This window comes from Styela clava, chromosome 1, assembly GCF_964204865.1.
Source record: "Styela clava chromosome 1, kaStyClav1.hap1.2, whole genome shotgun sequence".
Taxonomy (NCBI): Eukaryota; Metazoa; Chordata; class Ascidiacea; order Stolidobranchia; family Styelidae; genus Styela; species Styela clava.
In genome coordinates this window covers 25,665,428-25,787,566 of record NC_135250.1, presented here as the reverse complement: position 1 = coordinate 25,787,566, position 122,139 = coordinate 25,665,428, and the positions used below count along the sequence as shown (strand labels likewise).

The following is a 122,139-nucleotide window of genomic DNA, read 5'->3' as shown; positions in this document are numbered from 1 at the left end:
CGGAATTCGATGCCGTAACGGACAATTTCAAATTTGAAATAATATCAAGTTACTATATCAACAATGTAGTCGTTGAGTATTTTATATTACGGGTTCTCAAACTTTTAGCATTTTGGGGCCCGTGAAGGTGTTGACTATTATTTACAGAGCTCAACAATAAATTTGACACAGAGATTTAACAATTTCACAAACATATCAATGAATAAGTGTCAAAATCTGGTAGCAAGACGGTAATTAAAAAATGGCATTATTTATAACAGCGTTTAGATAAATTCATATTAGAATTCACGTTACCGTTGTAAAATTTCATTAATACTGTTACTGCTCCTTTGGACAGTTATTAACCAAGTCATAGTTTTAATAAGTAAACGAATAGCTCGCGGAGGCACGTGGCTTCTTGCACGGAACTCTGGGGCTCCGTATGTAGCACTTTGAGAACCCATGTTTTAGATCAGTTTTCTCAACCCCCTTTATTATTTTGCGGACCTTTTTTGATGTTGCCAAATCAGTCATAAACCCCATCATAGCACTAGCGCGAAAATAAAACACGTAATGCTCCTATAGATGCCTTCGGGTCCAATTCAGCATACTTTTACAAATACGTGAAAGTAATATTCGTGTATTTTACAAGAAGCTGTGTCGATACTTGTGTCGAAGAGCTAAGCGCATCTCTAATTTGAGATTAGGTCATACTTTGAAATTATTTCCTTCTATTTGTGGGTTGTTAAACGTTATGTACAGCGAGAAGATTTCTATATTAGAAGTCTCCCATCATATTCTCATAAATTTCAGCCGTGTTGTCTCATGCGATTCACCTTTTAGGAACTATCTAAATTCAGTTTTGTCTACTGAACCATACATCAATGAACAACTATATCGACATGATGTACCATATCGTCAGTGTCTACCACCGTCGACACGAATACGTCATATTTCTTGTACGAGCAAGTCTAGACTGAGCAAAATATCCGTACTGTGGCAATTTAAAAAAAAAATAGGAAACGTTGGGTAAAACAACTGGTTTTGAGAGTCCAGTGAAAATGTATAGAGATACAATAGTAATTAGTCTTCATTCAAAATTCATAGTAAACTTTGATTTATTGGATTTCTGTTTAAAACGGAATATTCAAAGTTGCTGACTTTCAGCGCTCTAAAGATGTATCAAATAGTTAATGAGGAGATAGGAAAAACAAATACAAAAAATGTACACACATTGGTACACACAAAATGTACACACATTGGTCTCTTTCGCGTCAAATAAATCACAGATTGTACTGATATTAAAAATATTATCGACTTGAATGTGCTATGTTACGGTAATGCATCGGGTGTCAAAGTTACTGTTTGCTTATGTATCGCACAGAAAAAGGTTTGAAGTATTTCCTGTAATGGAAAGTGAACAAGGTAAGGAAAGATACACTTATATTGCAATCCGTCCCAAGCTTGGTAATGCCTCAAATATCATCACAAATATTTCCATTACGCATAAAAGGTTAATTTTTGCTCAATATCTGCCGTATTGCTTTGTGATCAAGTATGCACTAGATTTCAATACCTTATTTGTAAGAGGGACTTTGCAGAAGCGGTATTTCGAAAATACACCTAGTGCAAAGATGAGAGCCAGTCTTATATTCAAGATCACGTTATGCGCACTTGCAATCAGTCTATCATGTGGACTCGGCAATCAGCAACAAGTGTGCCAGCGAATATGTGCATTGTTCCTGACGCCAGATAGTCCTGTGACGTCACATGGGAACCAAACTACACAAGGCAGACCCGGTAAACGCGGCGCCCAAGGGTTCAAAGGTGATAAGGGGGATATTGGACCAAAAGGAACCGTTGATTACGAGAGGGTTGATGACATTATTGAAGCAAAAATTTCAGCAGGTAACTACGATTAAAATAGTTTTACTGAGAATAAACTAAGTTTTCATTTGGGAAATTTTTTTGTTTACGATAAAACCGCTTATATGTTGCCTACGCCTTATCCCGTTCCCTTATTATAATTCGTGAAGACAGAGCTGAGAGTCAAAAATTTAAAACCCGGTTCTCTTTTGTATGGAACTCACTAAAATGTGCTCTTATTTCAGAAAAACATTACGATGTAGGTCCCTACGTACGCTACATTGATACCCTTCACATATAAATCTAATTTATGGGCCAACGCCAAATATAGCCCTAGTCGTCAGCTCAGAACGGAATCGCCCATATCACGATATTTCAAAACTTCATAACCTCTAGGAAGATTCTTCAATTCTTTTCGGCCGGAAAATTTCAATCATACAACATGTGATCACTACCGTGTCTTACACTAACAGCGAGAAATTAGCCTCGATGTTCCCGTTGGAACCTTATAATCACGCCGTGATCAAATATATTAATTTGGTCATTCATTAACGTCCCATATTTGGATAACAAACGTATACTATATAACATGACCTTTTTCGGATAATATATTTCTTTATGCTCGATCAAGACTAGTTTTTCTTCGAGATATGTTCGATCAAGTTTCGATCGAGTGTAGGGCTATGGTAGAGTGACTCACTCTACGTTGAAACCTCTACCGATGGAAACTAAAAACCCATATATGAATCTCTGCTGACTCTATATCCAAAAGAGTGTGATAATACTTTCTGTTATTTTTTAAGCTACCGAATCTATGAATACCAGAATTGACAAAATGTCGGAAATGATGGATCAAATGAACAGAACTATCAGCATGTTGGTGAAACGAAATTCAGGTTATTTTGAAACAAGCATGTAATGTATCACACACAAAGTGCTTTGGATGAACTCTGTATTAGCAGTCACTCGAAAGCTATTTAACTGCTATTTGGAAACATGCGTGACCCTAAGCAGGAGATAACATATTTAATCGTCGATGTCCATATCAGAAAATCTTAGCTAATAGTTAGTTTATCAAATCGTAAATATGATTGGGTCCGAAAATATGAGTTACACGCAATTGTATGTCATTTATAAATCCTCGGTATGTATTTATGTGCATAAATTTTATATATACAACAAAAGTATTCTGGAATTCTAAATAATTGTCATGAAAAACTCAGGTCCAAACTAAACAATTTGAATTTGAAGTCAAATCTTGTGATGGCAAGAAAATAAAGCAAGTTAGAACCTTGAAAAGTATAAAAAAAAACTTTCGACTTTGATTAACGGTATGCGCTCCCCATCAAAACTGATGTCAGTTCTGTTCAATATTCCGATTACATTTGCAACTTTGTATACACATTCAGAAGTCTGTGCTGCACTTTTTTACAACGGCAAATGCTTTCAAGCCATCTTATACGACGAAAAAGGCGTAACCTTTTTAGATGCTACCAATATGTGCGAGTCAAATGGTTGGGAACTCGCTAATATTTACTCTGAAAACCACTACAATCTTGTGATTGAATATCTTCGCCAAAAATCACGAGATATTTTCATTTGGCTTGGGATGTCGCACGATCCAAATGTAAGTATTATAATACCTGTAAATGGGCAGTAAATGTTGGGCAGACTTGACTCATTGACTCGGTACGAGTCAAGTTTTTCAATGACTCGAGCTATCTGAGAGAAATGATTCGGATTGAATTCGACTAACCATCAACATGACATGTACTGAGACTCGAACAGAAATTTTGACGAATCTTGGAAATGGAGAAAAAATGGATTTACCCTTCCAATTAGTTGCAATTACATTGAAAATATAAAAAAAATTCACAACCTCAATGGATCAATAATTTGTCTTCTAAACAAATTTAAAATCATGTACGGTTTAAGACTGGTCACAAATAGTTACATGCGGTCTGCTGAATTGTACTTGATTCTTAAAAATGTTCCAAAGCTATCACCGCCAAAATTGTGTGCCTATGTTTGCGCATTTCTATTTTGTTAACATTTACATTTTTTGCAGACAGGAAACACCTTTCTTTCGAATGGGAACCCTGCACCCTATACGATGTGGCACCGCGGTTATCCGATAAATCTTAATGGTCAAGATTTGATTGGTTTAGTTGTAAACATGAACCCTAAAACAGACCGACAAGGGTTGCACACTGCAGATCATGGATGGCACCGCTTAGGGGCCCTTTGTGAATATTAAGTGTTGCAAGAACGGGATTGTTTAATCATCAATAATAAGTTCATTTCTAATCTATCGAGTCATTGACAAACTTGCTATGAATTGGTCTCTAATACAAGACTCACTTTACGAAGCATTTGAATCGAGATTAGCCTCCATCTTGACTCTGACCAACAGTAATGTTGTAAGACGGTATACGTTCATTAGACTTTTTCTTTGACAAAAGTATTCCACAACAGCAATCATTTGCGGCTATATTCACTGCATCCTGCTTTTGTTATTATTTCTCAAGCTGTAACTATGTAATAAAAACTTATCATGCTTGTAATGTTAATCGTTTTACGTGTGGTAGACCATGGGTTTAGCGGTTCCTGACCTTTTTCTGAAACGACCCAATTTGAAAAAAAATTGTGAAATCATGAACGGCAAATAATGCTTTTTTCATATAAATAAAATTGCTAACTTAAAAAAGTTATTCTATCAAATTAAAGATTTCTGCTGCACACTAACACAAATGTATTTCTGTAGCGATTCGTCCGACCAAAGTCAGACTTCCTAAGACAAGCAGTTTACAAAAATAAAAAAATTATTTCAAATATTACTTAAGTGGAATGTTTTTGATAAAAGAAAATAAGATTTTCAGACCAGCCAACTTCGGGTCGCGACCCATACGATGGCAAACACTGGTGTATGCTAGTGTTTATATATCGCCATAATGAGTTAAAACTGAGACACATGCAACTAGAGCCGGGGATTCGTTAAAAATTTAAAATAAACTACTTCCAACTTCGGATTGTATGAAATTTCGACTCATGTAGGCTTCAAAAAACTTCGAAGGAATCTAAGCCGCCCTAAATAGTATATTAAAGACGGGTTATTAAACTACATGTGTTTTAAGTCTCCGTAATTTTTTTTTTATCATAATTGAACATTCCGCAAGTGAAATTTTAACGAATTCAGAAATCCTGACTCCGGAGCTCCATGAAAACATGCCAAACTCCGACCTCACAGTCCTGTGCGGAACAACCCAAACCTTCCTTCCATAGTGTCGATCAGTACGCTACTGGTAACCTTTACGTGCTCGTTTCAAAATGCGTAAGAGAAAACGTATGCTCGTTTTCATCTTAGTTTCGATTGTCATTAGCAAAAGTGGGATTCAGCGGGTTTGCGTAATTCGTATATACTTGTTTTAGATGTTAGACGACAACAGCAAATGAGTAAATTGCATCGCCTCTGACGGCTAACGTTGTATTTTGAAACGGCGCTCCGGAAGTATTCGTACCAATATGGCTTACAACCTGAACCCTAACCTGGTACACATACTAAGTTCAGGTTGTGCGCCATCTTGGTACACATACTTCGGAAGCACCTGTGAAAGTTTTATATAATATTTATGTAAAGCTATGTTAGTATGGCTTACGTTGCCGCATAATTGCATTTTCTGAGTGAGGGAACACCTGTCAGTGTGTTCGATACAAAAATGATCCGTTCTTACAATTTTAAATTCCACCATCGGTTTCAACAATACTTTGACAATATGAAAAGACAAGTGCATTATTTCGTTTGTATTACGTATTTCAATTACAATAGGAACAGGTTAACACAGTTAGACAGTATAGAGCGGACAGGCCAAGAGAGAACTAAACATCTTTCATATGTCAGTGACAGCGGTTATCAACAAGGGTTCCGAAACATTTTTGTGTTCCGTCAGTGCAGCCCAGAAGTTCCGCAGGTTCACATTCAAATCTAAGAGTCGTTATTATTATGTGTATATTGTTTGATTATAAACAAACACCTTTTGATAAAATTCTGTTCAACAACTTTTAAGTTTGCTTTATATATTTATATTAGACAATCCAGAATATAAAAGATAATTAAATTTCCCAAGTCTCAGGAATGTTTCATTAGACCACCGCGCCACCAAATAAGGTTAAAAATCACTAATCGCTAGACTCGTGCTATGATCGGCACAAACATAAATACGTCACAGGTACGTAGAATTACATAACAACCAATCCAAACTTGACACATCATAATTTGTTGCAGCAAAAAATTGTAATTAGAAAGTTTGAGGAAAAGACTAGTAAACGGAGTTCGGAAAATAAAGTTGACAATTGTAACTTTACGTTATAAAAATATTAAATTTCCGAATTAGTTGAAAGTAAATTCGCCATTTTAAAGAGCGGAAAAATTATTTGATTCAGATTTATTATCAAAAGCGGCATTTTCGTGTAGAGTATTATTTCGTTTTTCGGCAGTCACACCTTTTCTTTGTGCACCACGCCCATAACACACCCACAAAACAATTAGTAATATTAAAATCACGCCAAGAATAAGACAAACACTAAACATGGCATAAATTGCGGTATCGGCCTGAGTTGGCGATAGGGAAAGTCCAAGACCTTCCCCGATAGGTGGAATCGGGTCTGGACACTGGTCAGTGGGAGAAATCGATGAAATTGTAGAATAAATCGGTGTTGTTGTTGCAGGAACAGGAACTAAAAAAATTTGTAATGAAATTTGTAGAATTTGTAGAATTTATGTTTTTATGAAAATCCTAAATAATTGTTCTTTTTTCGAAAAACACTAAGAAATTTACTTACTAAAAAAATTCTTGAAACAATTCTATTGTTTATACTTATTTTATAAGATTTAATATTATACATCAACTAATTATTTAAAAGTTACTCACGCCTCCTAGATGAATTCAAGGTATAGTATTATGTTTACTACTTTTCTAGTATACTTGCTATTTTTTAATGTCCCCCTAAAAGTGAAACGATTCCTAGAAATTTTCCAATGGATTGTCCAGTTATATTTGTGTGTCTATTGCTCGTCTAGAGCTTGTCAGATGGAGTCTAGATTACACGAAACTAATTGAGAAAGTGTGGTGAGGGAACTTGGAACGTACAAATATTCGGCTAATTCTACCTTTTCAATCAAGGCCTATTTCTTATATATGCCAGGGAAGAAATCAACTTAAAATCATAAAAGTTGAAGTAACGATAGAAAAATATGTCGGTAACAAACCTTTAGGAAACTGAGGAACAACCTGGCTCCATAAATTGTTTTTTTCGATGTTATAATCAGTTGGATTGCTCAATGGCTGAATAAGATTTGAATTCATTTCCAAATAAGATTTTCTTTCATTTGTATATTCTGTCCAAGTGTTTGATGAAAATGCGTTGTTTGGGTTTCTGAATCACAGAAAATGAAAAGTTTAATTTCATTGTTTTTCAAATTTCTCTCCTAATAAGGGTCTTGAAAAGCATTCGTTGAAAAATACTCAGCCAGGATAATTTCATTTCAACAGGACATCTTGCATGAGGGGGTGGACATGGGCATACAAGTCTAAATGATTAACCTATGATGTCAAATATTTTCACCTCATAATTTAATCACTAAAATTGGTGCTCTCGTAGTATTTGTACTAAGACGGCGCACAGCCAGAACATAGTATGTGTACCAAGTTAGGGAAAGTAGGTTGTGCGCCAACTTGGTACTAATACTGCGGGAGCGCCCTAAAATTTTTATTGAGTAAAAATTTCGCTGAAATTGAAAAATGGAAGCCACTGAAAATGAAATTCAACCTTACCCTCCCCATGCAAAACTAGTCCAATATCCCATCATTGCCAAACTGAATTCTCTGTCACTGTCCGAAAACTTCGAAGGTTGTGTGAAGGGTAAACCAAACGTGTATATGACGTCATCACCATGACGTCCTCCAAGCCATGCAGGTAACAAAGAAGTGTCCAATAATGCAAGAGGTCGAGTAAGAACGTATTGATAGAGAGATCCGATCCTGAAATGGAAAATAGTATTTGTAAAAGTATCGGTAAACAAATCATAAAGCAGAGATTCACAAGCAGGGTCCTGTGACCGATCCATGAGCCCATGGAATAGGTACCGTATTTGCTCGTTTTGTAGCCCGGGCCCATATTTTTTTAACCAAACTCACTAACCAGGCCCTTATTCAAACCGGCCCTTATTCAAGCACGGGCGCTTGTTATTTTTTAAGTAAATGCTATCAATGCTATCTGTTATGTAATTGGACGCCTAAGGCGTGAGTGTTATCTACCTGGGTTAAAATTCAACAGCGATGTGACAAAAGCGCTTCTTATTTTCTATTGTTCTCTACCACTGAAAAATCAGCATTTACATCGGGCGGGTATTCAAGCACCGGCTCTTATATATTTTTATGTTCTGTTCACACGGGCGGCTGTTCAAACGGGCCCTTATTCGAGATCGGGCGGTAAAACGAGCATTTACAGTATGCTACGAAAAAAAATAAAGTTCATCTAATTTATATAAAAACTGCGCCGCCAGTTGATAGAGCTAAGTGACAATAAAAAAATGACACCAAGTTTGCGAAAAACGGTCAAGAAATAACGGAGATATCGGTATTTTAGTACCGCCCGAGAGGCCAATTTTTTTCATAAGGTTAGCAATACGCTGACTGGAAGATGGTAAGACCGATAAATAACAAGTTTTATCTCCGCTATTTTTGAAGATAAACGAACAAAATTTGGACTGAAAAGATATTGTGAACATAAAATCCTAATGAAACAAAAATCACAAATATTTTTAAAAAAATAAGCTGTATTCTAATTAAATTATGTAAGAAAGGTCTCTGAACTTCACATAACCTCTGGTCGGCAACGGCCCTATCCAGTACGCTAGTTCACGCATACACGACAATCGACTGATTTAGCGCTTTTCATATCCGACCTTATTTAATGAACAATTTATTTACCATTCAATATCCCTTAAAGAATCCGGATCTGTAACGGCAGCGCGATTAATTAAGTGAACGGGTTATCGAAACTGCCAGTTCATTAAAGCGCTGCTCGTTTCGTATAAATTCTCACGTGAGGCAGTGTAGCTGACAATCCTTAGGCTTCAGTTCACAGTTTATGGTGTATCAAGATGAAAGACGACTTGTTAGAAAGAGTACTATTTTGTACATTCTCTAAGGTCGGTGCGGCTCCTTGTATACAATGTGGAAATTCTAAATATGTTAACTCGTAAGAAATTAACCGCGTCTAGTGAAACACAAAACGAGAGAAATTGTTGCGAGGGAAAATGTTGGCGTTCAATCGATAATCTATGCGCCATGACAGACTCGGGCTAAGATCATATTACCATTGCCTTGAATTATTTTGTACAGTTTCGTGAAACGTCTGGAAATTATCTTTTTTTAATAAAAATTTTATCGAATATTATAAAAAAAAAACACATATTATTCACTAATCTCTCGATATGTGTCGAATCTATGGAATATCGGGACTATTTCAGAATTTTATTCTGGCAACTGTCATCGAGGTCGTCGGAAGATCGTCGCAAAGCAGTGCTGCAGTTGTGCATATTAGTTTGACAGTGGTTCGTTGCAGGTAATAATTAACGATGTTCTGATTAAACAAACTTCATAAAAATTGGCAAGTATGAAGTTAAGAAAGAAATACACGTGTCCATATAAATTTTATTAGTGTCCATAGACAATATCATTAACCTGCAGTACGTATAAGTGAGCGTAATTTTTAGAAGCTCCGAATGTTGGGAAATTTATGCGCTAATGAAATAATTCAAATACCAGGACATAGTCGTGTATATTATCTACGTAGTGTCAAAATTTCATGAAATTCCGAGCTACTGTAGGCAATCCGTAGTCGTTTTTTATCAGCGGTATTCCGACACGGAGTAACGGTACCTAGCAGACGTGATGCGTATATTTTTGGCGCGAAAAAGCGCGTTTTGTAACATTTCTACATAGAGCAGTTGAAGTGGGTCCACAATGCTACGCAAAAACTGATTTTACTTTTACAAGAAAATTCCCCGTTCTTCCTAGTTCCATTACTTTATAAGGTTATTGCTCGCGAGGTTTTGGCTTTGTTGAGCGTGAATTGTTTGAACATAAATTGTTTGAGTTTTTGACAACATGATTTTCCCCTAATCCCATTTAACCAATTCACCATAAATTCATCTTCAACGAATATTTCCATACCGGTGAACAAGTGGTCGTTCAACATATGATTAAGCCAACCTATCGACTTTTATTTCCCCCATGATAAATATGAAAACTCTAATCTGTCCATGCGAAATTTGAGCGCACTATTGTCTTCTGACATATCTATCGAAACATAATAAATTCATCTTACCCTGACTCTAATTTTGCTTCCAAACTTCTTGATGAATCAACAGCAAACATGAAATCAGTAAAATATTTGACGGAAGATTCAAATTCAACATTTTCTGTTTCATCCCAGTTTGTATATTCATGTGTAAGTGTGTTGTATAACTCAGGAGACCATTGGTCAATTTCTCCACCAATCAGAAATCGATATGTGTCTTTTATAGCGGTTTGAAGGAAAGTGCCTTCTGATTGTGATCTGCCTACTGAATCCGGATATGCAGCCTGAATAACAACATTATTAACTCAAGTTGAAAATCTTCGTTATTTAATTATACAGTTTGGTTAAGAAATGAGCGCAAAAAATGAAAATTTGTCAAAGTTGGGTCATAATTAAATCTATCATTTGAATAGTTTTATGGTGTAATCTAGTTTTTATAACAGATTGTTGCAAGAAAAAGCGTTTTCTAAATGTAATCTGCCTACTGAATAATAATATCCATCATGAATCGATATATTTTGGCCCGTGGCCCCTGCAGGATCGAGTGCGGAGATACGTCAAGCAACAATGCGCCAGAGAAAAAAAAATTGATCGCGAAATAGCTATGAAATCTATGGCTTAATTCTATTCAACCCTAGATATTGTAATAATAATTCGATACTTCATAATCGAACGCATTCGAACCGGCGTGGGCCAGAATGGCCTTTGGCAGAAACGTCTGTATGTCGAATATTTCACTTTGAGCGTAATATTTTTGAATATTTTTGTAGAAAACAATATGCTATAAAAACGATAAAATTTTCAAAATTGTTTTTAAACAGAGCCGGGTTTGGAGAGAATATGTGTAAATAGTCATGAAATCAAGAAAAATTGTTCTGAATAATATAAGCATGATTCACCTTCAAATATCTGAAGAATTCGTGACTAGTTGTTCCAGTCATAAAATCGGTCTCCGATTCTGAAAATAATTGCGTCATATTGACGTCATCTGGAATGATATCACCATCAGTTGTAAATCTCCAAGTGCCCCATGCATTGCTGACGTCATCAGAGTTTGACGTCACTGGTTTCAGGGGGATTGATTGGACGATATTATTTGCGTCCAGATTACGTAAGCAATCTAATGTTTCAGCCTCGTTTTCAAAGTTTCCGCAATTGCTTGATTCTGCCACTGATTTAGCGATGTTTCTACATTGATCTGGATTACAGAAAACCCAGGGTGAGAATATTGATCCACTTTGACTGATCGATCTTTTTACGTGGGATCTTGTAGATGGTAATATTGCCTGTCAAAGAAAAGAATAGAATTAAATTGATATTTATCAGAGGGAGAGGAAAGTGGATAAGATGGCCTAATTATATGGCAAACTACAGCCTCAAATCCAGTTATCAGTCCATTCAGAGTACGAGAATAATTAACCTGTTATTCATGTCAAATTCATGGGCTTGATATTGGAAAAAACCGTAACTGACCAGAGGTTTTGTGACTCACCCTACGATGACAGGGCGTCCAATAATCCTTTTACATATAATTATCCTCCACAAGATTCTAACCGTGAAGTGTAATGGCAAGTGAGAGGATTTTGAAACAATTCCCAAATAGTGGCTGAGATGATGGCCGAGTGGTTCAAGCGTTTGTCTTGGCCGTGTTAGCATCGCAGTTTATACACAGCTTGGATTCAAAATTCACCACCTCCGGGGTGTAATAAATCGGGTAGACAATGCAGAACCGGAAAAATTTCGATCCTTCAAAAATAATAACCCCTTACATATTGTTGGATATCAGTGGTATCAGCTTGTACGGGCCCTTTTCGGACTAATCTGAGTGAATAGCTTCGTATCAAAAAAAAAATGAATTATTATTTTCAACAAGGAAACTTACCAATAACTCTGCTGCTGCACTTCCGGATCCTTGTCCAATCAACGTCAATTTCTCCGAATCCGCGGCAAAATTACCAGCATTTTCAGTTGCCCATAGCAATGCTTGTCGAAGATCAGAAAGTCCGTAATTTCCTTTCATTACGTCATTTTCAGTTGTTAAAAATCCAAGTGCTCCGAGTCTAAAATTCGGTCGAATTATCACGACTCCTCCGAAACTTGCAATGTATGATGGATCTAGGGTGTTGTATCCGGAGTTCCATCCGGGACTCTCTCCACCACTCCAAAAACTGCCAGCATACTTTCCGGGATCTTCTCCGTTAGCATCGCCATGAATCCACATCATTACAGGTGTCGATGTCGTATTTGCTGGAATAAAAAATTAAACATTTTCAACATTTTGTATTTACACAGCATGTTGAATAGATTCTAATGAGTAGTCCAAATAACTGGCTAACTAATACCTGACTGGTAACCGGACTACAGGCCGTGTTTCGCCATATGACTAAGCCGTCTTAACATCTTTGTTCTTTTGCAAGATAAACATATATATCTTATTCTATCCTAAGCTGTAATATTTTTTATGAAAATTTAAATTGTTCCAATTAGTGGCCCTGAGAAAATAACCTAAGATAATACTTGTGAAGTACTGAGCCATGCCTGACATTCATAAAAAAAAATTGCGGCATCTTCTTGGGTATGACTGCTCAGCCTTTCCTCTCTCTGTCTCAGGATAAGTATGAATAATAATGATAAATATTTTCCTGTGAATACTCACTACCAATCAATCCAGTTGGCATAAAAACATCCAAATAAAGACAATCTTCATCACCGATCATATTTCCGTCAGATGTTGTTTGAAGACAAGGAGGTTTTGGAATGTTTGCTTCAAGTATGTTTGTCCATGCTGTAGAATTAGATCAAGTTAGAATCATTTTTAAGAACTGATGATTTTGAAAATTTTAGAAGTCGGCCATGCAAAAAATGACACTAAAATTTGGTATGTTGGACGAGCGAACCCATTTGTGACTTGTGGCCGAAGTATTGTAAATATTTGCAGAATCGAATTTTATTTAGAATGTAAATCACTTTATGTAAAGATGCATCAGATTAGATTTAGTTTAGGAACTAATGATTCGGAAAGATTTGTGGAGTCGCCCATGAAATAGTGTGGTCAAAACTTGTTATGATGGACGGATATATACGTTCTTAAGTCGTTTTGTGGATATTCGTAATGAATTACTCTTTACGGATTTAAATTATTTGTTTAACTATGAATGTATTTGAGAGATTCATTTTGGATATTGTGATAACAAAATAATTTCAAAAATTTTACGTCTACGTCTTTCATTAAAGCAACAAAATTGTATCAAGATCCTATAAAATGATCTGAAGATTGTTATGAAATTTTAGATCTATGTTTGTTAATATGATGGGTTTTTTATGCTGAACTCCCATACAACTACTTTCATTGACTTTAATAAGAAGGATTAAAGGTTATAAATCCGATCCAACTTACGATCAGCTTTTTCTGCTTTAGCAAATCTTCTGTTTCCAACCGGGGGTTTTGCGAATGGAATTCCAAGGAAAACATGAACGTCATACATTTCATTCTTATTTCTCATTCCACGAATTCTTCCTCCACTCGTCATTACTAAAGGATTGTCCGGGTCAGTTACAGGAGCGGCAGGAGTTGTTGTCTAGAGATACAGAAGAAACTGTGTTATTACTATTTCAAATATGTATTTTACAGATGGATCAGCTGGCTGGGGTGATCAATGGTTTCGGTAACAGGCAAATGTAGTCAAATGTATCTTCCAAACAACTTCCAGCTACTAAGAAATTTGAATGTCGTTCGGACTACCAACTCATGATTAAGAAAATTGTTTGAACTTTCGTGTGAATTTGAGAACTTTACTAACGCATCAAATATGATGTTGATGTTAATGTGCCCTCCTTCAGGGCCAAAATAGACATAAAACTTTCACGTAAAATCTTGATTTTGCTATGAATTTCACTTCATATGTTTTTCAATCTATTTCAACACATAGCGCATACACAGATTCGAAAGGAAAAAAATCTTACTTCCACAATTTCAATTTCACAAAAGTCAGCTTCAGCAATTAGATGTTCATTCCAGAAAGCATTTTCAGTCGGAAGTAAATTTTGCATCATCATCGTTTTGTTACTAAGATCAAGTTGAATGTAATTCTTCGCTGAAGATGCAGGTCGTGACCCCTTGTAGTTTCCCCAATTTACTTCCGGTTCAGGGTCAATAGAATATCCTGTATTAGGATTCCTGAAGTCGAAAATAGTTTAGAATAATAGCAAAGTATCAAAGTTAGGCAATAAAAAACATACAGAGCTCGTGTTTATTTACATCCATTAATCTTGAGTTTCATATTGTATTTCTTTACACATAAATATATTTTTTACAAAGTGGTTTCTGGGAACAAGCCATCAAACATATATAAATATATATATATATCATAGCTTGGTCTTCTTATGATATGTTCCAAACCCTCACTTTAAGTGAGACTCTGTATGAATGTCTACCATGTTTTTAAAAGGCCATATTTCACTTCGAATGAGGTACAGAACTACTTACGTTGATCAGAATTTATAGCCTAAATGTTTATACAACGTTTTTTACGCTCCACTTTAAACAGGGTTCTGCATAAGCATCAGCTGATATGTGGTAGGCTGCTATTCTTGGGTGGCGGACATGGAGTTTTAACCCAAATTTTGAACCTGCAATTCTGACATAGTTGAGTCCAGTGCATTAACCACATCGCCCGATTGGGACCTAAAACTTTGGCACAGCCTGACTAATGCAATAATGCACTAATATAGAAGATTAAAATACAAATTAGTTGTACTATATTCATAATACAATAAAGCATACATTTGGTAAGTAGTTTTAAAAGACCTCAAACCTACCCTGTCTTCGCAAAATTGCTCCAATACTGAATTATTCTTCTGCTCAAATCTTTGACTTCTTCTGGTTGTGTGACATCATCAATGACATCACCGAATACAAAAGAATACTCCGCAGAATGAGCAGCGCCAGCCCATGACGGAAATCCATAAAAATCTGGCCTAAAAAATAACAGCAGGGGTAAATTCCAAATGTTGACTAAGTAATAAATAATAAATAAAATTCATTAAAGATATTTAATTGTGTAAATTAGAAATTTAAATAGCCTACCAGACCTTTTCTAATGAAATCTTAATTTATCAGTTTTTTAATTGACTGAAAGACAAGGATATGACATCTTTTTTATCCTTGGGTAGATGGAAGCCGATAAACGGCCTCTCGTCCAGTTACTAGTTCATGTCTGGTATGGTCTTATTTAGCCAGTTATTTGATTCAGATGCGAGGAATTCATGGTGAAAGAGGTCGTAACCCACCAGCGTTACGTGACTAAAAAAAACTAGGAAGAGTCAAAGAATACTAACCTGTCATGGGGATACGTGAAATAATAGAAATAAACTTCGGCTCCGAGTTGAATATGATCATCTGCAATTTGTAACGCAGGACCGATGTATCGTTCTTGACCAAATAAATTCGTTAAATGAATTTGCATTTTCTGAAAAAGGGAAAAAATTACGATTCAGGATGAAAAATTAAGGATGAAAAATGACCAAGAAAGAAGAGAGAGGAAGGAAAGTAACCTGTTCATCCTGAAAGAAATTCAAATCATCGTAATCAGCATATTGTTGATCTATTAAACTTGTTCTCCAACCATAAGTTGCTTCCAACCATTTATTGATGACTTCATGGAATTTCTCTTCATTATTAATTGTTTGTACATCTCCCCATCTTACACTCCCATCTCCGTTGTTTGCACCTGAGGAATTATTAATTAATTAAAGTGAATAACAAAAAAACATGGTGATATTTAACATTATATCTAGCTTCGAATGTTACCATTAAGTATAAAATAATGCACAAACATCGGAACATATGGTTATGTATTACGCTGTGCTTAAAATGATGTCTCAAAAATGTCATAGCAATAGCCTCACACTTGATTGACTTGTTCTACACCTGGGTAGAATCTAATATATATTCTACTGAGTTTACAATGTTGCTGTTAGCATGAACTTTTGTAATCATACTAATTCTTGTGCCTAATTGTTACTGATACCTACTACATTAGAACAACTTTTGTAATCATACTAATTCTTGTGCCTAATTGTTACTGATACCTACTACATTAGAACAACTTTTGTAATCATACTAATTCTTGTGCCTAATTGTTACTGATACCTACTACATTAGAACAACTTTTGTAATCATACTAATTCTTGTGCCTAATTGTTACTGATACTTACTACATTAGAACATATTCACATGTATATAACTCAGAAATGCCTAATTTAGCTGTCGTCCGCGGTGTCTCAAAAAGGTACCACTTGTACCACCCGTACCACTTGCACCCCATTTGCTTTGCATTCGTTCCACACTAGTAGAATATTTCCTTCGAACTGCATTTGTTCCACTTGTATCTCACACTCACCCCGCTTCTTTGGGTTGATATACATATATAACGTTGGGCAAATGGTTATGATAAGCGTATGAAGCTATCCGTGATGTGCAAGTACATTTGCCACGAGTGAGATAAGTGCGATACGACAACTTTGAGACATTTGCCACCTAATATCATTTGTAATTTGACTCCGCCACAAGCCATAGAAGTCAGTGTAGCTCTAATGAAAGTTGAATGAAATATCAAACTACTCGAGTAGAGTCAAACGGCTTTCCATTAAGGCACGCCTGAAAATATGTCGCACTTTGGATATCTCCACGGATTCTAAGGTTTTCAACCTTTTCAAAAATATTTATATGCCAAAGAGTCGCTGGTATCCTCCTCGTTGCAAATTGGTTCACTAAACCACTAGTTTGATACGGTTTCCCCCGTCAGTCTACATTTAATATTGTTGAAGAATTGTCAAAATAAAAAATATTTACCAATAATATAATTCCAATTTTTGACTTGGTCTTCGGTGGCAAGCTCTCGTGGATGATTTGGAATAAATTCTCCATCAATTGTTGGAAGATAACTTAGTCCTGTGGAAGATTGAAAAGCCAGCAACGATGCTGCGTCAAGATTACGTAAACAATTGACTATGACATCATTTCCGGAACTGACGTCACAAGTTGCCGCCTGCGCTAAGCTGAAAGAGAAGGATCATAAATATTATCACGTATTGTAATGTTGACAAACCTTTCAATCGTGCATTCAGATTAAACTTGGAACTGTGAACTGTATACTTGTTTGAAGTGATCAGAGAAAACTCCATAAAAATACAAATCTGAACGATACAAATGTACGATTTCTAAAAAAATAGGGTTTTGATCCCGAACATCCTCCCCCTTTTGCGCTTTTCGGTATTGCAACTTATACGTGTCGTGTTACCATGCCAACCATCTCATCCAGGGTTTAATATATTGGGTAGGCAATGCCGATCCGGAAAGATTCCGGATACCAGAAATATTAGCTCCTTACATACCAGTGAGTCTCGTCCTCGTTCGGAACGAAGTTCGTGAAGGGGCAAAGTTTCAAAAATATTTGGAATCCAAACCTGACAGTTTTATCGAGTTGTTTCATGTCGTCATACGGAAGAATCGCAGAACTTTCAATAACCGCTTTATTTATTCCTAGATTCACGTTAGTTGGACTCAGTGATTGAAGCAAAACACTCTGACCTCCTGCTGAGTTCCCAAATAATGTGATTTTATCTGGACAGAAAAAGATGCAAAAATAGTGTGAATTACTTATTACCCTACCATAAAAGGTCTAAAAGGAAAAAAAAAAATAGAAGAAAAATCAATTTTCATATTATTGAGAAAACTGGTGGTTATTTGGTTTAATTTCCCCAAATTTTCCATTTGTTTTCCAATTTTACTTTATTTAACAAGCTAATACTCTAATATAAGTTAGTACGTCATATCTACAGGTATTACAAAATCGCGCATTACCTGAGCAGCTCATTCAGACCCAAATTTTACTGCCCTGCCTGTCTATCCAAGCAAAAATGTGTCTGAGCGTCTTCTCAAATTCCAATGGTTACACCATCTCGCTGATTGGTCAATGTTACGGAAATCGATGCTCGAGGCAACATTCATTAGTATAAGTAGAAAAAAGACTTTAAAATTCATCTGGCAATATGTAACCACATTTACCTGGATCACCACCAAAATTTCCGATGTTATCTTTCACCCAATTCAAAGCCATTTGTTGATCAAACAATCCATAATTTCCTCGAGAATATTCATCATCAGTCGTTAAGAATCCAAAACTTCCAAGTCTGTAGTTGAAATTAATCACAATGACGTCACCAAGTGCAGCGAGGGTGTCACCTGCAAAAGATACAGAAGCGCTCAAGAAGTATGTGTACCAATATGAAGGTAACCAATTTTGTTCGCCTACTCTACATCAAGTTGTGTAAAGGGACTGAAACCTATGGACAGGGGGATAATTCACTTGGCCAACACAGGCAGTCCCCGAACTCGTGATAGAACTACAATAAGAAAAATCGGAATAAAATTATGGCATAACCCCAACATGGTACACATACTACGGGAGTATCGAATCGAATGTCACAATACCAAAGTAATATTTGATATGGAGACCCGTGATCATGTCCTTTGCAGTAAATTGATTAGGAACGGATTTGATTGAGCCAAAAGTTCTTTAGCAATTCCGTGACAACTTCCAAACAACAAATTAATAGTGTCAGTAGTGAATTTAAGCATCTGCACCTTTTTCACACAGACAGATTTTTATTAGAATTTAAAATAGTTAGTTTCAAATAGCTCGACAACAGTTTCCTTTCTCCATACGCCGAGGTGGAAACAAAAAAATAGCCTCGTTAAGCAAAAACGTTTTGAATAAACGAGTGATATATTCCGAACGAAAGCAGACACTACTTTTGCGTAGAATTAATTTAACGATCATACATTTGATGAACAGCGTTATTATCTAAATAGATTTTTAGAATAGATTTATTCTGGTACGCGATATAGCATGGCCATCTATGGAGTCATAAAAGACACTTTCATTGTTGAATACTGATATTTTAGAGGGTTCAGTACAGTACAACAACATGAAAAACGTCAATTTAGCATGATTCATAGTTCCAACATCAAATCTAAAAATACTCAACGATCAATACTCTTGAATCTCCATTTACCTTTCAATTTTTCCATCCCGTTACCAATTTGATATCCACCACCATGAATCCAGATCATAACTGGCAACCCTGCTGTCGTATCAGCAGTAACATTGACTTGAGGAACATATACGCATAAATACAAACAATCCTCGCTCATTGTTTCATCCAAGACTGAATTTTGTGGACAAATTTTTTGATAACTTGTTGCATTCAGATTGCCAGACCATTCGTCAGGTTTTTGTGGTTTTGAAAATCGTAAGTTACCTGAAATAAAAATAAATTGGATTGAAAATATTGTCATGGAATAGAAAAAAAACACCTGAGCAACTTTGGTTTTTCCAAAAACGTGCTCAACTAAGTTATTACAACTAAGCACCGACTACTAAAACGTGAGACTGGAATAATGCTGCTGAAATCACAATGAAACATAAAGCACTTGATTTGGTTTACTCGAAGGAAAAACAATAGACTCTTCTCACAAAACATGGGCTTAGCAAGCAATGCAAATACTATATTAATACATGATCTGTCTCTCTGTCTCTTCTATCTAAAAAATTATTGTTCATTTCTTCTTTACCCATAGGTGGTTTAGCATATGGAATCCCAAGATATCTTTCAATTATCTTTCCATTAGACTCATATTCATATCCTTGTACGCATCCACTTTCTGTAGCTCGTATAAGAGGATCTGATGGACATGATACTGCTTTAGGCTGAATCTGAAAGCATTAATGACAAAGTCTCATAAATATTTAATATGGAAGGGTAGGACTGCAAAGAGATAAACGACAACGTACTATTAATTTATGTAATAGCCATGTTTCACATATTTAAAATTGGGATTAAAAAAATAACTGTCATAAAACTGTAAAATTTAAATTTTCATGTTTGCATATATAATCAAAATGAACTTATCCATTCCTAATGTTTTTACATGATCAAGATCGTTGTGGTCAATTAATGACAATATTTTATATTTTGGACCTGTTAAGGCCAGGATGAAAACTTAAGGTCGGTAATTTGCGGTCGATATAATATATTGATAAAATATTGAATATTAAAATACCATCACTTAAGTAAAATATTACAAATAAACGCTTGCTTATTTCTGAAATAATCATCGTAATTTATAATAGAAGAGTGTATTACTGTTCTAATAAAACTTACCTTAATATCAGTTTTTTCAATATTTGTCGTCGAATCGGAAATCTTAGATTTTGAATTATCAGCTGGGCATGAACCAAGAGGAAGAGTCCAAATATCTTTTAATAAATCTGTCCAGAATTCTACGATCTCTCCTCTGGATAAAAAAAAGAATATAAGAATGCAAACAATAAAACAAGGCTAAAATAATTGTAACCCGGGCAAAGTTACCGGCGATCACTGTAATGTCAAGTTCTGCTGGAACTCTATAGAACAGTTGTTCTCACACTTTGAATCCGCGTCCCTTCTTTAGAATTTGTCAAGTCTCGCGCCCACCTCAAAAATAACTAGCTAGCAAAAAGCTACAAATAACAGATAATGGGGCGAAAGTTGTTTTTTATTAAAAACACCCTGAAAATACGTGGATGGAACGTGAATATCCAAAATAAAGAAATGTTAATATTCAAAATAAGGCGGGCAAGATCAAATCTAACAAATATTTTTTTATTTAATTAGCTTCACTCCCTGTCAAAAAAAATTGTCTTCGCCCCCTTTGTTGGGCGCGACCCACCGTTTGAAAACGTTGTACGACGCCAGTCAGTAAACGCCTATTATCGCCAGACTTGAAGCAGTTTAAATATCAGATATTAGATGAAAATTTCAATTTTTCTTCAGTGAGAAGAATTATTAATTTTCCGACAACCGTCTTGTAAAATAATCATCTCTAATTTTTCTGCAATTTGAATATGATTTTACTGTAAAATGACTAGTATTTTAGCGTTATTGTGTATAGCTTTAATAGTATGTTGTACATATATTATACATTTTCAGTTTCACAATATTTTACCTGTAATTACTTAAAATATGAGGATATTTATCTGGTTCCGATGCAGTGCTGGAGTTGAGTTCAAGAGCATATTTTCTAACAGAAGTAAATTCAGGCCACTCTGCAAATATGTCGCCTTGGTTTGGATAATTCGGATTTCTGAGATAAAATAACAATATTAAAAATAATAAGGTTACAGCGTTTTTAAAGTTATATCGCCCTCATATCTATGTTTATTTTATGTCAATCCCTCAAGTACTTATCACCACTTATTTTTAATCAACCCATATTTCAAGTATCAGGTGGTTTCTACCAGAATTATTCATATAATATTTCCCTGATGAAGTCTGTATATACGTTCGGAAAAATGACCAAACTATATCTTTTTCTTCTATCAGTTGTGCATGCATTATCATGTATATTCGAATTATATACATTTTAGGATAGGTTCTCCCTAGGTCTCCACAAGCTGTGCGTCCACTTATTAAAATACTGAATAATTTTTAATTATAAAGCAGCAAATACACATAAGTCTCTAAATAAAGTAATTTTAGTTTACTAAAAAACACTAATTTGTAATGTAACAATTATTTATTTCTATTTATTTTCATTGTTTTGTGGGGCTTCCGTAACTGTTAGTTGAACTTTTCACGGGCTCCATAACACCAGTTTGAGAACCCCTGAGACTTGGACAATGGGGTATGTATCAATATAATCTATATATATATATATACGGTATTTGAATTTCAAATCAGCGGTTGACACTTCTTACCCACTCCAAGCAAAATTAGTCCAATAAGTCATGATAGCTTTGCTTAGTGTTAACTCTTCGTCTGTAAAGTTTCTGCGCTGTGAAATGTGATAAAACAGAGTTATAGACAGAATTGAAGAAACTCAATATGAGAGAGATAGGGAGAGAGAGATTAGACGCGAAAAAGAGAGAGTTGAAAAACAAGAGAAAATAAGAGAAATGAGACAATTAGGGCGGTAACGAGGCAGAATGAGAGACTCGAAAAAAAAGAGAAAGAAATGGGAAAATGAGAAACGAGAACGCAAGAACGAAATAAAAAGCCAAAAACGAAAGAATGGCGAGAAGGAGAAAACAGGAACATATAAGGCAAATAAAATTCGTGTTTCGGCATTTCGAGTCTGCATTCAAAGCGAGGAATACCTATTAAGAATAGCTGATATTCAATTTGATTTAACTTAATTATGAAATATATAAACAAAATTTTTAATCAGGCACTTTGCGTACGGCAACTATCTTTTCATTTTTGCATAGCTTACCCAATCGGGACGGATCCCAGGACTGACTAGAGGGGAGCAGCCAAAATGTACCGTTTTTCAAAACCGTTTTTTAAAACTACAATATCGCAAGTTAGGAGATATGAATCTGATCAAAAAGCATTCCTGTGCAAGGTTTACGCAAAGTCACGTAAAAAACACGAACCTTCAAAAGCAAAAAGGTCGAATAATAAAGCAACTATTACGTCATTGCACAGCTCAAAATAGAAAAAATTGAAGAAAAAGAGTAAGTATAAAGTACATACAGAATTCAGAAAATGAAGTTATAGATATCCACATTACCCGATAATCATGACCGAATACATATTCTAATTCAGCCATATGATCAGCCTCCATCCATTCTGGCCAGATTTGTATATTTGATTTTTGACTGAATCTGTACATGTATGTTCTGCCAGTACTGTAGAAAAATTATGCATTTTCATTGGTAAACTTAATTATGCACAAAATCGTTTGGGGCCATATCGTATTTATTACTAGTAATTGATTAGTGGCAGTCGTCGGTCTTTGTCGCAAGACATTTATCCCACAACATTACAAATTGATTGGCAAAAATATGGACCTATCTAATCCCTTCTTTCACGCCACAAGTGATTAACCTATGTTACAACTCGATAACTCATGCCTTCCACCTTTATCTACAAGACTATACTTACCCATTGGCTAACAATCTTTCATTTGCTGTCCAATAAGTTGGGGTGGCGAACATTGAGTCAGTGTACATGTCAACGATGGCAAGTTTCGGCCATAATGTGTCTGTGGCGGGTTCTGTTATAAGGATAATTAATTTTGGTGAACATAATAGACATATTTTGACAACAATCAGATAATTATGGAGTAGCTACTGAAAAGATCAATTGCATTGAAATAGTCGTGCAGTCGCAGATATTCAATTATTTTCTAACTACCCCCCAAAATATGAGATGATTAAAGCAGTATTTTTCAACGTTTGAAATGGTCCCGGAGTTCCATTAGGCCTACAATAGGTTCTTAAAAAAGGTCATTAATAACAATTAATAGAAGGATTTTTGAAATAGGCTCGGGGTTTCAATGGGGCTTACAGTAGGTGCCAAGTATCAATTACAAATTGAAAAGAGAGGAGATTTATGCTTAAGGTTGAACCAAGGTTTGGAAGTGATATTGGACAATCCGATAAATAGGCACCACGAGGAGAATTAATGAGGCCATTGACATATTTATTGCATCGTTGACAATAATAAATCAATTTTATGATATCCGAAATATTTATTGAAGGTTTTGTGAGCCTAAGATTTAAAAATGGACATTACCGTTAGTGCAAATCAAAATTTCAAACTTACTTTCCCAATCAATATACTTGAATGAAATAGCTTCTGACACATGATCTGGTACATGAGGTGCAATTTTTGTGGATGCCAGTCTAACGTCAGCATGAGACATCGGTAAACCTGATATAAGTATAACATACTTGAACTGAATTAAGGCCAATACAAGCACGAGTTGCATTTTGCAAAAATTCAGCTTGAGTCGTACCGTTATAAAAAATAAAAAATTAAGTTTCATTGGGAGAATCTCGACGTATGATTGCGAGAGATGATCGTACTTGTGAGTTAAAATTTCACCTAGGTTTTTGTTGGTTTACACAAAATTTATCGGTGAGCTATGAAATCAAGGTTATGTGCACTCACTCAGAATCAGAATACGTGATTTCTGATGAACGTTACGGGCGGCTACTGAAGTGCCAAAAGCAACACTGACAATATAAATAAATGTAGAGGTAAATTATTGGCTGGTAAATGCCAATCGACCCGATACTTGAAGTAGCACAGGTAATACGTTCAGGAAAGCAGCTATGAATTAGGTTATTCCACATAACTGGCGAATCCTCCCATATCAAGTTATTTATTCCTAGCTATTGATTATAAATTTTGCTTACTTTCAACATTTATAGTCGGAGAATCAAACGAGGCGAACAAATGTCCATCCATGCTGTTATGTCCAAGTAAGAAATCTTTATCTTTTGACCACTGGAGCGTATTGATCGGATCTTCTGGTATAAAATAACCGTCCACAACTCCAGCCCAAGCTGAGTAGATGAAACCCTGGATAGCAAGAATATAAAAAAGTATAAATACTGAGACTTGAGAGACAAGTTGCGAACAACCACTGACATTCTGTTAAAAATACCGAAAGCAAAGAAATATAAAAGTTTGATCCAATCGAGGATCCGAATTCTCAACTAAATAAGTAGGTGTACTCATAAATAAGCTGGAAGAATTCACTGATCACAATAATTACTAGTGCGATCGAATAAAAATAGGGCCGGGTCTTTTACTGAAAAAGAATATTTGCTTGATTCATAAATCTTCCATATTTGACTATGTTTTCTTCACCAACTATACAGTGTACGTAAAAAGCGTCTGCGATTGTTGATTTAGTCTCACGGCAAAGTTGAAACCAAATTTTCGAACTTATTCATCATTATTAATATGAATTAATTTATTAAGGTTTTATTGCATGGGCGATAAATGATAAACAATTTATGATTGTATTTGGTTTCATATGGAAGAAAGAACAATTGCCCATGGGAGGGAAAAGCAACAACAAGCGATACTTACGCAGAGTAAAAACTGTTTCTAATTACATTAATTACATATATTATATGTATTAAATTAAATTGCTTTCTAGAAAGCAAAGGTAATAGCCTGCGATACTTGAGCTAAAACGTTTTTTCCACAATTTTTGAATTTCAGATTCCAGATTTGAATCAACTCACCCCATGTTCCAGAGGATCATCCATATCGCTCGCCACCACCAAGTCATTCAACGGTTTATTTTGCAGGCATTTCACAAGCAATTTGTAATTATCTGTTGGACATCCGACTCTTTCCGAAAGTTTCCGAGCCCAATATAAAGGATTTCGAACAAAAGACCATTGTGCCGGCACAACTCCACTTTCAGCGATTCCGCGCCTGAATAGATTAGCACTCACTGGTGACATCATGTGGTAGGATACAGATGCAGCTCCCGCAGATTCACCTGTGGAATTAAATGATTGAACACGAATTGAACATATTGATCGTTTTGTCATTTTGTATTCATATTCTGAATTCTTGTTGCTACTGGACCAATTGCTTTGAAATTTTCAATGGTTGAAGATTGCATTTTCTGCTAGAAGTATATTCGCTATTGATTTTGTTTATTTTAAACATTTCGGTAGGCTCTGAGAGGTTCGTTTTTGTGCGCGCGATGACGTCATCAAAATTAAAAATCGCGCACTTTATTTAGGTTCCGCGATCTGGTTGTCAGGCGAATTCATGAAGGCCTTTGCGCTATTAATGAGATATCTTTATTGGGGCTGTGTATTTTAGTCAGGAGCCGCTCGACAATTCCGACCTGCTTTCGACGTATTAATATTTTGACTAGCTCGCTTGCTAACAACATAAGATAAGAAAGTTTAGAAGTCGGCGAAACACGAATTAGTGTCAGGACTTTCAGATTAGGTCGGATATGAAAACAGATGATTCAACTATAGTTTATTTAGTGCTTTGATGTCGCTAGCCTGATGAATATATAATTTACCGAATATAGTAACTTGTTGAGGATCTCCGCCAAAGTTAGCAATATTATCTTGGATCCATTGTAAAGCAGCAACTTGATCTAACAATCCTGCGTTTCCAGGAGCATTTCCATCTTGTGTACTGAGGAAACCTAAACAAAGTAAATGCAAATGAGATATTTCCAAGTTTCAAAGAGATGTCTAAAAATGAAGTGTTTCATTTGGCTAGCGGTTGTTATCTTCTTAGCACACTTGTAGGCCAATTTCTGCCATTCATTCCAATTGCCACACTTGCTTTTCTTTTTATCGCATTTGTAGGACAAGCGGGGCAAATGTGGGGCAGTTGGGACAAGTTTGGGATACGTTAGGCATGTGTGAGACAAGGTGTGGTCAAATGGGACAAGTGTGTGGCAAGTAGGTCAAGTGTGGGACGAGTGTGAGACAATAGAGGACATGTATGTGACAAGTGGTATAAGTGTGAGGCAAGCACACTACATGTTTCAGACAATCGTCCATGAAGCTCCACGGTGCCTCAAGTGTTCGAAGAAATTTGAACTTGTAATCAATAAAATGTGAAATCTAATTAATTCTAATTTCTAATAAGCTATAACATATCAGCAAAGATTAAAGAGAGCAATGCTTCTGTGCTCATTCGTAAGTAGATTTAGACTATTTACCAAGAGCTCCGAGTCTGTAGTTCAATGAAACACCAATAACTTGTCCTTGATTTGATATTTTTTCTAAATTATACATAAACAATGGGCCAGTAGATCTCCCGAGTTTAAAAGCTCCTCCGTATATCCAAACCATAACTGGCAACAGTCGATCTCTTGTTGCTGAAATAATATCAATTTCATTATTAAGTTAATTTAGGAATAAATAGTCGTATAGATTGACGAAAATAACAGGATTATTTTTGTGTCACCTCAATTTATTTTGGAGAGTTTTATTTGAGCAACCATAGCTTATAAAACATGATAAACAAAGTGCAAAATATTTTTTATCTCGTGTCGTTTCAGACTCAATTAAATTAATTGTTTTGTGTATCCAGAAACAATTTATCGTTGGAGTTTATGAGTATTGAGTATTTATTTGTTAAAAATATACGTGAGTGGTAGTGTAGTGCATCATCTTGAATATGTGGTATTTTCTTTATTTAGTTATGTTTAATAAAAAATATCTTGACCGTTTAAAAAATAAAGGCGTTATACCAATTTGGTATAATATACCCATGTTGTCACAATCTAATCGTGGATGCAAATCGTGGATTCAAACCGCATGTAATAAACCCCATGGTGTAATAAATCGGACAAGAATGAGCCAGGTATATTCCACTATTCTTACCAGTGGCTACTTGCACAGAGTTTTTCTCGTTATATAAAAAGCACTAGGCCCTATATTGTTTCACATTGTCAAAAGTTAGGTTATCGCCTTTCTTTTTTGACAAAAACGTACCATTTATTCCACCAGGCACCCAAACATTGAGAAACAAGCAATCTTCTTTTCCCCAAGTTCCATTCCTTGCTGCTGTAACCATAGCACAACCGTTCAACCACTCTATCTCAGAGTTTTTTCCATCTGCTTTCAAAATTCCTTGCCATCCAGGGTGCGGTTCTGGACGCATAAATCTGGAAGGGAAGATCAAATATTGTATCTTAAAGACATCTTTCATCATATCACAAATCAATATATGCTACATACACGTACACCAACTATCCACACAAATGCGTAGTGAATTGGGTAAGCAACACCAAAGCGGAATTATTTTGGTCGTTACAAAAATGGTAGTATCTAAGATATCGTTAGATATCAGTGGGTGATTAGGAGCAAATTGCGCGATTGGGCGTCGTCCAAAAAATACGTGTTTGATTATGGTAATTATATTGACTGTCATTAAAATGTCCTAAAAGATAATCTTCAAAAAAATTGACGGGCAATACAATACTGGTAATATGATTACTTCTTGCAGCTGATGCAGTGATGAGAATTATATCATGGATTCACAAGAAATGACAGTCCAGATTATTATAATTATCATATCGTTTTTATAATAACAAACAATTGCCTACTAACACTATAAGAAATTAAACTTGGTCATTTGGTCGTAATTATTACCGTTCATCATACCATGCTTTTGAAAAGACATTGGTCCTAGTAATCGATGGGAATTGATGTCTAAGAGATGGGGGTTCCTACTAACAAGACATTTATGATATTCGGAACATAATATTCGGACGAAAAGCTATCTGCAAAACTCAAATTTTTCAATGTTTTCTTACCTTAATTTTCCAACAGGAGGTTTAGCATAAGGAATCCTCATAAATCTATCCGTGATATAATCCTCTGTTCTAATACGAAGTCCTTGGACCTGTCCTTTGTTTGTTTCAACTACTGGCTGAACTTGTTCTGAAACAGTTTCATTTGATGGTGGAGGATCGGGATGTGAGACGGAATCCTGGCGAAGAAGAATTATTAATATTTTTAACGTGTCACGACGACCCAGTTTAGTCTGAAGTCTGGATTCAAATTTTGGCACGTTTTTACTGATATGACGGGCTTGTCCATGAGATAGACCGTTCCATCCCGTGGTCATTAACGCATGTTCCATTTCATCTAGATATTGGAAGGTAAAAAGTATAAAAACCAAGGGTAGCCCTGACGTTTTCATTGGGCCTGCCATGTGACTGACTATCCCATGTTCAAGCCTGTATAACGGAGTTTAGGGAAGGGCGTATTTTCCACCGCGTTGTAGTTGGAGTCGAAACTTTAGATTCTCCGTAGTTGAAATTTTAAATTTTTGAACGGTAATGAATGCAGGTAAAATTTTCGACAAAACTCGATAATATTTGAGTTGAATACGCATTTGAAACAGTTATATGAAGAAGACTTCCATATGCCAAAGATTTAATTATCAAAATTTGGTTTTCTCGGAGTTCGGAGCTTAAGTCAATGTTAGAATTTCGTTGAACCAGGAATCGCAATACTGAGACATTTAAAAAAATCAGTTTTGAGCCAGGTGAGTGTTTTTTACTGATTCCACAGTCCAGAATGCGCTAGGCAGTATTTGATATTGCACAACACATTATTCTTACATTTAGTCCTTTTCCTTGTCCGTACAATGGAAGTTCTTGAGCCCACAAAACAACTTTATCAGATTCCAGATGATCTTGCACTCGAGTTAAATTAACATCGGGATCTTTCGTACCGATTGTTAAATACTCCTGACGACTCGTACTATATTTCGGCCACTGTGTTGGTACGGGCTCTCCAAGGTTGGGATCCCTAGACATTGAAATTGTGAAAAACAGGTTAACAAAAAATAAAAAGAATTTCGGGAAAGGGCAGATAATTAGTGCTGATATGTTATGAGATTAGTTATAATCAATGTAAAATTTCACATTATCTTAATAATTAGGTTGATCACTTTAACTGAAAGCTTCATTTGCATTTGTACTGTATATCACACACACACATACACGCGTACACATGTGTACACATACATGCAAATGAATTCATTTTCTTCATTTTTTTCATTTTATGTAAAAATTAACATCATTTTTGCTAAGGTCTGTCGACATTATTTTTAAAATTGGAATCATTACTTCAACTGGAAGCTTCTTTTACATTCATAATGTGTATACCACACACATAAACACACACGGATAACTCATGGGCGCGCACATATATCTTCTTAAATACACATAAATTATATGTGATATGGATCTGTCTTGTGTCCTGGCGTTTTTTCCTTTAGGTAAGCAATTTTAATCGAATGACCCAGTCTCTCACAACTTACCTTTATTTAGCTATATTCGCCATCCAATTTTTAAGCTGATAATTTTGGAAACGGTTCAAATTCAAATTTGGGGTTCTAATGTGTGCGCGTGACTATTTCAGAACGTACCAAGCAATTTTGAAGTTTATTTATCTCGGCTATATAAGTGGTCAATTTTTATTCGCTAATTTTGACCTTAAAATGAACTTGAGGTTAACAGCATCACATGTCTTTCAGTAAAATATCCTTTAACTTTTTATTTAAAACGTTCCGTTTATTACAAAGTGCGCTCGCCCTGGAGAAACGTTAGGCAACTGGTCGTCGATAAACCATAATTCACAATTTGCCAGAAAAACGAATTTTGGCGAGTATCCAACAAAAATGTTTTTTTTTACACGTTAAGCTTTAAATTGCTTTAAATTATTTCGAACTATACCCGCTCGTATATACTCGATAAGCTTTAAATTGCGTTCAATTATGTCGTAGTATACCCGCATCGCCAATTTTAGAGACGATACACATGAATTTTCAATCGCTTGACGTGATGCAAAGTGCACTCGTTGTTCGCACTGAGTCAGGCTTTTCACGCACAGACAATGGTATGTGGGATAAACCCAACATAGACATAAACAAGCTCGTGTACACTATGGGCTTTCATTAGCTCGAACGGCAACTAAGAGTCCGAAAGCGGCACGAACCAAAGAATGACTTCCTCCAAATCAAAACACCATACTACTAAACTAAAGGACGAGCAGTATACGTCAGCAGTGTCAAATGTCGTGGCTGATGAAACCGTTGATCGATTTAAGACAGAAATCACCACAGTATGTAAGAGGCTACTTTATTTTGAAAAGACAGGAATCTTTCTGATTCGACATCGAATTTACTACCCCATGGGCGGGCGTGGTATTCTAGCACGAGATACCATCATAATTAGGAGTAACACTTTAGTACCAGCCACCCGCGCTCACGAAAGTGTCATCTTTAAAAAAAAAATGTAAAATTGTGGTGTATGCATACAGCAATAGCACGCTCACCCATCCACCAAAATTACGTGCATTTGTGGATCTGGTCGTGCAAATATCTTGGTGTTAATTTTTTTTTACTTTTTGTTTTTTATTTATTTATTTTATTTATTTTTTTGTTTAAATTTATTTAACAAACTTGGTTATCATTTTCACAATGAGTGATGTTCTTGTTTTACTACGTCCATATTGGTGTACACACACTACTGGAGCACCAAATAGTCTATTAAAATACTTAAATTTCAAAGTGTTTATTCTCGTTATCTATATCAGCAATCGAAAACGAAATTCTCATCTTACCCTGTTTTAGCAAAATTTGTCCAATACGTCATAATTGCAGAACTTGTATCTCGATCCTGCTGAGTTGCATTTATAACAAACGGTAAACCAAACACATAAGGTAGTTCTTCAGCATGTCGCGCCCCACTTGCAAGCACTGGATCACCTCGAGGGTAGGCTGAGGGAATAAAAAAATATAAAGGTTTAAATAAGAAAGGAAATATATATGTGGCTTAAATAGTTAATTTACCAGAGGGTTATTCGTAGCGATACTAGGTAACAATTTGTAAATTGAATATAAAAATGATTTTTGTGACTATTGCATTTAATAAAAATAATATTGCATTTAATAAAAATAACTATTTGATTTGAATATTTTTCAAAAATTACGTATAGTTGAGGAAAAGTTATTTTACAATTTTTATACTGTTCGTTGTAGCGACATTGTCATAATTTTATTGCCATATTTTACAGTCTTTCGGCGTATGATTTTACGATCTTAAACCCTGTTTTGTGGTGGTATTTTAAAATATTTACAGTTTTATAATCGTGAATTTACCCAATTTCTGTAATGAATTTTCTATTTTAAGTGATTCAAGAGTCTTGCTGCACATGAACATGAAAGTATTTGCTTAATGTATTGTCTGACCAATGCCAAGACACGCCTTCTACACGCCCATAATTTTTTATCAAACTTGAAATCCATTTAGCTGGATATTTATAATAGTAATATTTTTTATGAAATTCTGATCAAATAAACGTAAACTTTTTACAGTGCAGCGAAGAGTGAATAGAAACAAAAATATTTTAATCAAAGAAAGTTGCAAGACATCAACAGTGTCAAGTTGTTCTGTGAACTAGCGATTAATAAGAAAATGCATTTTTATTTTCGCATTCAAAATAAAAATTACACAGCAAATCAAATTGAAAATATCATTTTTGTAACAGTGTCATTAAGTATTTGTCCATATGAATAAACATGGCCTACCTGCCCCCGTTTCAATCAAAGCATCGCTCGGTAATTGCGTGAAATAATACTGATAAACGTTCGACTCAAATTTATCAGCCGCAACATTTGACATATTTAAACCCGGAACAAGGAAGTCAATATCTCGAGTGACATTCAAATATATTAGCTGCCACTCGTGACCTGTTGTTGGATAATTTGTCTGATCTAGATAGTTGTACATAACAACTTCTGTTATCTGAAAAAAAAAATTTCATACGGCGCACTTATTTCGCTTCAAACAAGGTCTTAAAAAACGAGATATATAACGATAATAGTTTAATGAGTAATGAGATATTGATTATAGAAAACTCGGAATTTTTTCGGTTCGCATTACCTATTCAATTTTATTAAACCCTTCATGATCTGGTGAACCCGATACCTCCACATTTTGGTGCAACGCTTGACAAAACTACATAATTTAAATGAAAGATGTAAATTTGAAGTTAGTGGTAATTTTTTGACAAATTTATATTCTTCATATTATATAATATTTATTGTCAAACGTTAATCATTTTTGTGTTCAAAAAATTTTTTTGATCTTAAATTATCTTTCTATATTTTAGCAACAAACCTTGTCTGGATCTTCAAAAAATGGTTTGAAAAATGTCGTCATTAAGTTTACGAAATCTTCTTCAGTTTCAACAGTACGAACCAAGTCAAAATGAACCGTCGTATCAAATTCATTCACACCCAGTAAGAAGTCGTACCTGGAAATTCATGAGATAAAAACTGTACAGAATGTGATAAGAAAGCAAGATAGGACGGTGGTGGGGTTAAGTCAAATTGGTGGGAGCTAAGTGTCGTCAGCGAGACTTTCGCTGTTTAATACTATTTCTATTTCAACCGAAGTCTCAACCCAAATCTTATTTGTGACGGTTATAACGAAGGTTATAGCTTTAGCATGGAGACTTATACGCCAGGACGCGCGCGAAACAGTTGTTCGCACAAAAGATTTTAACCAATATGACGACTGTCATTTACTAATGTTAATGTTATAGGATAGTATCTCGCTGCATATCAGGTATTGCTTGCTTAGACCTCGTTCGGAGCGACATTGTGTGTACCACATAAGGTATAAAGATAAAATAGACATATTATGCTATGAAACGAATTGTGTGGAGAAGAATATTGAAAAAAAAAAATACAAACCTTCCTTTCATGTCGTTTATCAAATCTTGTGACGTCACCATTACGTCAGGGATGTCTGTGAGAAATACGTCATCATCTACGGGAACCCAGGGTGGGCCTATTTCTAAACTAGCACTTGCAGGGTATGATCCTTGATATTGCATAATATCCTCAAAACTTAGCTCTCGTAAACATTGAACTCCGAGGGAGATAGAAAAAGTCGGGCAGCCTGCCTCGCGCATAAGTTTTTCAGCTTGATAACGAGGGTCGGAATAGAACCCCCACCATGAAAACGGGAACCCACTTTGAGCGATTACCCTCTGAAACAATTTGTTTTTTCCGTGATTCAGGGGCGATATTGCTTGCATAAGTACGGATACAGATCCCGCTGATTCCCCAAATATGGTAACTCGGTTTTTGTCTCCTCCGAAGTTTTGAATGTTTTCTTGCACCCACTGGAAAGCGGAGACTTGATCAAGCATTCCGTAGTTGCCAGTTACTTGATTGTCACCTGGAAAGAGCAACTGTTTATGGAGGGGTAATCATATGGGGGTAAGTTTACTCCTTGAGGGTGAATTTGTGGCAAGAAGTTCGCCGTTTTCTCGTTCCACGATTAGGCTATCCTTTCATTTCATCGATGTTTCCCAACTGGAGAGGGAAAACCTTTCCAGGGCAGAAGTTTCTCGTTTCTGGGGAGCAATTTAGCTTGGCATGTACTGTATATAGGATAACTAATATTTTTTAGTTTTTTGTTATCACTATAATACCTATCTCTATGCACACATTTTGGCGCTACAGAGGTATGTGTACCACTACCAGGTATTTAATTTTGTTCGCCTATTTTACATCAAGTTGTATAAAGGGACTGAAACCTATGGGCAGGGGTATGTATTCACTTGGCCAACACAGACAGTCCTCGAACTCGTAATAAAACTAAAATAAGAAAAATCAAAACAAAACTACGTCTTAACCCTAACCTGGTACACACGCTACGGGAGTACCTACATTTTAACTAATTGTGCATAGCCATGTCTAAGGGTCCATTAAAGAGGTTTTTCGTTTATATCCCTTTTCCCGTGCATTTATCGTAACAGCCAATTTTTATGCCTAAAAGTTTTATTATTATTTGGTTAGTATATATTACATCTTACCCGTACTCATAAATCCCAAAGATCCCAATCGATAGTTGAATATGACAACAATAACATTGTTCATCAGAGCAAGAATTGTTCCGTCATAAGAGTCTGCGTTACCGAATCTGTAAAATGAAGAATAAATATACTCGTATTAAAAAAAGATTGGTGATTTTGTGACTACAGAAAAGTTAAATTTATCTTTATTGCCGAAACTCGGTGAACATCACAAATTAATGTCAAACGAGCATTAGCGGATTTTTCGGGGCTCCTGAAGTATGCGAACCAAGATGGCGGACATCGGAATGTAATATGTGTACTAGGTTGGGGTTAGGCCATAATTTTAGGTATAAATACTACGGGAGGCTTTTGACTAGTCTTCGAACTGATAATAGGACTAAAATAAGGAAAATTGGAAAGAAATTATCGCCTAACCCTAACCTGTTACCCATGTTACGTTCCGATGTCCGCCATCTTCGTTCGCATACTTCGGGAGCACCGATTTTTCCATTCGATTTTTGTAATAATGTACAGTACTGCGAAATTCGAATGTGAATTACTGATTGGAAATGTTTCAATTGTGACATATATTAGTGATTCCATTATACATTAACTATATCCATAGTTCTCAAACTTTTTAAGTCGCAATCTTTAACCAAAAAAATGTAAATTAGCGAGTTCGTGGTGTGGTGCAATGTTAACATAATGTCCAGCTATTGGAAATATTCTTTGTTATTTTAAATGTAATCCCTCGGTCCAGCCGTTAGCCAACAATCCGCAAACAAACAGTGCAATTTCGTTATCATCGTCCTTATCAGCGCGTGGACATTTCACAGCGTTTATACTGTTGAAAAAAACACATTTTCAAGAATTTTATCGTGACAATAAGTTGTATTGTTTCCAATGCGTCTTGTAACATTCGACAAGACATACTCTACAATTTAACAATAATTCAATAGTCTGCCCCCTTGAATTAATGACAAAATTTATTGCGAATTTTTGCACGTTTTTAGTGGTTGAGTTTTGCGCGTTACTTACATCATGCAAAAATACTGAATACACAAAATTTTAAACGAAACGTTCCGCGACTTAAAACTTCTCATATCATAGAGTGCAATGGTAAAATGTAAAATTAAAGGCATAAATATATATAAATGTAACAATTGTTACAGGAACACAAAAATTCAATTATTCAAACTCAAACCCAAAAATTGTAAAATAACTTTTCCTCAACTACACGTAATTTTTGATGCCACTCACGGAAGGTTATTGTATTCAGGATCACTTCTATCATCAATAGTTTATTTAATCAAATATTTGAAGAGGTCGCAGGGTGTAGCCTTTCTTACAGCCATCCTATTTCCTAACCAAGCCACAATGCTAGATAAATTTACACGGCCACACACTGGCCGTATTATGTACCGAACCTTAGGGGTAACGAATGTATTTACGCACGAGTGAATGTAAATACAATTTCGTAACATGATTTAACGCAAACGACAATGCTTAGTTTACACGCACAATATAGTGTTTGTTTTTATGATGTGCCCTTATTTTTAAGCTAAGTTCTATTTTCGTATTTTTCTTATCGATGGGAAAATAAAACATCAATTAAAAAAAATATGTACGAGTAACATTGGCGCTCTATATAACATTGTGCTATATTCTTAAGGGTTCAAGTCTCAAATGCTGTAAAGTTTGGTAAACTGGAACTGTTCGCAGCTAATTAATAGTTGATTGAATGATAAACATAGGTAAATGAACTAAGAGATCCAGCCGTTTTTATTTTTTGTTTTAGACTAATAGAATCCATCATCATATACATCTGTGACAGAAATTTTGATAGCACTTTTATATTTTGCAAAATAAGAGACTCACTGAAATCCACCCCCATGCACAAAAACCATCACAGGGTAGTATTCCGACGAAGGCGCCCTTGGTACATAAATATTCATATATAAGCAATCTTCTTGCCCAGCTATGGTTGAATCTCCAAATCCTGGTTGGGGGCAGTACGGCCCCATTTTTGTCGCATTTCTCGCTTCGCCACTGTCACTCCAACCTGGATGAGGCTGTGGGGGCTTCCATCTCAACGGCCCCACTGGGGGGGCTGCGTATGGAATGCCTAGATAGGTTTCTGTGAGTAATGTAGCCTGACCTCTAACCTTACCGGAAGCTGTATCGCGAACAACGTCGAATTGTGCACAAGTCAGTGCAGTCCAACTCATAATAATGAAACATAGAACTGAAGGTTTGCTCATTATTAAAATATTATTTAGGTATTAAATATATTTTGACTATAAAACAATGAGTAATAAAGAAACAATATATATACATGGGAGAACACCTTCTATTTATAATTGCAAATTGTATACAAAACTTTGTATTATTTTTCTTATAGGTTTTCGGGCTGTGTCTAATAAATAGGAATATAAATATAATCTTACTGCTTTTCACTTTTGCACAAATAATTCGAAAAGCTAAAACTACATTGTTTTAGAAGGAAACACTTTCAAAAAAGTTCGAAGGGTGTACGGCATCGATAGAGTGGGTGTAATCACAAAAAATAGCGTTGATACATTACCTTTCGCGTAGTTTATAAAAATTTGCAATTTCTAACAAATAAAGTATAGCACATGTGTATGTTTAATGAATAATTGTCCTGCTTAATTTCTACGGTGTTCAATAGCGTTTCCTAAAATGTGGTTGCATGCTTATCGCGAGAAATTTTAGTAATAATAACCTCATCTGATTCTAGTACACCTCAATCATGAAATAGCTATTTAGAAAGACTGAAATCGTTGGTGTTAAGTCTAGCCAGTTATACAAATTCCGAACAATGTGAAGGATGATTGTGCTTGATGTTTCTATATATCTTATGGCACAAAAATAGTTTGTCTCGTCGAAGCAAACAGCTTGGCTACACATAACACACTTTCTCTATCGACATTGTAGAATTTTTTGTAGAATCATTCTCTCTCTTTTTGAATACCGTATTTGCTCGTTTTGTAGCCCGGGTCCAAATTTATTTACCCAACTCACTAACCGGGGCCTAGTTTATATTATTAACAAAAAACAACAAATCAAAATTTGTATTTATTCAGCATGTACCGTTATTTTTTTCATCAAAGCTATCACCCTCTTCAACGTCAATATTGAAACGACGCACTTGGGCGTCGCGACGCCCAGTTTGAGAACTGCGTTGTTACGTAATCAATGCTATCTGTTATGTAATTGGACGCCTGAGGCGGTAGGGTTATCTATCAGCGCTTAAAATTCAACATCGTTGTGACCAAAGCGCTTCCTATTTCCTATTGTTCTTTACCACTGAAAAATCAGCTTTCACATCGGGCGGGTATTCAAGCGCGCCCTTAATCAAGATCGGGCGGTAAAACGAGCATATATGGTAAATATAGTGAAATCGGATATGGATGTAAATATTTTTTATTAAACTATGTCCTTTCTGTCACACTTGCTAACAACTCGTTTTATTGCCAACAAAATAATGTTCCACTCATTTTGCCGATTTAAAACTCGCCACCTGAGACAAGGACTTTTACTCACATACATGCGCACAAAATTTCCAACCGAATTTAAATAATTAAATGACCCTCATAAAGGTTTTAATTTGCGAAATTTGATACGTCCAAAACACATATTGTGTTTTTTTTTGTATAATGTACGTTCAATATTCACTTTTGTCAATAACAATTTCAGATACGTTTCTGAACATAAATAACAACTTACAAATCAGCGCAGATTTGAAGTAACTATACGCAAGCAAGTGAGACAATGCGCGTTTCGTCACTAAACCAATCGTAATAGCCCCGAATTTTTTATTCTCGTGCAAGAGCGACCGAACAAACACGACTTACCGCTTGTGACCTCTGGTGGACACGATTCATGGGCTAGGACAGTGGTTCTTAAACTTCTTGGTATTGCGACGCCCTCCAAAAAATATGGCCGAGCTGCGACTCCTCGTGAAAAATGTCTGAATACCTTTCAATAAGAGACCTCTTTTACAGTGAGTTTTATTTAAATTATGCCTGAAGAGAACTGATGGGGTGTCAATATTAAATAACTGTTTAGATTAACGCGCAGACGAAGTGCTGAACAACGCTTGATGTTCCCATCCTTGTTCATGAAAGATTTAGAAATGAACGGCATGCATGACTCGATCTGATCCAGCCTGTGCGATGTCATAATTGGAACAGTATTGAATGATCCGTGATGTTTGTCAAGTCACATATAGATAAGATCAATCGTTACAATAATTAATATATTGTCATTTCCAGTTCTCAAGTATGATTTAAACGAGAATAACGAAAATTTTGACCTTTCCTACGCACCGCAAGTACAAATCCGCAAAAGAAGAAAAGTTTTGCGACGCCTTATCAATATTGAAACGACGCACTTGGGCGTCGCGACACCCAGTTTGAGAACCACGAGGCTAGGATATCCCGGGATAAGAAAGTCAATCACTTAATTATATGGCAAATCACGGGATTTTGTCTGGCTACTACAGTAGTTCATGTCGGATATAGAAACCGCTACTCGCTTCAGATGTGGGAGCTTGGTGTTGGAGAATTCCGTAACCGAAAAAGCAATTACTCTACGGCCATCAGGAGTGGGGTTGGGATTTCGGGGCAAGTTTTTGAAATCCCGGTATCGGGATATCCCGGAATTGAGCCGTATAATCCCGGGATTTTTCAGGATTTGGTTAAAAAATTGAAACAAATTGCATGACAATGAAATCACGTATTTATTTCACGTAATATTGACGCAGAATTATTAGAGCAGTGGTTCGCAACCCTTCTTTATATCGCGGAACACTATATAGTTTATAGGATATTGGATAATTTTGCTGCTTTTGGTTAATAGATTTCGTGTTTAAACTTAAAGTCATTCTAATCTTAAAATGAGAAAAAAGCTCTTAATCCTAAGATACGTAACAATTAGACGTCCCATATACCTATAGGTTACATGACGATATCGCGTCATGCCCTGAAGATACCAACACCAGCATAAAAGCGATCATTCGTTCGTAGAGAGAAAGGATAATGATGGACAAGTAATTAACGAACTCGTGCGGGCTTGCAGTGCAACTTGGTATTTTTTTTGTCTGGTTTATCAGTCATGACTTGACACTGTCTTTTGTATTTGTAAATTATACAATTGCAATATATGTATTCGGAACCAGAAGTATGTCTTCATCAGATAAAAAAAACAGAATCAGACAGCAAACAACAGCGAATACAGAAATAATAGCGAATACACATTTTATCCCCTAAAAGCTCTTGAAATATTCGCGGACACATACCACAAAACACGAACATTTTTCACCCATAAAGAGTGCGATGGTCGAACGCGAACGAATGGTTAATAGTTACCATTGCAATTGTGTTCTTACATTAATGTAAGTAAGAGCGTCTTCGGATCACCTGACATTATTGTAGAAGGGATCCGCAACTACTTTTTAGCGCGACCCAAAAATAAATTTTCTAATTTCTCGCGACCCAAGCATTTGGTAAACATGTAATTAGGTATCGATTTTAAGACTATTATTGACACTAGCAATTTTATTGTACAAAATTATATGAAACTTATCACATAAAACCGTGAATAATAGCGTTCGTTATGACTAATGCGAAATATTAGCATTGTGTTTTGAACACAAGATATCAATTCGAGGTTTAATTTGGGAGACAGCAACTCTAAGATTTTCTTCTACTTTCAGCCTTGATCTGTATTTGTTTCTTATGTATGAAAACGCAGAAAAGGTCTTTTCACATAATTAGGTATTTTCAAATGGCAACAGAACATTCATTGCGGCAGCTGACAACTCCGGATATTCATTTGCAACTGGAATCCAAAATTCAGCCAAACTTGTTTTGCCATCAAATGCGATCTTCAACCCGCAATCACTTGACAAGTCATCGAATGCTTCAATTAAATCCAATGATAGATGTTGTATCTTTGATACTGAGAAAGGTGATGATATCCAGTCGTGTTGCTGTGGTGTTGTGTTTTCGGGAAATATTTATTAAACCACTGCGAAAGTCATGAAGATGACTGATTATGGACTGTTTCACAATGTTTTGACTGAACTCGTTTTCTTCGAAAAAAACGTTCAGCTCAGAAAACATATCCATTCTTCCATTTTAGACTCGGGCAGTCCAGTGTTGAATTTTATTTTTGAAAGCTCCGATCTTGTTATTTGCTTAAGATACTTTGTCATTGTTTTCTTTTCGTTTAACAATTTTTTTTTCTAATCGTCGGAAAAAATGTATTGGTTTGTCAATGAATTTTGGATGCTTTGCTGTAGGATGGCGTTTCAATTTTACTGCTTTCCGGCTCTCATTGGCAAGAATATTGGAACAAACAACACATTGAGGACGTGACTCATCATTTATAATTTATATGAATACACGTGAAATCAAGCTTTATAAATTATTCTCTGTACTTCCGCTTATAAGGATGGTTTGAGTGATGTATTTTTATCCGATGAGGGTGAGGAGATAAGTCTTTTATCGGACGTTGATCTCCACTGCTTGAAGACGCAAAGATGTTTGAAGGTGCATGCGCTGTTCTGTTCTCACTTAATTTCTCCTTTGTATTTTCCGCTCGCGTTTTTTTGGAATACTCTTCCGTAACTAGTTTGTCAACATTATTTGTGACTAAAACTACCTTTAAAATTCTTAACCCCGCTAAATATTGAATTTATTCAAGAACGGCTTACAATAACAAATGTAACAGCACCCTATCTATTTAATTTAGAATGGACAAATCTCTTCATCTGTCTTTATCAAGCAATTCCACACGGCTACTGCTAACCTCGCATTGCTACCAAACAACACAATTGTCTACGTAGTAGGATAGTACCAATTAACAATGTAAACAAGGACGTAACGAGAATATCGGTTGGAAACCGAAGACTTATCGATCGATAGTTAGGGAATCCCCCAAAACAGAAAATGCAGTTTCGATTCATCCGCTCTTGTACCTTTAAAATTCTCTCGCTTTACAAAAATCTAGATCACTATATTAATAATTGATTGATAACTCGCTAATTATACGACATAATTCGCCCAAAATCAATAGGCTTCTAGTCCGAGATAAGATGAATGCACATGCAAAATCTGGAGCAGATTCAATCCCACTTTCGTGAGATATCGCGTGCATCTAACAGACACACACACAGACAGACAGACAGACAGACAGACAGACAGACAGACAGACAGACATACATACATACATACAAATACCTATCAATATACTTACCGATCTTAAGATCAATAAGTAATGAATGTTTCCCCGACTTTCGATCCACGCAAAATTCTTCCGCTTTATACTCCACCATTGCAAAATTATTGGTACTTATTTCAAGAATGGTTTTGCGAGGTGGCGCTTATAAACCGATTTTTTATGTTTCAAACTATCATTTAAATTCAATACATTCAACAACCTTTCATTTAAATGTGCGTAGAGAAGTTTATCACAGCTATTTCTAGATTAATTTTTGATTACTGCAATTAAAATAAAACTCCCACAGAACAAAATGATTAATGAGTTATTTGATTAGGACTTACATTTACCAAAACACAACTAAAAGCTGACAAATAGCCCGCGAAACCGCCAAAACGAAGTAGGCTAATATTCACAACCACGAAAGACTGTCTGAATGACAAAATACCTAGGAGCTTCTGAAACGTTTGTGTTACGTAAAATTTTGCACTTTATGCTGATTGGCCAATGTTACGGCAGTAAATAAGGAAGTTTATACTCGGAGAAACACACATAATTAAATCAGAGATTTATAAAGTTGTTATACACAAATACGCTACACTGACGGGATGCTCATATTTATGGCAAATTTAACGTGTTTTGCGACCCAGAGCGGAGAGCGGAGATCCCGTAGTTGCGGACGGCGTATTCTAAGATTGGGATTGTCAATTGAGTATGTACGTTATTTTGAATATATATACAAGTTATAATTTTTTTTTCTTTATATGATACCGTCTCACCAGACCAGAATGGCAGTTTGGTTACCCCTCTATCCACTCGAAATCCGTTTAAAATAACTATAATTGGTATATCTTTAAAATAGTTTTCAACTGCTTTAAATATACTTTATTTTTGGAAAAATTTATTTTGTGTTAGATTTCTATATAATTTGAGTTTTCAAGTATCAAAAATTGTCGTCGTCACGTATCGTATTTTTCTTCAACCGGAGTTATTCTTGAGTTTCAAATTCTGTCATTACTGACTCCGCCCACCACTTTTTTGTGCGAAGTTGCCGCGCACTATTGTTTATTTATACGGTATTGCTGTTTGACGCGGAGGTTTGTTCGTAGTTCAGTAGTTCTGTAATTTCTAACCAAATAGAAGAATATTACCTAAAAAAATGGGCGGTGGAGATGAAAGTGGGTCTGGTAGTGATAGTGAAATCGAAGAAGAAGATCAAGTAGTTCGAGGAGGGGGAAGAAAAAGAGGGAGAGGAGGTGGAAGAGCAATGGTAAACTGAATGTTTTCATGTTATTTTGACACCGTACAATTTCAGATTACTGGATTAGCTTAACTGATAATTCGCAGCCATGACAGAGGACAGTAGGGCACTGTTGAAGCCCTTAATTTTCAATGGCATTTGTCATAGGGCAGTAGGGTGGTGTAGCCAGTCTGCGGACGATTTCATTCAAACCGCTCTAAAACAAAAACCATTATTTCTAACCCGCTAATTTATAATCTAATTTTTTCACGGTAAGTGCATCGGCATTTATTCTACACGCTAAACCTCGAATTCCCTTTTTACGACCAGGGGTTGAAGCTATACAAACCACCAAAGTACGACACTCTAAAGACGTATTTACAGATTTAAGAACGAACGACCAGTGTGCGACTACGGATTTCAAGCCTTGAACATAGTTTCTGCTGCGTCGAGACTAGGGCATACGCAGCCATGCATGAAAAAAATGGGCTTCTAATTGCATTTCTGACGCCATATATTTTAAGAACACTGTTATTACGGAACAAAACTTGAAACAAAGCACCGCGTCACAGCAATCAAACAGACTAAAACACGGTGGTCGCAAATTGGTCGACAAAGATCTCATCGACGTATTGGGCGCACCCTCCTATTCCCCATTCCTCATTCCTATTTTTTTCTGGGTACTTTTCTCATCTCAGTTGCTAGATAAAAAATTTTTTTTGTGAATAAAAATCAATGTTCTTTTTACAGCAAGCTCAAAAAAGGTCAAAACAGGACAGCGATGTCCCTGCTACGTTATTTGAAGTTGTACGACAAGGAAAGATGGCGATGACTGCTGTAGTTGACGATTGGATCGAAGCTTATAAGGTTGTATAACGGAATATTTACAAGAATCTCGATGACTGACGCATTGTGCTAAGCATTAGAAATATGATTGCGATTGCACAGTATCTGTGTTACTGAATGGTAATCGGACGACAGGCTTTGGTTTGCCATGTGATTGGACATGACTTGTGATTGTGATTCTTAGCGAAGTATTTATTTCACCTTTTTGTGACTGAGTATCAACGAAACTTGTTGAGTCAAATTAATATCATCTTGTGATGGCAGTGTTAATCTTCATTTGCTTTTGCTCGTAATGCACACGCAAATGTGGCAACATCAAATATAATAATCATTGCAGAGATATTCCATATTCACAGAGGGAGAATGCCCATTTAAAAAAACTGATGGGTATACCCATCATTGTCCCTCATTTCCGATATTTTCTGATCCAAAGCTATTAACCGCTTGAACCCGGCAAGCCGGTTTACCGGCTTGTTTGAGTACGCTCTGTGCCCCGGCAAGCCGGTTTACCGGCTTGTTTTTCGTGTCGGAAGGAATCAACTTTATGATCTCGTATCTCAAGAACCACAATGAGTATTTAAATAAATTTTATATTGCATGAAAGCTTGTTATTGGGAGTTGGGACTAATTATATTGTAAATATCGGTGCTCTAATATACGATGTTTCAGTAAAATTGGCAATTTGAAAGTGCGTATGAAATTATTGTATGATAAAAAAATTTTAATATAAAAAATTTCGACTTCTCGCCTAAATAGCCACATATTCAATCGGCAATATATGTGGAGAATTTGAATAGCTTTTTATATACGTATCCAAAACGATTTTACGATGAGCCATTCAAATTTTATGGCCAAATATATTAGATTATCTGTAGATTTAACAGCGACGCTGCGTCAAAATGATGTTCTCGTTGAAGAGAGGCTACGTCTCGTCACGCATAACTTTACGTATATTACGCAAATGCAAATAAACGTGACGATATCCGCATTAACGTTACGTCGAGATGTTATTATTCAAATGTCCGCAGGAAGTAATTAATTAACCCGATGCTACGCATTCAAAATTCGCACTACGCTTTGACTTTGACTGCCCGCTCAAGCCCCATTAGGTTGTGGTTACGTATACGCAATATGAACAAGATTTGGATTTTATTAGCAAATAACGGAACAATAAAGACCATGAAAAATGTATGTACATAAAAGACTGCTTGCTAAAATTTTTAAATTGAATATTGCACTTTGTTGTGCCCGGAACAATGAAGAACATGAAAATATTATGCAGATAAAAGACACATTCTAAATCCAATATTGCACTTTGTTGTGCCAGTTATACCAATGGTTGTTCGTTACCTATACATAAGTACTCATTACAGTATTTGTACATATATACTGTCTCGCATCGTTTCAGCAACGCTTTGTCTTTAGCAGCTGGCTTGGTTTTTTGGCAATAATGTAAATTTTGCTGCATATGACGCATCTATTATTAGAACTGGCGTTTTGCGGTAGGGTATCTAGTTCTGGCGACGCATATGATCTCGTTGGAATAAGAGTTGCTCTTTCTGCATTATTAGTTCTCTCAGATATTGATCCATCCACTTGCTTCGCCTAACATTCGTACAATCAGATATTTCGATCTGCAGAGCAGGCAAGTACTTATTTTGGTTGATATTTGAACAAATACTGATGGGCGAATAAAACATTTTCCACCTGAAATTTTATATGACGATATTAACTTCCCTTCACTTCGCTATTACTGCACGCATTACTCGACGTCGGTACTTCAATCCATACAGGGTTAATATCATATTGAAACTCGGCGACCGATGTCCCGCTGAGAACGTCCTCGTGAAAGTTATCTTGCGCATTTTGCCACGCAATACGTTTCGAACGTACTTATCAACATCTTCATGACGGTAGTCACGTGATCGGCTTTTGCGTAGCTGCGTAATCAGTGCGTCATGGCCGCTTATCGAAGTTGTTCACCCCACACAATGATACACAATTGAATATTTAAATATAAAATTGGTTATATGGCAGCCCCAATAGTAATTCGAATATCAACAAAAAGCTCACAAAAAACTCTTTATGAACATCAAATATTGGCAGTATATTTTGTACCAAAGTAACAAAATTTCAAGCCAAAACTCACATACATGCAGAAAAATCACTGTTAGATTAGGGTCAATTTTATTAATTTTGACAAAATGTATTTCGAAATGGAAATACATTCTGAATGCACGATAAAATTTCCTTTCGATTGAAATGTCACACAACGTGCTACCTATAATTGGTTAAAAATTATAAGCGTGCCAAATAGCCAGTATTTAGACTTATTTTATTTTTCTACCAATACGGCGCCGCGAACATACAGGGTGAGCGAGTAACTTTGCTCAGAGCCGTCAGAGTTCAAAGAGTTAATAAGCCAAGCTCAGTAAAAATGAAAATAAGCTGGGACGCCTAATGAGCCAAACCCAGAAAGTCAGGTTGAAAAATTTGGACTAAACAATCGACTTACTAACAAAAAAATCCCATATATTTTATCAATATATAATCAATCTACCTTTTCAGGCTGATCGAAATGAAGCTCTTCTAGATTTAATTCAATTCTTCATCAATGCGTCTGGTTGCAAAGGAACTGTAACTCCAGAAATGTTACGTGAGGCCTCAGAGGGATTTCAAGACGTTATTAAAAGAATGACTGAAGAATTTGATGAGGTTTGATTAGTCATATTACGAGATAAAACGTTGAAGCGTTTATCATATGCTGGAATTTAAAAAGATAAATGTGTTCAACTCATTCAACATTTGGAATTTTTAATACCTAAAGATGATGATTGAAGCAACTGGAAGGCTATAACTAGAACGTAGGGTGGTTAATGTAACTGCTGGTCGTTTACGGCTTCCTCCACCACCAAGTCCACGCTTCCGAAAACAAATAACCAACTAATCCCATACCCGACCTGTACTGGTAACCGGACATGAGGCCGTGATTCTCTGTATGGTTAAGTCGTCTCATCGACTTTCCTCTCCCCCGAGATGAATAACTATATCTTATCCTACAACTCAATTTCTATTTTTTCTCTCAAAGTCCTATGAATCCAATATTTCTTGATTTTAAAGTTCATATTACATTCTGACATAAGTTTTGTTCCCAAATCGTTTGCCAAATTGTTGTTTTTGTTCATATTGGGATTTAAAAATCGCTTAAATCTGTAACAGATCAATCGTTTTAAATCTTCAGGGAAAGATTTTTTTTTAATTTATCTTATGAGATCTTTTATCCAATATTTTGCTAGTTACTTTAATAATTCACGGGTACACGTTTATAATAATATGACATTGTTCGGTACAATTGTATTAACCTTCAGCTGAAAATTGGTTATTATAGTTGGTTTACTTGTGTTTTCATAATTTTTTCTCTTAATTCACAGGATAGTGGGGATTATCCATTGATTGCATCTGGACCAAATTTTAAGAAGTTTCGTTCAAATTTCTCGGATTTTGTTCAGGTAAAAAATAAATATTTCATTCCCTCCAGTATATTTTCTCGTAACTGAAGTGGAAATTTCAAATTATGAGTATTTATTAATAAATATATTCTTAATTTGGACATGTTTTTAAAAAAGATATGAAAAAAAAATTGTTTATGCACTAAGTTTAACTATAAACGATGATTCTCAAAATGCATATTTTTGAATGAAACAATTCAAAATCAATTCAAAAATTAAAAATATGAATATAATTTATTTTCGATTCAAATATTTGATTTGTTTTGAACATTTCTCGACACCCAACTCTCGCATTGTCTCGAATATAGAATCGGTATTCTAAGCAAAGTATTTTTTTCGTTATCAGGCTCTCGTACGTCAATGTCAGTATCAGATAATATACGATCAATTTATGATGGATAATGTATTGACATTACTGACTGAATTGAGTAACTCACAAGTACGGGCTTTCAGACATACTTCCACTCTTGCTGGTAAGAATTGACTGATTTTCTCAATAACTGTAGGTTTAATTGCAACAAGAAGGCTATGCTCAAATATATGGACACGTAGCGCCACCCAGTGGCAATAATTTTGATGACGTCATAGCGAAAAAAAAAGTAATAGCCTTCTGGAGAAAAATTTTATCTTTAACCACTGAAAATATCAAAGCAATTGGTCTAGTATTCGAAGAGAAAAGCGATAACAATAACAACAAAATTTTGAAACGATTGTTATGGCCACTAAACGTGTCCAAAAAGTAGGGTGTTGTTGAAGATTTGACTGCAGTGGAGACAATTGTGTGCATTAGGGTTGCTAGGTTCTTTGCTGCTGTAGAGAGGTCTTGTTACACAATTTCCTGCACTTGTCCATGCATTTGAAACAAATAACTGGTTAACTATTCCCAAACATAGACTGGTCATTGGACAAGAGGCCATGGTTCGCCATATGATTGAGCCGTATCACCCTGCCACTTTAACTCTTTTTTGAAAATAAAATTTTAAATGTGGGATGCTGAACATCTTTCTCTCTGCCCCCTTTTGCAGCGAAGAGCATATAGAGGTCAATTTGCTTGAATTTTGAAATGCAGGAAAGTTGAAATAATCAATGATTTACTTTGATCTCTAGTTTTACTTCACTTATAAAGTGAGTTATGCTTAAATTTAAAATGGCAAATATAACTCATTTTGACTTTGTTCTGTCCGCCCCGACTTGCTTGCTTAATAATGAACTCTTGGTAGCTGTGTGGTACACTATGTAAATTTATGGATCTGCATATGAGAGAGAGTTGGTTTGTTGCTCTCCTTCGGGATCAGTAGTTTCTCTATAAGAACAAGATGTTTTAAAAAATTTGCTTAAATTTTATTGATCTGTTACCTATCGATTTTAATCCGTAAGTATGTTGATAGGTATTTGTATGTCTGTCTGTCTGTTAGATGCACGCGATATCTCACGAAAGCGAGATTGAATCTGCTCCAGATTTTGCATGTGCATTCATCATATCTCGGACCAGAAGCCAATTGATTTTGGGCGAATTATGTCGTATAATTAAAGAGGTATTAATTAATTAGTGATGGGACACAAGGTGTCACTATGGAGTAAGAGCGCTGTTTTGGGGATCCCCTAACTTTCGATCGATAAGTCTTCAGTCTCTGACCGATATTCTCGTTTTTTTAGCCATGAAACTCATGACAGCACTTGTGAATGTTGCACTCCAGTTGAGTGTGAGTTTGGACAATACTCAGAGGCAGTACGAGGGAGAGAGAGCAAAATCTGCAAATAAAAGAGCGTCAGAGAAGTTGGACATGCTCCTCGAAAAAAGAAAAGACGTATGAATGGTTTTATGTTTGAAATTATTATTTAAATATCAATGTAGGAGAATGATATGGCAAACTGTCAATTATTGTATAGTCACTAATTCTCGATGTGGCTCGCATTTTTGATTTAAATTAATCAAAGACATAATTACCATGAATAAATTCCTGCATGTCTATTGATATAAATCAATGTTTTATTGAGCACATAAGCAGTTCAAATGAACCCCAAATAACATAATATAAAGCCAGACAAAAGCAACATGTTGCCTCTGCTGTACCAATGTACTAATGACCTCTGGAGACCAGCAGTATGGCAGTATTCGTACTCAGAAAGTAACACTTCAGTGGTTTTATTCATAGGTCTATTATGATTATATTGATGTCAACATTTCCAATAATTCTGAATTTTTCATGAAATTTTTTTTATTGAAAATCACCATTATATTATTCTGTAGCTTGAAGATCAACAAACTGAGATTGAAAGCATGCTTAATGGAATCTTCAAGGTTTGTACATTTGAGTATGTTGAATGTTATTACATTTTTTTATACAATGCTTTTTTACTTCAAACGAGTCTCCGTACAAGCATCCATTTTGTATCTAACTATATTTAAAGAACTACGGTACTATTTTAACTGCTAGACCGAGGCTTCTCATGTATCTTTACCAAAGATCCGTAAACAAAATTTCGAAGTTACTGATGTCTGGTCTTTGCAGAAATTATATTTCAACATCCTTAAATGTGCACTTTTTTTGCGCTACGGTTCTTTTCTTATATTCTCAGGTGCAAATATCAATGAATTATAAAACAAAAATATAGGTCAGAGACCGAAGGCTTATCGATCGAAAGTTAGGGGATCTCCCAAAACAGCGCTCTTACTCCATAGTGACACTTTGTGTCCCATCACTATTTAATTGATAACTTGCTAATTATACGATATAATTCGCCCAAAATAAATACGCTTCTGGTCCGAGATATGATGAATGCACATGCAAAATCTGGACCAGATTCAATCTCGCTTTCGTGAGATATTGCGTGCATCTAACAGACAAACAGACAAATACCTATCAACATACTTACCGATTAAAATTGATAAATAATAACCTTTGAAACTATGAAAGTCATTTAATAAAAGGAAACCTTCACATATCCAATGTTGGGTCAATGATCTAAAATAAAGAATGAATACTCGGAACTCGGAAAGGCCGGCCGGATTCAGACCACAGTTGAGTTGAGAAGCTCTGTGCTAGGTCACTGAATAATCGCGCCTTTTTTGCACATTTGTCAAAATGTTGTTGCCATTCGGACACACTGCTATTAAAACGACACAGTAGCACCATTGCCGACCGGCATAGTGTTTGAAGTTATATCAGCTTAGTTTTATTCCAGCCCTCCATATTTCTGTTCTTATTTGTTTTCAGGGAATTTTTGTTCATCGTTATCGTGATTTCATTGCTGATATCCGAGCATTATGCATGGAAGAAATAGGGGTTTGGATGAAAATGTTTCCCAAAGTGTTTTTGACTGACAGTTACTTGAAATATGTTGGATGGACTCTTCACGATAAGGTAATTATTATTTGTGGTGATTTGTGTCTAAAAATGCATTAAACAGCCTTGACATTTGACCTTGCTGTTTGTCCTTTAATAGCATCGTGTTTTGATTTGAAAGTAATTTTTTGGTAAAACTCTTGAGGTAATAAAATTGTGATAACCTAACACAGTAATAGACAAGCTCGCACATTTAGGCTTTTATTATTATTATTAAATCAGCTTTTTATTATATGTAATAGACTAATTAATGGGTGAAATTTCGATGCTCCCGTAGTATGTGCAACAAGATGGCGGACACCTGAACATAGTATGTGTACCAAGTAAGGGTTAGGCCAAAATTTTATTCCAATTTTCCTTATTTTAGTTCTATTACGCGTTCAGGGAATAGCCAAGTGATTCCCATGGTGTTTGTACCTGAAATTATGGCCTAACCCTAACCTGATACACATACTACGCTCCGGTGTCCGCCATCTTGTTGCACATACTTCAGGAGTATCAAAATTTCTGGGTAAAGAATGGAATTTATCATGCTGGAGTGGTATTTTGTAATCAGCCGAAGGTGCATTCTAAAATTCATCCAAGCTGAAATCATATTTTCAAACTAAGAAGTAAGAATCAGAATTATAGTTAATAACACTTCTCTGAGTCAAAATCTTGAATTCTACCAAGTCAAAATTCTAAGGATAATAGAAATTCATCTTTCAAAATAAACTCAATTCAAAGCATCGAGTTAAGTAAGCACTCTCAACTCAGAATTAAAAAAGCATTCATATGCCGAAGTTTTCGGTATCAAAATTTAAGTTTTTTGAAGTGTGAGTCTAAATTTTCTGTAGTCAGAGTTGAAGAATCTGAAGAAGATCAAGTCGGGAGTCAATTTTTTTACTTTGCATCTCCGATTAGCATCATTTATTTTTCTCAGCAAAAAGAAGTTCGTATGAAGTGCCTCATGACGTTACAAGGTTTATACAGAGACGATGAAATGACGAAGGATTTGAAATTATTTACAAGTCGATTCAAAGATAGAATTGTGTCGATGACATTGGATAAGGAATACGATGTTGCAGTTCTGGCTATCAAGCTCTTGATCTTAATTCTTGAGTAAGTATGGCTGTTTTGGGGAGATTAGAGGGCTAAGCTGATCAGAAGACTTAATTATATGAATGCACATTTGGTTGCCAATTCGACTCTGTGTGCCCTGATTCAAGTCCCAATGCCACCGAACTGCATGAATTCAAAAAATAGTAGTTTATCACATTTTATCAGAGGCTACATATACGGCGCCTTGTTCAAGGTTTATTAAACGAAATGAACTGTATTTCGCTATCAACATTCATATACTGGCTTGCATGTTATCCCTGCCATCTAGTGTGCAACTGACAAAGAAATTTGGAAGGTTATTGATTAGAATCCCAGGCATGCACGGGAGAAGGTGCCGGCCCCCCTTGCACTTGGGTCTATATTGTGTGCTCTAATTCAAATTGCATTTTGTTCTATGTCAGGCGAATAAATGTGAGGTTTTGTTTGTGTAGATATAAGGTTTTGTGAACCTCAAGTAATTATTGTTTCAACTTTTCAGTCATTGTGGATATGACACTCCAGTTTTGTCTTCAAATGATTCGGAAAGTGTTTATCAGCTCGTGTATTCTGTGCATCGACCTGTTGCCATAGCTGCCGCGGAGTTTCTCAACAAGCAATTGTTTGCAAACAAGGTAATGTATGGAAAATTTCATGCCAAATACCAAAAGTTTTAGTACAGTACAAGCCTTCTATAATCATTGTTAGGAACGCTTAGTACACTCGATGTTTTTTGAGTTCATTTGAAGACGCTCCAGAAGTATGAGTACCAATATGGAGGTAGCTAATTTTGTTCGCCTACTTTGCATCAAGTTGTGTAAAAGGAGTGAAGCATATGGGCAGTGGGTATATTCACTTGGCTAACACAGGCAGTCTCAAACTCGTAATAGAACTAAAATAAGGAGAATCGGAATAAAATTAAGGCTTAACCCTAACCTGGTACATACACTACGGGAGTACCCATTTGAAAAATTTGATTTCGAATGTCACGGTTCAAAGTGGAAAAAGTATTTTTTCTGTTTTAACAGGAGGTGACTCCAGGATACACAAAACGAGGGCGAAGAAGAAGTCCAAATGCTCCTCTCATTACTGATCTCGTCTTGTTCTTCATTGAGAGTGAGGTAAGAGTTCCTCCTATGCTTTGAAAAAATTGAATAATCACTCAATAAGTTTTTTATCAACAGAACAATATTCAAATATAGGTACAAAAATGAAAAACTAGGCCAGCGCAATGCTAGCAAAATTGTAACCAAATGTTAAAAGCAGTTTAACTGAATGTCACGTGTCTGAGAATTAGAGAATATTTTAATCATTCCCAAAATCATACATTCAGAACATGTTGATTATATGTCTGTCTGGGTTCTGGTGCCGAGCAGAGAACTATACATATTAGTAGCTACTTGCCCAGAGTCTGTTTCAGAGCAAAATCATTTTGCTAGTTGTTATTAACAATGTGCAATGCAATTGGTGCTTCTCTGAACATTGCAAGTTGCACCTTTGGCACTCTGTTTTAATTCCAATGTAATTTCTTGTTAACAAAATTTCTGGCTGCTCTATTTGTCAAGAATCTGATTCATAGCAAAAATATTTCTATAAATATCAACGGGTTCCTGTTCAGTCTTGTTTTCAGCGAAGCTATTTTACTATACAGACACATGTCTACTTGCCCAAGGCCTGATTCAGAGCAAAATTCAATACAATTAAAGTAGCCAGTTCCCATGGCCTTGTCCAAACTTGGCATCTTTATGTCATTGACTTGTCACGTCAAAGTCAAAGTAAATTTTCCTTTTCATTCAGCTTCATGAACATGCGACCTATCTTGTTGATTCTCTGTGGGACGTAGCTTCGAATATGCTCAAAGATTGGGATTGCATGAGTGACTTACTCTTAGAGGAACCTGCCAACGATAGAGATCAAATGGACTCAAGACAAGAAAGTGCTCTGGTTGATATCATGGTGTGCAGTGTGAAGCAAGCAGCCGAAGGAACACCTCCGACTGGTAGACAAGGGTTTTCAAAGGTAAGAATGAAGAGCCATGAATGTCTTGGTTTGATCCAACAATGGGGAGGGTCGAACCACATTTTCGAAGGACTCAAGTAACTCTCAGGCTCTACTAAAAACCACCAGAGACTGCAGAATTTTGGGGCGAGTCAAAATAGAAAAAAATCAAGATGGGTGTCTTTTGAATAGGAATGATTTCTCGCACTTAGATTGATATGAGTGTCCTTTGTTTTTGAGTTTGTGCTTTTGAATGTAACTTTGCTTAAAATGAGCGTCCTTCCATCTGAGTGACTGTTTTTGCGTAACTTTGTGCCTTTTTCTTAGTGAGTGCCCGTAACTTCTGAGTCAGTGCGGGCATTCAATTTTACTCTGTATGAATGCCATTGTCTTTCAGTGTACTACTGAATGAGCTACTTATGTGTAACTTCACTCGGGAAGAGTGTCTTTTACTTCTGAGTACTCACATATAAGCTCTTTTAAGATGATTATCCTTCACTTCAGAGTGACTACCTGCTGAATCTTGACTCAAGATGATGAGCTGTTTGTATGAATTAAAAAAAAAAACTCAAATTCTATCATTAACAATATGAATTCTCTAATCTTCAATAACAACCCTTTACAGAAACTTGCTACCAGAGACAAACGAACTGCTTTAGAAGACAAAGTCCGTTTGACTGAACTTTTTATTGTCGCTTTACCCTCTTTACTCAACAAATATCAAGTTGACAAGGAAAAGGTCACCATGCTTCTACAAATCCCAAGATTCTTTGATTTGGAACTCTACACAACCAGCAGGTAAAAGTTACACAAAGATTAATTTAAAGACGATATGGGCCATATTTTGTTAGTGCAGACTTTCGCAACTGGTGAGAAATTCCTTTTTGGAGGAGTAAGAGAATTTTCCTGTTTCTGGAGATAAAATTTCACTTTGTATGAGTTAATTTGGTATTATTGTGATACATATTTACTCATTTTAAATATTCGATTTGAATAAAAGGCGGAATGCTACTTGCGTATATCGCTAGCTAATGATCCACTAAAGCAGTGTTTCTCAAACTTTCTTGCGCCTCCACCTCAAAAATAACTAGCTAACGATATCCTACAAATAACAGATAGTAAGAGAACCACTGTGCTAGACCATCCCTCCTAATAATGGCTACTCTTTCGCTTAGTAGAAAACTAATTTCAATAATATCAATTTTAGACTTGAAAAGCATTTAGAAATGTTGCTTCGACAAATGTCGATTATCATCGATAAACACACAGACGCAGATTTGTTGGAGCAAGCTTCGATGACTTATCATAAGCTATGTGACAATGACTACACAATGTGCAACAAAGCACAAGTTGAACGACAGACTGTCATCGACACTTGGGCTGAGAATTTTACTCTGGCTTTAGATATCTTCAAAGATGCGGTAAATTGTTATGCTGTGTTGAGTTTATTGGAAATAATGAAATAATGATTCACATAGCGAAGGACAGTCGTGATTATGGCAGTCATGCCTGACTGAATATAAAAACAGTGTTCTCACTTCTAAAAATAAAACTAAAAATAACAATTTTGAATGAAATATCGAATCTCATACTTGGGGAAATTTCACTGTTTTGTTTGAATTCATTGAAACATCGTTTTTATTCTCTCAAGCGTGACTGACCGTTTGTCCTTTGTCATGACCGTTTGATTTAATGTTAAATATTGACAAAAACACTTTTTAATACAGATCAGTTTTGTAAATTATTTATGTAATTTCCAAAATATCAAAATTTTCAGCATCGGTTGTAACTAACCAAACCAAAAAACAAGAAAATGACCCGTGCCTCGAAATCGAATCAAATTTTTTCCTGTTTTTCAGACCTCCGACTCAACAAATGGAGCAGATGAAGAAGAAATATACAATGTAGTGCAAGCATTGAAAAGATTGACACAAATCTACATGCATAATAACATATTGTCTTGCGAACTGCATCCCAGTGTGTCTTCTATACTGCAGATGTATCAAGAAAAACCTGATTCTGTCCCAGAGGATGTGAGTCTTGTTTTCAAAGTTTTTTTAAATAACTTAATAACTGGCCCTGGTTGACAGAGAAAATCAAAACCAAGCACTAGTTACTTGAACTGTTTATGAAAATGGGTACTTCCGAAGTATATGAACCAAGATGGTGGACACCGGAATGTATTATGTGTACCTGGTTAGGTTTAGGCCATAATTTCAGGTACAAATACTACGGGAGACACTTGGCTAGTTCCTGAACTCTTAACCCTTTTTTTCCGCTGTATACAATCGACTTTTTGTACTGTTTTATAATATGTAATGACCAGTTAACCTAACGTACAAGGAACACGCCCAATATCTCTTTAAAAAGCTTATTTTTGCGTCTTCCTACCAGGACTGGGGAGCTGGTTCGAAATCATGATGGCTCCGGCTCCAGCTCCGGAGTCGCAGTGTATTCAATCTTTAGCTCCAACTCCGGCTCCGGAGCTTCATTTTTTTATGCCGGAGCTGGCTCCAGCTCCGGCTCCATAGCCATTATCAGTAGTGCAGCCCAATAACGCATTTTGCTAATTGTTTTCTAAGTGTGGCATGTTATTTAAGCTGTAAACACCCTTCAAGTCGGTGTCATGATAATTCCTTTTTGTTCCTGCATGTAACTTTTGAATCCACTGAGAGTTATTATATGCTGTATTTCCGGGCGAATCGGTCTACCCAGCATATAAGGGTTTTACATATAACCCCACAATAAGACAGGAAGGAAAATCGGCTTCTGGAATGGTCGCAGCGTTTGCGCATTCGGTAAAATAGCTCATACTGACTTTTTCTACCACATAATATTTAACCCAAAATAACTGTCTTTTTGATTTAATTGTGTTCAACATAACTGGCATTCATGCCGGCCAAATAAAATCTGTCGTGGGCCATTCTAAAGCAAAACTTATGGTGTTTTCTGTTTCATTTTCACTATTTTATAATGTCGCTTTTTAGTTGGGAAAATTTGGTTTGCGTATAGACTTCTTTATTTATCTTAGAATTTCATCACCGATGATTATGTAATAACTCGTTTTCTCAGAAATATGGTGCGCGACACAAAACATATGTCTTGAGAAATTGTGATTAAGGGAAAAATAAACACTGAAATAAAAGATGTTATGGCCTAATGTTTATGGCGACTAAAACAATTGACGCTTTTCACGAAATGCAACGCACATGTGATAGTAACGGCAATAGCCCTTCAACTCATGATAATTCAAACTGGCCTGACGGGGAGGCAGTATTTTATGGTCCAAATTGAATGAGCAGACCCAAAATAATGGAAATTACCATCGTCACCCAATTAGATGCCGTCCCCCTCTCCCAAATCAGGCCAAAAGTTGGTTCTAGAATCGAGGCGTTTTCATAATTATCAGCGATGAGATGTTAAAGATAAATAGAGAAGTCAATTCGCAAGCCGAATTTCCACATTGGAGAGTTATTATAAGATACTAAAATGAAACGGAAAACACTATAAACTTTGTTCTAGGAGACTCCCAACAGCTAAAAAAAATGCCTTGTTAATTCCCTTTTTTTTTTTTGCCTACGACATATTATTTACGGGTTGACTTTGAAACTTATACAGTCACTAAAATAAATCTAAACGCAATCAATCTTACTCGCGATATACTTTTTATATATTCAAAAAATAACAACGGAAATTGATGAGCCTTTTCTCCAGAACATGCTATGTTATGGATCAAAACAAGATATAATGGGGCACTTTGCCATACATTTTTATGCCAGGTGACTGCTGCGGAGCATTTTGGAGTTGTTAAACCTTTCTTTTGTCGTAAAACGACTCAATGTCGAGATACGTTGAACAGAATTGAAGACATTTGAAATGGATTGGATATTCAACGCCACGAAAAAATCATAATATGTTACATGGAAATTCCAAAATCACTTCTTGAAAATCCCTGGCTATTAGGGTTTTTGAGCTTGACCGCAATCATGAAAAATTGCAGCTTGGTGGAAATGAGAATCAAAATTTTGATAAAAGTGAACCGCTTCAAATTTTGATACTAAACTTTCAAACATACAGAATAACTGAAAACTTTTTAAAAAATATTAGGAACTAAAATTTTTAAAATGACTTATAAGCTGAAAAGAAAAGATTTTATCATTTGTAACGCTATCAGAAAAAAGTTATAAATTTGAAAAACAAAAAATGAGATATTTAGGAGCTGGAGCCTGGAGCCACCAGATTTTTGGTAGCTCCAGCTCCGGCTCCAGCTCCATCTGTTATGAAAAGCTTGGCTCCAACTCCGACTCCGGCTCCATCAAAATGTAACGGCTCCATGGCTCCAGGCTCCGACTCCAGCTCCGACTCCCCAGCCCTGCTTCCTACTAAAACGCGCCCAAATGACGTAGGCGAAAACAGTTCGACCCTACGCCGGTAAGAAGAGAGAAATTTCAAAAAATTTTGAGAGAACATTTCACACTCTTATCGCTTCGTTGAACACGTGTTACAAAGAAACGAAATTCCAAGCGCTCTTCTGAAAGAGCGTTACGTCACCTTTGCAGAAAAACCAGACTCAGCTTCGCAAGCGAAGCGAAACGCGAAATAATCAATGATATGTGAGAGCATGTCCACGATAGTTGTCTGGAATCTTTGTTTGTTTATTATGTGCGCGAAATTGTTTCCCGCTCGTTCAAATGACTTATTTTTGAAGTAATGACAAATACTTTCGTGTATCTCTAAGCTTTGAAATACCTACACAAATAAAATTCACTTAGTAGTAAAATAAAAAATTTACAAAAAAAAAATGTTGACAGATCAAGCACGTTTCATAGTTGGATGCTCAAAATGATTTAGTTAGTGCGGAATACTTCACAAAACATGAACATAAAAGTAAAATAGTCCGAAAATAACTATTATGACCAAGGATGGTAATACGAATATATTCGTCATACGGAACAAAAGAGTTAATAGAACTAAAATTAGGAAAATTAGAATAAATTTATTTCCTAACCCTAACCTGGTACACATTCTACGTGCTGGTGTCCGCCATCTTGGTTCAAATACTTCCGGAGTACTTTAGAATGCACTATGAAATTCATTCAATATTCAGATGTTGGAGCAAGCTATCAAGTTTCTACATTGCGATTTGATGTATAATCTTGCGGTCGTAAAACATCAGGAAGATGGTGGCCAGTCTGCTACTCAAGATCAGAAGCTAGCCATTGCAAAACTTCGACAAAAAGTCACCGAGTTTTTACAGTCGTGTCAAGAACTATTGTCACAGTCTCCACATCCAAAGGTTAGTATAATGAAGGTTATGGAAAAATGGTGAATTTTGAGGCAATAGCACTCACTCAGAAGTTAACTGAATTCCTCTCAAAGTTAAGTATGACCACTGAAATGCCAAGAGCCACTCATCAAAATTATATTTTTGTAATAGTTTAGTTCCAACCGTCAAATTAAAAATGAACAAAAGGCTCCACATAAAATCCAAACTGAAGCAGACACAGCTAGGAACCAAGAAACAGCCCTTTATCAGAAAATTTAAAAAATTGGAAAATGTCTCATAGTCACATTGGTTTTGAGGCAGCAATATGCATAGCCTACTATAAAGTCTCCACTGTAAATAAACCAGTTAGCAACTACCTACTATTTTGAATTTTACGTCAAAATATTTATTAAGGTGAAGGAAGCAAGTTACATGGCATTATGTGATCTGATTGTCTTGTTCTCTCCTCAACTCGCACACAGTTGTCCTAACCTTCGACCCCTGGTTCAACGACCATCTGACACCGTACAACATTTGCTCATCGACTTCGTTAACACTTATGTATTCATTGTACATGAGGATGATGATGATGGTAATTCATTCATGATTTTTTATACGATTTTCACACCATTCTCTCTGAAGAATGCCACGTATAAGTAGTCACTGATCTCTAACAATAGTAACGAGCAATTATTCATTGGAAGGCCCTATATTTCCAGTTCGGGATTGCTCAATTACACAACTTGTTATATCGTTGTCAAGAGTCTTTAGGGTCTAAAAAGCGGTTCAAGTGATACAGCCAAATCCTTTTTTTTTACATTTTTGTGACATATTGTAGGCTTGGGTATATTTCTAAGTTTAAGTAAAGAGGAATATTGTTTCTCGAAAATTGCAGCGGTTTTCAAAGACTTACATTCAAAGATTTTCAACACATGTTTAATAATAAAAAGCACAACGTTTAGTTAAAAAAAGATTAGAAACTATATCTACATTGCTGTCTAAGAATTGAATAAATCACAGTCATTAATGTAATCACTAATGGTGATTAGTGAATTCCTTTGGTTCAGGACCCAGTTTGAGAAATTGTATGGAGTAAACAGAACTTATTTTGATATATTTTTTTCTTTTTGTTAATTTACTTTTTACTTATTTAGACGAAGAAGACACAGCCAAGATAGATGCTCTACATCACAGAAGATTATTACTTGCTGCTATCTGTAAACTATTTGTCTTCAACATGATTGAATTAAGACTGGCTGCATCAGTATTCCAGCAGTATATCAGGTATAACTGCAAGGGCGAAGAATGTTTGTATAATTCAGATTAGTGTGCATGCTGTCAGAACGTAAAAAATTAAACTCGGAATCTCGTCTCTGGGTTAGCAAAAATTTTAACTCAGCTTCCAACTCCAAGTTGAAGGAAATCTTGACTTACTCTTTAAACTTCAAGTAAACCGAATATTCTTTTATTTCCTGTTAAAAAGCTGAGTCAAACAATCACTTTTTGGGTGTCACGCAGAAATTTCGAAACATCGAAAGTTGAAAGTTTGAAAATATGGTTTCGACTCCAAATTCAATGAAAACATGCTAGGCGCTTGCTTCACAGTCTCACCTTGTTTAATAACATCTTGAAGGAAGTGAAAATTATTTCAAATCTTTCCTTTTTTGAGCGAAATTTTACTTGGACCTTGGGTGTTAATGACTTTAACACTTTACTAACTTTTTAGTAAATTTGTTTTGTTTAGGTTTTATCCCGATTATGGTGATATTATAAAAGAAACGATCAGCAGGGCAAGACATGCAAATAAAATGGCTTGTGCTCACACACTCGCCCTCAGCATCATGTCGGTACGTAGTTTTTTATTTACACAAAGCAAAACTTGTTTAAAATTGTTATTAATTGTTTTGGAGCGCAAGAAAAAAAATTTCGAGTTGCTATCGATTTTTTGACAATTTTTTGAATACATTTCAAGCTCATGCTTGGGTCAGTAACTGTAAATCTGAAACTAGCTTTTGTAAATTCGTTAAAGCTATACTCGATCATAACTGTACTGTGAAACTTAAATCCTTGACCTTTCTTCTTCTTGATTATTTACTGTTTTATGGAAAGACCGAATCTTTTTGGTTCTCCATTTTGTGCCCAATTTAGCTATATCGTCGGTTTGAGTTGGTGAACATGGGATAGTAACTTGATAGACGTTTAACCTGGGGAGTCAACATTGGTAAATTTCATTCACTAGGCTAGTGTTTCCCTTTGTTTATTGATGTATTCTTTCTTTGGTACTCACGTAGTGTGTGTACCAGTTTAGGGTTATGCTATGATTTTATTCCGATTTTCCTTATTTTAGTTCTATTACGAGTTCGGGGACTGTCTCTGTTTGCCAAGTGAATATAACCCCTGCCTCTTTTTACACAACTTTTACCCAACTTGATCTAAAATAGGCGAATAAAATTAGTTACCTCCATATTTGTACTCGCACTTCTGGAATGCCCTTTTTTTGCCTATTTCGGATAGTTGTTCAATTTTTTAATGATCCGTATCTAGTGTTACTCTCATTTCCTAATCGTTTGCATAGTTTAAATAGTTTATAACGAATCGTTGAATATGTATTGCAATAACATTATATTGTAAACAATATCAGTGAATCTACATTGAATGCAAAGTACTATTTCTGTTTCCTCTCCAAATGCAGCAAAATTCATGTCTGGGAGAGGATCCCTTTCCGTGTTGAAACGCTACACTAGTCCCTTTAATAATTTAATCCTCATTATTTTTACAGTTGTACCGAGAGACTATTCGTATGCAGGGGGGCTCGCTTGATCAGAGCTCTCAAGAGTACGGACATTTGAAAGAATTAGCTCGAAGATTATCACTTACTTTTGGTTTGGACCAAGTTAAAACCAGAGATGCGGTTGCAGCCCTTCACAAGTATGATTCATTTCTATATTTTTTAAATTACTCCATTGAACATGGCCCTCAATATTCTATATTACTAAATATTATTTCGGAATGTATCAAAGAAATTAATATGTATAAATATATATTGGATGAGAATATATATAATGTCCAGTACATTTCTGGAGCATTGTGAAGTGAGATGTTTGTAGTCATGAAGTGTTTCTGTCATAAAATTTGAAACGTTGGTAAAACTTTTGCCATTTGCTTCTCATAGTTATGCATATTTCTTGCTTTGATTTCATTGAAAAAAAATTTTAAATTTTCTTTCAGGGAAGGGATATTATTTGCATTGAAAAAGAGCGATGATCATTACAATGAGAATTATCCTCCTGAAAACTTGAGTTTCCTTCTCATACTCGTCGAATTTTCCTCCAAACTGATGAGACAAGATCGTAAGACTGTGTAAGTCAGAATTTTTGAATTTCATTCATATTTTTCATCGCTCACAAGTTGACTTATTACTAGAAGAAAATGTAGATAATGACTAACATTCTATGAACTACATATAGATTTAATATTATCATATTTTGGGTGACACGATGACGTAGTGGTTATTATTGGGTTCGAAATCCCATGTCCCCCACCCCAATGCAGGTAACAGGCGCATTAAAAAGACTCAATGTGTCGAATTTTGCACATTGGCTATATTTTTCCCTGTAGCATAGTCTAATCTAGTCGTCAAGTATTGTGAGTATAATCTTGTAGTAAGCGTGGTAAAACTCGTATTATTAGGAAAGATGTTCTGCTCTTTTGTTGCCAAAAATTTGTTGAACTTGATGTGTGGTCTTATTTTTTTATTTCTCTTTTTTAGCGTGAATTACTTGGACAAACATATCAAACCACATATGTTGAAGCAACAGACAGCAGGTTAGTCTCTTCGTTATGAAGTTCCACTGTTGGGTGGAGGTCCACAAACTTTGAATCAAGTCAAATTTCAGGTTGTGTGACGTCATCTCACTCGACTGTGCTCTCAGCTTGGGTGTTTGAGCTTTGAATTTCCATTTCGGTACTGCAGCATTTTTTACTTGAATTTTTTGAACCCCCGAAGTATGTGAACCAAGATGGCAGATACCGGAACGTAGTATGTGTACCAAGTTAGGCCATAATTTTATTTCAATTTTCCTTGTTTTAGTTCTATTTTGAGTTCGGGGACTAGCCAAATAGTATTTATACCTGAAATTATGGCCTAACCCTAACCTGTTACACATACTTCGTTTCGGTGTCCGTCATCTTGATTCACATACTTCGGGAGAACCAAATTTTTTGGTAGACTACTGAATTGTTCGAGTGTCGAGCCGTTGGACTACTGAGGTATCACTGTAAATTGATTATATCCAAGTTCCAGAACATTTTCAAAATCCTTTCAGAATAGAGATTTATTCAGTTTCTGTCTTCTATTCCAATTGTTTCTATTTCATTTTGTTTAATATCGAAAGCATTGGCTTAGCTCTGTTTGTTTGTTGCACATCCCAGGTTGAAGTACTTCCCACGTCACTCGGGGTGCAAAAAATTAAGTAGCCAAGCAGAACCAGGGAAAATTAATATTATTCTTTCTCCCGAAATCTTGTTAAATATCAGTGACTGCTTGTACTGTGCCTTGTTTTGAGCAAAATGCATGAAAATAATAAGTTTTGTAATTTTTTAGGATGGATTCCACTCGTAACTTATAGAAACTCGTTAATACAAGGATCAGATGACGCTGAAATTATGAAACAACCAATGAAGGTGAAATGTGACTTCTAAATTCTTCATTCTCACAGCTCTATAGAAATTTAAACACATTATTTATAAAAATTAGTAATTTCAGTTCTGCATTCTACATTTTCACAAAATTGTTCATGCAAAAGCGAATCAAAATACATATTTAGCTGCTTGTCTTGGGGCTTTGTTCAACAAAAAGGTTTCTTCAGGTGGTTCCAATCTTTTTTGATAAATTCCTTCTTTTGCCTGTTTTGGAACTTTTTATTCCTTCCCTCCCAATGCATAAAAACCATGTTTTCGTCATTCGTTCAATGTTTTATGGATCATCAACAAGCGTTACTAGCAAGTCGCAATGTAGCTTTTGTGCAGTTTGAATCGTTTATAACAAACCCATAAATTTGGTTAAAATAATGCCAAATAATAAACAATATTAGTGAATTTGGTGACATTTCCATATTCTCTCCTCAAAAACAACTAAATTCCTCAATTGGGAAACATTCATTTATCTGTAATATTTTCATCCAGGGTCGCAGAGGCAGAAAGAAGAAAAATGTGGACGGTGACGTGGATGCACCTCGAACACCTATGACACCTGCTACACCTATGAGCCCTGGTGCACCTATGACACCAATGAACCCTGTGCCACAGGTAAAAAGCCATTTGTACTAGATCACATACCTCAGTAATTTTTAGATGACGCTATTGTCTTTTCTTCTGAACAAGATCGATAGATAACACTAGATATTCATTTAATTCTGAATATCATTGAAGTACACATTGTAGTGAAAAAAAACAATGATTATTATTATTATCGGAAGAATTTTAAATATTCACACTATCTTTGAGTAAGTTTCCATATGGGGCATTTCATTCTGAACAAGGTGTTTTAAAAGCGTGAAATGAGAACTTTTTATTGACATTACTCTTTGGTTTAGCTTTTCCTACCAAAAATAATGCACTCTGGGTGGGCGTAGGGGTTTAAGCAATTGGGGCTATCACACTTTTATTTTTTAATCAATTTTAATTTCAAGTCAAGATTTCCATTTTGTTTATAAAATTATATGACCAACTAGGGCACTACCCCTTTTTCTTAATTCGGTTTAGTGAAGGTCATCAGCATTAAGGTTTGTTAAATTGTCTATCATCATATAATACAATCTTATATTACAATATCAAAATAGATATATCGTATTTCCCGGCGAATAAGTCGCTTTTCTAGACCCAAATTTTTTGCCTGATTTTGGGGGGATCGTCTTATTAGGCAAGTATGGTAATTTTTATTTTTTTGGTGTTACCTTATTATGTATTAGATAATGTTCTTTTATGGTGGACGCAATCGAAAAACGAAAAAAGGAAATAGTACAAATAATACAATATCAACCTGATTATCAATCAATTTATTGAACAATGTAAGGCATAAGGGTGGGGTGAGATTTTATTCTGTGATGCTTTTATAGTAAAGTCTCTCCCACGGCAGGTCAAATCACCTGCCTCTTGAGAACCAAATTATTAATTTGAAATTTTTCATGTTTCCCAGCACACATCAACAGTACAACGTGATGGTGTTCCTTCAAAACAAATGCGAATGGATGACGCTAACGTTTCCTCTATATCATACCAGCAACAGTAAGTAACGAATATGATCGGTATTGTGAAAATTTATGTTATTTTCGTGGGAGTGTGTAGACTTGCTTTGAGAAAAATAAGAAAAACTGCAAATTGTAACTAGCAGATAAAATTTGTGTTTACACTTATCTCCAGTGGAAAGATCATTCAAAGAAACAGCCAGGATTTTCAAAAAAGGGTGGGGTTTTAAAATCGGGATCTGAATGTTCCACGCAATGTCTTCTATAGGGTGACCCAAAACAACGGAACCCGGTTCATTCGGAACATATTGTATATGTTCCGTTTTTTTGGTCACCCTGTGAAAACATTTGCGATGATTACGACACTCATTAAAAGAGCCAACTTTTCTATCGGATAGTCATTTTTTTGTTTTGTAAAGTATTGAATACATGACCAATTTGAACATTTAAAATGTCTTGCCATATAAAATTAATTTTTACAACGTAACTGATACATTTTTCCACCCTAACTCTACTCAGTGGCAATCAAAGAGATCTCAAATCATGGCTTGATAGTGGAAAGGAAGGTCGTAGATTGAAACAGCGTCGAGATAAAAATAAAGTTTCAGTGAGTGAGGAAGATACCACACCCAAGAGAGGAGGGAAAACATCAATGTTAGCTTCCATATTCGATTCTGAAAGTCAGGAAAGCTCTGATATTGGAGACGTGAGTGAGATCAGAAAGAAATTGAGAAAGGTACAGGTTGAGGATGAGTCTGAGAGGAGTGTGAGAGACGAAGATATTATTGAGGAGTTTGAACTTGAGAAGGTTTCAGTGAGTGGTTCGAATACTGGTGAGTGTCTCGTTATTTTTTATCATTATTTCCCAAATGTGCTTTCAAATATTCTTTGGCGCTCGCGTAGTATGAGCAGTAAGATGGCAGACACCGTAACGTAGTATGTGTACCAGGTTAGGGTTAGGACATAATTTTATTCAAATTTTTCTTATTTTAGTTCCATTACGAGTTCAGGGACTAGCCGAGTGACTCCTGTAGTATTTGTACCTGAAATTATGGCCTAACCCTAACCTGGTACACATACTATGTTCCGGTGTCCACCTTCTTGGTTCACATATGACATTAATACCCATTGTTTTGATATTTTCATGTTGTTCTGTCTGGCGTTTGTCAGTTTTTAGTGGCAATAAATATAGGTATAAATTTAATAACTCATTAACAAATGTTATTTGTCTTTGGAAGATTCCCAGTCCAGTTGCGGTAGCCGAAAATGGGAGAGACTAAGCTAGAATTAGCTGCTGTTTCTTTTTCAGACAGCTGTTCGAATACTTTGAAACAAAATTGTACTTTTGAAGAGTTTGCAAGCTCTCAAAAAACACTAAAAAATGAGCATCCGAAAATTTGCAATGGTAAACTAATGTAAACTAGGTAAATGTTCTGGTGTAAGGTTAGGAAAAACATCCATTTGTGAACTTGACAAGCATGCACCAAAATGGCGCACAACCTGATAACCCTATCCTGGTACACTTACTGTGTTCAGGTTGTGTGCCATCTTGGTGCACATACTTCGGAGCACCGCCCAATGTGCCTTCTACGGAGGCCATCCAAATTGTGATCTGGACTATTTAACCATCCCTAAGTGTTATCGAACCATTTTTTGCTAATTTAAAAATTGTGCAGATAAAGGAAAAATGATTAGTACACGTCCAATCAGAAAGCGGAAAAAGACGGGAATTGAAATTATTGGCGATGAAATTGATGAATTTGGAAATAAAAATGCGACATTAATGACAATCACTTCAGACAATTCAGCGGAGAGGAAAAGTACGAAAAGAATCAAAGAACGAAATATTGATAAAATTCCTAATGAAGCCATGGATTCAGATGTTTCTGGTAGAATCATAAAGAAAAAGAATAAAAATGTAAAATCAAGAAAATCTGTGGTCACTGATGCAAAATCCATGGATGAAAATGACGAATCTGACTTCAAAGATGCTGTGGAGAGTTTTTCGCCTGAAAAAAGTGCCAAAAAAGCATCCCGCGTTGTGAAAAAAGGAAAAAATATTGATATGGAAAGTCCTGCTCAGAGACGGTCTTCTAGAAAAAATAGAAAAGTGTTTTCATATAATGAAGAATCGCCAGAAATTGAAAGTTCGCCGAAGAAATTATTACGTGAATCGAAACAGGAAATACAGGAAGGTGGAAAAAGAACTATAGACGCGAGAAGTAATCGACTCTCTGAATTTGAGCAAGAAAAATCATCCCCAGCTCATGTTTCCTATTTCAAAAATATTCAAAATAATCCGAATGTTACAATTGATGACGTGAATGTAGAAGAGGAATTGTTCGACTTTTGGGATGGAATTGAAAGGAAGGAGAATGACAGAAAAGATGAAGATACATCATTGAGTTCGGAGGAGAGTTCGTTTGAGATGGAAAATGCTGACATCAGCAAAAAATTTACTGACGATACAACAAAAAATGAACCCAAAGAAACAACGAAAATAGCTAAAATTCGACCAGATCTGAAAAATTTTGCCAAACAGAGCGTTGCGACTACTCCATCAATATCACAAGGTAGGTTATCTGTGAAAGAAAAAGCAGAATTTGAAAAGTCTGAAAAATTTGATCAACTGTCCGGAACGCAAAGCAAAATGGAAGAAGATGGCTTCTTATCGGCTGACGATACAACTTTCATCTCAGAAGACGAAGTATTCAAAGATGCTCGTTCGCAAAAAAGTCCGTTAAAATCTCCCGCCAAGGTTGTAACAACGCAGGATGTTTTCACATCGACGAATCCTTTCGCAAAATTCACCAAGAATTTACGAGGAACCAAACTCATCGGAAAAAATCAAAGTGAAGATGAAGAGGATTTTATGAGTGAGGAATCTCTGAGTGACGAGGATACTCCTCTATCTCCGTTGACGCAAAGATCTGGCGCAACTGTTCGCACCCATATTTCTGATGTCGATGTAGTCGATCTACTTTTGGATGAAAACGACTCGAAAAATCAGGATGAAATGTTTGGAGCTTTTGCGAATGTTGTTCGTGACGTCCATAGTCAAAGTAGTCAAAATATAGATTCGCTTAGCGGAGGTACAACGCAAAGGTCAAAGTTTACTGATAATGCTGATTTCGATCTCGATAGTTTATTCAATAGTGGGGACGAGGAGAGTGAGATGGATAACCCGTTTGCTGCCGCGTTAAAGAAAGCGAAATCAAGTTCGCGACATTTGACCTCTCCTATGTCTCCGATGTCCAGTGACTGTGACGAGGATAATTTTGCAACGATGTTTGGATTCGGAAAAACCAAGAAAAAGACAAAAGTATTGAGGCAGGGAACTTTAATATGTCTACTTTAAAGCAGTGGTTTTCAACTTTTTTTGTTTCACAAAGCCCCTTTGAAACATTCCAGAAGCTCGGGAGAACCCCTGACCTGTGCAATAGGTAATTGTCTGAATTGTATGAACTGGCGATTCCCAATCTTTTATATCTTGTTACCCTTTTCTGGAGGCTTTTAGCCCTCATGGCCCTCGAGTGTTTATCATTCCAGTGAAATTTTTTACTTTGATTGATTGGTAGATTCCCAAATACGATTTTGTTTAAACAATTCATGCTCAACAAAGTGAAAAAAACACCTTGTGAAATGAGAACCTTACCAAACAATGAAACTGAGAGTAACGAGGAGTCTTCTAGTAAAAGTAAAATCAGTTTTGCGTCTGGTATGGGGTCCCCCTCCAACTTCTCTGTGGCCCCCTTTATGAGCCATAAGCTCTCGGTTGGGAGCCACTGGTATAAACTATAAAATTATATAGAAGCAAAGGGGCTCCCGAAGTATGCGAACCAAGATGGCGGACATCGGAATGTAATATGTGTACTAGGTTAGGGTTAGGCCATAATTTTAGGTATAAATACTACGGGAGGCTCTTGGCTAGTCTTCTAACTGATAATAGGACTAAAATAAGGAAAATTGGAAAAAATTAATCGCCTAACCCTAACCTGTCACCCATGTTACGTTCCGATGTCCGCCATCTTGGTTCGCATACTTCGGGAGGGCCGAAGCAAACCTAATACTGCCAGAACAAATTAGTCCTTGAAGTGTAGCAAGTTAAATGATAGTGGCTAACCTAATATGTATTTGATTATATTTAACAATGCACATATATTAATATAATATCTTGAATTTGGATGTAAACTTCTGGAACCCCTCTTGGTACTCTAAGGTGCTACAGTACCAGGTTGAAAACCACTGCCTCATGGTATATGATAGATAATTTAGGCAGAAAAATCAGATTATATATATATATTTATCAAGTTTATTATCCTTGACTTCAAAAGTAGAATATTTCAGGAAATTAGACGCAAATTTAATCAGGTACGACGTTAGTTATTATCCATGTCAGAATAACAAAATTTATATAAAGAAAGTATATAAGGAAAGTATTTTCGAGATGCTTTAGAAAGGCAAATTTTGCTATATTTGACAGATTTCATGATCGTTTTTTTTTAAATATGGAATATAGCTTTTCAGAGTTCATTACTACTTTACATCAAGTTGTGTAAAGGGACTGAAACCTATGGGCTAACACAGACAGTCCCCGAACTCGTAATAGAACTGAAATAGGGAAAATAAAAATAAAAACATAGCCTAACCCTAACTTGGTACATACACTGCGAGGGTACCCAAAAGTACTGAAATTTAGAATTGATTGGTCCATATGTCCATTAGTTGTGGAGAAAATCGATTTTCTCTAAACAACCATTTTAGCAAAACCATCCATCTGATGTAGACTTCGTTATATAACAAAAACTTTCATTTTTAAATTTTATTAACCTTCAATGTTCCCAATAAGAAAATTAGGGTTGACCTCAAAAAATAGAACCAAGGTTAATCGTAGCATATCTTTTATTTGAAGTGTCCTGAATTACTGAAACTTTTGGGTACAATCATGTACAAACAGAATTTAAAGCGCAAACAAAATTAAATTTCCTATAAGTAACAAACTTATGAGTTCTGATTTTTTTGGTTACACTGTATATGTATAAAAAGTGTAATTCCGAGTCTTTTTTTGAAAATAAATTGAATTTTAAAATTTTTGTAGGCAACCTAACTTGATGGGATCAACAATGATGACATCACCAGGTCATTCTATGACATCACCAGTACATCAAGGTACGTAATAATATTTCTACCCTTGATGTCTAAACCGGAGTGTAGAATATTATTGAGAATGAACTCAATATTTCAGAGTACTGTATTCACTCCATGAACCTTAAAACAGATACATAGGGGCAGGGTAGTACAGGGCACACAAAATACAAAATACTACATCAAAGGTTGTAGACCTCGGGGGGGCCACAAAATTATTTTTTTCATTATTCGCGGGCCAGGAATAGGTAAACAGTGCAATACAGAACAAAAACTTTGAGTAAGAGTTTTCAAACATCGTTAAGCTTTTTGAAGCAAAAATCTCAACTTTGGAAAAGGGCGCGGGCTACAGATAATGAAGCCACGGGCTACAGGGCCTGGGTTTGAACCACCCTACACTAGGGGCATACCAGAGTAAGATAATAATGACATGAAAGGTTATGATCTCAAGCACTGAATTAAATCTATATAAAATAAGCAAATATCACTACAGGTTTGAACAAGCCTGATTGGGATTTTTTTTGCTGCCAAGATGTAGGCCTATATGAGTAAACCTTGTACATTCTGTTATCATATAATATTATTATCATTCAATATTATCATTTATGTGTATTATGGCCTAATGCTGGCATGACAAACTAAGGCTTGCGGACCAAATCTGGCCCAATCGGTGATTCAATCTGGCTGTCCAGATGCTGCTATAAATTTCTGCCCTTAACTAATTACATAGCCTGCAAGTGCAGGTGGGCAGAATTTCTAGCCGCTGGTCCAAAAACCCTATCTTTTTTTTTTTTTTTTTTTTTTTTGCGGATCAGAAATTTTTTTCAAAAACCTTATCCACCCCTCGCCTAATGGTTGAAGCTTGACTTAGCAAGTTAACGGTCTAGTCTAGGGTACGAATTTTATGCCTACCCAGTTTGAGAGTACACCACCAACGAAAACTATGTGTTTTTTTTTAAAAGGAACCCCTGATTATCATCAGCAAATGAGACAAGGCGGGGGAGGTTATCAGCAAATACAACAACAACAACAACAGTTTGTAGTTCCAGGTAGGTTCAGATAATCATGAAAATTGTGTAACCCGCATATTTGTCAAAAACAATATGAATGTGAATTCTTATTATTTGAATTTATTGACGCAGAATAGGTATATCTACTCGTTTCTGCTATATCAGTAGTCTGAATAAACCTTCTTATTTTTAGTGTAAGGGGGGTTGTATGATGTATATATTCTGTCTGTAAATGATGAAAATACTAATTTTGAAATGAAAAATTGTCTATAGCCAATACCACCTTCAGTTCGATTCATTTTGAATAATATTTGGACATTGGCATAATCCGGAATCAGAACAAAAGTGTCAGAGAACTGTAGTTGTATTAAGTATAGGCATCTCAAACAAATAACTGACCAACTGTTGCCACATCAACCATGGGCTGGTAACCGGGCCAGAGAACGTGGATTGTCATATGATTAAGTTGTCTCATTGGCTTTCCTCTTACACAAATAAAATATAAATATCCTATCTTATCCTGTTTGAATCTAATGAGATTCGGAAATTGTAAAAATTTAGAATTTTGTTTTTTTTGAGTTGAATTCAAAATTTCAGTCTTTTTATTCAAAATATTTTGTGTTGCCAGGTCAACAAATGATGTACCAACAGCAAGGTTATCAAATGATGCAGTCCCCAGGACATATGCAGCAACAATCTGGCATGCCTGGACAATCGGTTAGTAATTTTCATTGCAATAGCTAGATAAATTTTGAATGAATGCAGTAGTTTTATAGGTGAAGTAAGGACGCTCCTGGAATATGTGAACCAATATGGAGGTAACTAATTTGTTTGCCTACTTTACATCAATTGCTATACTTCTTAAATTATGAAGCAAAATTTTAAAACTAAAAAAAGAACAGACGAATCAATAACAATTTTGTTGTAATGCCAGTTCTCAATATATTCAACGAGTTTTGCTTAACTTTAATTGATATTTATGAAGATTACTATATATAGCAGGGATGGCGAACCACTGACCCGCGTGTGACCCATCGCGTTTTATTCGTGACCCGCCAAGGCACGAATGAAATTTAAAAAAATGCTAACATATCAGTTATAAAAATTGATAAAACCGGCCATAAATTCATATTCAAATTGGTACTTTTTCGGGCCGGTATGGTAATTTTCAAAACCCCTAATCTTAGACGCATGTCTGCACCGCTGTGAACCGTTATTCAGCTATTGGCACTGACATCGTTTATGACATAACAATGCAACCGATATGTTCATTTGTCTCTACGTCTAGTCTCTTTCGGAAGTTCATCGGCAGACTATTTGAGGGATTTTTATGCGAGAACTAGATGCTACTTTGTATTTTATTAGTTTCTCGCCTACAATGTCGTTAATTAAGAGAACAAAATCTTTCAGACTTAAAATAAAAACCTAGAAACCTAAAATAACAAGGGGGCAGTGTAAAAGTGCCTTAATGTGTTTGAAAGCTGATCGAAAAATAGAACACTATCAGAGTGGAATTCCTTCCAAACTCTTTGAAACCATAAAATAATTTGCCGCATCATCCTAAACGTTTTTGGTGATTTATATGCATGTTTTCGTACTCTAATTTCACAAAATCGAGTGCCATAAAAAGTCCCTGATAGAAGTGCTGCATAAGTAAAGCCCAAAACTACGCCAAAACCAGCAGAAACTTTTCGATTTGTTTCATATAGATACAAACATTGATCGAATATATGTGACCCACTCTCTTCTGTTCCGCGATAAAAATATAATTTTGACCCATTCATAGAAAAACGTTCGCCATCCCTGATATATAGTATACATTTGGCATTTAAAAAAAATTTCAAGACTTTACCCTCATACAACTTCACTTCGAAAATTTTAATAAATTTCTTACTACCTCTTCCAGAGATTCATATATTTTTACTGTCCTTTAATTTCAGTTTTACGGAAGTTGAACTCCAACGATCGTTCCATGAAAACCGATTTATTGACGATCGAAGGACCGGCTCACTAACACTGCCGAATATTAGTCGTTTTTCTGTTCATGTTTTTTTGTATTATTGATTTAGTTGTTGTTTTCATAATTTTGTCCATGGAAGAGTCTTGAACTAGAGCTTCGTTTATAATCAAAATACCAATATGGACTCAATTTTCTATCATGTTGCAAGATGATTAAAAAAATAGGTTAAATTTAACATAATATCACGAATTAATTCTGGTTGTCTGGGGCTCTCTTTCCTCTACAAAACCAGTGGTGGGATTCAAAATTTTTGTTAGCCGGTTCTATCACAAAAGGTCATATTTTTTTAGTAAATAAACCATTAATGCTAACCGATTCGCTGATCTCATAAAATTCCGTGAGACGGTTCTATAGAACCGGTGCGAACCGGCTGAATCCCACCACTGTACAAAACCTAATTTCTAAAATCATGTTAACAATTAACTATTTGCCCCAATGCAAATAATGCAATGCATTGAATAGTAAATGCCGTAGTATTGTATTAACCTTGTATTCCAATGATAGTGTGTGCCACTATAATTAAGCTCATACACAACTAAAGGAATTTGTTTTTGTATGGGTTAGACAAACTTCAACTTGCAATATCTCATTTTTATGTTTATATAAGTAGACTGAAGATTATTAGAAAACCATTTTCTTAGGGCAATGGCCTATGCTGTGTACAGCAAAGCTCATGAAATTAGGAAATAGCGACTTCCAGCTGTGTTGCATTAATAACGGACGAGTAAATTTTGCAGCAATCACTATTATATATTTAGTTAAAACTCTTTTTGTCGCTTTATGTTCATTGTTAATTCAGTTTGTTAAAATCATCGTTTTAGTTCCTTGTTTGTAATTTCTGTCTGCAAAAATAAGGCCGGTCTAATGGAGGAATAAAGATTGGCTAACTTAGTCAACCATAATAATGACGCAAGTTTATTTTGCTTGAATTATCATTTTATTGGTTCAAATTTCGTACAAAATATAAAACTTTCACATGCTGTGTGTTTCGTTGTTGGTGGTCAAGCTGAAACGGAAATAAAGTGTGAGTTGTTTTTATATTTCTATATTGCACTGATTAGAGCTAATTAATTCCCCCCCCCCCCCATCATTTATCGTGCAAATCGTTCTAGACTATTGGAGTTTTGGTTACAATTATACAAAAAGTTCCAAGCGTTAGACTGTTTTCTAGAGGTGTTAGAAGTTTCAGCACGCCGGATATGGGAAACATCCGTAATTTTCAATTTTGAAAACAAAGTGCATTGGTGATACGGCCCCGCGGATATGGGGTGAATGAAAGCCCACATTTGATGACATACCGGTATACTATAGAGAGAGTTAGTCGAAATTAATAACTGCTATGCTAACTTGAAATGATCGTCATCAAATTTCTCGCCTGAAGCGGGTCATGAAACTAATTCGTGCAACGACCTTGATAATTTCCATGGTTTATAACGGCTCTTATCACTTGATACACATTTGTTCCCTGTATCAGTATTTCGCACACTTTTGGTCCAATGGGGCACCACATTTTCGAGATACAGATTCTTACCTTCTCCAAAGCACTCCAGTTTTCCAAGTGTGTGCCAAGCTTGCTCTCCAGCGTCATCCTGATCTCCTAGTCTTATTTCTTTTACCGGTAGCTTTGACTTATCTGTTAGGTAGCCTCCGTCTTCCGTGAGTATATTGTTATCATTTGAATCACAGTTGCATTTGTAACTTTGCACGATGCAGGAGTCTGAATTGAATAGATAAAATATCATATTTATCCCTGGAAAACCGCTAAGATGTTTATGGCAAACCACTCTCTTCCGGTTACCGGTACAAGTCCCATGTCAGGTATGGAATTAGTGAGTTAGCGAGTTATTCGTTTCAGATGCATGCACTTGGCGATGAAGGTAGTCGTGACCGACCAGCAGTTTTGCGAACCACCCTATGGCGGTCAGGAGTTTAGCAATCCCATCGCAGATAATTAACCCTCGCATAGTTCGAACCTGTGAACTCACGCAGTGTAGCAAGAGAAGGGTAATGCTGACGCTTAGCACGATGTGCCACCCACCCATGTCCTTACAACATTTAAGAACTGACTGTAACTTTGATTAGTCTGGCTAATATGTATTTCCAACGCCGAAAGTTGTAGAGGCATGACGTGCCCGCATTGTGATAAAACTGGTGGGTTACAGCTTCCCCCGCCTTTTGATTTAGAATCAATTGGATATTGGTTTAGTATTTATTTAGGGTCGTTTTTAACCAAGCTGTTTTCTACTTTTTTATAATAAATGACATTTAAATCATACTTGTTTCACCGCAAGCACAGTATTTATCTCGTCCAGATGTCGCTCCTCCCCAATAGGTCATTTTCTGTCCATCTCGAGAAACCCACCATGCATAACCTTGATTTATAAAGTATGTTCCTGTGCATCTGACCTGTAGACGTGTAGAAGGTACGTAATATGACATAGAAAACATGGTGAGGTTATTCGACGGAAAAAAACATTAACTGCTCTGTTTCAGCTTCACTTTTATCGAAGATATATGTGTGCGAGGGTAGCACCATCTAGCTGGAGTATTGATTCCCAACCTTTTTTATGTCGCGGCACATTTATCACTAAACATGAACATTTACTACTCTAGATGCCATTTTGCTTTAAAAATAATAAAAAACAAAGAAGATCAGATTTGGGAGTTTTATTATTGTAAATGCAACATAGGCTACCCTACCCATACCCAACTGGTATAGTATAATAATGGACAATGTCAGTGACTGTTATCTTATGCCTGGTACCCCGCTTTTTTATTGTTCGTCGTTCCACGCTACACTCTTACTATTATCACGGGTATTCTGTGCTGGTTCGCAGGTTCAAGTTCGGGGGAGGATAATTATATGTCAGAGGATTGCTGGACTCATGTGGGATCGCAGGTTCGAATCCCATGCGGGAATGATCATGTGCATGAGAATTGCTGGACTCCTCGCCGCCGTAGGGTGGTTCACGTAACCGCTGGTCGGTTACGGCTTTCTCCACTATCAAGTCCATGCTTCCGAAAACAAATAATTGGCTAACTGATCCCATACCCGACCTGGACTGGTAACCGAACGAGAGGCCGTGGTTCGCCACATGATTAGGCCATCTCATCGGCTTTCCTCTCCCACGGGATAAATATGTAAATCCTATTCCTATATTCCTCATCGCCTTCGGTAGATGATTAACGTAAACTCTGGTCGGTTATGGCTTTCTCCACAGCCGAGTTCATACATATGGAAAGAATAAATATTTACCTGTTCCTATAGGCCTACTCGAAATGAAATGGTAACTGAACGAGAGTCCGTAGTTTCCAGATGATTAATATCGACTTTCCAATCCCCCCGAATAAATATGAAAATAGTACCATATCAACTAATTTTTAAACAAGTTCAAGTTGGTCACTACTGCTCACTTTTATATATTGACGACATTCTCTTGAACTTGCGATAATTTCAACAATATGTTCATTCCCTAGGTTGTACGCTGGTGTTGCCGAGTAGCATCCTGCATCCAGACATCTTTTAGGATTTTTTATTTCGTTCTCAATATCATGAGATACTTCGGTAACCACTATAAAATATAATATATATATATATTAGCGTTATTGGTACCATATATCCTGTCGAAGGATTGCATGTCATTTGTAGTCTTATAGTGTATATATTGCAATCTCGTCCGTTAAGTAGATTTATTTCCCCCAAAAGGGCCGTGGCCAAATAGGCTGAACAGAATTAGCTGACCCAGTTACGAAAAGGATGAGTGGCTGTGAGAAGAACGGGAACACAATAGCTTTCTTTGGTTACATAGATAGTAATGATCACCTTTATCTGAAGATAAATTGCAAAACAGTTTGAATGGTTGTCTTGTAGGCGATGATTTCAAAGTATATGTCGTTGCTTCATGAAGACCGTATTTTTTGCGGAGACCGTAACATGTAGAGACACCTGAAAGCAGTAGGTTTAACTAGATTAGAGGTGAATAAGAGGAGGACCGTGGAGGTAACAAAAATATTCATCCAGGTGGCAAGACTCGATGAGACTTCGGAATGAGGTTAAATAAATTGTGACTTATGCGATAGTTATTGATTCCGAGAACCAATGTAGCGAATATTCCGTATTTCTACTTTTTTTTTTATTCATTTTTTTATTTCCTTCTCACTGCTTGCATAAGTATATCTTATATAATAAATTACAGTATTTTAATTTGATTACTTGATTCTGAAAATGTCCAAAAAATACACCCGTAGGATCACCATATCTTCCGTTTAGATTTAAAATTTTTTATTTTATTTAATTGCTAAGACATGGTTATTACGGTAAATATAAATTTTGAGTCATTGCACCTACCTTCACGCTCAATGATGTCACAATACTCAAAAGTTGGCTGTGTAGAAACGCTTGATCTCATCCGGTAGTAGCCCGGTTGCTTTACCTTGAGTGTGGTTTTGAGTTGGTCGCAAGAAGACACTAAAATGGTGATTCAGGCAATAGATGGTAGGTTGTATTGTACAGGTACTGTATTTTTTGTTCAGATGACGAAAATATTCTCGACTTGGACAAAATTATTAACCGGAACCAGTAAGGTAAACAGACTTCCGTCCGCGGAATTTTCGGACCGCAGGATTACATAATTCGGTTTGAGTTGTGAATTTGATTAAAATATAGGATGTTTAAAAATAGGAGTATACAAACACATGTGTACCTACACGACATTTGCGATTTGCGCATGGTTATCATTACATCGTAGCAACGGCAGGTTACCGGTATATGTCGATGTTGCAGTAAGTATATATATCCCAAGGTCGTATAAATTTACAGACGTGGGCCGAAAAATTTCGAACTTCCAGGGCAACTCGAATCGGGGTTATTTAGAAATAGTTCAGGATCACTGAGAAATATTTTTGTGGCCAAGTGCATATTCGAACGTTTCAAATACCCCTTATCAATGCCGACGTTTTTCGGAGTGTTGGATTTGACAAAATTTGTCTCGGCACTTTTGGCACTTTACGCTTTTGATTGCTTAAAATATTTATTCTTCCCGAAGAAACAGTAGTATTTAGAATTATTAAACATAAAAATTATTACCCTCGTGAATCATGAAGTCACAATACATAAATTCCGCTTCAGATGTTTCATTACGTTTTGACAAATAATATCCAGATTCCAAATTCTCGGAATCAAAAGGGAGATCTCGGCAAGTTCTAATTCCTGAAAACAAATTCTCCAATTACTTCTCGTTGCCCGCAACAACCACTTTGAACACTCTTTAAACTTTATTTCCAGGAGGCGAGGTCGGGGTTTAGCATGTTTTGGCTAGAATCGGAGCCGGAGTCGTATTTTCAAGCTTCCAGAGTCAGAGTAAAATTTTGAACTTGTCAGGGTCGGAATTACATACTTTTCAATGGTGATAAAGGAATTCGAACTATTCTACAAAAACTCAAAACGCGTAAGTTTAGCAAGCGGTATCAACAGTCAACTATTTAAATAAGGCTTTGAGTCGCCAAATTTTTGTTACCCATAGCTCTGCGCTATTTCCCAAACTTGTAAACAAGTATTGCGCCATGTTGTATTGCCCATAACCTGATATTTTAGACATCTATCCAATGGAATGACTGTTTAGATCTCCCAAGATGAAAGGTTGTTGCCCCCACTTAACAGACAAATTGAGAAGCACGTATTGAGAAATTGACAAGAGTAACAAATTGGGAAGCACGTATTACAGACTAACACTATGTCACGAACCAATTCAATTCATGTTTTACACGATGTACACCTTCCGCATGGGTATTATAAGTTGGTTGTAACATTTGCAAACATATGAAAAGGTTGCGAGCACAAGGTAGTGTAATAACAAGACTGGCAACTGCGAAACATTTGTTTTCAAACTTCCCCACATGTAGCTCAAATGTAAACTTAACTCAAACATGATTTTGTGGTCAAAGGAAGCTTTGAAGACTATCTTGTTTTTATACATCGCGTTTGGAACCACTTTACTCCAAACAAGGATATTTACAAGGGGGAGTACATTGCCGGTTAAATAAGCACCTTTATAAAATAGGATGCCATAATAATGGACTTTGTGATTGCTGTAATGTTCCAAAGACTGTAGAACATTTTCTAATAAACTGCCGTGCATATAGAAACTAAAGAAACATACTTAAGATGGAATGCAAAGATTAGGGCATTAATTTTCAACTCGGAACTATCTTAAGCAACCCAAGCATTTTTCCTTCTCTTTTTGATTTTGTGGAGTCCACCAAGAGAGTGCATAATAAAAGTTTAATTTAAATTGTCTGGCGCAAAACGCTTGAATTGTTGAAAGCGCCATATAATTTCATACTACACACACATACATACAAGCGTGAGGATATACTGTGGCGGATATGATATTTTTATTAAGAGCTTTTCTACTTTCGATGCGACATAGCCAATTAAGTTTAATGCATCAGGCTTTCAAGCCAATAATTTTAAGTTATTGCGATTACGTTTTAATGAAACTCAAATTACAGTTTTAAATGTTACCGGTAACATTTTCACCAAATAGTTCTATCATAATTATTTTTATTAAGTGAGTGATTTGACACCGGGAATGCGAACACGCAAAAGACATTAGAAGAATATTTAAAAAAAAGCAGAAATCTGTCCTATTCGGCAACTTGATTACACTATAATTAAAATGGCGGGAATGACGTTTGACCAAGATATGTTTTACCTATGACGCCAGCATTTTAGGTTCAACGCATAATTTCATTAATTCATAATTTAAGGGTCAAAGGTCATCTTAACGTTGCCTGAAAGTTTTATGCACAGTTAGCGTCGTTTGTGCTTAGGTGTCCAATGCGACCTGTGTAAAGCTTTGTGTGCTTTGATTAACCAATACAAGTTTGTGCAATCCGACAATCTGGATTGAGATTCAAACCGCCAGTGCTATCAAAAGTAAGAACGCGGAGGAACATAACACCCAGTTACCGTGACCGTACATTTGAACCCACGTACATTTGAACCCATGTGTATATCCGCGGGTTCAATCTATATGCGGGTGCTGAAACCCATGGGTTAGGGTATGGGTTCAAATATCCGCAAAACAAAAAAATTTCCATAGGTGCAATAGTATGCAGGTGCAATTGTCATGGGTTCAAATGTACGTGGGTTCAAATGTAATGGAACCCCCAGTTTCATATACTTGGACAAATCGAAATCAGAATAACATACCTTCGCGATACTGAAAGTCGCAGAAGACATAAACTGGCCACTCGACGTCTTTCGATCGCATCCAATAATGCCCAGAACGAGTCACATGATGTTTTGTCCGCAGTTCTTCACAACTCACTGCTCCTGAATAAATGACCTCAAGTTAAACTGTCAATCTTGTTGAAATATTCTTTTAGGTAATATGGTTAAAAGTGAAGTTATTGTAAATTAATTTTAACAGAAGTGAAGACTTCATTTTTTGCTTGAAAGTTTAATATAAAATTTTGATTTTCTGTCAAGTTGAAAAAAAGTTTTTTTTCGCGAATAACAAACCAAGCATTTGAAAATCGTTTCACAAAACATCAACATCTATTGAAAATTGTAAATAGACTGTTAGTTGACGAGAAGCCGTGTGTGCTTCGTTAAAATGATTCAGCCGTCATATCGGACTTACCTTCCTCTGGGATAAAGATAAAAATTCAATTTAAGCAGTGACATATGACGCAAATCTTACCAAACATTTGTAGAATATCCATTTGCATCATCGTTTTATCAACTTCATTCCCCGGTTCACCTTTTGGCCCCTGCACATTAAAAATATTTTAAACAAATACTTCCAACATACTTGACTCGCCGACGTGGCGCATCGTGCTAAGCAGTAGAAAAGTGCTCACTACCGCACTTCTGCGGGGTTTGCAGTTTCGAATCCCGTTGAAAATACATACGTGTGAGACGATTGCTGGACTCCTAGTCGCCGTAGGGTGGGCGGTTCAGCTATACGGCTTCATCCACCACTAAGTCCATGTATATATCGTAAAAAATAACTAACCCACTAATCCCAAACCTGTTATGGACTGGTAACCGGACGAGTGGCCGTGGTTCGCCATATGGTTAAGTCGTCTTATCGGTTTTCATCTCCCCCGGGATAAATATGTAAATACTACTATCCCAACTAGAGCGGATTCTATTCTATGTAGCTATTCCTATATTTAGGTAGGCTATTGTAAACAGCAGAAAAAAAAAAAATCATATAAAATGGAGAAAATTGATCCTATTTATTACTGACCGATGCTCCAGGCGGTCCAGCTGGTCCTTCTGGACCTTGTATTCCACGTTTGCCAGGCGAACCGGACTGTGGTCTGATATTTCTTCTATTTTCAGATTCCTCGCCGCCGCAATTGAAATTAATTGGTCGGCATGTATCGGGGTTTACGGTCGAAGACCCGTTTGACAATCGCCCGTAGCAATTAAATGCTTGTAAAAAAAGCAACAAGACAACGGTGTATAAGAAATACTTCATATTGCTATGTATTCTCTAAAAATGAGGAAAAAAATATAGAAGTATCCAATTTTTAGATCGAAAATACAGTGAACAGCGAAAAAGCTAGCAATGTTATGTGTAAGTATTGAAACGTAACTGGTTGTGCGCCATCTTGGTACACATATCCTTCAGGAGCGCCAATTGAAATAATACTACAAGGCACCAGATTCATGGAGGGAGGGGGGATACTACTACGATAGGGTTACCATATCTGGAAAGACAAAATCCCTGACAAAATTTAATGAGCCACGTTGGCCAATTTTGCAATCAAAACACTTATTGTATAAATTCACGATGTATCCAAAGGCACAAGCTGTCGTCCGTCGCCTTCTCGTGAGAATAGATTAAATACAGAACAAAACGAAAAAAGCAAAATTGTTGCTTAATCTTTAGCACAAATGATTAAACCCTAGCACGCATTAAGAAACAGGTAAAGGTGCAACCAATATACCGATTACAATAAGCTGCCTATTCTGGTCACATGTGACATCACAATTATCTGAATGCGATGCAATTCGAGTTGCACAAAAATGCTAGAATGTGACATATCTCTGAAAAAATAGGATTTCGTGTATGCGAAATATCTGAAAACTCGAGGATTTGTAGCAGGGATTCACTGTATTCAAAATTCCCTGACATTTAAGCATGTTTTAACATTTCTCCCTGGCGCGAATTTGACCACTAAAATCCCGGACATGTCAGGGAAAAATATGGCGTATGGCAACCCTATACTTCAAGCAATAACTTTCTATGGCGTTTAGCTTTGCTGCTAACTAATTCAACCTCCTTATAAATCTACTACATATTACAATATTACTAAATAACCACGAGGCCACATAGAAACCTCTGATCATAAAAACATTATCTTATTATCAGCTTATTAGTAGCTTATTATCACGAGGCTCACGAGCTTTAGATTCGATTAGATTAGCGAGTATAAAATCGCGATTTTCAATCGCTTGCCCATGTTGTATTTTTATGTTTTATTCTCAAACCTCATTCAAAGTTTTGGTTAATTTTAAGAATTTCTGTTTATTGCAATTTCCGCCTCGTTTATTGCAATTTTTTGTACAATGGCGGAGTTTAAAATTACTATACAGAGTAACCTATATAATGTAATGTTATTTCACATATTTAATAACGTATGCCATTGACGTCTGAAGCCTTTTGGCAAAGATGGTACATATGATATCTGTCCACCTCTCTACGAACGAATAAAATTTCATGTCGAATATAAGCTCGATATTAACGGGAAATGTACCCAGCATAATCGACTCCGATTCGTTACAATTAAATTTGAATTATCAAAATCAAACTACAATTGCAATAATAATATTAACGTCGGATCGCTTGCAAAACAACATAGATTTTCAGAGTACATAGTTTTTTTTCTAAATGTCAGTCTTAGACTGGATTTTAAAGTAAGACAGGTGGATGGCGTAGCCGTAGACAACTTTTTTGTGGAGAGGGGGCGCCCTATTTTGGATATTTACATTTCTTTATTTTAAATGTTTACGTATTTTCAAATGTTTTTTTAAATGAAAAACATACTTTCGTCTTACTATCTGGTATTTATAACTTATTGTTAGCTAGTTAATATTTGGAGTGGGACGCGAGACTAAATTCTAAAAAGGCGGCGAGGCTTAAAAAGTTAGATAACCACGTTGTTAGAGTATACTCAGCCAAGGAAGACAAGTAATTGATGCTAAGCTCCCAACGTCGTAATCTGTCTAGCTAGTGTGAACACGTTGCTGATCACGGTAATTTAATGGCAAAACTTTTTTTCTTTTTCGTTCTGTACTTAAATGTTGTTGAAGACTGCTCCCATAACCTGCTTGTTTAAAGGCCCATGTTTGTTATGTCCACATATCATTTCTTCGTTTTGTCGCGATATGTTGATGTAATACAGTCCAACTCAGTCATGGCCGTATCTAAAGTTATGTGTATGATTCGTTAGAGATTGCGTCATGTCAGAGTTGAATTTAACTGATAATTTTGTTGAAAACATAAATTCGGATTGTAAAAGCGTCTATGAACAGTTTTTGAAATGGATTTATTCTTAAATGAATTTGCGGGGCTTGTTGTGGGTTTTTAAATCGCATTGCCAGCGTCACCTGAGAATATAGTTGCATTTAATTTTTTGCATTCTTTAATCGTCAATATTTTTTTTTGTGCATATATATTTCATTTATTCTTGAAAACGGATATTTACCACCGAGCAGACGTTGACAATAAAATCACATTTTCGTTGACAATCAAATTATAACAATAAATGACTGGAATATGGTACTCCTGAAGTATGCGCACCAAGATGTCGCATAACCTGAACCCTAACCTGGTACACAACCTGAATTCAGGTTGTGCGCCATCTTGGTGCGCATACTTCGGGAGGTCCGGGAATGTAATATTTTTTTTTCACTAATTTTTGATAGAAGCGATGTAGAAGTTTGAAAATTACTTGGGCCGTGGGTTGAAATGGGAAATTAGCCTGGTTGGCTAATACGCTCCGTCTGCTTCGAACAAGGCCAAGTAAAACAAGACACCGATATCTCAAAGAAGCTCTTCACAGACTTACTTCGCTGTCAATGTTATCCAAGCTATGCAGACACTCAATTTCGTTTATCTTGATTGGTTAGTTGAAGGAAGGTTTGATAGTACGCCAAAAACGTCGGGTTGTCTGTGAATCTCTAACGAATAGGGCAACTATATAGTGTCGAAAAATAAGTACGATGTTTTGGAGAAGGATTTGCCTCAGCCCCTAGTACTATACAGCATTGTTAGTAGGACCATTGCGTAAAATAGTAAGTGTTCCTCTGCAAATATTAATGCATTTGTCATTCGGTGACAATTTGAGCTTTGCTTATGGCAGGTCAAGCTGTGGTTATGACAAGCCATCAATAACTCACTTTTATAATGTGTTTGATTACTGATCAAAGTAAACATGCAGCGCCACTAACCACAAATAATGAATCGCGCAAGTCAAACATAAGTCTGTCTTATGTAAAGTCAGTTTTTTGTATTGTTGCTTGAGCTATAATGACTGAATGGTATTTTTTGACGCAAAAAATGACAGACAAAGGAGAGCGTATACATGACAGAATCTATTCCAACCTGTTAGGGGATAGGATTTTCATATTTATCGTAGGGAGAGGAATAACGATATAAAGGATTTTTTACATGGCTTGCCACGGCCTCTCGCCCGGTTACCATTTCATGTGGATTATGGAATTAGTAAGCCAGGTAATTGTGAAAATGTCCTATTCAAATAAGAGTGTAGAATAGAATAGCTGTAGAACGACACGTCAAAATATTGTTGCAATTTAGTTCTCAGAAAGTGTTATAGACAGGTTGAAAGTCCTACTAACAGAAGTGCGACAAGATAGACCTATCAATACATTTGTGATATTAGACGTGAAAATGAAGGAAAACGGGGTTGGCTTTATTAAGCTGACTTCACGATTACTGCACAAAGTGTACATTTTTATATACAGATTCGAATAGAGTCGCAAAGCATTGCTATCGCAAATCTGCAAATACTGTACTAAATTGATTAACGAAATAGTGAGATATTTAATTTCACTCGTGCACGAGAAAATTATTCGCTATTGGGATATATTTTAATTTCAGGAGTAAAGAGCAATCATGAAGAGTAAATACAGTAAAAAAAGACCATTTTTACGCAAGCTATCGTTAGATGTAAAAATTTGAAAATGTATTTCATAAATACACAAGCTCCACAAAGCATACGCGATTTGAATAATACTGTTTGCACCAAAACACCGGGGTATAAATGAACTTTTTATCTTTCACTCTGTTTGTTGTTGTTTATTATTTGCTATTATTTCTGCTTTTATTATTGTACATCGATTGTTTTTTGTACGACCACGAATCGCGAATCTCTTGTTTACAATAAAATTGAAATTGTGTGCTAATCTTCCCATGTACCCAAGTAGTAGTTTGTTGTATTATTTTAATCATGTTGAACACTTTTATATGACACTCGTAAATTTGAGCATTGCAGTGTTGTTTATTCGTATTATATACAGTTTTCAGGTCAATTTTTCAATTCTCTGCATATTTCGTTTTGTAATGAGTTTTCTGTTCTAAGAGAGCACCAGGCATTAAATTATGAGAGCGATATAAAAATATATATAATGTTTTGCAGTTTCTAGTCAAAATATGCTATGGTAAAAACACTATGATACTTTATTATAAAACAATACTAATTCTCGTAGCATGGAATTCGATAACGTCCGCTCAAATCGACGTTGTTCGTGATACCACGCTCGGGAAAATCAGAGGCAAATTAACGTTGATTTCGGAAACATATTTAGGAATCCCATACGCTGCCCCACCTGTGGGAAAATTAAGATGGCAACCCCCTCAACCTCACCCTAGCTGGAGTGACACAGGAGAAGCAAGAAACGCAACAAAAATGGGATCGTACTGTCCTCAACCATCATACGGCGGTTCCGCACTTTCTGGGGATGAAGATTGTTTGTATATGAATATATACGTGCCAAAAACGCCAACTACGGACTATTATCCCGTGATGGTCTTCGTTTATGGGGGTGGATTTGTGTAAGTAGACTTTATTGTGTCAAAAATTAAAATGAGACGGATTCATTGTTGTTATGCAGAGATATGTGATTTGAATATAGGGGTCAAAACAGAAGCTTCTAATATACCATTTTAAAGATTTACCAGTGATTATTTCTGACTATTTGGCGACAAAATATTAGCCATGGGAAAGATATGCAATTGATAAATGTTATGGAGCAATTTTGTATCACACTTAAGTTATTTTAGAGCAGGAGTCGGCAAGCTTTTGTCGTTCGCGGGCAGAAATTGAAGGTTGCAAGTCATTGGCGGGCTGCACATATTGTTAGAAAGGTAAAAACCGAGGTGATGGCCATTGAATCACATTTTTCCACACAGATTTCAGTTAAATTTCAAGCAGCGCGCGAAGACTGATCATTTGAATATTTTCCGCGCCATTAAACCATTCGCACTCAACATCAACTTTTCTACGTTCTGTTACCATTTGTCTAAATATATTCAAATTGTATGGCTCATTTTAAACGAGTGATTGTGAATTATATACATACTTATTGAGTTATAATATAATTTAGTGTCTCAAAACAGATTCTGTTACGTTAAAAATATAATCGTTAATACAGTTGCTTTGTTAATATAATTCAGTGAAGCGTCACGGGCGGGAATATATTGTTCCGCAGGCCGGATCTGGCCCGCGGGCCGTAGTTTGCCGACCCCTGGTATGAAGCGTCTCGACACATTTTCGCTGTCATTGTAAATATTTGCTCAAATAATAGCTTGGCGAGGGTGTTTGTGTGAGTGGTGACAACCAACTCATGTGGTGTTTGATAACAGACAGAGCGCGTAAATCCGACTTTACGTAATTTAAATCTCTGCGTATGATTCCGCACATCGTCAAAAGTAGTTATCACACTGTTTACACGAAAAAACTTAACGCTTTGCTCGGCGAACCGACCGTCGATTTGCTATGCTAAACGGACGTGAATGGCGATGGGATACATAACCGACCAGTGGTAACTTGAAGCGTCTAGCGACAGCGACAATTTTTTGGCAATTAGTGAGAGCCAGAGTATTCTAATCAGTCCACAGTATCCGACTGCATACGATACGATGGCGGGGAGACGGCTAACGCAAACACTTCGAATTAAAGTGGATTTTAAATTAGTGTATTTTAGCATTTTGTGGGTGGTTTTTTAATTATTGCAGAAAAATGGTCACTGGATAATTAACTTTCACCGAAAATTACAAAACATAACTAAAATGATAGTTCAACTCTTTCAATTTTTAGGCAATAATTCCTTTGCCTAAAGTTTTTTTAATTCCGTTTTTTGGAATTTTAAAATGTGCCCCCTTGATCGTTGACTAATAATTTTTAACGACTGTTGTTGAATTGAGATACTTGTACGTTATTATTTACGTTAAACTACGAGTTTCAATTATTTCCAATCTGAACTTTTTTTATTGAAACATTTTACAATTGAAACACTTCGCCGTTTTTGTGCCCTGTCCAAACGGCGACCATGGCACGAGCCATGGCTGCCACACCCTAGATACGCCACTACTCACTGGCCTATTGAAATGCCTAGTTGTTTGCCTGAAGTGCTAACTTGCATCAGTTTGCACTCCATCTCTTCTATTAAAACATTTCATTTTTCAGGTCAGCTTGCAATCTTATAATGAACAAACATGTAAAAATATTTATTTCGACCACTTTTATATTCAGTGTCAACAAAAATCGGGGGAATCCCCCTACAAAGAACATTGTGGGTTTCACTTAGCCTTGTGAGATAAATGAATGCTAAGTAGGTGGTAATAGTTCATCCATATACTGTGCACTGGTTATAGAATAACTTGTTTACTATATCTCTAAATGACTATATGCTTGCTAAAATTACTTAGTAAAAATATTTTGTCCCAGTATATTCCCCAGATTTTTATTTTAGGTGGGGTTGGGGCCTTGAGGCTGAGGGTGGTTCGAATTTAGGGTCTCGTGTAGTTTCGTACCTAACGTACTTCTAGTGGGCGTAGCATAACAATTTTTTAAAAGTCAATCCTAACCCCCATCTGACTACGCCATCCAAAAATTACATCACTACGACATCACAATCACGTCATAGAGCTTGCTAAATATACAGACAATCGCCCGAAATGGCATTGGCGCCGACGATAAAGAACTGACTGACATTATCGATCTCTCTCCTATTGCAATCGTTGTGACGTGAAAACGAGAGAAATACTGTTCGATTTCGGGTGCTCGTTTGCGCATCTTTGATGGCAGTTCGTATAGTTTGAAGGGCTCTATTACGTCACTGCTGCACTGTGACGTCGTGTTGACGTAATTTTTGGATGGTGTAGTCAGGTGGGGGTCAGGATTGATACGTGAAAAAATTGTCATGCTACGCCCACTAGAAGTATATTAGGTACGGAACTAAATGAGACCCCAAATTTAGGGGGTGGTACATATTTTGTTATTAGTCATAAAACTATTTGTAACTTGCTAAAATATTAAGTATTTGAAGCAAGTATTTGACTGATCATTCGCACCAACATATGAGTCACTCTCAGAATATTCAAATACAATTTTATTTATTTTGAGAACAGTAGCATGTGGGGTTGAAATTTTAGGGGGATGTTCATCCCTTATGGCAGTATGAGCGATAAACAAAATTTTGTTTTGTTTCTATGACTCGGCGGTGTGGCGCATCGTGCTAAGCGGTAATAATACGCTCGCCACAGCAAATCTGATTACCCTTCGTGGGATCTCTGATTATCCTTTGTGGGTTCGAATCCCATGTGGGGATGATCATGTGCGAGAGGATTGCTGGACTCCTCGCCACCGTAGGGTGGTTCAAGTAACTGCTGGTCGGTTAGGGCTTCCTCCACCATCAAGTCCATGCTTCCGAAAACAAATAACTGGCTAACTAATTCCATACCCGACCTGGACTGGTAACCGGACGAGAGGCCGTGGTTCGCCATATGATTAAGCCGTCTTATCGGCTTCCCCCAGGATAAATATGTAAATCCTATCCTATCCTATCTATGACGAATAGATAGAAGTTGGTGGAAATTGCATTACGTAGGAATTCTCTGTCATTATATGTTAATTAGAAACCCTAATAGAGTTAACTTATAAACGCCTGATCAGAGAACGTTGGGAAAATTATTTTTTCAAAGCTATTATCGATGTTACCATAATTTATTTTTCAGAATTGGTTCTGCCAATGGTTATGATGGAACTATACTTGCTTCTGTGAATAATGTTATCGTGGTCGTCTTCAATTATAGATTAGGAGCATTAGGATTTTCGAGCACAGGTTAGGACTTATAGCTCCCCTATTTTACTGAGCTTGAATTTGGCCCTGAATATGGTTAATTCCTAAGCTTCTTGTGTCTATGTATAGTTTCTGCTATTGGTATGAAAGTTTTTTTACTAAATTTATATTCTAGTATCATGTCGTTGGTTCACACATAAAACTCTTAATTAATTTTATTTATAAATCTTTGACAAGTTAAAATGGAATTCTTTATTTACCGGTATGTATTTATTCCACTACTGCTGTACTGTGTTTTGGTCCTATGACATATATAATAAATACTGTGAAATGAATAGACAAACAGAATACAGGGTTTAGATGGGAGAGTCTATACCAGACACCCGTTTACCATTTCCTGTCAATTGTGGGAATAATTGACAGGGACTCCATCAATCTCCTTGCATGTAATTATCCCCACGGGATTTGAAACTGCAAAATTGTGCATGGTAATCAATAAGTGCAATGGCGAGCAAATTCATATAATTTCGCACGATACACCATACCACCGGATCTGGTGCTTCAGAAGTATGGGCACCAAGATGTCGCACAGCCTGAATCCTAACCGATACACACATACTATGTTCAGGTTGTGCGCCATCTTGGTGCGCATACTTCTGGAGGTCCCCGGATCCTCTCATTTGAATCACTTCAAGTTTTTGGTAAAGTTTTTTTAAGTCGTTTTTTTAAGTCAGTTTATGGCCTAACATTCATCAAATAATCTATTTCTAATCTTTAGGTGACAATCAATTAACTGGCAACTATGGAATGCTGGACCAAATTGCCGCCTTTCAATGGGTTCAGGATAACATTCAAAACTTCGGCGGAGACAAAAATCGAATCACTATATTCGGGAATTCAGCTGGATCTGCAGCTGTCCTTTATCATGCTATATCACCAATTTACAGTGAAGAAAATAAACTTTTTCATAGGGTAATTTCTGAGAGTGGAACACCATTAGCGTGGTGGGCCTTCAACTCTGACCCTCGTTACCATGCTGAGAAACTAATGAGAAATGCTGGTTGCCCAACATTTTCAACTGCTATCGGAGTTCAGTGTCTACGTGAACTAAGTTTTGAGGACATTTTTGAATCGCAAGGATCCTACCCAGAATGGTTGAGTCTGGGTATAGAACCACCTTGGGTCCCAACCTCAGATGGGACATTCATAACGGATGTCCCTGACGTCATGGTCATGTCTCAAGATTTTGTTAATGACGTAAAAGGGAGGTATGTTCAAAACAATGGTTCATGATATATTCCTCGTTTGGGTTATTTTCAAACTCTTCATTTCTTCTCAACTGCGCATAAAACTAGCATTTGTTATTCATTCTTTAATGGAACATTTGCTTTTGATATGTTAACTTGTATTCTGGCTGTTATTAATTTCGGATAGTTTAGGATATATGCATAACAATAATATAAAATAAGTAAAAAATATTAGTAATACTTTATGTGAATACTAAGTAAAATTTCTTCCCAAAAATTATCAAATCAATCCTTATAAATCAGGGTGGGCAAATCCGGCCCAACTAAGTGTTTCATTCGGCCCACTCTTGTCTGCTGAAATTACGACTATAGTTTTTATAAATATAAATTTCCGTAGAAAAAATTCATATTGACCCTGATTGTTACATTGGCTTATTATTATTATATAAACGTTAGCCTAGCTGTAGTAAAGAAATTGTTTTTTATTTATAGTTTTCATATTAAGTTTTGAGCCTTTGGCCCGATAACTAAATCTATCACCTGTACATTCAGAAAAGTATTGGCCCACCCCTGTTGTCAATCTATGTGAAAATCAGAGATGATATTTCATAAATTAGTTTCTCTCTCTACCCATCTTCTGCTTTGGATTTCATTCTTGCTCAATCTTCCTCTCTCACTTAACTCTTTCTCCCGTAGAAACCATATGAATAGCGCAAGTTATTTTTACTAGTGACTTTAACACTATCTCGTTCAAGCATCCTTGTTGCAACTGTCAGTTCTTTATAAGTAGCCCAGAAGGGCCAGCAGTGCAATGTACAATATTCGACACTCCAGTAGTGCGTGTACCAATATTGAGGTAACTAATTTTGTTTGCCTACTTTACACATCAAGTTGTGTAAAGAGACTGAAGCCTATGGGCAGGGGCTATATTCACTTGGCTAAGACAGACAGTCCCCTGGTAATACAACTAAAATAAAGAAAATGGGAATAAAATTATGGCCTTACCTGGTACACACACTATGGGAGTACCCGATATTCTAGTACCCTCTGTATTCGTATCATAGTCAATCATTTTCTCTTTTTATTATTCTCTCTCATTTTATTTTACTACTTTGTTTCTTTTTTTCAATCTTGTCCAATCACATTAATGACTTGCTTTGTTTACCAGGTACGACTTTATGAATGGTGCAAATGATTTTGATTCTGTCGCCGACCTTAATTCGGTTCGAACCATAAAAAATGAAGAAGATTTTAAGAAACTTATGAATGCTTTCTTCAAACAATTCTTTGAAGAACCAGCTAAGGTAATTGTTTGATAATTCAAGATTTTCTTTTTTTTACTTATGCAGCTCTTGTTCACACATTTTGCTCCAAACATATTCCAGTACAAGCATCCACTGACTATATGTCACCTGTAAGAAGCTTGTGTAAATGTTCCCATGTTGTAATGCTGGACAGAATGCAATTCGACAGAGTGGAACATATAATATCTGAAAGTGCCTCAAATTATCTGAAAACTATTTTCACAGTTATACTCGCCTGATGAGCGCATTGTGCCAAGCAGTGGGAACAAATTTCTATCAGCCTGGTGATTACCATCTGTGATTTTTCAGATAGATTCTTGACAAACTTTAGATAGGATAGGATTTTTATATTCATCCTAGTGAAGACTAATCATATGGTGAACCATGGCTGCTCATCTAATTACCAGTTGTCAGGGTATGGTAATATTTAACCAGTGTTCTGTTTCAGATGTATGGACTTGATTTTGAAGAAAGCCGTAACCAACCAATGATTACACCCCACAACAGCGAGGAGTCCAGCTATCCTCTCACACATAGTTTTTTCCAATTCCAGAAATTGAACCTGCGAATTCACACACAGAATTCAGGGTACTCCTGTAGTATGTGGAACAAGATGGCGGACACCAAAACGTAGTATGTGTACCAGGTTGGGGTTAGGCCATAATATTATTCCTATTTTCCTTATTTTAGTTCTATTACGAGTTCGGCGCCTAGCCAAGTGACTCCCGTAGTATTTGTACTTGAAATTATGGTTTAACCCTAACCTGGTACACATACATCTTTCCAGTGTCCGGCGTCTTGGTTCACATACTACGGAAGCCGAATTCAGAGGTGTGATAGCGAGCTTGCTCCAAACTGTTAACATGATTTGCCAACTTTCCAGTCAGATTTTGTGATATGAAATCTCAATTCTTTATTATTATATTTTCAGATGACAGAAGTTGTCATGTACAACTACATTGATCAGACAAATTATCCAACAACAGGTCATGAATGGCAGCTGATATATTTGAATGTTACTCGAGATATATATTTCCTTGCTCCGAGTTTAAATATGTCAAATATCGCAGTTGATAGGTTTGAGTCGAATGTTTACCAATATTATTTCACGCAGCCTCCAAGCGATGCCATGATAGCAGCAAACATTGGTAAGTAAGTTTCTTGTGTCCTGCTGCTCTATCTTTGAATTTGCTAATTTTGGGGTAATTACCTGTGATGTTGATTTTATGCTAGTTCTTTTTTGTTGCGCTTTTAGTTGATATGATTAGAGCTCGACCGATATATCGGCCAACCGATATATCGGGCCGATATTGCGTGTTTGCCGATATATCATATCGGCCCAACCGGCCGATATATCTGGCCGATATATATCAGCGTTAGTCGCTTTTCCACGTTCTAAAAAATGAGTATTTTTCCCCCGGAAATATCCGCGGCCGAGCGTTTTCTTTTTTTCGCTTCTCTCATTTTGCCTTTCAATGAACAGAGAGTTCTCTTCTATATTTCTCTCTCTCTTTTATCTCTTCGTGTGGCGCAAAATCCTCGCCTTCGAATATCTTGCGTCCCCACTAGGCTTGCACGTAATGACAAAAATCAATTCCGTAATTACGGAAAAATTGATTACGTAATGACCCCGTAATTGCGATATTTTTTCACACGTTTAAACCTATCATAAAAACCATTTGAATCCACTTCTTTTCCGAATGGGACATCGAAGTTTTGTTCATATTACCGACAGTACTACAAGCCGGCGACATGTTAAAGACAAATACCAAGGAGAGAATTCAAATAAAATTTATTCTGATTTTTATCTTGTTTTATTGTGTTGGCTTTGATTTTCCTTTATCACCTTCGCAAATTAACCGTCCCAATTTTATGCGATCAATTTTATCATTACCGTATTTATCGACATTGGTATACGGATATTTATGAAACGATAGTTGCCTTTTTTAAAATCGACTTTCGTATTGAATAAAAATTTCGGGTTTCTAGGTTATTAATCAACGACAAGCGTATTCTCTCGTTTGATTATACCTGCGCTTGCCTCGCGACGAAGACTTGTTATTGCTCCATTTTTTTACATTATCCGACTTTGCTACCTAGTTAGCAATTTATAATAATTATTGATGCTGAATTATTGACGATATTCCGAGCTTCATTTTATATCAAATCATTTCGCGGCCTAAATGTTATAACATTATTTGAGATAAATTTAGATCAAATATTAATTATTCAGCCGGCGATAAATTCGCAACCGTAACTCGTTGTAAATTAATGCTAATAAATTCTATTTTGTTTTTTTATGGCGCTGTGATTTGTATATAAAAGTGATTGAGTCGGGAAAAGAAAGTAGCCTTCTCTCCTTTTGAGCGCTTATAGTGGCGGTAAAATTCGTCTCATGTCTGTTTCACGGAGAGAAAGAAAAATACGCCTTCCGGAATTACAATCAACTACCACACATTCTTATTTATCATTATCAGCGCCGAATAAAAAAGATACCAAGTCGTGAAGACAAAAAAGTCTGTCGGTGTTAATTGCGTTACGGTGATAACGCTTCTAATAAAATCGTTTTGACCGTGAAATCAAACGCTCAAACGGGGTGGCAACGCGTCATGCCGACTCAAAACGGCTGCGAATACCGGAACTCTAACTTCTTCTACTTGTTAAACTTTCATTTTTTACTATCGATGGAGTTGACTGCTTGGAAGGAGCACGTTTCAAACGCGAAACCGCTCGACCAATAATTACGACTTTACGTAAAGGGTAACTTCCCTTCCGTAACTCGAAATAATTCCGTAAATTACGTGCAAGCCTACTCCCACCTACTGCTGTATGGATCAAAATGGACTTCTATAAGCTTTTTACTGACTGCCTTTTTTCTTTTGTGCATTAATGTGTGTTCTTATTATTTGCTGTGAAACTTTTATTAATGATGCAAGCACTGTTTAGGACTGCTTTATTTTTCAACATAAATTTTTAGTTGACTGAAACTGAATGTTTCTTTCTATTTGTCTTTACTGCGGGTTCAGGTTGTAGATATCGGTATGTCGATATCGGTTATCGGTCACTAGTTGGCCGATATATCGTTATCGGTATCGGTGCCAAAAAGTGATATCGGTCGAGCTCTAGATATGATAACCATGGTACTATCTTTATGCCTCTTTATTTGTTCATTGCATTTTTTTATTTGAAACAGGGTTTTTATATGGTTTTCTTTATTTTCACAAGAAAAGACCAATATTGTTCCTCAAAACTTTTAAAAATGAAGTCGAAAATTTAAAAGCATCGGATTTTGAATTCAAGACTTTTACTTATGATAATTGAAGTTTACAAAATTGGCTATCATATGTTTTGGGCAAAATTTTATTTCCTTGAGAGTTTGGAGCTGGAGTCATATTTGAAATTTTCATCAACCTGTAGTCGAGGGCCAATATCGCCAAAACATTATTTATGTTGGTAAATAGGGTAGGATTTGTTTTGAAAATCCTTTGACAAAAGAGGGAAATATTGACTGCATTCTGTACCAGAATCTATATAATTTTGTGTTCAAAATTCACTAACAAATTTGTGTGTCATTTTTTTCATCTTTATTTATGTTTTGACTTCTATTTTGTATCAAAACAGCCTTTCCGCGAGGTGATCCAGTACTTGTAAGGGGGGCAAGGCACTCTGAGGAACTAGCGTATGTGTTTGGTTTACCGTTTGTTATAAATGCAACTCAGCAAGATCGTGATATAAGTTCTGCTGTCATGACATATTGGACAAATTTTGCAAAAACTGGGTAAGTTGAGATTGAAAAACAAGTGTTAGTTTAAACTTATATTTTATGTAGCGACAGGGTATAGGAAATTACATGGATATTTTCACCTTCCTCACCTTCTGCTCCGAACAAGTTTCTGTACAAACAGCCACTGTTATCTAACAAAATATGATACTATTTGTTTTTGGGATGACTAGAATCTTGACTACTCAATTCATTACAGCCTAAGTGAGGCGGTAGCATGGGATTTGAACCTGAGTTATGTAGTCTCGATGCTATCACAGTTCAGTCTAATGTTAAAAAAGCAAGTCTCATGTAAGCATTTGTTAATATTATACTCAGCCATTGATAGATTTCATTTGCTATGTATCCACACACATAGTTTTTTTTATTATTTGTTTTGGGGTCGAGGAAAATCCAGAAAGCAGCGGTGTGGCTCGTCGTGCTAAGCGTTAGAAATGAGCTCGCCACCTCACCTCTGATTACTCTGCGTGGGTTCGCAGGTTCCAATCTCGCCGCCGTAGGGTGGTTCACTTAACCGCTGTTCGGTTACGGCTTCCTCCACCACCAAGTCTATCTATGCTTCCGAAAACAAATAACTATCTAATCCCATATCCGAAATGGAATGGTGACCGGATGAGAGGTCGTGGTTTGCCATATGGTTAAGTCGTCTTATCGGCTTTCCTCTCCCACAAGATAAATATCTAAATCCTATCCTATCCTATTTAGCAACCATGCCCTCTAGGACAGAATTAGGAATAATAACCTTTCAGTAAATATATATATCCTATTCTTCTTTTCCCAGAGTCCATTTCATGTATTTCATTTATTCATGTTGTTATTTATAACTTTCAGTTGGAGTGATGAACTCAATTTAAATAGTTATGTCAGCATATTTAAAAAATAAATAATATTTTTGAATTGATTATAATTAATCGTATAATATATCATCACTATTCATCCCCTTTTTTTTTTACAATTTGTTTAATCCATTTGTTACAATTTTAATGTTTAGTGATCCCAATCTTGGAGAGCCCGTACCAACACAGTGGCCGAAATATAGTACGAGTCGTCAAGAGTATTTAACAATCGGTACGAAGGATCCCGATGTTAATTTTACTCGAGTTCAAGACCATCTAGAATCTGATAAAGTTGTTTTGTGGGCTCAAGAACTTCCATTGTTCGGACAAGGAAAAGGATTGAATGTAAGTAATGTTGATAAATGCTTAGCACATTCAGGGATGTAGATAGATGGGAAATTGATACATGATGATTTGAAATATGATTAGTGATTCCTTGTCGACTCACTTACTTCCTTGTCGACTTTCGACCTACCCCTTGCTCTGATAAAATTCAATTTTGATAACAGAAATGTGGCGAATGCGAATCTTATAACTGTCTGTTTAGAATGCTCGGTTTAATACTTTTTTAGTTCTCTCCCGAAATTTAGACTTTGTTTGTCACTGGAAACCGAGTCAGAAAAACATACTTCAGAATCTCAAAAGTCTCTAAACTCACATCGCATTAGACCACTGCTTCCCAACCAGAGTCCGGTCAAATGAGTTCGCGGATCGTTTGAATGAGTCCTCAACAAGCAATACCGTTTTAGAAACGTTATGTAGTAGTATATTTTATGTAGGTGACTAAACTTTTTAGTTTTCAGTGTTGCGAAATTCCTTGCGGGGTGAAATAGTTTTTACCAGCCAAGTTACGATACCTGTTAGTATTTACATAGCATAAAAGGCAGGTTTATTCACATAAAATTAATCGAGCCAATATTTACTGATTACTGAGTAGGGCTGGTTAAAACATTCGAACAGCAAACTATTATAATACCTGGTAACATGTGACTTGGATGGCACGTCAATTGCGCCTCGCTGAATCCAACGATTGAATTGTACAAAGCACTTGTGGATTTCTGACAAGAACACGAGTTCACACGTACTTTTCGCTTACGTTAAAATTGAGTGTTATAGCCTATTTGTGTTTTTTTTTATCTATTCGTTTCCTGTAACTCCATTGCTCCAATTTTAAATGATCTTATTGTACGCCAATTTCCCATGAGTTTCACATCTTAATAATCACCATTTTATGGCAAATAAAATATAAGATTTTTTTTCCCATTCATTATTCAGTTAAAACTCTTTCTACGGATTAAGTGGGCCATCATTTGGTAAAATTCAAACCACCAATACAGATAATAAAAAAGTAACATTTCATAATTTGAATATGAAATACCATTAAGTGAATTCTATCAGATTTCAACATATATGCAGTAACAACATTTAAGAGGTTTTGTTTTGAATCAATAGAAAAATACAAAGGACAATCAAAGCCTATATGAAATATACTAATCAAAATGAATTTATTTGGAAATTTTAGCTGCAAATTCCTTCCTATAATTTTCCTCAACGAATCGTCCGTCGCCAGTGATCGCATAATATCTTTCAAATTTGTCAGAGCGAGCATTTCTTGATGTCTCAATGACGGAGCACCCTTGCTATGGTTCCCATTGAAATTTGTAAATGTGGATAATAAACTGACTAAATTAAAAAATTCTGTTGAAACTCGTTAAAATTCTGTTGTTTTGGTTTTATTGCTTCTTCACATAGAGTTTGGTTTTACAATTAACGCACGTTTTGTCCTCAAAAATTTTCCCTGGTTTGGAAACACTGCATTAGACTCTTTGGGGTTACTCGAGACTAACAACCAGTACTTCTCTTTGTACTGTAACTTTGCACAAGTAGATTCGTATGTAGCAAGGATGCTGTTGGTCAACTGCATACTAACACAAGATAAACATCGATTGACTCTAAATGCATTAGGTTGTTGTGGCAATTTGAAGATAACAATCCTTATTTTATCATCAGGATGCTATCGCTCGTCCCGATCCTCTGCCATCAAATGAAACAGTCTCAGAACAAGTTCAACCTATCGTTGAAACAAACAAAGGAAAGATCCAGGGACTTCGCATTAGAACAGAGGATTATATCACAGATAGATTTATGAGGATTCCTTATGCTAAACCTCCCGTTGGAAAATTAAGGTTAGATTTAGAATCTGAGTTTTAACTGATTCAATTTTGTACTGCGGTTTTGTACTACTGGGTCGTAATATTTTGCTGTTATTTGTGCATGAGGTGAACTTATAGATTATTTGAAATTGATGTTTAATAAATAGTCTGTCAATTCTTCTGCTTCAAGTAATAGTCGTTTGTTGTACAGAATCCCTAATGGTCATGGTCATAATTTTTATTACCATTATGACATCACCCTTCCTTTTTTCCTATGTTATAGTTTTTCTTTTCAACATAGCTCATAAAATATTTTAGTAATACAGTCAGTTTTGATGCCATATTTAACAAGTATATTACTGTGAATTAAAATGTTGTTCTGTGTTGGACTGATAGCTATCTTCAAGATATTTTTTTTAATATTCCTTCCCAGATTCATGCGTCCAGAACCTCACCCTGGATGGGATGGAATTTTGAAAGCAGATGGAGAAATCTCTGGAATTGAGTGGCTCAATGGTTGCGCTATGATCACAGCAGCTAGGAATGGAACTTGGGGAAAGGAAGATTGCTTGTTTCTCAATATTTGGGTTCCAGGTGGAATAAATGGTAAGTTTTATCACAAAAGAACACAGAAAAAATATATTTGACAAAATAAGATCACCCAAATTTGATGGTGTGTCCTAAAAATCTTTTTTATCATCAATCTGTGCAAGCAGCCACTCATAACGAAAACTCTATTTTTGGAGGGGCCATCATCTTTCTGGTCCAATATTACCAAATTTATTACACCCTGGCTCAGGTGGTGAGCTTGGAATTTGGTATGCTCCTACACTTCCTTCATCTTCAAGTCAATGCATCTGAAACAAATAACTGGTTAACTATTCCCATACCAGACATGGACTGGTAACCAGTTGAGAACCTAAGGTTCACCATATACTTTAGCGGTCATATCAGCTTTCCTCTCCCCAAATAAAGATGAAAAACCTATCCTTTATTCTTGTGGCAGCTTTATCTGACATCACAAAACACAGGTACAGTTGGAATTATTCATATTTATCTAGGGTGTGGAATGCTGATATGATGGCCTATTAATCATATAACGAACAACCTAGCCTCTTACTTTCAACCTGGCAAGGTTGGGTATCTCATTATCAGTAACTTTTATCAGCGAAAAAGCTGACTAGTCAGCCACATTGTGTTGACAAGAAGTCTAGTGTTGGTTCCAAATGCAATATTGAGACTGGCTGTTTTAAGGATCTAATTTTCTCATTGTATATCTATTTGTTGTGATACAAAACCTTTGGAAATTTTACATATATTTTATTAATACACAGAGATAAAATTATGTGATATTGTTTCAGCCACCAGAGATCGACTTTTACCAGTCATAGTTTGGATATACGGAGGAGCTTTTACAGTAGGAAGATCTACTGGTCCAGTGTTCGCTTACAATTTAGAAAAAATATCAAATCAAGGACAAGTTATTGGTGTTTCACTGAACTACAGACTGGGAGCTCTTGGTAAATAGTCTATTGGTTACATCCTAAACCACACAAAATCGATGACTAGGTATTGCCTGTTTGGGAAGACTAGAACCATTTTACTTATTCTGATTTTGTTATTACTGGGGGGAGCTGACTTGATGACCGTATGGTTGTATCGATACCCCCAGTCAATACCAAAAAACTTTCGTATGTTGTTGTATATTTTTATAATTGTTGCAATGCCCGTTTTCTCTGGTTGATGAAAAAACAAATCTCTTTCTCTCTCTCTTATCAAAATGTTCCCTAAATATAGGTATAAATATAATCATTAATGTCTTTACAAATCACTTCTCAATTATTATTTTTTTATGGCTTTCGATGTCTTAACTCTGAACAAAGCTCTGTGTAAGCATCTGCTAATATATGTGAGTAACTGTCTCTTTTTTGTAACGGTTTTGGTTTACGGACATTTATTCTTTTAATAACCTATTTGTTCGACTTTTTCCTATTCTACCTGTATCAAAGTTGACTTTATCACAGGTGTCGCTGCTCGATAACCAACATAGGTTTCATATTTTTTCACTGGCTTCTACTGGTCATTTTTATTGGCCATTTTCCTAGTGTTTGTTTGCATCTAGTGTATGTTCATTTTGGTGAAAAATAAACTACTGACTGACTGAACTGCAATTTTTGGTCCAGCATTGTCAACCTAATATTTGTCTCAGATCTTCAATGTATATCCAATTTAGATTCCTTTGCTTTGTTCAGGTTTTCTCAGTACACAAGATGAAAATGCTCCAGGAAACGCAGGATTGTTAGATCAGGTTGCTGCTTTACAATGGATCCAAGATAATATTGCTAATTTTGGTGGAGATCCTCAACAAGTTACTATATTCGGTAAATGTGATCTAATACAGTGTACAACCTTTTTGGGGGTACATTTGGCAATTTTCATGGAAGCTGGATACTCCTTCAAATCAAAAACAAGTTAATACTGTTGCAAATGGTATCCAGTTTGCTCAACAGTTGGCACATTGAGCTAAGTATTAGGAACATACTGGCTATTGCGCGTCTGATTACCCTTTTTTGTTGGTTAGAATACAGAGTTGTCTTTGATTTACTGTCTTAAACTCTGCCAACTAAACTGCAATGGCAAGCAGTCCATTTTTGATACCATGTTTGCTTACCTTTATACAATACATGCTGGACCTTCAGAAAGCTTGCTTGCGATTTTGCAATTTATTTATCAAAATTGGGCATTGATTAACATGAAGGATATAAACAAATCTGGCAATTTGTATTAAATAATGACAAATTAACCATTTTCTATATTATGCAGGTGAATCTGCGGGAGCTGCCTCTGTATCCTACCATATGATGTCACCAGTGAGCACAAATCTGTTTTCTCGCGGAATCGCTCAAAGCGGAGTCGTTCCAGCACAATGGACTTTGATTAGAAATCCTTTATATTATGCTCGAAAACTTTCTGAAATTCTCGGATGTCCAACAGATAATAACCAATTACTCGTGAAATGCCTGCAGAATAAACCATTGACTGACGTAGTGGTGGCAAGTGAATTAGAGGGTGCACTTGAACATGGGGTAGGTTAACTAAAAATTGCAAACTTATAATTGAAAACTAAAAATGTGATGTTTTCCACGGCCCTAGTAAAAATCACGGATATAAAAAGATAAAAAAATGTAGCTCTTAAAGTAAAACCTACATCAAAGAGATTTTATCATGTTTTCTCGCTTATATTTTATGTCACAAGGTAGGTTTGATTGTCGATACAGTAACTTTTTGCCCTGTGTGTTTTTTCCTTGTATTTTTCCATTCAGTGTGTTTGTCTCTGTATTGTAATTTTTTCATACCATGGCGGAGTTCAGAATAAATGGTCTAATATTGATCTAATTACGTTGACAGATTAGGGATGCAGTATTAATAAAGTCTGACGTTTTCCAACTTTTTTCAGGGTTGGGCCGGAGTTGTGGACGGTTATTTTATACCTGAAGACCCAATCAATACTCTCCAGTGGTCAAAAGATAAAGATTTCTTACTCGGGCATAACAGCATGGATGGACATATGTTTGCCACACTCCATTTTCCAACTATAAACATCGGAAGTCAGAAATTTTGAATGATATATTGTTTAAAAGGCCATTATTTTGAATAAACTGCCTCACCCTTATAGCGCATCATGCTAAGCATTAGGAATACGCTTGCCATCGCACCTTTGATTATCTTGCGCCATCAAGTCCACGCATCTGAAACAAATAATAACTGTCTAACTAATAACTGCCCGTACCCGGCATGGACAGGCAACCGGACGAAAATCTAGTTGAATTAGACTAAAGAATCAATAAAGGAGGATCTAGTTTAATTAGACATTGTCACTTTTACCAACTAACTAATGATATACGGTACATGGAATAAGGAGAAACTTTACAGGTTACCTAATCCCCGGTCAACTGTATCTGAGATAAATAATCCGATCCTAAATGTTTCTATAGCTTTTTTTAATGCTCCCATTATTCAAAATTACTTTCAGGTTTCCCAATGTCTCGGGATGATGTAAGAATGGCATCCACAAAACTTGCACTTAATATACCGGGTCATGTAGCGGAGGCGATTGCATTCAAATATATTAATTGGGAAGGTGAGGCTATGACAATATACTTATATTTGGACACTGAGTGGCTTTCTAGATTACTTTGCTAAAGTGTTGTTTGTCTTGTTGTTGTTGTTAGGGCACGTTTTTTAATCCGGATAAAAAAGGTTTTCCTCATACCTAGTGGACCATTTATATCAAAGTTTCAGTATTTGAAAATTTTGAGTCCTTTGAATCCCACATTTGTTTGATTTTAATGAGAGAAAACACTGTTTTTATCATGTCAAGTGTGACCACCAACGTCACGGCGATCTAGACATCCCATCTTGAATCCTCTATATTATGTCTTGGACATCACTGGTGAAAACAGCTGGCACAGCCGTCATGTATCAAACATGGAGGACAATTAGCCTTATACATTTCTGATTGACGTAATTCCAAACAATCTAAACTGGTTGATCAATAGTTACCAAAATCAACTCAGGTCCCTCACGACTCCTGTCACACAATTTAAGTTAGTTATATATTGTGTCAACGAACAAATGATGATTGTCTAAAGCAGGGGTTCCCAAACCGCGGCCCGCGGGCCAAATCCGGCCCGCATAACGATTTAAAATGGCCCGCCGAGCTTGAGTGAAATAGTGTGGAAGTTAGTGCAACAGATTTTGTTTCACCTTTTTGCATTCTAGATAGCGCCAAGTGTTATGCCATTATCACACTTTAAGCGCATGTTTTTATCGTAACAATTCATTTAAAGCGTTATCTCAGTTATTCGTACCGGTATTATGATTACATAGGGCAGTAATTTAGTTATGAACCATAAAAGCATAGACATCCCACGCACTTTCGGGCGCTACACTTTCCGGCCCGCGAACATCCCTCCGCTTCAAATTTTGGCCCGCGGTCAATTGAGTTTGGTCTAAAGCATTTTTCGAAAAAGAATGAAATATTTGTCTCTTATCAAAATACTAACTGCCACTGTAAACCTATTTCAATAGTTTATTTATTGCAGAACCAGCCACAGACACATTATGGCCGAAACTTGCCATCGTTGACATGTACACTGACTCAATGTTCGCCACCCCAACTTATTGGACAGCAAATGAAAGATTGTTAGCTAATGGGTAAGTTTTGAATGTTTAATATCAACACATGCAAGATGAGCCATTACCCTACTTTTTTCTCATTCTGTATAAACACTATAGCGCTATTTCAAGTCTCCTGCCCCACCTCGAAAATAACTAGCTAACTATAAGCTACAAATAACAGATAGTAATGAGAAAGCATGTTTTATTCAAAAAACACATTGAAAATATGTGAATGGAACGTAAATAAATATCCAAAATAAGGCAGGCAAGACCAAATATTTTAATTTTTAATTAGCTTCACTCACTCTCAAAAATTGTCTACGTCCTTTGTCCATACCTTTGTGGTGCACGCCCCGTAGTTTGAGAACCACTGCCTCTATATGAAATTTTGTGAATATGGCACTCTTAGAAACTCCAAATGGCAGTAGGTTTCGATTGTTCGGAAAACATTTATTCAGTAGTAACTTATTCTTGGAAGCCATTGGGAAGGGATTCTATTCTGGAGAAGCGGAAATAAACTGGTAATTCGAGAATGACCATCTTATGGAGAAAATACAGTAATGCATTTTTTGACGCCCATCTATAACTGTTTATTTTGCTTATTTTTAGCTGAAAATACACATTTTTTTACAGCACTGGCAGAACATACATGTATAGATTCAGTGAAAAATCGAATATACCAATCTGGCCAGAATGGATGGAGGCTGATCACACAGGGGAATTGGAATATGTATTTGGACATGATTATAGGGTAATACATGTGTTTTTGTTATTCAGGTTTTTGTGTATTGAAAGTACTCTCTATTTTTCCTAAAGTTGCCTGGATGGCGGTTTGCTCTAAACGTTAAGAACATGCTTTCCAATGCACCTTATAATATCCTGACCAGGTACGAAAGTTCGAATCCTGTAGAGAATATTTATCCCAACTTACCCAACGTGTAACCAGTTGAGAGGTCATGGTGGTTCACGAAATGATTGAGCCGTCTTATCGGCTTACCTCCATCTGGAATGGAAATGAAGTTATCAATAAGAATTGGCGTAACACAAGCATTGGTAGGAGTGTAGTATAGTTTATCACTCCATCTAAAACATGGTAATTCCAATATCAGCTTGAAGGGGGATTATAAAAGTTATTCAGCTATATTTCCTCTATATCACACTTTTCTTTTTTTTCTAAATATTAATATATTCTAGCACTTCTCTCGTTTCTCTCTTCTCTTTTTTCTTTTTTTGTGTCCCATTCACCAAATCCTCTCTCATTTTCTCTCACCTTCTTTCTTCTTCTCTCATTTCTCTCCCTCCCATTATTTCTCTTTTGAGTCCTAGATCTCTCACTTTTCTCCCCTCTCTTTCTACCTCTTATTTTTTCTCCCACTCTCTATTTCTGTCTCTGACTTGTTTTTATTTTATTTTTACAGCACAGAAACTTCACCAACGAAGAGTTAACACTAAGCAAATCTATCATGACTTTTTGGACTAATTTTGCATGGAGTGGGTAAGAAGTTTTAATTCTAGATGAAAATCTACATATAGCAACATATCCAGCAACCTTCATTGTGTAAAGCAGTGGAGCGCATCCCACAAGACAATTTTTTGAAGAGGAGTGAAACTAATTAACCCCAAAAATTGTTGTTAGGTTCGATCTTGCTCGCCTTGTTTTGAATATTTACATTTTTTGTTGTTTAAAGATTGCAGAGGGATGTTGTGACAAATTTTGCATGTTTTTGAAATTTTCATTTATTGCATTATGGGGCTCCCGAAGTATGCAAACCAATATGGTGGACATCGGAATGTAATATATGTACTAGGTTAGGGTTAGGCCATAATTTTAGGTATAAATACTACGGGAGGCTCTTGGCTAGTCTTCGAACTGATAATAGGACTAAAATAAGGAAAATTGGAAAAAAATTATCGCCTAACCCTAACCTGTTACCCATGTTACGTTCCGATGTCCGCCAGAAAAAAAATTGATGTGACAGACTATTTTTAAAAGTGTTATTTTACTTTAGAAATCCCAATTATCCAAACCAAGGCGACATATTTGCTGAATGGCCTGAATTTACTTCTGATACAAAATATGCTCTTGAACTCAACTCCAGCACTGCATCGGAACCAGAAATATATTCTCCTATTTTAAGTAATTACAGGTAAGATTCCTAAAAATAAGAAATTTCCTCAAGAAGGCAAGTATAAAATGCCAGTCATTTTACTGCAGAATCGTCTACTGGTAATCATAAGAAACTTACAGTACAAGAATTGGCTATTATTTTACAAAACTGGTATTAAAAAATAACATTTTCCTAATTTGTCACTGAAGAAAAATTTCATTTGTTTGGATATGAAGTGTTTTATTTATAAATAGTTTTGTCTTTCGATTTACGTAACAAAAACAAATAACGAGGATAGAATTTTTATATTCCGCTATTTAAATTATTTTTTATTTAGAGGAGAGATCGTAGAATTCTGGACAGATTTATTAAAAGATATTTGGACTCTTCCGCTTGGTTCATGCCCAGCTGATGAATCAAGATCTAAGATTTCGAATTCAGTTACAAATAAAGAAAAACCTAATATTAAGGTCAGTTTGAATAATCACAAGAAAACAGTTTCTGCTTGAAATGATATTGATTATTTAATAAACAAGTCAAAATTTTAGCATAGTATTTCTTCTAAATCAGCAGGTATCAAACTGGGATCCGCGGACGCCTCAGGACCCCTGGGGAGGAATATCATTGGGGCCGCAAGAGCCTATAGTTTTGGCGTTATAGGCTAACGTTGTCTTTTTGCATTTTCTTCTTCTTGTAAAAAAATTCTTTTCTGTTCAACTACAGTATCAAATGCTTCGAAACTTTCCGTGGTTTATAATTTTTGTTGTCTATTACTTTTACTTATTTAAAAAAAATTCTGTATGCTCTATGGAATTCGTTTTTCACTTCAAATATCTGTGTGATTGATGACAACTTTAAAATTAACAAATTCGTGCCGTGGTTCCGTGATCGCAGTTCGGCGATCTTGTCAGACTACCTGTTCTGTAAATATTCGCATTCTTTTTATTAGAAGTAAAATGGCTGAACAGTGAAAAATCGACTAGGACTTTTCCCAAATAAGGCCTTTCCTATAAAAAAATGTTGATAGTGGCATCTGCGCTTTTTGCAGTAGTTTTTAGAGGAGTGCAAAACAAAAATTCAATTTAAATATCATATTCATGAATATGATTATATTGCACAAAAACAAGTAGTTGTGAGCAAAACGCCACTGCATTTAAAATCACTATCCCCTTCGTCTCCGCTTACTTATTTGTGTACGTGAGGAGTGGTAGCTAATTTAAATGTTGTCTGAATCGCTCTATGCTATGTTTTTCTATCGTGTTTACAGTTTAAAAATTGTGGGGATCCGCGATTACTTCGGGAATTTATAGGGGGTCTGTAGGCACGTAAAGTTTGAGGACCACTGATCTAGATAATATATCCGTTGGCTAACTGTTTACGTTACGCGATCACGGATTAAAGATCTTGAGTCAAAGATATTGTTTGTTCACAAGGACCACAAGTCCCTTCACCACCTCATCAGGTGTTACAGTTTATGTTGGGAAAAATATTTTGATAATGTTAAGTCTTTTTCGGCGTGTTGTTGTAGTATTGTCTGCAGGGAAACATGTGACATCTTATAATAAACCCTCTGTTATAAGTTCATTTGAACAGACATAGGTAGATTATTATTAATGGTGCCCTTCCATTTGAAGTAGTTTCGCTACTTGTAAAGTTATGGGTGCAAATGGGATATAAACAAATATCTTCATAAATTCACCCTGAATGTTTTTGTTCTTATAAAAAAACAATCAATTATTGAATAACTTAGTTCAATTCAATTGCATACAAGCTAATATAAATATTTTGAGATGTATTGCACTCAAATAGATGATGTAGGATTTGTCATAACTTTGTTTTTAGGCTCAGCTTAAAGCAGTAACATGTCCACCTGATCCTCTTATACGAGCTACAGAAAGTGGATGCGTACAAGGATATGAATATGAGTCTAATGGGAAGATAATTGAAAGATATCTTGGGATTCCTTATGCTGAACCTCCAATAGGTAAAGAAAGAATAAACAGTCACTTGCTTTCTGGTTGAATCTGTAACTGAAGATGACACTCTGTATTACTGACTCAAATCAGACTTGAGTTATTTATTTATCAAAGACATTAAGTGATTCAAGTTATCTAAATAGGAATGGTTCGTACTTGTTAATTTGATGAGGCTTAACTTAGGAATCAACTCGAGACTTCGATGACTCATAACTCAACTTAACACTCAATCTGAGTTCTCTCTGCCCATCACTGCTGTAAAGTTTTTTAATGCTGACAAAATTTAATAATTTCGAGAAGACCAAGTCATTCAGTTGGTATTAGGGAAACTCGGTTTTAAATTCTTCTATCCTGCACTGCTTTGAAATAATATATGACAAAATTTAATGAATTTATAAGACCAAAGTTACACAGGCTATTTTGTTTATCAAGGCTTTATGTTCAGTCAAAAAATTTTCTATTTTAGGATACTTGCGATTTTCAAAACCACAAAAACCTGTCGGATGGTCTGATAATCTCAATGCAACAAGTTATCAAAAAATTTGTCCACAAAATTCAGTTTTGGATGAAACGATGAGCGAGGATTGTTTGTATTTATGCGTATATGTTCCTCAAGTCAATGTTACTGCTGATACGACAGCGGGGTTGCCAGTTATGATCTGGATTCATGGTGGTGGATATCAAAATGGTAACGGAATGGAAAAATTGAAAGGTATGCACAGGAGGAAAGTTATGATGCGGGGAAATGTGCTGTAATAAAAGGGGTTAGAATGAGCAAAATCAGTTAAAAAATTATTTGTAAAATGACTGAGGTCTAGCATGGATTTCAATTACCTTTTGCATGAACGTAAGTTTTGCACTGGATCTCCTGTACTCATTTGCTTTATTTAACTCTTTACCTAAAGTCTAATCTGAAATTCATCGGCACCCATACATTTTGCTTTCAACACTAAGTTTCAGATTGTATTATTCTGGTTTAGCATACATCGATTGTTTAGTTAAGACATAAAAGGGACTCTCCTCTGTAGAAGGCGGTTCCTGTTCGGTTTGAACTGTATCAACTATTTTGAGTGTCATTCTGATATCTACTCTTGCAGGTGACACCCTCGCAGCACTTGGTGACGTTATTGTGATTAATTTCAACTACAGACTTGGAAGTTTTGGATTCTTAACAACTGACGATGAATATTCTCGAGGAAATTATGGATTATTTGATCAACAAATGGCTTTGAACTGGGTGAAAGATAACATTGGAAATTTTGGTGGAAATCCAGGTAAACATGGGTATAATATTCTATAATATTGTTTGAGAAATGATGTTCAAATATGCCTTAGATCTGTATAAGGGTTTAGATTGGTTAGGATAAGGATGGCATATCATTTTTATTCCTGATATGAGGTAAGCCAATTAGATGACTGAATCATATGACAAAACACTGCCTCTTGTCCGGTTAGCAGTCCATGCAAGATATTGGATTAATTAACCAGTTATTTGTCTCAAATTCATGGAATTGATGGTCATCGATCAGCAGTTAACCACCCTACGGCGGTGAAGAGTCTAGCAATCCTTTTGCACACAATTATCTTCCACAGTATTTAAACCTGCTTACCCATACCGATGGCAAGCGTATTCTTAATGCTCGCGCCGTCCACTGTAGATTTTTGAATTTTTTATTGTTAAATATATAAAAAATGTAAGACGATTGGTGCAAACCCTATAACCACCAATTTTCTCAATAACATGAAATTTTATTTTGAACAGAATATGGGAGAGTTATAAGTAGTTCACCCAATTTTTGACTTTTTCTAGATAAAATCACAATATTTGGGAACTCAGCAGGAGGTCAGAGTGTTTTGCTTCAATCACTGAGTCCAACTAACGATGATCTAGGAATAAGTAAAGCGATTATTGAAAGTTCTTCGATTCTTCCGTATGATGACATGAAACAACTCGATAAAACTGTTAGGTTTGGATTACAAATATTATTGTTTTTATTGAACCTTATTCAAGTTTTTTATGAAAATTTTGATTTGTAAAAAATTAACAAACTATGATATTATCATATTCGTTTTTTTGTTTTGGGATGTCCAGGTTTATATATTTTGTGATTTGTAAGTTTCTTTCTTTCCAAACAAAGCTCTATCCAAGTCTGCATTTATGCACACAACATATGTAAATTGTCATTTTTTTCAGCTTAGCACAAGCCGCTTCTTGTGATGTCAATTCTGGAAATGATGTCATAGTCAATTGTTTACGTAATCTTGACGCAGCATCGTTGCTGACTTTTCAGTCATCCACAGGATTAAGTTATCTTCCAACAATTGATGGAGAATTTATTCCAATTCATCCACGAGAACTTGTAACTGAAGATCGAGTCAAAAATTGGAATTATGTTATTGGTAAAAGATCTTTTATCTCGACAATTTTCTCTTTTTTGTGATCAGACCAAATCATGAAAGCTTCCTAGCCGTCCCAAAAATGTTGTGTCAGCATTTGCACCATGCATAGCGATATGTTCGAATGTTTGTGCCTTATCCTATGCTAAAGTATCAGATTTCCCCTTGTTTTTTTGTTAAGAGTTTAATTATGAATATATCAGGTGCAAACAATGGAGATGGGAGTGTAAGATGGGGAGATGTACAAACTGTTAATAATGAAGAGAAATTCCATGAAGTCATCAATAAATGGTTGGAAGCAACTTATGGATGGAGAACAAATTTAATAGATCAACAATATGCGGATTACGATGATTTAAATTTCTTTCAAGACGAACAGGTTACTTCCTTTCCTCTCTCTTCTTTTCTGCTGTTCTGATTTTCATCCTTTTCTGAATCATAATTTTTTCCCTTTTTCAGAAAATGCAAATTCATTTAACGAATTTATTTGGTCAAGAACGATACATCGGTCAAGCGTTACAAATTGCAGATGATTATGTCCAACTCGGAGCCGAAGTTTATTTTTATTATTTCACGTATCCCCATGACAGGTAAGACAGGGTTTCTCGAAATAGACGTCCATCTAGGGTCCATGGAGCAATCTTTTGAAGGAGACAAGCAAAATCTTCCATTAAGTGCCATTTACAATGACTATATTAATTTAAAGTAAATAGAATGTAACTTGTGTGATATTTGACTGTGATTCATTTATTTTTGCTGGCTTCTTTATTATTGAACTGGTGCTCGAAATAACTGATTGAAACATATTAAAAGGGGGGCCAATGATCATAGGTTAGTTAGTCAGTCACTATGAAAAGCAGGGGTCGCTCGTGGGCCAAAATAATGGTTGCAAGTCATTGGCGGGCCACACATATTTTTAGAAAGTTGAAAACCGAGCGGATAATAATTTTTATAATAAAAATGAAGCAGTGATACATCTCTCGAATAGAATATTGATTTATTTCCCTCATTGCATTGCACATTCGGCACCATCGAACCCTTTGCACGAAGCATCAACTTTTCTGCGTTTTGTTGCCATTTGTCTAATTATAATTAAATTATAGGCTCATTAAACAAGTAATTGTGAATTTTATACTTGTTAGATCATAATATAATTTAGTCTACATGCGTTTCACAATGAATTGTGTAACGTGAAAAATATATTCGTCAAAACAGCTGTTTTGTTACTATAGTTCAGTGAAGTGACGCGGGCCGGATTATGTTACTCCGCAGGCCGTAGGTTGCCGACCCCTGATGTAAAGTGATAACATTAACTTCCTAGTAATAAAGATCTGATAGGCCATTTAAATCATCAATTTGCGCAAATTAATATTATATAGTTTTTTCCTTCTTTTTCTTAATTACTCATCAAATCCTGGAATTAAATTCAGCTGTTATTTTTTAGGCCAGATTTTTATGGATTTCCGTCATGGGCTGGCGCAGCTCATTCAGCTGAGTTTTCTTTTGTATTTGGTGATGTCATCAACGATGTCACACAACCAGAAGAAGTTAAAGATTTTAGCAAAAGAATAATTCAGTATTGGAGCAATTTTGCTAAGTCAGGGTAAGTGTAGGCTAAATTTAAAAATACTTATTCGGTTGCATTGCTCGTTTTTATTTTTTCTTGCTAGTACAATAGTACTTTGGTCTAGCTATTTTAAAAGGTAGAGGCCCCAGTTAGCTTATGGGTTAAAGCGCTGGACTCGACTATCTCGGAATCACACATTGAAAATTTTATGCCAACCCCAGTGTTCCCTCTAAAGTGCGCGCGCACACGCATAGATTTACTGCGCACAGACGTATTTCGATGTAATGTAACAATGTTCTCGGTTGGCAGGTTGAGAAAATTTGTTGTTGGCCCACCCATTATCCGGTTAGAACGCCAAAATTTCTTCATAGGTTTTTGCACAAATATAAGTCATTTTCAAAAAAGTGCGCACACACCAAAATTTCTGCGCACACATACTACAAAAAATTAGAGGGAACATTGGCCGACCCCATGCCTGCCACGTTAATGTAATAGTCTTATATATATCAATGCCCGCTTATGCAAAACATTTTTTTTGAAAACATTAAATACAAATTAAGGCTTTATTTAATGTAAGTGGCTCCTTTACCCCTCTGTGGAATGATAGACGCTTATATAAGGCTCTAATTGGAGTGGAACTCTAATTGATGGTGTGGAACATGACATGCTTTGACAAACATGAAAAATTCTGTTGCTTAAAACCCTCAGCTCGTACCTATAAGTACCTGCCAGTTTAGCAACTCGTTCTGAAAAAAGTTGAAGTCTCTTCAAAAAGGATTTTTGTTTAACGTAACATAATACAGAATGAAACTCAAAATTTCATTTTTCTCATTGTCTAACTTTGCCCTTATTTTACACTGTTTTTTGACTTAGGAATCCTAATACAGGATATTCTGTTGACCCTGACCCGGAAGTAAATTGGGATAACTATAAGGGGTCACGACCTGCATCTTCGGCGAAAAATTACATTCAACTTGATCTTGGTAACAAAACAATGATGTTGCAAAATTTACTTCTGACTGAAAATGCTTTCTGGAATGAACATTTGATCGCTGAAGCTGAATTCTGCGAAATTGAAATTGTGGAAGTAAGATTTTTTTCCCTTTCGAATCTGTGTACGCGCTATGTGTTAAAACCGATTGAAAAACATCTGAAGTGAAATTCATAGCAAAACCAAGATTTTACGTGTAAGTTTTATGTCTGTCTTGGCCCTGAAGGAGGGCACATTAACTTTTCCATTCAATTGATGCGTTAGTAAAGTTCTCATATTCACACTAAAGTTCAAACAATTTTCTCAACCTTGAGTTGGTAGTCGGAACGACTTTCGAATTTCCTAATAGCTGGAAGTTTTTGGAAGATTCGTTTGACTACATTTGCCCTGTCACCGAAACCTGTGATCACCCCAGCCAGCTGATCCATCTGTAAAATACATATTAAAATAGTAATTACACAGTTTCATTTTGTATCTCTAGACAACAACTCCTACCCCTCCTGTAACTGACCCGGACAATCCTTTAGTAATGACGAGTGGAGGAAGAATTCGTGGAATGAGAATTAAGAATGAAATGTATGATGTTCATGTTTTTCTTGGAATTCCATTTGCAAAACCACCGGTTGGAAACAGAAGATTTGCTAAATCAGAGAAAGCCGATCGTAAGTTGGATCGGGTTTATAACTTTCAATCCTTCATGCTAGAGACTATGAAATGAAGTTGTATGGGAGTTGCAGCATGATAAACCCATAATGACAGCAAAGGAAGAAACGAAGTTTCGAACAATCTTCTGAGCGTTATTGAGGATCTTGATAAAATTTGGTTTCTTTGATGGGTGACTTACACAAATTTGAAAATTATTTTTTATCATAGTTCTTTTTAAATTTTTTAAATACGATTCATAGTTACCAAATAAATCATTCTGCAAAAACTGGCTTTTTACAAAAATTCACATTAATTTGGCAAAGAAAATGGGTGTGCTCGTCCGAAATAAAAAAATTTTGGTGTTCCGTGATTTTTGCTTGGCTGACTTCATAAATATTCCCTAATCATTAGCGCCTGAAATAAGTGCTCTAATCTCACAGAAAATGATCAATAGTATAATTGTACTTCAATTCTGCAAAAATTAGTTTTTTGCAAATTTGAAAACTGTTTTTTTTTTTTCAACATTATTAAATTATGGAACCATTTTCGCCCGACCAATTTTACAAATTTTTCTGGATGTTAAAAATGATTCGAACTCGATCTAATTCTACAGCATGGACAAACATACTTGAAGCAAATCTTCCAAAACCTCCTTGTCTTCAAACAACATCTGATGGAAATATTATCGGTGATGAAGATTGTCTTTATCTGGATGTTTTTATGCCTACAGGATTGATCGGAAGTGAGTATTCATAGGAAAATATTTATCATTCATATTCATCCTGAGAGAGAGGAAAGCTGCTGAGATGTCATAGCCAAGGGGATGTCGCAAGTAGTTTTATCAAATTTCAGGCATATCTTAACACTGTACTGCACAAGTATTATCTTAGATTATTTTCTCATGGGCACTAATTGAAACATTTTAAAATTCCATAGGAAATATCATCGCTTAGTTTAGAATAAACATATTTGTTCCGGAGGGGAAAAAAGATGTTAGGACGGTTTAATCATATGACGGACTACAGTTACCAGTCTATGTCCTGTACGGAATCAGTTAACCAGTTACTTGTTTTTAGGTGCTTACAATGCTTATTAAACCTATTTACCATTCTGAATAATGAATTCAAAAAGTTAGAATTTTTGATTTCCTATTTTAGCAAATACGACCTCGACACCTGTGATGATGTGGATTCATGGTGATGCTAACGGAGAAGATCCCGGAAAATATGTTGGCAGTTTTTGGAGTGGTGGAGGGAGTCCAGGGTGGAACTCTGGATACAACACCTTAGATCCATCATACATTTCAAGTTTGGGAGGAGTCGTGATAATTCGGCCAAGTTTTAGACTCGGAGCGCTTGGATTTTTAACAACTGAAAATGACATAATGAAGGGAAATTACGGACTTTCTGATCTCCAACAAGCGTTGCTATGGGCAACAGAAAACGCAGGAAATTTTGCCGGAGATTCTGAAAAATTGACGCTGATTGGACAAGGATCCGGGAGTGCAGCAGCAGAGATATTGGTGAGTTTCATACTTGCAAATAACAACTTTTATTATTTAGCTACACATTCTGCTAAGCGTTGGAATCAAGCTTGCAATCGGCTCATAGGCTCGCTGGTTCAAATCCAATTGGGAAAAAATTATGTGCAAACGAATTACTGGGTTCATGTTCACAAAGAGTGGTGAATGCAAGCACTGCTTCCTTCAGCATAAAGTTTTTGTATCTAAACCATAATAACTGGTTACATATTCCCATATCCAACATGGACTGATAACCGAGCAAGAGACAGTAACAGTCTCTACCACTGGAAATATGAAAATTTCTTTATTTTACTTTAACAGGCGATATTACCATCTACAAGATCCCACGTAAAAAGATCGATCAGTCAAAGTGGATCAATATTCTCACCCTGGGTTTTCTGTAATCCAGATCAATGTAGAAACATCGCTAAATCAGTGGCAGAATCAAGCAATTGCGGAAACTTTGAAAACGAGGCTGAAACATTAGATTGCTTACGTAATCTGGACGCAAATAATATCGTCCAATCAATGCCCTTGAAACCAATGACATCAAACTCTGATGACATCAGCAATGCATGGGGCACTTGGAGATTTACAATTGATGATGACATCATTCCAAATGACGTCAATATGACACAATTACTCTCTGAATCAGAGATTGATTTTATGACTGGAACAACGAGTCACGAATTCTTCAGATATTTGAAGGTGAATTATAATATTTCTTTTAATTGGAAGACTTGTGTCATCATTTATAATCATTTGAATAAAATAATCAAAACTCGCACACAAATAACTTCCATTGGTGACAAACTCAGCTTGTCTTGTGACTCGACTTGGCTTGTGTTTTGGGGGTTTGGCGACTTCCACTCATCTCTGTGTTTATATAAATACTGGTTATTTTTTTAGAGAGAGATATCCTAATTTGAAAATTTTGTGTTCCATATATCTTTATTGACCATTATGTTTGTATTGATATATTGCCAATATAACATTTTTTACCAAGTGGGGGGTATAAGAATTATTAAGATTAAAATAACTATTGAAGTTTGTTCCACAGAAAACTTTCTAAACATGCCCATTTCTGTTTGAAATTTTACGTTCGAAATCCATTTTTAATTTCTCTGGGTATCTTTACCACATTGTTGCATTAGTTCCATAGTTAAACCATGTTAATTTTTCAAATTCTACATTTAATCTTTGAAGTTCTATATTTTTGTGTCAAATATTTAATGTCTCAATTGAACTAGTTAATTGGCCATGATTTCAAATAAGACAACATTATTCCCATTCAGGCTGCAGGAACTTGGTTACACTTCGTTAATTTTTCAAATGATAGACTTAATTATGACACAACTTGACAAATTTCCCATTTTGCGCTAATTTTTTAATTAAACTATATAATTAAATAACGAAGATTTTCAACTTGAGTCAATAATGTTGTTATTCAGGCTGCATATCCAGATTCAGTAGGCAGATCACAATCAGAAAGCACTTTTCTTCAAACCGCTATAAAAGACACATATCGATTTCTGATTGGTGGAGAAATTGACCAATGGTCTCCTGAGTTATACAACACACTTACACACGAATATACAAACTGGGATGAAACAGAAAATGTTGAATTTGAATCTTCAGTCAAATATTTTACTGATTTCATGTTTGCTGTTGATTCATCAAAAAGTTTGGAAGCAAAATTGGAGTCAGGGTAAGATGAATTTATTACGTTTCGATAGATTTTTCGGAAGACAAAAGTGGGATCACTTTTTGCGGATTTTGAAGAGTCTTGCTTTATGATGTTATTATGTTTTAAAGCATTGTCTCGTCATTTTCTATTTCAGAATTGGATCTCTCTACCAATATGTTCTTATTCGACCTCTTGCATTATCTAACACTTCATCGTTACCTACATGGCTTGGAGGACGTCATGGTGATGACGTCATATACACGTTTGGTTTACCCTTCACACAACCTTCCAAGTTTTCGGACAGTGACAGAGAATTCAGTTTGGCAATAATGGGATATTGGACTAATTTTGCGTGGGGAGGGTGAGGTTGAATTTTATTTTCAGCGGTTTTTTAAATTCTATCAAAATTTATAGTTGATGAAAATTTTAGGGATTAAATTTTGAAGTGAAATTGTTTAGTTTAGATTAATATTTTGATGAATAATTTTATGGACTAAAAGGTCACCACTTTCGTCCTATCTATTTTAGCATGACAGATTGAAAAATTTGGCTCGGATCCCCATGTCCACCCCCCCAAATGCATGGCGTTGTGTTAAAATGAACAAATCCTGGCTGCGTACGTTTCAATGAATCAAAAAAACAATAAAACTCTCTCTTAAATTCCTATTTTCCGTTTTTTAGAAACCCAAACAACGCATTTTCATCAAACACTTGGACAGAATATACAAATGAAAGAAAATCGTATTTGGAAATGAATTCAAATGTTATTCAGCCATTGAACAATCCAACTGATTATAACATCGAAAAAAATAATCTATGGAGCCAGGTTGTTTCTCAGTTTCCTAAAGGTTTGTTGCCGAGATATTTTCTATTGTTGCATTGACTTTTATAAACTCTAGTCAAATATAAGATTCGTTGGAAATAGGCTTTGGAGAAAAAGTGGAATTTGCCAAATATTCAATTTTTGAATTATTTGTTCCGTTATGTTTTCGATAAAAAATTCAGACAAGTAATTGCTTCGTGGAAAGTTTCACTCTAGTCAAGGCAAGTAGCAAATGGCCATATGAACGAAGCTATACATCATCCGACAAATCATGAATGTTTCAAACTACTAATATGAACCCACAGCACTCAACCACTGGTACTATTTTTCTTTTTTTAAGAGCCAATATTTCAAGTTTATTTTTATTTTTAAACATGTGAATGTTTTTTTAACCTTGTGAAAAATATGGGAATACTCCATAATAAGAATACAAGGGATTTTCATGTTTATCATGAGAGAAAAAAGTCGATAAGACGACCTAATCATATAGAGAATCACAATCTTTCGTCCGGTTATCAGTCCATGTCGATGTAGGCCAGTTATTGGTTTCGGACTTGATGGTGAAGGAAGCTGTACGATTTACCAGATTTCGATATTTTTCTCGTGCAACTATCAATAGATAGCAAAAAAAACATGTTGATCTAAAAAACATGAAACATTGATTCACAGCAATTGAAGCGGGGTCGCGAAAGACTCAATGAGTCGTCCAGTCAGCGACACCTTCCCCCAAGCCAGATTTTAATTAATATTTACAATCTATATTATTTCAACCAGGTCTCGTTTCGACAACAACTCCTGTGCCTGTTTCGTCAACAACAGTCTCCAGTATTTCCCAATCTACATGTCCGAGCGCGATTTCTCCAATTGGAGAAGGTCTCGGACTTTCTTTGACGCCTTCTGAAGCCGATACTGCAATTTATATCATGTTTAGTTTCTGTCTTGTACTTGGTTTTATACTGATCGTGTTCCTTTTATTGTGGGCGTGGCAAGGGCGTATCATCAAATCAAAAAACGCCAAAATCATAAAGAGAAATTTGATGTTCCAAAATGAACTTTTTGACAACAACACAGTTAAAAAGGCCGAAGAAACTGTTTCTGCTCTTTAGTATGTCATGTAGTGAAGCGAAGAAGTGAAAATTATCTTTAACTAATCGTAGCCTACCTAAGCTCCATACTTACCGATTAAAACTGAGATTATGTCTATACACTGTAAATATCCTTTTTTGAATTACAATATAATTATAGTTGAGAGTTCATCCACACTTTTTCTACTCATCCATTACATCTTTATTTAAATTTCTCTTTTTTAATGAACATCGTTTCTGATTAGTTGAATGTCACCATTCTAAATCTTTGCTAATTGCATCATCAAAATAAATTATCTACAGATAGTGACAAGGTGATTATCGAATTGCATATATATAATGTCGAATTCAACTTCTGCGTGCTAGGTCAAAGGTTACAGAAATGGAACCTATCAGCTTACCAGGAAAACTTTGCACCGTCGTTTGAAAATTTGCTGAAAACAAGGTCGCGCGCACTTTTAAGGGGGTGATATCCGAGAAAAGATTACGGGCGACCGAAGAGCTCTTTCATGTTTAACGTCTATTTTCGCAAAAAGTCCTTGTTTGCGAAGGCATTTCCGCAATGGGTTTTCGAATAAATGTAGCATTAATAGAAGAGTTTATTAAATTGGCTTCCGAGGAAATAGTCTGTTCAGGGTGGCGGACTCCACCTTGAAACATGAAGAAGTGAAGTTGTTCAATTCTGAATGCTTCAATTACCCGTCGACATCACCCGAGCCAAAATGCTCGTGGCACAGATAAACTGGTCGATTCATGTTTGTTCGGGTTGATTTAATCTCATTTGATGATCGCCTTAATAAGCCGCTGACTTCATTTCCTGGTATGTGGATTAGAGATGTACCGATGTATCGGGTATCGGTATCGGCAATATCGGCCATTTTTTCGGTATCGGCCGTGTATCGGTATCGGTTAGATTAAGGCCGATATTTCCGATATATTTACCATTTTGATATGGTCCAGAATGTTTTAAAAGATGAGTTGGAATACTACTTTTTAATTTATTTTTTGTCTGGAGAGATCGTGAGCTATGAGCCATACATGTCCCACCCCCGCGATAGAATAGGATTCACGTGTTTTTAGCTATTTATCAGCCAACTAATTTGGCTATTTTCGCTGTCAATCATTTATATTGACATTTTTAATATTACATAGTAATTATGAAGAAATATATCAACATAGCACATAACAAAAAGCAACTAGGCACCCATCATACAGTGGAATTGGGGTCCCTATTAACGGCACATAGACTTTTGGCACGGGTATAAGTTCTGACTGTTTGTCGTCAAGTACGAGTGTCATTTAGTCCGTCGACATCGATAAACTAAATTCCGACACAATTATCCATCCCTCTACGCAGGTATTAATTTTAATTTTGTTTAACTACACAATTACTTTATAGATATATTAGCATGACCGCCTAGCCCCAGACTGTCTCAAAATATATGATAGTAATTGTAAAATATTATAAAATAGTAAAGTAAAAAAACATCCTCGACGGTTATGGGTAATCCTCCTTTTTGTCGGTGCTGATTGATAGTCTTTCATGTTGGCTTTGACTTATTGCTTCGACGATTACGATTAGCCACGAAATAAAAAACTTGTAAAATGCTTTTAATTTGAACGTAGGACGGCGGCGCTAGAATGTGTGGGCGATATTCGATATTCTTTTAAACACTAATAACGATATTCGAGGATCGCGATATTAACATCAAATTCAAATTGGACATCCCGGCTTATGAGTTTTCTAATTGAACACCGAGATTACTAGCGTTACTGTACAATGTATCTTAATCATTTAAAGCAATCACCAAACATTAATTTCATATTATGTGATATATCTTTTTTTCGATCTGAAATAATGTGTACTATGAACAACACTCAAAGACCATTGTTTTAACCCGTCTGCCTTACACAGCACACCTAATTAAGTAATAATCACATAGTATCGGTATCGGAATATCGGTAATATCGGCCTTTTTGTAGTATCGGCGTATCGGTATCGGTATCGGCGTTTTTAGCTGGTATCGGATCGGTATCGGTATCGGCGACAAAAGTGGTATCGGTACATCTCTAATGTGGATTGCTTCTTGAGTTTGATATTTTGATAGCGGCCTATTGAAACCAAACTTTTGTTGGAAGTTTCGATCATTATTTTTTTATGAACATTTGCAAACGAATCACACTTATATAAGTGCGGAGTTTTCTCAGCAAGTTGATAGCTACCTTTTCCGTAACCTTTGACCTCCTACCATTCTAAAGTAAAATTGGGAAGTTTTTATTAAACGCTAGTTTGGATTTTGACGAATACCAGTGATTGACTGGCACTCAAATGATTGAAACAGCAATAAACGACTACACCGACGAGTACCATATATATACTATATTCGACATGTGATTTGTAGTCTCTGTACAGTGTAAAAGTACAAGGCCAATAAACAGACCCGATATTGAAAAAATGATTATTCCTGCAAATACCCAAGTTACCTTGTGCGAGTTTATTGTAATTGGCAATATTCTGCTACATTTCATTATAACAAATAAATTGTTAACGTGAATGAAATAAAAAATGAAAGCGAATAAAATGAAATTTATTTTTCGACGCAAAATCTAATTCGTGGTATATGTTCAGCCGTCGATCAAATGAATAGCGGGACACTCTTTCTCTCATTTCCGTCGGAATGGAGGCTTTACAGGTTGCGAGATCGAAATAGTTTTTTCATATTTGTATGTCTTACATCCTCAGTATAAGAATGACTACACAAAAAATTAATTAATTTCAATGTGGTAAAAAATATAAGTTTCATGTAGGCTACTAAAGAATTTCACTCTATATTGGGTATTATAAATATATTATGCAAATAACATTTTAGATGAACAATCAGTTTGAACAAAATGGAAATCATGAAAACAAGTTGTATTGCATCCGATGCAGGAGTTCTCAACCTGGGGTTCGCGAGAAGATTTTCAGGGGTACTTGGATGGAAGTCGAGTTTATGTGTGTGTGTTTTTCAATATCCTTTAACAATGGAAAACTGAGTAACTACAAGATGAAAATGCATGCCAATTGAAACTCAGCGTAGATTTTCCCTGATCTAGCGCTGTTGTGATTGTGACCC

The 122,139-nt window shown here is 36.0% G+C and overlaps 5 protein-coding genes across 8 annotated transcripts; 3 read left to right on the top strand and 2 right to left on the bottom strand.

Annotated features, from left to right (window-relative positions):
• Nucleotides 1-1,570: 1,570 nt before the first annotated feature.
• On the top strand, nucleotides 1,571-4,409 carry LOC144422870 (uncharacterized). Of its 2 annotated transcripts, none has more exons than XM_078112795.1 (4): nucleotides 1,571-1,887; nucleotides 2,649-2,741; nucleotides 3,333-3,472; nucleotides 3,914-4,409. In XM_078112795.1, the coding sequence occupies exons 1-4, from the start codon at nucleotides 1,614-1,616 to the stop codon at nucleotides 4,100-4,102; spliced, it is 696 nt and encodes a 231-aa protein (XP_077968921.1). In that variant the 5' UTR covers nucleotides 1,571-1,613; the 3' UTR covers nucleotides 4,103-4,409. The 2 variants fall into 2 exon arrangements, with proteins under 2 accessions (XP_077968921.1, XP_077968918.1); XM_078112792.1 differs by having other exon boundaries at nucleotides 1,591-1,887; nucleotides 3,255-3,472.
• A 1,222-nt stretch (nucleotides 4,410-5,631) lies between these two features.
• On the bottom strand, nucleotides 5,632-36,722 carry LOC120335134 (uncharacterized). Of its 2 annotated transcripts, none has more exons than XM_078112787.1 (36): nucleotides 36,309-36,722; nucleotides 34,449-34,555; nucleotides 33,319-33,808; nucleotides 32,741-32,876; nucleotides 32,149-32,365; nucleotides 31,182-31,338; nucleotides 29,174-29,363; nucleotides 28,361-28,536; nucleotides 27,537-27,709; nucleotides 26,759-26,917; nucleotides 26,105-26,233; nucleotides 25,299-25,561; nucleotides 24,459-24,624; nucleotides 23,863-23,970; nucleotides 23,200-23,311; nucleotides 22,826-22,943; nucleotides 22,011-22,087; nucleotides 21,260-21,397; nucleotides 20,437-20,569; nucleotides 19,847-19,988; nucleotides 19,288-19,533; nucleotides 18,278-18,454; nucleotides 17,677-17,833; nucleotides 17,063-17,268; nucleotides 15,763-15,938; nucleotides 15,547-15,677; nucleotides 15,028-15,186; nucleotides 14,173-14,386; nucleotides 13,607-13,787; nucleotides 12,866-12,994; nucleotides 12,092-12,456; nucleotides 11,109-11,495; nucleotides 10,237-10,493; nucleotides 7,677-7,883; nucleotides 7,112-7,278; nucleotides 5,632-6,579 (listed from the first exon to the last, which is right to left on the bottom strand). In XM_078112787.1, exons 1-36 carry the CDS (start codon nucleotides 36,689-36,691, stop codon nucleotides 6,257-6,259), a joined length of 7,056 nt encoding a protein of 2,351 aa, XP_077968913.1. In that variant the 5' UTR covers nucleotides 36,692-36,722; the 3' UTR covers nucleotides 5,632-6,256. The 2 variants fall into 2 exon arrangements, with proteins under 2 accessions (XP_077968913.1, XP_077968915.1); XM_078112789.1 differs by lacking the exon at nucleotides 36,309-36,722 and adding an exon at nucleotides 35,691-36,166.
• Nucleotides 36,723-42,738: 6,016 nt separating this feature from the next.
• On the top strand, nucleotides 42,739-74,356 carry LOC120335135 (cohesin subunit SA-2-like). 2 transcript variants are annotated; one of them, XM_078112772.1, is made up of 31 exons: nucleotides 42,739-42,945; nucleotides 43,666-43,782; nucleotides 46,330-46,476; nucleotides 47,193-47,270; nucleotides 47,617-47,743; nucleotides 48,927-49,078; nucleotides 49,522-49,572; nucleotides 50,489-50,635; nucleotides 51,540-51,718; nucleotides 52,197-52,329; nucleotides 52,723-52,815; nucleotides 53,492-53,713; nucleotides 54,318-54,490; nucleotides 54,900-55,113; nucleotides 55,552-55,725; nucleotides 58,800-58,988; nucleotides 59,373-59,550; nucleotides 60,113-60,242; nucleotides 60,703-60,805; nucleotides 61,738-61,886; nucleotides 62,187-62,318; nucleotides 62,728-62,783; nucleotides 63,562-63,641; nucleotides 64,143-64,265; nucleotides 65,155-65,243; nucleotides 65,723-66,036; nucleotides 66,880-68,533; nucleotides 70,302-70,372; nucleotides 71,311-71,397; nucleotides 71,987-72,075; nucleotides 73,299-74,356. In XM_078112772.1, the coding sequence occupies exons 1-31, from the start codon at nucleotides 42,835-42,837 to the stop codon at nucleotides 73,311-73,313; spliced, it is 5,577 nt and encodes a 1,858-aa protein (XP_077968898.1). In that variant the 5' UTR covers nucleotides 42,739-42,834; the 3' UTR covers nucleotides 73,314-74,356. The 2 variants fall into 2 exon arrangements, with proteins under 2 accessions (XP_077968898.1, XP_077968905.1); XM_078112779.1 differs by lacking the exons at nucleotides 65,723-66,036; nucleotides 66,880-68,533 and having other exon boundaries at nucleotides 42,741-42,945.
• Nucleotides 74,293-81,884, bottom strand: LOC120335148 (uncharacterized). The gene is made up of 10 exons (XM_039402645.2): nucleotides 81,637-81,884; nucleotides 81,085-81,154; nucleotides 80,592-80,714; nucleotides 78,465-78,587; nucleotides 77,727-77,846; nucleotides 77,202-77,324; nucleotides 76,793-76,950; nucleotides 75,655-75,784; nucleotides 74,910-75,095; nucleotides 74,293-74,384 (listed from the first exon to the last, which is right to left on the bottom strand). Exons 1-10 carry the CDS (start codon nucleotides 81,868-81,870, stop codon nucleotides 74,380-74,382), a joined length of 1,272 nt encoding a protein of 423 aa, XP_039258579.2. The 5' UTR covers nucleotides 81,871-81,884; the 3' UTR covers nucleotides 74,293-74,379.
• A 4,176-nt stretch (nucleotides 81,885-86,060) lies between these two features.
• Nucleotides 86,061-119,848, top strand: LOC120335102 (uncharacterized). Its single transcript, XM_078112765.1, has 36 exons — nucleotides 86,061-86,472; nucleotides 89,656-89,762; nucleotides 90,499-90,988; nucleotides 92,136-92,271; nucleotides 93,203-93,419; nucleotides 95,893-96,049; nucleotides 97,044-97,233; nucleotides 98,899-99,074; nucleotides 99,475-99,647; nucleotides 100,403-100,561; nucleotides 101,294-101,422; nucleotides 101,865-102,127; nucleotides 102,499-102,649; nucleotides 103,075-103,182; nucleotides 104,147-104,258; nucleotides 104,856-104,973; nucleotides 105,641-105,717; nucleotides 106,232-106,369; nucleotides 106,668-106,800; nucleotides 108,173-108,314; nucleotides 108,773-109,018; nucleotides 109,404-109,580; nucleotides 110,117-110,273; nucleotides 110,501-110,706; nucleotides 110,907-111,082; nucleotides 111,163-111,293; nucleotides 112,148-112,306; nucleotides 113,144-113,357; nucleotides 113,743-113,923; nucleotides 114,520-114,648; nucleotides 115,064-115,428; nucleotides 115,750-116,136; nucleotides 116,880-117,136; nucleotides 117,270-117,476; nucleotides 117,797-117,963; nucleotides 118,713-119,848. Exons 1-36 carry the CDS (start codon nucleotides 86,090-86,092, stop codon nucleotides 119,042-119,044), a joined length of 7,050 nt encoding a protein of 2,349 aa, XP_077968891.1. The 5' UTR covers nucleotides 86,061-86,089; the 3' UTR covers nucleotides 119,045-119,848.
• Nucleotides 119,849-122,139: the final 2,291 nt, after the last annotated feature.

Coding starts and splice junctions, on each gene's coding strand:
- LOC144422870 (XM_078112792.1), top strand. CDS start 1,614: ATGAGAGCCAGTCTTATATTCAAGATCACGTTATGCGCACTTGCAATC. Junction 2,742..3,254: donor GTTGGTGAAACGAAATTCAG/GTTATTTTGAAA, acceptor ATACACATTCAG/AAGTCTGTGCTGCACTTTTT. Junction 3,473..3,913: donor GGATGTCGCACGATCCAAAT/GTAAGTATTATA, acceptor CATTTTTTGCAG/ACAGGAAACACCTTTCTTTC.
- LOC120335134 (XM_078112787.1), bottom strand. CDS start 36,691: ATGAGCAAACCTTCAGTTCTATGTTTCATTATTATGAGTTGGACTGCA. Junction 34,556..36,308: donor GTGCATGGGGGTGGATTTCA/GTGAGTCTCTTA, acceptor TTCATTTTACAG/ATTCGGTAACGCAGACTCTT. Junction 22,944..23,199: donor GAAAGATTGTTAGCCAATGG/GTAAGTATAGTC, acceptor ATTTTTCTACAG/TACTGGCAGAACATACATGT.
- LOC120335135 (XM_078112772.1), top strand. CDS start 42,835: ATGGGCGGTGGAGATGAAAGTGGGTCTGGTAGTGATAGTGAAATCGAA. Junction 50,636..51,539: donor GATGGACTCTTCACGATAAG/GTAATTATTATT, acceptor TATTTTTCTCAG/CAAAAAGAAGTTCGTATGAA. Junction 58,989..59,372: donor CACAGTCTCCACATCCAAAG/GTTAGTATAATG, acceptor ATATTTATTAAG/GTGAAGGAAGCAAGTTACAT.
- LOC120335148 (XM_039402645.2), bottom strand. CDS start 81,870: ATGAAGTATTTCTTATACACCGTTGTCTTGTTGCTTTTTTTACAAGCA. Junction 76,951..77,201: donor CAATTTATCTTCAGATAAAG/GTGATCATTACT, acceptor TATATTTTATAG/TGGTTACCGAAGTATCTCAT. Junction 75,096..75,654: donor CTGTGCTTGCGGTGAAACAA/GTATGATTTAAA, acceptor TATTCAATTCAG/ACTCCTGCATCGTGCAAAGT.
- LOC120335102 (XM_078112765.1), top strand. CDS start 86,090: ATGATACTTTATTATAAAACAATACTAATTCTCGTAGCATGGAATTCG. Junction 102,650..103,074: donor TCCAACTATAAACATCGGAA/GTCAGAAATTTT, acceptor AATTACTTTCAG/GTTTCCCAATGTCTCGGGAT. Junction 113,358..113,742: donor GCGAAATTGAAATTGTGGAA/GTAAGATTTTTT, acceptor TTGTATCTCTAG/ACAACAACTCCTACCCCTCC.